The sequence below is a fragment of the Nomascus leucogenys genome, chromosome 11, assembly GCF_006542625.1.
Source record: "Nomascus leucogenys isolate Asia chromosome 11, Asia_NLE_v1, whole genome shotgun sequence".
Classification (NCBI taxonomy): Eukaryota; Metazoa; Chordata; class Mammalia; order Primates; family Hylobatidae; genus Nomascus; species Nomascus leucogenys.
In genome coordinates this window covers 17,539,655-17,683,833 of record NC_044391.1, presented here as the reverse complement: position 1 = coordinate 17,683,833, position 144,179 = coordinate 17,539,655, and the positions used below count along the sequence as shown (strand labels likewise).

At 39.3% G+C, this 144,179-nt stretch overlaps 3 protein-coding genes across 10 annotated transcripts; 2 read left to right on the top strand and 1 right to left on the bottom strand.

Annotated features, from left to right (window-relative positions):
- The first annotated feature begins 49,548 nt into the window (after positions 1-49,548).
- Positions 49,549-74,178, top strand: TMEM243 (transmembrane protein 243). 2 transcript variants are annotated; one of them, XM_003252331.4, is made up of 5 exons: positions 49,549-49,778; positions 50,429-50,721; positions 71,255-71,305; positions 72,270-72,374; positions 73,559-74,178. In XM_003252331.4, exons 2-5 carry the CDS (start codon positions 50,644-50,646, stop codon positions 73,679-73,681), a joined length of 357 nt encoding a protein of 118 aa, XP_003252379.1. In that variant the 5' UTR covers positions 49,549-49,778; positions 50,429-50,643; the 3' UTR covers positions 73,682-74,178. The 2 variants fall into 2 exon arrangements, with proteins under 2 accessions (XP_003252379.1, XP_012365897.1); XM_012510443.2 differs by having other exon boundaries at positions 49,558-49,778; positions 72,270-73,646.
- DMTF1 (cyclin D binding myb like transcription factor 1) lies at positions 74,009-118,396 on the bottom strand. Of its 5 annotated transcripts, XM_030822029.1 has the most exons (18): positions 118,202-118,396; positions 106,579-106,701; positions 105,183-105,299; positions 103,644-103,766; positions 99,168-99,262; positions 96,626-96,740; positions 95,604-95,680; positions 90,656-90,813; positions 89,008-89,040; positions 88,013-88,122; positions 85,735-85,963; positions 84,370-84,521; positions 82,059-82,268; positions 79,349-79,434; positions 77,000-77,155; positions 76,257-76,634; positions 75,522-75,666; positions 74,009-75,323 (listed from the first exon to the last, which is right to left on the bottom strand). In XM_030822029.1, exons 3-18 carry the CDS (start codon positions 105,289-105,291, stop codon positions 75,214-75,216), a joined length of 2,286 nt encoding a protein of 761 aa, XP_030677889.1. In that variant the 5' UTR covers positions 105,292-105,299; positions 106,579-106,701; positions 118,202-118,396; the 3' UTR covers positions 74,009-75,213. The 5 variants fall into 5 exon arrangements, with proteins under 5 accessions (XP_030677889.1, XP_030677887.1, XP_030677888.1 ...); XM_030822027.1 differs by adding an exon at positions 116,233-116,371 and having other exon boundaries at positions 74,009-76,634; positions 118,202-118,364; XM_030822028.1 differs by lacking the exon at positions 118,202-118,396 and adding exons at positions 116,233-116,371; positions 117,349-118,191 and having other exon boundaries at positions 74,009-76,634.
- Positions 118,239-119,332, top strand: LOC105740422. 3 transcript variants are annotated; one of them, XM_030822031.1, is made up of 2 exons: positions 118,239-118,455; positions 119,082-119,332. In XM_030822031.1, the coding sequence occupies exons 1-2, from the start codon at positions 118,239-118,241 to the stop codon at positions 119,096-119,098; spliced, it is 234 nt and encodes a 77-aa protein (XP_030677891.1). In that variant the 3' UTR covers positions 119,099-119,332. The 3 variants fall into 3 exon arrangements, 1 of the variants encoding a protein (XP_030677891.1); XR_004032232.1 differs by having other exon boundaries at positions 118,445-118,990; XR_004032233.1 differs by having other exon boundaries at positions 118,445-118,710; positions 119,082-119,328.
- Positions 119,333-144,179: the final 24,847 nt, after the last annotated feature.

Sequence of the window (144,179 nt, the reverse complement as noted above, 5' to 3'; positions counted from 1 at the left end):
TGGGCATTTAGTGCTATAAATTTCCCTCTACACACTGCTTTGAATGTGTCCCAGAGATTCTGGTATGTTGTGTCTTTGTTCTCGTTGGTTTCAAAGAACATCTTTATTTCTGCCTCCATTTCATTATGTACCCAGTAGTCATTCAGGAGCAGGTTGTTCAGTTTCCATGTAGTTGAGCGGTTTTGAGTGAGTTTCTTAATCCTGAGTTCTAGTTTGATTGCACTGTGGTCTGAGAGACAGTTTGTTATAATTTCTGTTCTTTTACATTTGCTGAGGAGAGCTTTACTTCCAACTATGTGGTCAATTTTGGAATAGGTGTGGTGTGGTGCTGAAAAAAATGTGTATTCTGTTGATTTGAGATGGAGAGTTCTGTAGATGTCTATTAGGTCCACTTTGTGCAGAGCTGAGTTCAATTCCTGGATATCCTTGTTAACTTTCTGTCTCGTTGATCTGTCTAATGTTGACAGTGGGGTGTTAAAATCTCCCATTATTACTGTGTGGGAGTTTAAGTCCCTTTGTAGGTCACTCAGGACTTGCTTCATGAATCTGGGTGCTCCTGTGTTGGGTGCATATATATTTAGGATAGTTAGTTCTTCTTGTTGAATTGACCCCCTTACCGTTATGTAATGGCGTTCTTTGTCTCTTTTGATCTTTGTTGGTTTAAAGTCTATTTTATCAGAGACTCGGATTGCAACCCCTGCTTTTTTTTGTTTTCCATTTGCTTGATAGATCTTCCTCCATCCCTTTATTTTGAGTCTATGTGTGTCTCCGCATGTGAGATGGGTTTCCTGAATACAGCACACTGATGGGTCTTGACTCCTCATCTAGTTTGCCAGTCTGTGTCTTTTAATTGGAACATTTAGCCCATTTACAGTTAAAGTTAATATTGTTATGTGTGAATTTGATCCCGTCATTATGATGTTAGCTGGTTATTTTGCTCATTAGTTGATGCAGTTTCTTCCTAGCCTCGATGGTCTTTACAATTTGGCATGTTTTTGCAGTGGCTGGTACCAGTTGTTCCTTTCCATGTTTAGTGCTTCCTTCAGGAGCTCTTTTAGGGAAGGCCTGGTGGTGACAAAATCACTCAGCATTTGCTTGTCTGTAAAGTAATTTATTTCTCCTTCACTTATGAAGCTTAGTTTGGCTGGATATGAAATTCTGGGTTGAAAATTATTTTCTTTAAGAATGTTGAATATCGGCCCCTACTGTCTTCTGGCTTGTAGAGTCTCTGCCGAGAGATCAGCTGTTAGTCTGATGGGCTTCCCTTTGTGGGTAACCTGACCTTTCTCTCTGGCCGCCCTTAATATTTTTTCCTTCATTTCAACTTTGGTGAATCTGACAATTATGTGTCTTGGAGTTGCTCTTCTCAAGGAGTATCTTTGTGGCGTTCTCTGTATTTCCTGAATCTGAATGTTGGCCTGCCTTGCTAGATTGGGGAAGTTCTCCTGGATAATATCTTGCAGAGTGTTTTCCAACTTTGTTCCATTCTCCCCATCATTTTCAGGTACACCAATCAGACGTAGGTTTGGTCTTTTCACATAGTCCCAAATTTCTTGGAGGCTTTGTTTGTTTCTTTTTATTCTTTTTTCTCTAAACTTCCCTTCTCACTTCATTTCATTCATTTCATCTTCCATCACTGATACCCTGTCTCCCAGTTGATCACATCAGCTCCCGAGGCTTCTGCAATCTTTGTGTAGTTCTCGAAACTTGGCTTTCTGCTCCATCAGCTCCTTTAAGCCCTTCTCTCCATTGGTTATTCTAGTTATCCATTCGTCTAATTTTTTTTCAAAGTTTTTAACTTCTTTGCTATTGTTTTGAATTTCCTCCCATAGCTCGGAGTAGTTTGATCATCTGAAGCCTTCTTCTCTCAACTCATCAAAGTCATTCTCCATCCAGCTTTGTTCCGTTGCTGGTGAGGAACTGTTTTCCTTTGGAGGAGGATAGGTGCTCTGCTTTTTAGAGTTTCCAGTTTTTCTGCTCTGTTTTTTCCCTATCTTTGTGGTTTTATCTACTTTTGTCTTTGATGATGGTGATGTACAGATGGGTTTTTGGTGTGGATATCCTTTCTGTTTGTTAGTTTTCCTTCTACCAGACAGGACCCTCAGCTGCAGGTCTGTTGGAGTTTGCTAGAGGTCCACTCCAGACCCTGTTTGGCTGAGTGTCAGCAGCGGCAGCTGCAGAACAGTGGATTTCCATGAGACCACAAATTCAGCTGTCTGATAGTTTCTCTGGAAGTTTTGTCTCAGAGGAGTACCTGGCCAAGTGAGGTGTCAGTCTGTCCCTACTGGGGGGTGCCTCCCAGTTAGGCTGCTCGGGGGTGAGGGACCCACTTTAGGAGGCAGTCTTCCTTTCTCAGATCTCCAGCTGCATGCTGGTAGAACCACTACTCTCTTCAAAGCTGTCAGACAGGGACATTTAAGTCTGCAGATGTTCCTGGTGAATTTTTGTTTGTCTGTGCCTTGCCCCCAGAGGTGGAGCCTACAGAGGCAAGCAGGCCTCCTTGAGCTGTGGTGGGCTCCACCCAGTTTGAGCTTCCTGGCTGTTTTGTTTACCTAAGCAAGCCTGGGCAATGGCGGGCGCCCCTCCCCCAGCCTCGCTGCTGCCTTGCAGTTTGATCTCAGACTGCTGTGCTAGCAATCAGTGAGATTCTGTGGGCATAGGACCCTCTGAGCCAGGTGCGGGACACAATCTCCTGGTGTGCCATTTTCCAAGCCCATTGGAAAGGCTCAGTATTAGGGTGGGACTGACCCGATTTTCCTGGTGCTTTCTGTTACCCCTTTCTTTGACTAGGAAAGGGAACTCCCTGACCCCTTGCACTTCCCAAGTGAGGCAATGCCTCGCCCTGCTTTGGTTTGCACACAGTGTGCTGCACCGACTGTCCTGCACCCACAGTTTGGCACTCTCTAGTGAGATGAACCCGGTATCTCAAATGGAAATGCAGAAATCACCCGTCTTCTGTGCCACTCACGCTGGGAGCTGTAGACCGGAGCTGTTCCTATTTGGCCATCTTGGCTCCACCCCCCGTCAATAATGTTAAAACCTAGTTTTTTAAGGCATTGGGTTCAACTAAAAACATCATGATTTTCCATTTATAAATAATATAATTTTAAATCTCTAAAGAAAAATCAAACACTTCTTTTTTTTGAGACAGAGTCTCACTCTGTTGTCCAGGCTGGAGTGCAGTGGCACAGTCTCTGCTCACTGCAACCTCCGCCTCTCAGGTTCAAGCTATTCTCCTGCCTCAGCCTCCCAAGTAGCCAGGATTACAGGCACGCGCCACCATGCCCAGCTAATTTTTTGTATTTTTAGTAGAGATGGGGTTTCACCATGCTGGCCAGTGCGGTCTCGAACTCCTGACCTCATGATCTGCCTGCCTTGGCCTCCCAAAGTGCTGGGATGACAGGTGTGAGCCAAAGTGCCTGGCCTCAAATACTCTTTAACTAATGTTCCCCTAACAGTTTAAATTCCCCTGAATGAATAACCTATTTATAAACTAATTTAATTAAGTTACCTTAAGCCAGTGGTTCTCAAACATCTAGAGAGTTTATTAAAGCACAAACTGCTGGACTCCATCCCTATAGTTTCTGATATAGTAAGTCTGAGGTTAAATATGCACATTTAACACTTTTCCAGATGATGCTGATGCTACTGATGTAACCACAGGAACCACACTTGGAGAATTACAACCTTTATCATTTAAAGCAACAAGTACAGATATAATGTATCTGACCTTCTTGAACACTTCAAATATAGATTGAGGTAGCCAAACAAAACACATCAGCAAGATCACTCTTAGTACTTAACTCTTGTAAATCCAATTCTCTTAAACATTCAGAATCAGTTTACAGATTTAATAAAATTCTACACATGCTAATCCAAATCACAAATGTAACATAAATTATACATTTCAGATAAAAAATCACATGTTTGGAATATCAGATGCTCTAACAGGTTAGCTTTTGCAAACACCTTAAGTAACAAAATATGCAGGGCTCATCCCAATGAATACAAATTTTATCATCAGAGTTAACATCTAAGATGGGCTGAGGTTACTAGATAGAATATTTTGGGCCGTGAAATAATTACTTATGTTAAGGAAATACTCAGAAACAAAAGCATTGAGAAAATAAAATGATTCTTACTTTCAAACTTCAGATTTAAAAAGAATTAGTTCACCAAATCAAAAATACAGCAATACTCTAAAAGTTACCAAAGTTAATCTGTTCATGGCAGAAAAGCAAAATTTTTTCCCCTTCTTTTGATTAGTATCTCCTAGAATCATCACTATCTGTAGAAGTCAGCTATGCAAATTTCAGGGTCACATTTATTTTTGTAAGAGAATCAGTTTCACCTATTGCTAAAGATACTACCTTTTTAAAGTTTTTATTTTAAATAGCAAAGAACTTTTGTTTTTTTCTGACTGTGGTATATGATGTTGCAGCAGGACAAGGGGTAAGTTCATCTTCTTCACTTAGTGGGCAGCAGTTGGATACCAGGACATGAAACATGGGCACTACATATTTCCTGGGTAAATTTACCTGAGCTAGAAGTGAACATGTCAAGCCCTTTCCTACAGTTAGGAATGGCCAGCCAGGTAAATGGGGGACCCTAAGGCTGTGTTTAAGCTAGGTCTCAGCTATGCAAGTCTGCAATGTCATAGATCTCTGAGCATCTTCCAGTTCCATTCATGTTAAGGTTTTATCTGATTCTTATTCTTCTTTTATCTTCTGATTTGATTTCATAGATTCTGTACTCCATCCCTTTCAGATTGCTGCTAATTTCCTTCACCAAGGATTCAACTAATGTCTTTACTACCTGATTGCTTTTACATTCTTTTCTTATTTAAAAAATAACTGGGTCTAAACTATTTATTTGTAGTTTTTACTATATAAATCAATAATCAAAACTCCATGGATTTACTAAAAGAAATGAAACCATAAAGAAAATAGTTCAACATAGCAACAGCAAAACAATAATTAATCTTATTTTACCTCTTGGAAAAAGATATTTCATTTGTAATGTGATTTAGAAATATTAACAAATCTATGTAAAATACAAGATTAAAATTTGAAAGTGTTTCTATTGCCTTACTTGGCACTCTAACGTTCACTTGGCATTTTTTCTTAAAAGCTTTTTACATTCTAGGGGTCGTTACATTAAAAGGATTACAACAGCATTTCCAGGTATACTAGAAAAGTTTGGTATTTAGGCATACCAGGTAGGGTACTCAGCAGTGAAGATGGTAACTGTGATCTTGTTTTAATGGTAAAGATTAAATAAATAAATATATATATATACAGCTATTAATAAGCAAAAAATGAAAACATCAATTGAAATACATATCAAATAAAAAATACATCAATTGAAACACAGATTTGTTTCTTATTAAAAAGAGCAAGAGCTATTAGAGAAACTTGATAGAGAGATTGAAGTTGTGCATCTTTTGAATCAAAGGCTGAATATATTGAAAATATAGATATTAATAACATTTGCAATAATACTGAATTATATCAGGCATAATCCACTCATGAAATCTATTACTGATTTTTTTATAGTTTCTTTCTTTTTTATTATAATTTAAGTTCTGGGGTCCATGTGCAGAATATGCACTTTTGTTACATAGGTATAAACCTGTCATGGTGGTTTGCTACACCCATCAACCTATCACCTACATTAGGTATTTCTCCTGTTATCCCTCACCTAGGCCCCCACCCCCTGACAGACCCCAGTGTGTGATGATCTCCTCCCTCTATCCATGTGTTCTCATCATTCAACTCCTACTTATGAGTGATAACATGCAGTGTTTGGTTTTCTACTCTTGTGATAGTTTGCTGAGAATGATGGTTTCCACTTCATCCATGTCCCTGCAAAGGACACGAATTCATCCTTTTTTATAGCTGCATGTATTCCATGGTGTATATGTGCTACATTTTCTGAATCCAGTCTATCATTGATGGACATTTGGGTTGGTTTCAAGTCTTTGTTATTGTGAATAGTGCCACAATAAACATACATGTGCATGTGTCTTTATAGTAGAATGATTTATAATCCTTTGGGTATATACCCAGTAATGGGATCGCTGGGTCAAATGGTATTTCTAGTTCTAGATCCTTGAGGAATCACCACACTGTCTTCCACAATGTTTGAACTAATTTACACTCCCACCAACACTGTAAAAGCATTCCTACTTCTCCACATCCTCTGCAGCATCTGTTGTTTCCTGCCTTTTAAATGATCACCATTCTAACTGGTGTGTATGGTATCTCATTTTGGTTTTGATTTGCATTTCTCTGATGACCAGTGATGATTAGCATTTTTTCATGTCTGTTGGCTGCATAAATGTCTTCTTTTGAGAAGTGTCTATTCATATACTTTGCCTACTTTTTGATGGGGTTGCTTGTTTTTTTCTTGTAAATTTGTTTAAGTTCTTTGTAGATTCTGGATATTAGCCCTTTGTCAGATAAATAGATTGTAAAAACTTTCTATCTTTCTGTAGGGTGCCTGTTCACTCTGATGATAGTTTCTCTTGCTGTGCAGAAGCTCTTTAGTTTAATTAGATCCCATTTGTCAATTTTGGCTTTTGTTGCCACTGCTTTTGGTGTTTTAGACATGAAGTCTTTGCCCATGCCTATGTCCTGAATGGTATTGCCCAGGTCTTCTAGTATTTTTATAGTCCTGGATCTTACATTTAAGTTTTTGATCCGTCTTGAGTTGATTTTGTATAAGGCGTAAGGAAGGGACCCAGTTTCAGTTTTCTGCATATGGCTAGCCAATTTTCTCAACACCATTTATTAAATGGGGAATCCTTTCCCCTTTGCTTGTGTCTGGTTTGTCAAAGATCAGAAGGTTGTAGATGTGTGGTGTTATTTCTGAGGCCTCTGTTCTGTTCCATTGGTCTATAAATCTGTTTTGGCACCAGTACCATGCTGTTTTGGTTACTGTACCCTTGTAGTATAGCTTGAAGTCAGGTAGCATGATGCCTCCAGCTTTATTCTTGCCCAGGATTGTCTTGGCTATGTAGGCTCTTTTTTGGTTCCATATAAATATTAAAGTTATTTTTTTCCAATTCTGCTAAGAAAGTCATTGGTAGCTTGATGGGGATAGCACTGAATCTATAAATTACTTTGGGCAATGTGGCCATTTTCATGATATTGATTCTTCTTATCCATGAGCATGAAATGTTTTTCCATTTGTTTGTGTCCTTTCTTATTTTCTTGAGCAATGGTTTGTAGTTCTCTTTGAAGAGGTCCTTCACATCCTTTGTAAGTTGTATTCCTAGATATTTTATTCCCTTTGTAGCAATTGTGAATGGGAGTTCACTCGTGATTTGGCTCTCTGTTTGTGTGTTATTGGTGTGTAGGAATGCTTCTGATTTTTGCACATTGATTCTGTATCCTGAGACTTTGCTGAAGTTGCTTGTTAGCATAAGGAGATTTTGGGCTGAGATGATGGGGTTTTCTAAATATAAAATCATGTCATCTGCAAGCAAGAACAATTTGACTTCCTCACTTCCTATTTCAGTACCCTTTATTTCTTTGTCTTGCCTGATTGCCCTGGCCAGAACTTCCAATCCTATGTTGAATAGGAGTGGTGAGAGAGGGCATCCTTGTCTTCTGCTGGTTTTCAAAAGGAATGCTTCCAGTTTTTGCCCATTCAGTATGATACTGGCTGTGAGTTTGTCATACATAGCTCTTATTATTTTGAGATACGTTTCATTGATACCTAGTTTATTGAGAGTTTTTAGAATGAAGGGCTGTTGAATTTTGCCAAAGGCCTTTTCTGCATCTATTGAAATAAAATCTTGTGTTTTTTGTCATTGGTTCTGTTTATGTGATGGATTATGTTTATTCATTTGTGTATGTTGAACCACCTTTGCATCCAAGGGATGAAGCTGACTTGATCGTGGTGGATAAGTTTTTTGATGTGCTGCTGGATTTGCTTTGCCAGTATTTTATTGAGGATTTTTGCATTGATGTTCATTAGGCATATTGGCCTGAAATTCTCTTTTTTTGTTGTGTCTCTGCCAGACTTTGGTATCAGGATGATGCTATCCTCATAAAATGGGTTAGGAGGGTTGCTTCCAAGATGGCCGAATATGAACAGCTCCAGTCTGCAGCTCCCAGCGAGATCGACACAGAAGATGGATGATTTCTGCATTTCCAATGGAGGTACATGGTTTATCTCATTGTGACTGGTTGGACAGTGGGTGCTGCCCACGGAGGGTAAGCTGAAGCAGGGTAGGGAGTCGCTTCACCCAGGTAGCACAAGGGGTCAGGGAATTTCCCTTTTCTGGCCAAGGAAAGACATGACAGACTGCACCTAGAGGAATGGTACACTCCTGTCCAAATACTGCGCTTTTCTCATGATCTTAGCAACTGGCAGACCAGAAGATTCCTTCCCATGCCTGGCTTGGGGGTCCCATGCCCATGGAGCCTTGCTCACTGCTAGTGCAGCAGTCTGAGATTGACCTGTGACACTGTAGCCTGGCAAGGGGAGGGGCATTTGCCATTGCTGAGGCTTGAGTAGGTAAACAAAGTGGCCAGGAACCTCGAACTGGGTGGAACCCACTGCACCTCAGCAAGGCCTACCAACTCTCTAGACTTTACCTCAGTGGGCAGGGCATAGCTGAACAAAAGGCAGCAGACAACCTCTGCAGACTTAAACATCCCTGTCTGACAGCTCTGAAGAGAGTGGTGGTTCTCCCAGCACAGTGTTCAAGCTCTGAGAATGGACAGACTACCTTCTCAAGTGGATCCCTGACCCACATGTAGACTGACTGGGAGACACCTCCCAGTAGGGGCCGACAGACACCTCATACAGGCAAGTGCCCCTCTGGGGCAAGGCAACCAGAGGAAGGTTCAGGCAGCAATATTTGCTGTTCTGAAATATTTGCTGTTCTGCAGCCTCCACTGGTGATGCCCAGGCAAACAGGGTCTGGAGTGGACCTCCAACAAACTCCAACAGACCTGCAGCTGAGGGGCCTGACCTTTAGAAGGAAAACTAACAAACAGAAAGGAATAGCATCCACATTAACAAAAAGGACATCCACATCAAAACCCCATCTGTAGGTAACCAACGTCAAAGACCAAAGGTAGATAAAACCACAAAGATGGGGAGAAACCAGAGCAGAAAAGCTGACAATTCCAAAAACCAGAGAACCTCTTCTCTTCCAAAGGATCACAGCTCCTCACTATCAATGGATCAAAACTGGATGGAGAAGTTTATGAGTTTACAGAAGTAGGCTTCAGAAGGTCAGTAATAACAAACTTCTCCGAGCTAAAGGAGCATGTTTTAACCCATTGCAAGGAAGCTAAAAACCTTGAAAAAAGGTTAGACAAATTGCTAACTAGAATAAAGAGTGTAAAGAAGACCTTAAATGACCTGATGGAGCTGAAAACCACAGCACGAGAACTTTGTGATGTATGCACAAGCTTCAATAGCTGATTCGATTAAGTGGAAGAAAGGATCTCAGTGATTGAAGATCAAATTAATGAAGTAAAGTGAGAAGACAAGATTAGAGAAAAAAGAGTGAAAAGAAAAGAAGAAAGCCACCAAGAAATATGGGACTATGTGAAAAGACCAAATCTACATTTGATTGGTGTACCTGAAAGTGACGGGGAGAATGGAACCAAGTTGGAAAACACTCTGCAGGATACTATCCAGGAGAACTTCCCCAACCTAGCAAGGCAGGCCAACATTCAAATTCAGGAAATACAGAGAACACCACAAAGATACTCCTCAAGAAGAGCAAACCCAAGACACATAATTATCAGATTCCCCAAGGCTGAAATGAGGGAAAAAATATTAAAGGCAGCCAGTAAAAGGTCAGGTTACCCACAACGGGAAGCCCATTAAATTAACAGCACATCTCTCAGCAGAAACCCTACAAGCCAGAAGAGAGTGGGGGCCAATATTCAACATTCTTAAGGAAAAGAATTTTCAACCCAGAATTTCATATCCAGCCAAACTAAGCTTCATAAGCGAAGGAGAAATAAAATGCTTTACAGACAAGCAAATGCTGAGAGATTTTATCATCACCAGGCCTGCCTTACAAGAGCTCCTGAAGGAAGCACTAAACGTGGAAAGGAACAACTGGTACAAGCCATGGCAAAAACATACCAAATTGTAAACCCATCAATGCTATTAAGAAACTGCATCAGTTAATGGGCAAAATAACTAGCTAACATCATAATGACAGGATCAAATTCACACATAACTATATTAATCTTAAATGTAAATGGGCTAAATGCAATTAAAAGACACAGACTGCCAAATTCGATAAAGAGTCAAGACCCATCAGTGTGCTGCATTCAGGAGACACATCTCACGTGCAGAGGCACATGTAGGCTCAAAATAAAGGGATGGAGGAAGATCTACCAAGCAAATGGAAAGCAAAAAAAAAAAAAAAAACAGGGGTTGCAATCCTAGTCTTTGATAAAACAGACTTTAAACCAACAAAGATCAAAAGAGACAAAGAAGACCACTACATAATGGTAAAAGGATTAAGATGTCAAGAAGAGCTAACTATCCTAAATATGTATGCACCCAATACAGGAGCACCTAGATTCATAAAGCAAATCCTTAGAGACCTACAAAGAGACTTAGACTCCCACACAATAATGGCAGGAGACTTTAAAACCCCACTGTCAATATTAAACAGATCAACAAGACATGAGGTTAACAAGGATATCCAGGACTTGAAATCAGCTCTGCATCAAGCAGACCTAATAGACATCTACAGAACTCTCCACCCCAAATCAACAGAATATACATTCTTCTCAGCACCACATCACATTTATTCTAAAATTGACCACATAATTGGAAGTAAAACACTCCTCAGCCAATGTAAAAGAACAGAAATCACTGCAAACTATCTCTCAGACCACAGTGCAATCAAATTAGCACTCAGGATTAAGAAACTCACTCAAAACCACACAACTACATGGAGACTGAACAACCTGGTCCTGAATGACTACTGGATAAATAATGAAATGAAGGCGGAAATAAAGATGTTCTTTGAAACCAGTCAGAACGAAGACACAATGTACCAGAATTTCTGGGACACATTTAAAGCAGTGTGTAGAGGGAAATTTATAGCACTAAATGCCCACAAGAGAAAGCAGGAATTATCTAAAATTGTCACCCTAACATCACACTTAAAAGAACTAGAGAAGCATGAGCAAACAAATTCAAAACCTAGCAGAAGGCAAGAAATAACTAAGATCAGAGCAGAACTGAAGGAGATGAGACAGGAAAACCCTTCAAAAAAATCAATGAATCCAGGAGCTGTTTTTTAGAAAAGACCAACAAAATAGATACACCACTAGCAAGACTAATAAAGAAGAAAAGAGAGAAGAATCAAATAGACACAATAAAAAATGATAAAGGGGATATCACCACCAATCCCAAAGAAATACAAACTACCATCAGAGTATACTATAAACACCTCTACACGAATAAATTGGAAAATCTAGAAGAAATGGATATTCCCTGAACACATACACCCTCCCAAGTCTAAACCAGGAAGAAGTTGAATCTCTCAATAGACCAATAACAGGTTCTGAAATTGAGGCAATAATTAATAGCCTACCAACCAAAAAACGTCCAGGACCAGATGGATTCACAGCTGAATTCTACCAGAGGTACAAAGAGGAGCTGGTATCATTCCTTCTGAAACGATTCCAAACAATAGACAAAGAGGGAATCCTCCCTAACTTATTTTATGAGGCCAGCATCATCCTGATACCAAAGTCTGGCAGAGACGCAACAAAAAAAAGAGAATTTTAGACAAATATCCATGATGAACATCGATGCAAAAATCCGCAATAAAATACTGGCAAAGTGAATCCAGCAGCACATCAAAAAACTCATCCACCACGATCAAGTTGGCTTCATCCCTGGGATGCAAGCCTGGTTCAACATATGTGTAATCCAGCATACAAACAGAACCAATGACAAAAACCACAAGATTATCTCAGTAGATGCAGAAAAGGCCTTCACAAAATTCAACAGCCCTTCATTCTAAAAACATATCTCAAAATAATAACAGCTATTTATGACAAACCCACAGCTAATACCATACTGAATGGGAAAAAACTGGAAGCATTCCCTTTGAAAACTGGCATTGGCAAGGTGGCCCTCTCTCACCACTCCTATTCAACATAGGATTGGAAGTTCTGGCCAGGGCAATCAGGCAAGAGAAAGAAATGAAGAGTATTCAATTAGGAAAAGAGGAAGTCAAATTGTTCCTGTTTGCAGATGACATGTTTGTATATTTAGAAAACCCCATCGTCTCAGCCCAAAATCTCCTTATGCTGATAAGCAACTTCAGCAAAGTCTCAGGATGCAAAATCAATGTGCAAAAATCACAAGCATTCCTATACACCAATAACAGACAGAGAGCCAAATCACGAGTGAACTCTCATTCACAATTGCTTCAAAGAGAATAAAATACCTAGGAATACAACTTACGAGGCATGTGAAGGACCTCTTTAAGGAGAACTACAAACCATTGCTCAATGATATAAAAGAGGACACAAACAAATGGAAAAACATTTCATGTTCATGGATAGGAAGAATCAATATCGTCAAAATGGCCATACTGCCCAAGGTAATTTATAGATTCAATGCCATCCCCATCAAGCTACCAATGACTTTCTTAGCAGAATTGGAAAAAACTACTTTAAAGTTTATATGGAACCAAAAAATAGCCTGCATAGCCAAGACAATCCTAAGCAAAAAGAACAAAGCTGGAGGCATCACGCTACCTGACTTCAAACTATACTACAAGACCACAGTAACCAAAACAGCATGGTACTGGTGCCAAAACAGATTTATAGACCAATGGAACAGAGCAGAGGCCTCAGAAATAACACCACACATCTACAACCTTCTGATCTTTGACAAACCAGACACAAGCAAAGGGGAAAGGATTTCCTATTTAATAAATGGTGTTGAGAAAATTGGCTAGCCATATGCAGAAAACTGAAACTGGGTCCCTTCCTTATACCTTATACAAAATAAACTCAAGATGGATCAAAGACTTAAACGTAAGACCCAGGACTATAAAAATACTAGAAGAAGACCTGGGCAATGCCATTCAGGACATAGGCATGGGCAAAGACTTCATGTCTAAAACACCAAAAACAATGGCAACAAAAGCCAAAATTGACAAATGGGATCTAATTAAACTAAAGAGCTTCTGCACAGCAAAAGAAACTGTCACCAGAGTCAACAGGCAGCCTACAGAATGGGAGAAAGTTTTTGCACTCTACCCATCTGACAAAGGGCTAATATCCAGAATCTACAAAGAACTTAAACAAATTTACAAGAAAAAAATAAATCCCATCAAAAAGTGAGCAAAGAATATGAACTGACACTTCTCAAAAGAAGACATTTATGCAGGCAACAGACACAAAAAAATGCTCATCATCACTGGTCATCAGAGAAATGCAAATCAAAACCACAATGAGATACCATCTCACACCAATTAGAATGGCAATCATTAAAAAGTCAGGAAATAACAGATGCTGCAGAGGATGTGGAGAAGTAGGAATGCTTTTACAGTGTTGATGGGAGTGTAAATTAGTTCAAACATTGTGGAAGACAGTGTGGCAATTCCTCAAGGAACTAGAACTAGAAATACCATTTGACCCAGCGATCCCATTACTGTGTATATACCCAAAGGATTATAAATCATTCTACTATAAAGACACATGCACATGTATGTTTATTGCAGCACTATTCACAATAGCAAAGACTTGGAACCAACCCAAATGTCCATCAATGATAGACTGGATTCAGAAAAATGTGGCACATATACACCATGGAATACTATGCAGCCATAAAAAAGGATGAGTTCGTGTCCTTTGCAGGGACATGGATGAAGCTGGAAACCATCATTCTCAGCAAAGTATCACAAGGATAGAAAACCAAACACCACATCTTCTCAGTCATAGGTGGGAGTTGAACAATGAAAACGCATGGACACAGGGCAGGGAACATCACACACCAGGGCCTGCTGGGGAAGGGGAGGGCTGGAGGAGGGATAGTATTAGGAGAAATACCTAATGTAAATGTCGAGTTGATGGGTGCAGCAAACCAACATGGCACATGTATACCTATGTAACAAACCTGCATGTTGTGCACATGTACCCTAGAAGTTAAAGTATAATAAAAAATTTTAAAAATAACAAATAAAAATAAATACAATGGGTTAGGGAGTATTCCCTCTTTTTCCATGGTTTGGAATAATTTCAGAAGGAATGATACCAGCTCCTCTTTGTACCTCTGATAGAATTCATCTGTGAATCTGTCTGGTGCTGGACTTGTTCTGGTTGGTAGGCTGTTAATTACTGCCTCAATTTCAGAATTGTTATTGTTTTATTCAGGGATTTGACTTCTTCCTGGTTTAGACATTGGAGAGTGTATGTGTCCAGGAATTTATCCATTTCTTCTAGGTTTTCCTAGCTTATTTGCATAGAGGTGTTTATAATATTCTCTGATGGTAGTTTGTATTTCTGTGGGATCAGTGGTGATATCCTCTATATCTTTTTTTATTGCATTTGTTTGATTCTTCTCTCTTTTCTTATTTATTTGTCTGGCTAGAGGTCTATATATTTTGTTGATCTTTTCAAAAAACCAGCTCCTGGATTGACTGATTTTTTTGAAGAGTTTTTTTGTGTCTCTATCTCCTTCAGTTTTCCTCTGATCTTAGTTATCTCTTGCCTTCTGCTAGGTTTTGAATTTGTTTGCTCTTTCTTCTCTAGTTCTTTTAAGTGTGATGCTAGGGTGACAATTTTAGATCATTCCTGCTTTCTCTTGTGGGCATTTAGCACTATAAATTTCCCTCTACACACTGCTTTAAATGTGTCCCAGAGATTCTGGTATGTTGTGTCTTTGTTCTGATTGGTTTCAAAGAACATCTTTATTTCTGCCTCCATTTTGTTATTTACCTAGTAATCATTCAGGAGCAGGTTGTTCAGTTTCCATGTGGTTGTGCAGTTTTCAGTGAGTTTCTTAATCCTGAGTACTAATTTGATTGCACTGTGGTCTGAGAGACTGTTATAATTTCCATTCTTTTGCATTTGCTGAGGAGTGTTTTACTTCCTACTATATGGTCAATTTAGAATAAGTGCGATGAGGTGCTGAGAAGAATGTATATTCTGTTGATTTGGGGTGGAGAGTTCCGTAGATGTCTATTATGTCCGCTTGTTCTAGAGCTGAGTTCGAGTCCTAAATATCCTTGTTAATTTTCTGCCTCGTTTTCTGTCTAATATGGACAATGAGGTGTTAAAGTCTTCCACTATTATTGTGTGGGAGTCTAAGTCTCTTTGTAGGTCTCCAAGAACTTTCTTTATGAATCTGGGTGCTCCTGTATTGGGTGCGTATATATTTAGGATAGTTAGCTCTTCTTGCTGCATTGATCCCTTTACCATTATGTAGTGGCCTTCTTTGTCTCTTCTGATCTTTGTTGATTTACAGTCTGTTTTATCAGAGATTAGGATTGCAACTCATGCTTTTTTTTTGATTTCCATTTGCTTGGTAAATTCTCCTTCATCCCTTTATTTTGAGCCTATGTGTGTCTTTGCACATGAGATGTGTCTACTGAATACAGCACACTGATGGGTCTTGACTCTTTATCCAGTTTGGCAGTCTGTGTCTTTTACTTGGGGCATTATCCCATTTACATTCAAGGTTAATATTGTTATATGTGAATTTGATCCTGTCATTATGATGCTAGCTGGTTATTTTGCCTGTTAGTTGATGGAAAGAAAAAAGATATATATGAATAACATTTGCAATAATACTGAATTATATCAGGCATAAACTGCTCATGAAATCCATTCCTGTTTTAAAAAACAGGCACTGTTTTTAGATTATGTAAACAACATAATTAACTATCAAAGTATCCCTTTTTTAGGGAACTTAGAACAGAAGAAAATGCAAAGTAACATTTTTTGTTGATTAGATTTAAAGAAATCAGATGGCTCATGTCATCTAAGACAAAAATCCCTACCTTAGGTCACCAGCAAAGAATGAACCAAACCTTTAGATTTGAATTTCCCATTCATTCAAACATATTTCTCTGCATAATTTTTAACAATAGTTGCATAAATGTATGATTTAAATCACTCATTTCATGAGAAAAAATGTGTTCTACTTTTCTGCAATGAAGTTGTTTTCCAGATATTAAAGTGATGTTCTAGGTAGCTACATTCATAAAATTGTGGAGTTGGAAAATAGATTTCAGGAAAGGCTCTCTGTCTTAAAACTTAGAGAAAATGAATTAACATTGTTCTGTTCTCTTTGTTCAATGAATATTGACAGTAAGAGTGAAGAACTAAAAATGGAAACTATAGATCAGTGATGCAATATAATACTGAAAACGAAACATCAGACCCTTAGAAAATCAAATTTATTACAAATATCTCTAAAATCCTTTTCTTGGGGCCAGGCATGGTGGCTCACACAATTCCACTACTTTGGGAGCCTGAGGTGGGAGGATTGGTTGAGGCCAGCAGTTCAGCCTGGGCAACCAAGTGAGACCCCCATCTGTTCAAAAATAAAAATAAGAAATTAGCTGGTCTTGATGGCAGGTGCCCATAGTCCTAGCTACTTGGGAGGCTGATGTGGGAGGATCAATTAAGCCCAGGAATTTGAGGTTGCAGTGAGCTATGATGGTATGACTGCACTCCAGCCTGGGTGACAGAGTGAGACCCTGTCTCTAAAAAGTAAAATAAAATAAAATAAAATAAAATAAATATTTTTAAACAAAAAATGATGATATCTTTTCATGTTTAGAAGAACATATGTTTGTGAATCACTCTTTTCCATTTTCAATAAAACTAACTTTTGCCTCCAATTAAAGAATCCAAGGCAAAAATTTTATAATAGGTATCAGACCTAAGACTGGCAGCTAGAAACAGAAGAAAAGGTATCAGATTTCCACTTCCAAATTTGAGTCATGAATTATAAAGGAATTCAATAACTAAGATATTTCTGTTTTTCACAATCATATTTAAAATGTCTTCAACATAATACATATATGCTGGGTCCATGTCTATAAGGATGTAAGCTTGTTTTCTCTTCTTGCTGCTCTTTCTAATCTCTGCTTTTTCCTTCTCCTACCCCCAAAAGCAATGAATCTAACTTACTTATTTTAGAAGCCGGCTTGCAAAGCAAAATTTTCCATATCAAAAACCAGAGGCAACTCAGACTGTGGAAGAGGATGGAAGAGTGAAAAAAGAGACTAGCATAAGAGGGAGAAGAAAGAGTGGAGCACCTGAGTTCTAGAAAGGGAGGGAAGAAGATGGTCCAACACAGGGCCCAGGGAACAGTGTGGAAGGAGCTCTGTGCCCAGCTGGAGTAGAGTGAGTCCCATCAGTTGCCAGCCCATCAGACCACCATCCAATGTACCTGAGGGCAAAGCAAGCTGCCAGAAAAAGGGCTGGACACTTGACTATCTTGTGGGGAGGAAGGGAGAATCTCACTTCTTCTTATTTATTTATTTATTTATTTTTGAGACAGAGCCTCGCTCTGTCACCCAGGCTGGAGTGCACTGGCACGATCTGGGCTCACTGCAAGCTCCGCCTCCTGGGTTCACATCATTCTCCTGCCTCAGCCTCCCATGTAGATGGGACTACAGGTGCCCGCCACCATGCCTGGCTAATTTTTTGTATTTTCAGTAGAGATGGGTTTCACCATGTTAGCCAGGATGGTCTTGATCTACTGACCTTGTGATCTGCCTGCCTCAGCCTCCCAAAGTGCTGGGATTACAGGCATGTGCCACAGCACCTGGCCTCTCACTTTTTAATAAGAACTACACAGAACCCATTTGAAATTTCCCTAGTAGCCCAGCAGGGAGAGATATATTATTTCTACTTCAATACATGACTGTGATATGGTGCATGCTTTCACTACAGTCTGGTAAAAATAAATAAAATGTGAGTATAATGTTGGCAGTCAATAATTTTTCTTGTAAGCGTACGTAAGTTGGCATACCCTGGACCATTTTTGTTGATTTGAACTACTTGACTATTTAGAGTCATACATTGCCAATTAAGTTATACCGTATGATATGGTTTGGCTTTGTCCTACCCAAGTGTTATCTGGAATTCCCACATGTTGCAGGAGGGACCTGGTGGGAGGTAATTAAATCATGGAGGCAGGTCTTTCCTTTGCTGTGCTCATGATAGTAAGTCTCACAAGACCTGACAGTTATTATAAGGGGGAGTTTCCTGCACAAGCTCTTTTTGCTTGCTGCCATCCATGTAAAACGTGATTTGCTCCTCCTTGTCTTCCACCATGATTGTGAGGCTTCCCCAGTCACGTGGAACTGTAAGTCCAGTTAAACCTCTTTCTTTTGTAAATTGCCCAGTCTTGGGTATGTCTTTATCAGCAGTGTGAAAATGACTAATACGCATATGTTTAAAGAGAACTTGTTTAATATAAATACATGCTATTCAGAAGCTGAGTACACTTTAAATGATCTTCAGTTAGGTTTTTAAATTAGTTATTGCTATGTGATTATTTTGTTTGAACTTTTCAATGACAAGAATTTTAAAAAATAGTATGAGAGAGTATAATATATACTTTCTGTTATAGTCTTTCTGTTGATAATGCCAGAAAGACAAAAAACAAATGATTAATAGTGGTTGTCTGTGGAGGTGAGAATCAAACTAGGAAGAAGTAGGGCAGGGGATTATTGCATTTTTATTGTGAGTCTTTCTCTACTATTTTAAAAAATTTTTGATAACATGATAATTGGGTAGTTCATCATGCCATATATCTAAATGTTCATTTTATTTAGTAAGAAAATAAATAATTTTCTACTCTTTCAAAGTTTCAACAAAAAAATCAACATCTTTCTAAATTTGGCAATTCAGCATTAAAAATTAATCTACAAATATTATACATATTTTACTTGATTTTGATAAATTATATAATATATAATACAGATAATATATAACTTCAGGTATTAAATTATATATTTAACCAAAATAACTAATATTCAATAATATATGTATTTAATAAATACATTTTCTAAAAGTTGTTTTATTCTTAAAAGTTTCTTTTAAATAGCTGACTTCTAAAACTGTTATTGTTTAATATTAATTGAATAAATTTGAATTAAAAAAATCTTCAGTTGTTGGGAGTGTGGTACAGAGTAATGGGAAGACATGTAGGAAGGCTTACTTTGAAATTTGTTTAAATAAAGGAACATTCTCAGGCACACAAAGGAGTCTAAAAGATTTCTACTCAAGTAATTATTTTTATACAAAGCTGTAAACTCACTTGGTCAGAATTTAGTGTCATTTTTTTCTTAGCTTCCTAATGATTGCTACCACTCACAGGTTATTGCCCAACACAGTGCTATGCCCATTACATGCATCAAATAATTACATGCGATTATGTGCATTTTATGTAAACACTCATGTCATTGCTTGTGTTTTATTTCCATCTTACAGATGATGAAAAGGAAGATAAGAGACATCAGAAACTTGATTAAGGGTCCAAAGCTGTAAGTGGTGAATTAGGATGTAACACTGGGTCTGTTTGTCTCCAAAGTCCCTTCTCTCCACTATGCTGTCTCCTTGCCGGGGTCACCAGGATTTTTTCTTGTGGGGAAGCCCAGAAGATCTGAAGTCCACCCTAGTTCTTTGGCCCTTTGCCAATCTTCTCTAAGAAGAGAAGTTTCCCTGCTTTCCAAGTGTAACTCCTCCATCTGAGCTCTTGATTGGAATTTCTTGTCACTTCACTGGAAGCTTTCTGCATGATGTTCTGATTCTCTTAGATTTTGTTATTCTCTCTTCCTGGATTCCTTCCCCTCAGTCTACACACATGCTTAAATTTCACCTATTGTACAAAAGCAAACATCCCACTCCTTTCCATGTCTGCTTCTCCCTCCCGAAGGCCTTACTGCCCCACCCCAACCACCCTTTTAAATGTACTTGGATAAGAACCTTGTCTTATTATTCTCTGGTTTGTAAGTAACTGGCACATAAAAACAGTAACTACAATGATAAACTTCAGTTTAATATGCTTCTACTAGATGCCAGGTGTTGTATAAAACACAGACATTATCATTTTATAGATGTTCAATAAGCACGTTGAATTGGCAGGCACCCCTCCCACATCCTTAGCTGTATGCCTCTCTCCTGATGCTCAGTGTCTGACAGTCACTCCGACGTGATTTTGCCAAATGAAGTGGAGCCTTCTGCCCTCAGTGCCTCGCTCTTGGTAATCAAATAGCGGGAACAAAACTATTGCCCAGAAAGTTTCTGCCTGTATTTACAGCTTTTGCTATGGGAACTATATGTTCCAGCATGTGTTGTGTGACTGAAAATAGCTTTCTGTCTAATTGTTTTCTGAAGGTCACAATCCCTGGATGGATATATGAAGAAAGGGACTGATTCTTTTAAGATATTTATGCAAGAAACATTTACTTGAAAGTATGAGTTAAATAGTATAAATGGCACTTGGGGATACAAAGGTGAATAAGATATATATTGTGAGAAGGAATTTTAACAAGAGTAAATTGATGGGGTTGGCAGTCGGAAAAATGGGAAAAGCACAATGGCTGCCTCAAAAGACAGTGCCTGTGACTGGCCAATAGACTTTGACTTTCTGAAATACAGTGGCAAAAAAGCTAAAGATATTCCCTCTATTGAAAGCAGGCCAGTTTGCTCAGTTTCCGAAGCATAGAACGGGTTGTCTGCCAATTATTGTTCAGTTCAGTTCTAGTGGACTTAATAAACATTTCTGCCACATTCTGATAAATGTCCTGGTTCTTAGTGAGTTTCTGAATCATCATCTTCCTTGTCTTCATTGACATTATATTACTAAATTAACTGGGAAAGGACGGGTTCTTGGTTACCTACACAGCATACAGTAAAATTAGGTTCCTATTTAACATCAAACACATACATGGATTCCAAATGGATTAAAGATCTAAATGTGGAAAGCAGAATTAAAACATCTAGCATGAAGTATAGAAGAGTATATTTATAACCTTGAATAGAGTAATGCTTTTTAAACAAGACATGCAAAGAACAAACCGTAAAGGGAAAGATTAATAAATTGTGTCCAAATTAAAACTTTTGCACATCAAAAGATGCCTTTTAAAAATGAAAAGACAAACCATGGATAGGGAAAAGATATTCACTAATAGATTCACTGGCATCTATTACCAGTGAAAAATTGGTATCCAGAATATATAATAGGACTTCTACAAATCAGCAAGAAAAATGGCAAAGAAGTCAATAGCAAAATGGGCAAAGGATTTGAATAGGTAAGTCACTAATGAGAAAACCCAAAAGCCAATAAATATCTGAAAAGATGCTCAGTCTCCCTAGTAATCAGGAAAATGCAAATTAATACAATGAGATAGAATTTCATACCTGTAATATTAGCAAAAATAAAAACATCTCACAATACTGAGTATTGTTAAGAATGTGGAGCTGAAGTAACTTGCATGCATTGCTAGTGGGAACATAAAACTGTGCAACTTTGCAGTGAGCCAAGATTGTGCCACTGCACTCCAGTCTGGGCAACAGAGTGAAACTCTGTCTCAAAATAATAGTAATAATAACTGTGCAACTTTGGAAATCCATCTGGCTATATCTAATAAGTTAAAGATGCTCATGTCTTCCTGCCCTCTGTATATACCAAAGAAACCCCCAAGTGCAGTACAAAATCGAAAACCTAAATTTCCATTATTGTAAAAGTGAGTAAATGAGTCTTTGTATATTTTCAAATAATAGAGAATTATACAATATTAAAATAAATGAACTAGATGAGCTCTATGTATCAACATAGATGAAACTAAAAAATGCAGTGATAAGGGGAAAAGCAAGTTGCAGAAGAATGACAAAAGCATGCAAGGGTATTATAAACTTCTAGTGTATGTGGGATGGAAATGGTATGGGGCAGAGATGCAAATGGAGCTTCAATTTTATATATTAAATATATTTTATTTCTTTACAAAAATATGAAGCAAACATGATAAAGCATTGGCAAAGCTGTGGGAGGTATATACTTAATGCATTAAGTATTCCCTTTAAAAGAAAAAATAAAAAGCTTTATTTAGCATCTGACAGACCTGATTTCAGACTGTGGCGAAAGACTTTGGCTGTCACTTACAGCTCTCCAAACTTAGGCAAGTTACTTACTTCTCTTAGTGTTAATTGCTTTACCTCCACCTGTATGTTCTGATACTTGTCTGATGATTCTTATATGTGAAGGATTTGTGGTTCTGATTCTAGTGTCTGGTGCCTGTTTTCTTCTTAGCTCTCTTTCATGTTTGTTTGTGAGTATTGTGGTTTTTGACAGTGAGTTACAGTTTCTTGGAACTTTATGGAAATTCTTGGAAGCCCAAATTTAAGCTGTTTTCTTCCAAGGAGAACATATGTTTGTGTCTGCCAGATGCCTGAGGCCACTGCCAACTCAGGGCCACTTTAAATTCCTGCCCTGAGGGTCTTTCATTTTCTAAAGTACTCTGATAGGGCTGTTTTGGGGCTGAGAACCTATTGAGAGAGTATTTTGTGGTTATAAATTCTCATAGATGTTTTTCTACGTCACTCAGTATCAAGGTTTGAGGCAATCGGTTTTTCTTGTGGCTCCCTGAGAAGCTGGCTGTTTCTAGCTTACATTACCACTGAGGATGTGGCCCCAGGGGAGCCCAGTAAATGTGGAAGAGTGGTGATCTCTCGTACTCCCATCTTGTATGGATTTGGGTTTTAGGTCCTGTCCGGTGCATCCATAGAAACCATTAAGAATAGAAGCTCAAGTTCATTTGGGTTAAATTAAAATCCTCAAAGTGAAACCTGGTTTCATTTCTCTGCTTAATTCTCTGATTCTTACTTTCACTTATTCTGCCTCTGAAAATTCCTTTTTCTTGCCAACTCTTCATTGTATTTTTGACAGTTTTCTTCCCCTTTAGTTTAATCCATCAATTTTTCTTTTTAAATTTTAGTCGTGTGTTTTCTAAAAATATTCTCATGGGAGAATTGAAGTAAAACTTTATGACTAAAAATCATTCTGTCTGGCTGCAAAACTCATGCCCCCAGCCATGCCAATAGATTACTTCCCACTGTACCATACATTGAAAAGAAAGAAAAAGACAAAGGTATGAGCTTCCTTTCCTCCACCTGGAACTTTTCAGTGTCTTGTCTTCCTTACAGCTCAGAAGAGGAGTTAGTGCTCCTTTCCCCTTCCGTATTCTGCATTTCCACTGCCTGCAGTTTCCCAGGCCTTCTCCTCACCTCTCCAACATTCTAGGCCTGCATCATCACTTCCTTTTAGGAATTTTCTATTGGCCATTCCAGCAACCATCTTTGGCCATAGCTTTTTCATGCCCATGGCCAGTACCCAAAGCTAGGCACGGGGCCTTGAGTACTATGATAACCTCCTAACGAGTTTCCTTCCTCTAATCTCTTCTTTCTCCAGCGTAATCTGTGTTTCACACAGGTGAGTTACCCTAAAACACTGCATTGTGTTGACCTTGTTCAAAAGCTTTTGATTCATCCTGGAACCTATGACTGGAATGACAAACTCGTGTCACAGAGAAGCCCCACCTTGCCCCACACCTGACTCTTACCCCAGTGCATAGCACTAACAGACCACAGTGCTCTCCTCTCACACTCAGTGTTCCTGAAAATCTCATCTGGCAGAGGTACACATGAAGCCTTGAAGCTAAACTATGCTGTTTAGTCAAGGCCTTCCCCATAAATCATTTCATTATTAGGGTGAAATCTCATTGGAAATTTACAAGAACCTTCTGTTCTAGCTAAACTGCTCTATTCAGGGTCCCAAGAGCATGTGTGGCACTTTCTCACCTTGGTATCTGCCCTTTGTTCATGCCGTTTCTCTAACTTCATTTTTCACACCATCTTCTCTACCTACTGAACCCTCTCCCAACAAGGTCCAGCTCAAACTTCACCCTCTACAAATCCCGCTCTATTGCCTCAACTGGACATGCCCTTTCTCTCCTTTAAGCCCTTCCCTGTTGTCTGGTTCCCATCTTGCTGTCTGGCAGCGACCTCTTAGTAATCTGACTGTCTGTCTTTCTTACTCCATCTTTTTATTTCTTAAACCCTGTAGCTCATAGAATGATGCAGTTGGGAGGATGGTATAAACATAATCTCATGTTCTTAACTTCCCAGGTAAGAAAATGAAAGCGCAGAGAGTTTAAGGGATTTATCCGTGGTTACCCAGTAAGTTAGATCTGGCCTGGGCATAGAACATCAATTCCCAATGCCCCTTCCATAGCATTCTCCCCTCACTATGCTTTTTCCCTCACCAGCTAAGGGCTAACTTCCTTGTGGGAATGAAATGTATTCCGTCCTCTTTGTACATGCTCTTCCCCCCACACCATCCCCATGTCTGATATGCAGTAGGTGCTTTATAAATATTTGCTGCTGATGAGAAGGCAGACCCATTTGGAATTACAATGTCTCAAATATGAAAATGATTTTTTTCTTTGACAAGGGGAACATTTTAATGTATAACCACCATAGACAAGCAGTAATAATAAGGAAATGCATTTAAATGTTCTTATGTAATTATCTAATTCTCAGAAGTGCAAAGGAAGGATAACTTAAGGCCATTCTGAGACAGTAGGGAGAGATCAATCTGATGTCTTCCTTTTCCTGACTGCCAGATAATTCTGCTCGAAAATTCATTGCAGAAATCAGATGTGGAAACTGGAATACTCAATTCAACTGAATGTATCCAGATCAGTGATGTGCAGGACTTTGCACTCAGCCAGGGTATAGGATTATAAAATGAGAGCCTCACAGGTTAGTTGGGAAATTGTCACATTGTAAAAGTTACTCTACATCCGGACACATTCTCAAGGGGGCCTACTGGTGGGTCAAACATAGATGACAAATATATTAGTCTGTTTTCATGCTACTGATAAAGACATACCCAAGACTGGGAAGAAAAAGAGGTTTAATTGGATTTACAGTTCCACATGGCTGGTGAGGCCTCAGAATCATGTTGGGAGGCAAAAGGCACCTCTTACATGGTGGTGGCAAGAGAAAAGGAGGAAAAAGCAAAAGTGGTAACCCCTAATAAACTCATCAGATCTCATGAGACTTATTCACTATCACGAATATAGCACAGGAAAGACCAGCCCCCGTGATCCAGTTACCTCACCCTGGGTCCCTCCCACAACACATGGAAATTCTGGGAGATACAATTAAGTTAAGATTTGGGTGGGGACACAGAGCCAAACTATATCATTCCACCCCTGGTTCCTCCAAATCTATGTTCACACATTTCAAAACCTATCATGCCTTCCCAATAGTCCCCAAAAGTCTTAACTCATTTCAGCATTAACCCAAAGTCCACAGTCCAACGTCTCATCTAAGACAAGGAAAGTCCCTTTGGACTATGAGCCTGTAAAATCAAAAGCAAGCTAGTTACTTCCTAGATACAATGAGGGTACAGGTATTGGGTAAAAACAGCCAAATGGGAGAAATTGGCCAAAACAAAGGGTTATAGGGCCCATGCAAGTCCAAAATCCTGCAGGGCCATCAAATTTTAAAGCTCCAGAATGAATGATCTCCTTTAACTCCAGGTCTCACATCCAGGTCATACTGATGTAAGAGGTAGGTTCCTATGGTCTTGGGCAGCTCTGCCTCTGTGGCTTTGCAGGGTACATCCTCCCTCCCAGTGGCTTTCGTGAGCTGGCATTGGGTGTCTGCGGCTTTTCCAGGTGAACAGTACAAGCTGTCAGTGGATCTAATATTCTGGGGTCATGAGGATGGCAGCCCTCTTCCCACAGCTCCACTAGGCAGTGCCCCAGTAGGGACTCTGTGGAGGCTCCGACCCCACATTTCCCTTCTGCACTGCCCTAGCACAGGTTCTCCATGTGGGCCCCATCCCTGCAGCAAACTTCTGCCTGGGCAGCCAGACGTTTCCATATATCTTCTGAAATCTAGGCAGAGGTTCCCAAACCTCAGTTCTTGACTTCTGTGCACCCACAGACCCAACACCATGTGGGAGCTGCCAAAGCTTGGGGCTTGCACCCTCTGAAGTCACAGCCTCAGCAGTACATTGGCCCCTTTCTGCCATGGCTGTAGTGGCTAGGACACAGGGCACCAAGCCCCTAGGCTGCATATAACATGAGGACCCTGGGCCTGGCCCATGAAACCACTTTTTCCCCCTGAGCCTCTGGGCCTGTGATGGGAGGGGCTGCCATGAAGATCTCTGACATGGCCTGGAAACATTTTCCCCATGGTCTTGGGGATTAACATAGGCTCCTTGCTGCTTATGCAAATTTCTGCAGCCAGCTTGAATTTCTCCCAAGAAAGTGTGTTTTTCTTTTCTATCACATTGTCAGGCTGCAAATTTTCCAAACTTTTATGCTCTACTTCCTTTATAAAACAGAATTCCCTTAACAGTACCCAAGTCACCTCTTAAATGCTTTGCTGCTTAGAAATTTCTTCTGCCAGATACCCTAAATCATCTCTCTCAAGTTCAAAGTTCCACAAATCTCTAGGGTGGGCAAAATGCTAGATATAACAAGAGTCATCTTTGCTCCAGTTCCCGAAAAGTTCCTCATCTCCATCTGTGACCACCTCAGCCAGGACCTTATTGTCCATATCGCTATCAGCATTTTGGGCAAAGCTGTTCAACAAGTCTCTAGAAAGTTCCAAACTTTCTCACATTTTCTTGTCTTCTTCTGAGCCCTCCAAACTGTTCTTTTTTTTTTTTTTTTTTTTTTGAGATGGAGTCTCACTCTGTCACCCAGGCTGGAGTGCAGTGGCGCGATCTCGGCTCACTGCAAGCTCCGCCTCCCGGGTTCACGCCATTCTCCTGTCTCAGCCTCCTGTGAGCCCTCCAAACTGTTCTAACCTTTACCTGTTATTCAGTTCCAAAGCCGCTTCCACATTTTTGGGTATCTTTTCAGCAACACCACACTCTACTGGTACCAATTTCCTGTATTAGTCCATTTTCGTGACTGGGAAGAAAAAGAGGTTTAACTGGACTTACAGTTCTACATGGCTGGGGAAGTCTCAGAATGATGGCGTGAGGTGAAAGGCATTTCTTACGTGGTGGCAGCAAGATAAAATGAGGAAGAAGCAAAAGGGGAAACCCCTAATAAACTCATCAGATCTGGTGAGACTTACTATCATGAGAATAAGACAGGAAAAACCAGCCCCCATGATTCAATTGCCTCTGCCTGGGTCCCTCCCATAACACATGGGAATTCCGGGAGATATAATTCAAGTTGAGATTTCAGTGGGGACACAGCCAAACCATATCCACAAATAAGCTTGAAAAATGTGAAAAATTGTTTTACATCACTAGTAAACAAAGACAAGCAAAATTTAAATAATATCATTCCGTGCTGAAATTGGCAAAGCTTTTTATGTTTTAAATCTTAAGATCCAGGGTTGACTAGAGTTTGGCCTTTCAAACACTTGTGGTAAAGGGTTCTTCCAGGTGGATAATTTAGCAAAATTTTTAAAAACCCTTAAAAATGTACTTATCATTATACCTAGCAATTCTATTTTCACAAGTAGACTTAACAAAGTCTGCTTTCCAAAGATTTTGCTACAGAGATATTCATTGCATCAATATTTTTACTTATAATAGTGAAAAACTGAATACAACCGAAATAGTGATAATACCTAACATTTAATTGAGTATTTACCATACATTGATCTGAGCACTTTAGATAAGTTAATTCACTCAAACCTCATAGACAACCCTGTGAGGGAGGTACTATTGAGGCTATTATCATCCCCATTTGACAGATGAAGTAACCTGGTCACACACCCAGTAAATGGAAGAGTTCAACCCAGCAGTCTAGTTTTAGAGCCTACATTCTTAATCATTCATTCCATTCCTTCTCCAAGCTTTCTAATCTAAATAGCCAATGATAGGCAAATTGTTAAAATTAGTAATGCTCAACGTGTGTGTGTGTGAGAGAGAGAGAGAGAGAATGTGGGTGTCAGATGGGAGAGAGAAGTGTCATGAGAGTGTTTCCAAATCACCTAGAGCCTCTCTTACTGGTAGGAATGTGTTATACAAGGAGAGAGAACCACTGGGTTACCTGAATTATAGTAAATTATACAAATACTATGTAATTATTAAAATTTATGATATATAGCTATATTGAGTTCTATTCTAGAACAGTATCTTTCAAATTCTTTTGACATGACCTATATTAAAAAATAAACATTTTACATCTCAATCTTGGCCATCCATTTAAGGCTGAATAGCTAGCTCCCTCTAATATAGCTGTGTTAGTTGTTTACAATGGGTGTCTATGCCTATGTTATGTCAGTTGTTAAATATTTTGAATATCACGTATTTTGGTTGGTCCAAAAGCAATTGTGGTTTTTGACATTTTTTAAACTGCAATTGCTTTTGCACCAAATACATTTATATGCACGTGCTCGCGCACACACACACACACACACTCACATCTAAAACAAAAGTTTCATGAAACAATACTCAATCTTTGTTTTTTGTTTTTTTTTTGAGACGAAGTCTCGCTCTGTTGCCCAGGCTGGAGTGCAGTGGCGTGATCTCGGCCCACTGCAAGCTCGCCCTCCGGGGTTCACGCCATTCTCCTGCCTCAGCCTCTCAAGTAGCAGGACTACAGGTGCCCGCCACCTACGCCCGGCTAATTTTTTTTTTTTGTATTTTTAATAAAGACGGGGTTTCACCGTGTTAGCCAAGATAGTCTCGATCGCCGGACTTCGTGATCTCCCGCTTCGGCCTCCCAAAGTGCTGGGATTACAGGCGTGAGCCACCGCTCCCGGCCAAAACAATACTCAATCTTACTAAATGAGATTCACTCATATTTTTCCGTTTCATTATTAAAATTCTGGACTAAATGTATTGTTGTCAACTGCTCGTTGATTTCATCATCCTAAATTAATGTACCCATAGTTTGAAAACAATCCTAGAAGAAAATTATGGCTCTTGTAATACTTAAAATGTCCACGAGAGGGCACCACAATTCTAGCCAGACACACAATATACCAAGGGAGCTCCCCTGGGAAGGGCAGGAATGTTGTCCCTTGCGGGGCACAGCCCAACCAGGGTAGCCAGTCTCTATCTTGACCAATCACCTATCAAAACGCCTGATGCAAAAAGCCTTGCTGATAAAGAGGCTGTCAGGGTCCATCAGAGTCTTTGTGTCATGAATCTGAAATCGAACATGCAGAAAGATTTTATGTGGTTGACAGAGTAGGCAAAAGGTAAAAGTCCTTGAGATAAGGAGAGGCTAGAATGGTAATAATGGGTCATTTATAAGCTAAAAGTTTCAATAAGTTGAGGTTATGGGAAAATAGAAGCTATGAATAAGCAAGAGATATAAGTGGGGGAAAGACACAAGGCTGGAAAGCCTGTTGACAGGAAGAGATAGGCATTACTGTGTAATCACATTAATGGCAAAACCCTAGAGTTAGGCCCCAGACTCCTGCTGCCAGCATTCCAAGAGCTTCCAGGCTCTGTAAGGCCCGATCAGACAGGTTCTCTTTCTAGATTTCGTGTGGATCCCTGTATTTCTTAGTGCGTTGGTAACATTAGAATAAACTCTTCCTACTTTTGCTGACCTAGCAGCAGTTGAGTCTCTTCTGTTTATTCCTACAAAGAAGCCTAATTGGAAAGAAAAAAAAAAGAAAAATGTTTCCAGTATATTAATTTTAAAAGGCATATTAATATTACCCCTTTAAAATCTAATTTTGTTTTAAAATGTATAATATAGTATGAAATCTGGAAGAATAGACATTAAGATATTAACAGAGGTTATAGCTGAATAATGTAATGTGGGTGTGATATTATGATATAAATATGTTGGTTTTCATCCACAGTTCCTGGCTCAGAGCTCCCAGAGCCCTTGTTGCAGTCTTCTGTTACAATGTTGGGGTACTTTAGGCATCAGAAGCGGGCCTCACGTATCTCTCTCAGACCTTTCCCTGCCCTCCTTTCACCTGCCCAAGGCAGGACTCTAATCTAATGTGGGTCAAAGACCATCATTCCAGAGTAGTCCTGTCCCATACCCTGGAGGAAAGCATGCTTCACAGAGAGGCCACAAAGAATCTTAGCACGCCTTGCTGGGTTTCCCCGCTGTCCCTTAGTATTAGATCATACTCTTGTTCAATCATGTTTTGGTTGTCCATGCTTCAATCATGTCTATCCAGTGATGTCTTCATATAAGGCTCAAGAGGACAGGGTTCGGAGAGCTTCCACATAGCTGAACATGGGTAGGCTGACAGGAAGGGCAACAAAAACTCCTCTGTGTGCTGGGAGAGTGGCAGGCCCCAGCACCATGGGAGCAGAAACTCCCGCACTTGTGATTCTTTCAGACCTCACCCTGTGTATCTCTTCATCTGATTGTTTATTTGTATTCTTTAAAATATCCTCTGTAATAAACTGGTAAACATAAGCAAGTGTTTCCCTGAGTTCTGTGAGCTGCTTTAGCAAATTAACCAAACCCAAAGAGGGATTGTGGGAGCCGCAATTTGGTTTTTTTTGTTGTTTTTTTTGTTGTTGTTGTTTTGAGACGGAGTCTCGCTCTGTCGCCCAGGCTGGAGTGCAGCGGCGCAATCTCGGCTCACTGCAAGCTCCGCCTCCCGGGTTCAGGCCATTCTCCTGCCTCAGCCTCTCCGAGTAGCTGGGACTACAGGCGCCCGCCACCACGCCCGGCTAATTTTTTTGTATTTTTTAGTAGAGACGGGGTTTCACCGTGGTCTCGGTCTCCTGACCTCGTGATCCGCCCGCCTCGGCCTCCCAAAGTGCTGGGATTACAAGCGTGAGCCACCGCGCCCGGCCTGGGAACCGCAATTTGAAGCTGTTTGGTTAGAAGTTCCCAAGGCCCAGACTGGTGACTGGTGGGAAGGAGGGGTGGTCTCCTGCTACGGTTTCTGAGGCTATCTTCAGATAGAGAGCGTTAGAACTAAAATGAATTGGAGGACACTCCACTGCAGAACTGATTGCTTGCTTAGTGTGTGGAGATAAACATCAATATATGTGGTCACAGAAGTCTTCTGTGTTGATTGTTGTGGTAGTGTGACAGCAGAAGAAAAACAGTTTGAATTTTTTTTCTACTCACAGTGGGCATGTGTTAACCTTTGTTCACAAGGTTTTTTTTTTTTAACAAAATAAGCATACACTAATTGTTTTATGTTTTACAAGTTTTAAAGAGTTTCATTAAAAAGAAAGAAAATTCTAAAAACCAAGATCTCTTTAAAGATAACAGCACAGTTACTGAATGTTTCCAGAAGGATCATGTGATTTGTGGTGGGATCGAGAGGACTTGCAAGGCAGAGGTATCCTGTGGGGAACTTTCTCCAAAGGGGCCGCCTTGGGCAAAGTCAGAGAGGCCAGTGCCTCTCTAGAGGGCGGCTGACTGAAGCTGAAGCAGAGAGCACTCCCTTAAAGGACACAAACCTCTGAATATATTTGGTGGAGATTGTTTTATTTCTTTGGCTTCTAAAAATTATATGATAGTGATATGTTAAAGGAAATAATTTATATGTAAGTTATGAAACATAATAAAACAAAAAAAATCCATTGCCCAAGCTTAAAACATAGAAAACAACTAATACTTTTGAGACCCTCATATGCTCCTCCCTGAACCTATCATTCTCCCTTCCTTCCATAAGTAATTGTCACCACAATTCCGAATTTTATGTTAACCTTTATGGTTTTATTGCAAATGTATGTGTCTTTAATAACAGCAACAGTTTATGTTATTTGAGTGCTTGCTTTTGGTGAGACACTATTCTAAATCCTTTACCTATTCACATGATTTGGGTATTTGTCCCTTGGAAACCTCATGTTGAAATGTGATTCCCAGTGTTGGAGATGGGACTTGGTGGGAGGTGATTGGATCATAGGGGTGGATCCCTCATGAATGGTTTAGCACTATCCCCTCAGTGATTAGTGAGTTTTCCCTCAGTTCACAGGAGATCTGGTTATTTAAAAGAGTCTGGGACCTCCCACTTTTCTCTCTCTTGCTCCTACTCTTACCATGTGATACCCCAGCTCCCCTGTTGCCTTCCACCATGATTGGAAGCTTCCTGAGGCTTCACCAGAAGCAGATGGCGGCACCGTGCTTTGTGTACAGCCTGCAGAACCATGAGCCAATTAAACTTATTTTCTCTATAAAATTACCCAGTCTTGGCTGGGCGTGTTGGCTCATGCCTGTAATCCCAGCACTTTGGGAGGCCAAGGCAAGTGGATCACCTGAGGTCAGGAGTTTGAGACCAGCCTGACCAACATGGAGAAACCCCATCTCTACTAAAAATACAGAAAACCAGGTGTGGTGGTACATGCCTGTAATCCCGGCTACTTGGGAGGCTGAGGCAGGAGAATCACTTGAACCTGGGAGGCAGAGGTTGCAGTGAGCCGAGATTGCACCACTGCACTCCAGCCTGGGCAACAAGAGTGAAACTCCGTCTCAAAAAAAAAAATAAATAAATAAAATTACCCAGTCTCAGGTATTCCTTTATAGAAATGCAAAAATGGACTAATACACCTGTGTTAACTCTAGTCCTCACAACAACCATATGAGGTAAATACTGTTATTAGCATCCCCCATTCAGTACATAGGGAAACTGAGGCACAGAGAAGTTAAGTGGCTTTCTCAGAATCACATAGTTCATAAGTGGCAGACCCTGGTTTCAAACCCAGGCAGTCCAGCTAATGCCCTTAACCATTAGCTATCTACTTCCTCTAAACAATGTATAGGCATACTTCATTGTGCTTTACAGATACTGCATTTTTTACAAATTGAAGGTTCGTAGCCACCCTCCATCGAGCAAATCTATTGGTACAAGTTTTCCCACTGTGTGTGCTCACTTCATGTCTCTGTACCACATTTTGGTATTTCTCACAATATCTCAAACTTTTTCACTTTTATTATGTCTATTACGGTGATCTGTGATCAATGATTTTGGTGTTGCTATTATAATTGCTTTAGGGTGTCACAAACGGCACTCATGTAAGACAGTGAACTTAATCTATAAATGTGTGTGTTCTGACTGTTCCATTGACCAGCACTTTGCGCATTTCTTTCCATCTCCTCAGATTCCCTGAGACACAACGATGTTGAAATTAGGCCAGTTACTCCCCCTACAATGGTCTCTGAGTGTTCAAGTAGAAAGGGTCACATGTCTCTTTCTTTAGGACAAAAGCCAGAAATGATTGAGCTTGGTGTGGTAGGCATGTCAGAAGTTGAGATTGGGTGAAAGCTGGGCTTCTTGGAACAACTATCCAAATTGTGAATGCAAAAGAAAAGTTCTTGAAGGAGATTAAAAGTGTTAAATCCAGTGTATACATGAATGATAAGAAAGCCTTATTGCAGATATGGAGAAAGTTTTAGTGATCTAGATAGAGGACCAAACCAGCCACATTCCCTTGAGCCACAGCTTTATCCAGAACCAGGTTCTAATTCTCTTTAATTCTATGAAGGATGAGAGAGGTGAGGAAGCTGCCGAGGAAAAGTTTGAAGCTATCAGTGGTTGGTTTATGAGGCTTATGTTCTCTGTACCATAAAAGTGCAAGGTAAAGGAGCAAGTGCTGATGTAGAAGCTGCAGCAGGTTATCCAGAAGATCTAGCTAAGATCATTGGTAGCTACACTAAAAAGCAGATTTTCAGCGTAGATGAAATAACTTTCTATTTGAAGAAAGTGTCATCTAGAACTTCCATAGCCGGAGAGGAGAAACAAATGCCTGGCATTAAAGCTTCAGTCTGTAAAGTACAGGCTGACTCCTTTTTTAATGCAACTGGTGATTTTATAATAAGTTCACTTTGATGCTCATTTACCATTCTGAAAAGCCTAGGGACCTTAAGAATTATGCAAAATCTACCTTGCCTTTGCTCTATAAATGGAACAACAAAGCCAGAGTGACAGTACATCTGTTTACAGCATGGTTTCCTGAATACTTTAAGCCCACTGTTGAGATCTACTGCTTAGGAAAAGAGAATCCTGTCCAAATATTACTGTTCATTGACAATGAACCTGGTCAAACAGACTTCTGATGAGATATACAAGGAGATGAATGTTATTTTCATTAAAATACACCTCAATCCATGGGCTGCAGGATGGGTGCTGCTAACACAACATCCATTCAGCAGTCCATGGATTAAGGGATATTTTTGACTTTCAAGTATTATTATTTAAGAAATACGTTTTATAAGGCTACAGCTGCCATAAATAGTGATCCCTCTGGTGGATCTGGGCAAAGTCAATGAAAACCCTGCTGGAAAGGACTCATCATTTTATTATATTTTATTATTTTTGCTCACACAGAAAGACAGCATGGATTTATCATTTTAAATGCCATTAAGAATATTTGTGATTCATTGGGAGGAGGTCCAAAAATCGACATTAACAGGAGTTTGGAAGAAGTGGATTCCAACCTTCATGAGTGATTTGGAGGGGTTCAAGACTTCAGTGGAGGAAATAACTGCAGATATGGTAGAAATAGCAAGAGAACTAGAACTGGAAGGGGATCTGAAGATGTGACTGAATTAATGCAATATCATGATCAATAAATGGGAGTTGCTTCTTATGGATGAGCAAAGTGGTTTCTTGAGATAGAATCTACTTCTGGGGAAGATGCTATAAACATTGTTGAAATGACAACAAAGGATTTAAAATATTACGTAAACTTAGTTGATAAAGCATTGGCAGAGTTTGAAAGGTTTGACTCCAGTTTTGAAAGATATTCTACTATTGGTAAAATGATATCAGATAGCATCACATGCTTCAGAGAAATCTTTTGTAAAAAGGAGAGTCAACTGATGTGGCAAACTTCATTATTGTTTTAGTTTTAGAAAGTGCTAAACTTTAGTATCGCCCTAACCTTTAGTATCGCCCTAACCTTTAGTACCGCCACCCTGATCAGTCAGGAGCCATCAACATCGAGGCATGACAAGCAAAAAGATTACCGAAGATCACTACAGGCTCAAATGATAGCATATTTTAGCAATACAGTAATTTAAAATCAAAGTATGTGCATTGTATTTGTAGATATAATGCTATTGCACATTTAACAGACTGCTGTATAGTGTAACACAACTTTTATATGCATTAGGAAACCAAAATGTTTGTGTGACTCATTTTATTGCAATATTCATGAACTGAATCTTCAGTATCTCTGAGGTATGCCTGCAATGCCATTCTACTAACCACATACAAATAGAATCATAGTGTCTTAATTTTGTTTGTCAGAAGCACACCCTCAGATATGGACTATAATGCAAGTGGTTGATTTGGGAAATGGCCACAAAAACCCAGTAGGGGAGCTGGGAACTGAGATGGGGGAGGAAAGGAGGCCAGCTTAGGGTTGCTATCAAAGAAGTTACCACTGTGGGCAACTATATCTTAATCACATGGAGGAGCTCTGGAGGCAGAATATATACCTTAGAGTTATCTCATCCATGGGGTAAAGGAGCTGGGGTATTTACACACATTACCTGTGATTCCCTGGCACTTCTGGCCTTCCATGCATGCAGGCAGAGTGATTTCAGCAAAGAGAAGCCCCTGGGCAAGGAGTTGCAGTTACTGGCAGTTGGAGGTTGGATTGGCCTGTACTGAAATGGTAGTGTCCAATGGGATACAAGCAAGGCATTGCCAATGTCTGCTACAAACTCCATGAGATTCTGCAACTTCCTTTTTTGGTTGTTGTTCACCATTATGGTTGTGTGATTTATCCTTGTTGGGATGTTGATATATATAACTGTGGTTCACTTATTTTTATTGCTATATTCTATTGTATTAGTATGTTTCATCTATTTATTTGTTCTACCTGTCTATGGACATTTGGGCTGTTTCCACCTTTTTGTTGTTACAAACAATGTTCCCTTGCAGCTTCTTGCACAAGTCTCTTGGTATATTTGTGCAAAAGTTTCTTCTATACACCTAGGTTTAGAATTGTTGGAGGAAGAGATAATGCATTTTAAACTTTACTATATGATGAGTAAAGTAGTGTTCCAGTTACACCCACACCACCAGCAAAGTATGAGATTTTCTAATATTTTATATCTTTGCCAAAACATGCTATTGTTAGGCTTTTAATTTTTGCTAGTTTGGTGGGTGTAAAAACAATAAATAAAGTTTTGGCCTGGTGTAGCGGCTCATGCCTGTAATCCCAGCACTTTGGGAGGACAAGACAAGTAGATCACTTGAGCCCAGAAGTTTGAGACCAGCCTGGGCAACATGGCAAAACCCTGTTTCTAAAAAAAAAAAAAAGAAAAAATTAGCCAGGCATGGTGGCACATGCCTGTAATCCCAGCTAATTGAGAGGCTGAGGTGGGAGTATCAGCTGAGCCTGGAAGGTCGAGGCCTGCTGTGATCTCACCACTGCACTGCAGCCTGGGCGACAGAGTGAGGCCCTGTCTCAAAAATAAAAAACAAGTTCTTCATCTTTTGGGAATATACATATATTTTAAATTTAAAATGGGGTCCAGTTCAATATTTGTTTCTGCCACTGCAACTTAAATTTTCTAAGAGTAAAGATTGGATAATAATTCTTGGAGTTGTAACTATAAATGAATGAAATTGTTTTGCTCATGTAACTTGCCAACAGGTTGTAAGGTGAATACAAAAGAAGACTTTCAAGAGGGTGAGTGAGTGAATGAATGTAGCAATTTGATTTAGGTATATAGTCTAAGGATGACATTGAAGTATTACACTAATGTTCTGGGGTCTATTAAAAATTCAGTGTTCTTATTTTATAGGTAGATTTCATACTATACAGATGATAGGTTTCCTACTCTGTATGCAATTGTTCTCTTAGAACACTTTTCACTTTCAAACAAGTGGTTTTTCTAGGGGCTGTGCACAGGAGAAAGCTTTGTCAACATTAACAAATTCTTGAAACATTTTTAGTGAAGGAAGAAGCAGTTCCCAGTAGAACAGTTGTAGTTTCCTAGGGCTGCTGAAACAAATTACCACAAACTAGTGGCTTCAAACAACAGATATTTATTTATTCTCTCACAGTTCTGCAGGTCAGAAGTCTGAAATCAAAGTGTAGTCATGGTTTGTTTCTTCAGGAAGTTCTGAGGGATAATCCTTTCCATGCTCTAATCTCAACCCCACCTCCACATGGCCTTCTCTGTGTGTCTCTATATGGTCACCTTCTCTTAAAAGGGCACTAATCATTGGACTTAGGGACCACCCCAATCCAAGATGATTTCCTCTCGAGATCGTTAACTACACCTGCAAAGAGCCTTCTCTCCAAATACGTTCACTGTCTTACTCAGGTCAGGCTGGTATAAAAAATAACATAAATCGGGTGGCTTAAACAATGAACATTTATTCCTCACAGTTCTGGGAGCTGGAAGTCCAAGATCAGGGTACCAGTATGGTTGGGTTTTGGTGAGGGACTTATTCCTGGCTTGCAGATTGCTGCCTTCTGGCTGTATCCTCATATGGGAGAGAGACCGAGATAATATCTTTCATGTATTTTCTTATAAGGGCACTAATCCCGTTCAAGAAGGTTCTACCCTCATGATCTAATTACCTCCTAAAGGCCCCCACCTTTAAATACCATCACACTGGGGATAGGCCTTCAACTTATAAATTTGGGAAGGACATAAACATTCAATCCAGAGCAGTTGACAAAGATTCTCTGCTTGGCCAAACTTTAGTCAGGCTCCTGACCCTTCTTCTAGGCTCATCTGTGCACTTCCTTGTAAAATCCGGTTGTAGAAAAGAACCCTGCTAGGTCAGGTAGCTAAAAGCCCCTACCTTCAATATCTGATCATGCTCTGTAGCTGATCGGGTTCCTCATCCTCCATCATTGCCCAGGTGATGTCTGATCACCCTGGTGTGTCTTCAGCAAGGACACCGGTTTAACCAGAATGCCCATCTTACTCCTGATGTTTCCTTTTAGTAATTTTCCATGCACTGAGTTCCACCTTACTCCCTGGCTATAAATTCCCACTTGCCTATTCTGTATTCAGAGTTGAGCCAAATCACTCTCCGCTGCTGCAAAACCCCATTGTAGCAGTCCCTATACCAATCATGATGTTTCTGGATAAAGTTTTCCTTGCTGTGCTCTAACAAGTGTCATCGATTTTTTTTTTTAACACAGTTACAGCCACAGGTTTTAGGTGGACATATCTTTTGGGAGGCCACAATTCAACCCATTACAGGAGGCAACAGAAGACATGCAGGCAGGAGAAGTTAATTACATTAGATATTCAGAGGTTCTGGTTATCTCTTTCTTTAGAGTCTAAGGTGGAAAAACACCATGTTGGGTGGTAGAGATGAAATTTCTTCCTTTGTATATTCTGAGACCTAATACCTTTCCCCTAGTCTATTTATTTTCCTAATCTATCTCAGTAACAGATGTCTTCAGTGCAGGGATTGTCAAGGAACTCAGCCAAGGGATAGTGGTGCCAATGTTTTCACTGGGGAGAATGCAAATGACTCTCTAAGAAGGAAAAATGTGTACTGTTGGAAGGGCAGATTGCAAGACAATTTCTTTGTGCTGGTTGCTGTTTATTTGCTTTTTCCTTCTCAATCTTGATGTTTTTCTTTAGGAAAAAATAAAGCCTCTCAAAAGTTCTTCCTTGGAGAGAGAAACAAATTAGACAAACTTATTCTGTGATGTTCTCTTTATTTTATCTAAAATGTCAGAAGTCATGATGACAAAATGTTTTCATTCTTGTTTTTGTTTGGTTATTTTTTCTGTATTACTTATTTGTTTATTTTTAGAGAAAATGTCACAGGATCCTTGGGTTGTCGCTTTGCCAGCTGGAAACCTCTGTGGCCAGCGGCACCTTCTACCTGAGTATTGCTGGCACTGCTGGGCTTGTTCTGCCCCCTTGGCCTGGCAGGCTGCTCTCGGCTGGCACTACTGGCACTACTGGCTCAGATCCCACACCAGCCAAAGGCGAGCCAGGTGCAGAACAGCGAGTGGTGTGTGGGTGAGCAAGCATAGGGTGTGGCCACCACGCACAGCCAGGCACGCTGGCTGCTGCAGTGGGCTGGCGGCTCCATGACAGGTTGTGGCTGGACAAGATGTACAGTATACAGCTTCCACTGTGGGCACGTGTGTCTGGATAAGGGGAATGCTGTGGCACCCAGAAGCTTGGAGACACTAGGAACTGGAGAGCCCCAAAGAGGGTGTCACAGCCCTGGCTCAGGGAGCACCCTAGATATGAGCTCCCTGAAGGGCCACAGCTCCTCTCCTTCTCATCCTAGGCAACATGGGTGAGTGGGGACGGGGGTGTGTTTCAGCCCTGTTTGCGTTACAACTCTTTCAGTCCCGCCATTCAGTCCCTCTCGAGTTCTTGTCCCATGTACAGGAAGAATGAGGTACACAGAAAATTGGAGGGTGAGCAAGGTGGAGAGGAGCTTCTTGAGCAACAGAACAGCTCTCAGGAGACCCGAAGTGTGTAGCAGCTCCTTTCTGCAGGCAGGTTGTCTGGACATCTGTCCAGCTCTCAGTGGAGAGGAGACCCAGAGTGGCTAGCTCCTTTCTGCTGGCAGGTTGTCCTGACATCTGTGTAGCCCTCAGCAGAGAGGAGATCTAGACTGGGTAGCTCTTATCCACAGGCAGGTCATCCTGATGTCTGTTCATCTCTCAGCAGAGAGGAGATCCACAGTGGGTAGCTCCATTCCTCTGGCAGGTCACCCCAAGGTGTGTCCAGCTCTCACTCCAGCTGGCTGACTCTACTGGAACTGACAGCCCAGCCCTCATGCTTCAGGCCATCCTTGACTTGAAGGTGGGGCTTCACTGGGGACCACCCCTTTCCACACAGGAGCCTGTCTGCCTCCTGCCTCCATCAATCATGTTGTCCACAGCACCCAGTCTGTTTGCGAGGAGAGGAGCCTCCAGGCCTGTTCCGAGCTCCCCTCAGTGGCCCCCATCAGCCTCCCTCCCATGCTGGTAGGCACCCAAAGTCTAGAGGGGGCCACCTTAGCCTCCCAAGTAGCCAAGGCTGTAGGTGTGCATCATCATGCCTAGTTAATGGGGTCTCCCTATGTTGCCCAGGTGGTCTCAAGCACTTGGGCTCAAGATGGGGTCTCCCTATGTTGTCCAGGCTGGTCTCAAACACTTGGGCTCAAGTGATCCTCCTGCCTTGGCCTTCCGAAGCACTGGGATTATAGGCATGCACCACCACACCCTGCCCATATTTGTACACTTGAAAGGTTAAACTGATATATTGCCCATTATTAGAAAAAGATGTCGTAGATATGTTAAGCAATATTATTAACTTCTTCAGATATTTATTTTTCACTGTGAAGCTGGATGTTTAAGCAATAAGATTGTATTTCTGTCTAGTCTTCCTTAAAATATTAGAGTGGCATTATTCTAAGAAAAGAAGTGTTACTACCCCCACTGTTATGTCTATTTAGAGAAAAACTTAATAGTGTGAGAAAGTCACCTACAGCAAGGCTGGCAGGTTTAAGCTTGAGTGTGTACAGTGTTTGTGTCATGCTGTGTTTAAAATTATCACAGAGAAAATACCTTTGTGAAAAAGACTTTAAACCACCACTCCGTCCAAAACATAAAGGCCAATAATATCATTATATGAAAAATGGCTATAACTGTCCTGCATCTGTGAACTACATTTACATTTATTTTGTTTTTTCTTTCTCCCCTTTAATGTTAGGCCTCTCTCTTGTGGTGAAACAGTCACACGATGTCAGTCTCAGAGAGGTTTGAAAAACTATTCCATTGTGCCCATTTTACAATGAAGAAATGGAAACTCCTAAGGCTAAATGAATAACTGAAAAAAAAAAAGCCAGGGTATGGTACACACATTTCCTAACAGTATGCCTGAATTTTAAATAATTTACTCAAAATTATTATCAGTAATATTCTAGATTTTGAAGGAAATAACGAAATAACAACTGGTATTAGTCCCATTACTTTTTCCTAAGTTTTCTTAAGAAATATAGTTCAAAACTTGAAAAATTATTTACATCTCCTTAAATATTTTCAAATTCCTGACTCATGAAATTAATTAATTAAAAATAATACACATGTGAAAATCCAAAAGTTATTGTAGGAACTTTAGGAAATTGTTTATCTGCTCAAGAATCTATTTGCTAATATTTGAGAGGATTGACTTAATGAATGTATTTCTCTAATTTCTCTGGGCAAATTTTACACTTTCAAATTGAGAACAGTGTTTCAGCAATGTATGCTGCTAGACCAGTGCTGCAGATTTTATCTGCTTCAGTAGCACTGCCAAGACAATTATTAAAACATCTAAAAATTACCTCTTATCCATTGTGACTTATTCCAGTGAATAGCAGTTTAGAGTAAAAATCTATTTCACGGCTGGGAACAGTGGCTCAAGCCTGTAATCCCAGCTCTTAGGGAGGCAGAGGCAGGAGGATAGCTTGAGTCCAGCAGTTCAAGACCTGCCTGGGCAATATAGTGAGACCCCCTTCTCCACAAAAAGAAAAAAAAGACAAAAGAAATCTATTTCACCTATTACGTTTCATTTAATTCCTACAACACCTCTATGAGAGAAGAAATTTTTGTTTATTAGTGGACATAAGAGACAGCCTCTGAGATTTGCTCAAGGACACAGGTCTCACTACATAGCAGCCTTATTTAAAAATAGAGAACTCTCAATAATATCTATAGTTTAAATCAAGCTTGTCCAACCCGCTGCCCATGGGCCACAGGCAGTCCAAGATGGCTTTGAATGTGGCCCAATGCAAATTCATAAACTTTCTTAAAACATTATTAGTTTTTTGGTGATTTTTTTTTTTAGCTCATCAGGTATCATCAGTGTTAGTGTATTTTATGTGTGGCCAAAGATAATTCTTCTTCTTCCAATATGGCCTTTGGAAGCCAAAAGATTGGACACCCCTAGTTGATAATAGCATTGTACCAATGCTAATTTTTGTAGTTTTGTTAAATGTACCATGGTTTTATATTGATAAGATGTTAATGTTAGGGAAGCTGGGTGAAGGGTATACCCTGTACTATCTCTCTCTTCAACTTTTATGTAAATCTAGAAATACTTTCTTCCTTTCCTTTTATTTTCTTTCTTTCTTTTCTCTTTCTTTCTTCCTTCCTTTCTTTCTTCTTTTTTTTCTTTCTTTCTCTCTCCTCCCTCCCTCTTCTTTCCTTCTCCTTCCTTCCTTCCTTCCTTCCTTCCTTTCAACAAGTTGCTGCTCTGTCACCCAGGCTGAGTGCAGGGTGTGATCACAGCACACTGCAACCTTGAATTCCTGGTCTCAAGCCAACCTCCCACCTCAACCTCCCCAGTACAGTGACTATAAGCATGTGCCATCAAGCCTGCCCTCACTATGTTGCCAGGGCTGGTCTTGAACTCCTGGCCTCAAGCAATCCTCCCGCTTCTGCCTCCCAAAGTGCTGGGATTACAGGCATGAGCCACCATGCCTGGTGCAAAAGTATAAAAATTTAAAAATAGATCTTCTAATTATTTCACAGTGTATTAGCATTTTATTTTATTATGTTATTTTACAGGGGCAGGGTCTCACTCTGTCACCCAAGTTGGAGTGTAGTGGCACAATCACGGCTCACTGCAGCCTTGACATCCCAGGCTCAAGTGATCCACTTTGGGCTCAAGTGATCCTCCCACCTCAGCCTACTGAATAGCTGGGACTACATTCACGTGCCACCATGCCCAGCTAATGTATTAGCGTTTTACATCAGTCAGAATAGAATACAATCTTTCCTTTTACAGATGAGGAAATTGGCACTGACACTGACTTTCCCCAACTCAGACCAGGCTCAAGTCTCCCAGTTATGGAGATGGTTGTTACATAGCACCTGCCTGATATGCAAGGGGTATGTAGAAATCTCATCCTTCTATTCAGAAGGTTTTATCAGTAGGCCCACAGATCCTGCCTACACTTAGGGACACATATAGATTGATGTGTGCAATTTGTTGCAATGCCTAAATTCCTTGTATCTGTAAATCAATTTTCCCATTACATGACTATTCAGACTATATGCACCCCCAGCAGTTACTCCCATCTGGCTCCTGTGCTGCTGAAAGACATTTTCTCCCGTAATCTCCTTCTGTTACTTTTCTTTGGAACTGCAGCCTTCCTCCCATCTTGATTTGGTTTTTTCCCCTTGCCTTTTTTTCTTGAAGTCCACTGAGTGAGGCTGTGAGGGTCACAGTCAAAGCAGAAATTTGAAGACGTGTGTTTCTCCCCATTTCCTGCCCTTTAAGAGACATCTCAGTTCAGCAAGACTCAGGCACAGCTTACCTGGTTTACTCTCCTCTCATCCGTGAGCACTGGGAAGAGAGAAAGCACAAGTCTTCCAACTTTTGCTTTGAGAGAAGCACACATCTTCCAACTTCTGCTTACCTGGTATACTCTCCTCTCATTCGTGACTGAAAGCACACATCTTCCAACTTCTCCACTGAGTGTGACCCTCCCTACATCCAGCTATTTGACATAATTCTATACACCAGCAAGGATTGCATGTAGATAATTACATTGCTTCTATTATAACCCTGACAGGAATTGGATTCTGATTTTTTCCTTTAATTCATTTCTCACCTTCCTGGACTGACTTTGAACATTGCTTCCTCCCTCACCTTCTCCTGGCTTTACTTTCAGCTTCTGAATACTCTTGCACTTGTCTATTGAAAAAAATCTTGTGATGCCACTCTTGTTACTGAGCATATTTTAAGGGCGGGGGAGAAGATAAAGGGGCACAAATGCATCATTGCCAGTTTTCTTGTCTTCTCACAAAGGTACAGAACTTCAAGAGAGAGAAAGACTAGTAAAAAAAAATTACCCATTTTTGTATTTTTCATGCTCCCTTTCAGTTTTGTTTCACGTGTAAAAGAAAAAACACAATATTTTTTTCTACTCATTCTCATCTCAACTTTTGACACTAACTAAAGAGGAAAAACAATTTTTCTCTATTCAGTACTTTACTTCTGACACTACCTGTGGTTAGTACAGACCCTGCAAGTTAAGGGCTCAGTCTCAAAAGACTGCCCCACTTCAGGCACCAGTTCCAAGTAGTGCATCCCCACTGACTCACCCTTCTTAGCTACAGATCAAGGATTCCTATAGTCCCTTCCTCAAGTTTGATGATTTGCTATGATGACTCACAGAACTCAGGGAAACACTTACATTTACTAGTTTATCATTAAGGATATTATAAAAGATACAGGTGAACAGACAGATGAAGAAGTACATAGGGCAAAGTCTGAAAGGGTCCTGAGTACAGGAGCTTCTGTCCCTGTGGGATTGGGGTGTCCTACCCACTGGTACGTGGATGTGTTCACCAACCCGGAAACTCTCTGAACTCCATCTTTTAGGGATTTTTTTTTAATGGAGATTTCATCACATAGGCATGATCAATTTTTTTTATTATTATTATACTTTCAGTTTTAGGGTACATGTGCACAAGGTGCAGGTTTGTTACATATGTATACATGTGCCATTTGGTGTGCTGCACCCATTAACTTGTCATTTAGCATTAGGTATATCTAATACTCCCCCCTCCCCTCACCCCACAACAGTCCCCGGTGTGTGATGTTCCCCTTCCTGTGTCCATGTGTTCTCATTGTTCATTTCCTACCTATGAGTGAGAACATTCTCAGCAAACTATCGCAAGGGCATGATCAATTTTTAATTCAATCACTAGCTCCTCTTTCTCCCTGGAAGATCTGGGAATGGGGCTGAAAGTTCCAAGCTTCGAATCATGGCTTTCTGGTGACCACTCTCCATCCTGAAGCTATTTAGGGGCTCACCAAGAGTTGCCTCATTAAACAAAAGGTTCTTCCATCACCCAGCACATTCTAAGGAATTTTGGAGCTCTGTGCTATGATCTGGGAGTGGAGATCAAATAGATATTTCTTGTTATGTCACAATATGCATGGGTATCTCACACAATTATACTATATAAATTCTACTTGATATTTACTTTCTCCCTTCAACATTAAATTATATGCATTTTTCCATTTTGCTGCAACTGTTGTAATGTTCATTTTAGTAGATGCATAATATGCATAATTTACAGTGTTAACTGTGTCAGGTGTTTAAAATACATTATTTGATTTAATTCTCACAAAAACCTATAGGACAAGATTGTTTTATGTATTTCACAAAGGTAAAGGCTGAGGCTGATAGGGGTTAAGTAACTTGCTCAGATGTATGCAGCCAGTGAGAGTTAAGCCAGGATTCAAACTAAGGTCTGTTGACTCCAAAGTCCATGTTAATACTTGTCAGATAATAGAGTGAGGATCCGCAGAAGAACTTCAGGCTCAACCAGGGGTTCAATACCCCAGAGATCTGGTGGCTGCACACCAGAGCCATCTAGGAAATTTAAAAAAAAAAGTTATGCTGGAGTCTCATCTCCAGAAACTCTGATGTCATTGGTCTGGGTATAGTCTGAGACTATTAAATAACTCCCCAAGTATTTTAATATCCAACCAGAATTCAGAACCACTTCTCTCCACTGTGACAGCTTTACTGTAGAGACAATAAAAGCAGAGAAACACAGTTAATTTGCACCTGAAATGAATAGAGTTATTTAAGTTAATTGTAAAGTTGGCTTTATAAATTACACGCCTCCTGCCAAATTGTGGAAGTCTATTCATATACATTTGGGAAGTTAGCATAGAGGTGTATTAACGGTCGCCATGGATGCAGATAACTAACTCTTGCAAAGCACGTCATGAGAAGAGAAAAAGGCCAAGAACAAGGCGCTGAGAGATAATATTTAAAAGATGTGGAGAGGAAGAGCAGAAGAGCTACAGTGAAGGCTATTTCCAGGAATTTTCAATGCTAAATGCTGCAGAAAGGCCATGTGGGAGAAGGCCTGAAGAGTGTCCATTAGATTTAGCAATAAGTCCTCACTGGAACTTTCATGGGAGAATACTCACAGACCAGTACACGTAAACCAGACTTTCAATGAGTTGAGGCAAATGTGGGAGGTAAGGAAGTGGAAACAATCTGTATGGACTTTTCTACAGAAATTTTTATTTAAAAAATGTTATCAATATGATTTCAGCTGTAAGCATGAGAATATCCAAATTAAAAGTGACTTATACAATAGAGATCTCCACTCAGAATACACACACAAACACACACACACCACATAAGAAGAAACCAGAGGTGGGTGGTTCACAGGTTTAGACTCTGGTTGGCTTCTTTGGGATACTTTTGGTCACCCTTAATGGTCACAAGATGTTGGAAACCTCTCCAAACACCATGTCCTCAACACGAAAACGTCTAGGAAGGTAACTCTCCTCATAGGCCTCTCTCTTACCAGGAAGGAAACCTTCCTGAAAGCTTCCAGTGGACTTGCCCTAATGACTCATTGGCCTAAACACTCATATCCCTTCCCACAGCTGCAAGGGAGTCTCAGAAAGTGACTATATGGTGTATTTTTCCTTTACATTGGGAGGTAGGCTCTGCTTTTAGGGAAGAGGGAGGAGAAGGATGGCTGTGTAGCCAACCAAGAGTTCTGCAAAGGGTGTGATGAGAGTGTGGTAGCCAGAGAGAGACATGGGCTCAATGCAAGGTGGGTTTTTTTTCTTGTTTTAACATGGTTGGAACTGATCATGTTTAAATGGCTTTCAAAGAAAAAAATATAATCAGAATAGTGAGACCTCTGTGATCATGGGATGCAATGGGACATAAAATATGAGAGATGGGCAAGAATCTCTTCCATTCTAACTGGAAAGGAGGAATAATGGAACAGGTTGGATATAGGTGAATGTGCAGTTTTGTTGGGGAGTTGAGGAAATTCCCATCTGATGGCTTCACTTTCTTCCCTGTGAAGTAGGCAGCTGAGTTATCTGCTGAGAGTAAGGGAGGTGCAGAGAGAGGCCAGGAGACTGAATAAAATAGGCAACATAAGGCGAGTTGCCCAGGCAACACAGGATTTACAGATGATTTTAAGGGCACAGTTGAGGTTGGCTGCTCTCAATTTAAGATTACTGCAATCAGGGGCATTTATGATTTTTTTCCCTCCAGCTGCACTAGACACCTAGTTAGTTACAGGTGTTAAGAACACAGAAGGATTAATATCTCAAGGGACTTTCTGCACAGGGGTGATAAAATAAATGAGGCAAAAGAATTGAAGATATTATCAAAAGAGCAATCAGAGTGATAAAACACAGAATCTAAATTGGAAGAAAGTGAAAACAGGGGAGTAGATCTACCAGGAGAAAGTCAAGGGACCAAAGGATCAGAGACACTAAGGTGGCCAAATAAATGATACATTGACCATGAGTGAGAGAACTGGAAGATAAAGCTCACCAAATGGTCTGGATTTATTTCAGGCTTGGTACAGTTCTGAATGTTGACAAAGTCCAGAATGTGAAACGGGAATGAGTGGCTGAAGCAGAATGAAGAGCAAGAATTGATAAGTCATGGTATTGGGAGAGTAAACTCTACAGCCTTGGTCTAATTTGTAAATATAAAGTTGTATGAAATAAGGACTTTTCAAGTTTCAATGTGCATAGGAATCTCCTGGGTATTTATTAAAATGTAGACTGCCATTCAGTAGGTTTGGGGTGAGGCTTGAAATTCTGCATTCCTAACAAGGTGATGACCATGTTGCTGGTCTGGAGATCCACACTTTTGAGCACAAGGCACTAGAGAATCTTACCATTGACTTCCACATATACTGTCTTCTTTTAAATAATCTTCTATCCCACTTGGGTAAAGGAGGCAGACCTCAGAAGCTAGGTGCCACTTGGTCCCTCCTATTGGCTGGGGGTGAAGAGCTTGATGCAACTATAAATCCATTCATAATCCAGACTGAGACAATAAAAACTCCTTGTGAGAAACTGAACTGAGAAATAGAGACTGGGCCTGCCAAGCAGTGTTGGACACTGGAGCTATAAGGTCCATTTTCCTTGAGTTTAGCACCAAGACAAACTAAAGCCAAATGCAAGTTGAAGTTTTGGGAAAGCAGTGATCATGAGGAAGCAGAGGAAGCAGAGGAAGCTGGTTTTTAGAAAAACAAATGGAGCAGAGGCATGGAAAATTGATGAGACGGGAATAAGCAGCTCTCGAGTGCTAAGGTCATGATACCTTACTCATCCACCTCCAACATAGCCTCCACGGATATCTGGCCTCTCTGGACTGGCTTTTTGCTTCTCCTCCTCATCTTGGCTAACTCACACTCTCCTTTTGGGTCCTGATTTGAAGGCTTCCTCGAGAAAACTTTTCCTGTCACCTGAAACTAGTGGGTTTCCTCCCATGTATCCCCATAGCATTCCATTGTATCCAGTTCACAGCACTTGTCACCATTTATGACAGCCACCATTTGGATACTTACTATTTGTTGGTGTCTTATATATTCTTTATTACTTTTAAAAAAACAGTTAAACGTAGATACTATAGTTCCACTTATTATTATGATCTTCACTTTTTACGTATGAAAGAGCTCAAGAGAGGTTAGATAACTTGTCTAAGGTCACATAGCTTGTCGATGGTGGCATCAAGGTTTGAAGGCAGAAACGATCAACCTCAAAGCTTGTGCTCTTAGCCACCGTATCTCTTTTCTCTAGATTCTAATTATGCATCTCTGTTTTCCACTCTAGCTTCAAGACTATGACCATGCCTGCGTCTTCACCACTATATTACCATGTCTGGTAGTTGTCTGGTACACAGCCGATTCTCAAAAGTATTTTGTTGAAAGTGGCTGAATGTGAGTGAATAAAGTTATTTGTACCGCCATTCAATCTTCTAAGATAACTGGGTGCAGGATTGTGTAGCATTGCTGTTTTATCAGAAAGTCCTGAGCAAACAAACATGATTTGTAAAATATATAACTTGTAGGTCAGATATGCACCCTACTAATCCTACTCAGTGTTGGAAATTCCAGATCTATGTATCTACATGGTTTGTAGTCCATCCCGTGTCCTGAACTGTTGAGTGGACGCCGGGAATCATGGCTTGGATTCTAAATGTTGTGTGGGTACAACGTTCCAACCCAGACCCTCCCTGCACACAAACGTTTTCAGAGCTCTCTTCAATCTCGGCGCTATATAGTGCCCTGAGAATCCAGCGTGGCTGTATATTTCTCCATGATTCGAAATGCAGAGTGACGTTGTTACTTTTAACGACCTGTCCACCTCCAGTTGTCTATGCCCTGGAGCCTGGAAGACAAGATTGGTACGCGAAGCGCTGGCTCCACAGCTGCAAACTTGCGTAGTCAGCACCATCACTGGCGGCATGAGTGGACAAGTCAAATAAGTATCTAGCACTATCGCCTGCTGACTTTCTATAAACACATAAGATCCCTGTCACAGAACAAATCAAGGCAAACATGCAAACAACCCTAAACCAAAATTACCAGTGACTGCCATTCTGTCCTCGTTAAGCGAAGAGTGAGGTGGTTAAAGCAGGTTGATTGTTTTTTAAGATGATTTCAGCCAGGTGCAAGGCTATCTGCAGAAATGTGCTTTGCCCACGTGGATCGCATGGACACTAATTACTAAGGGTTAAGGAGCTGAGAAACGTGCAGCTGCGGAGGTTGGCCGCCCCACGGGGAATAAGCTGGCACCTCTAGAAATAAAGCTCTGCAGCCAATGCGGCGCCTCGGGCCGCGGGATTGGCGGCCTCGGTTGTGACGCGACCTGGGAGGGCCGACTTGCGACGGAGGCAGCGGGTCCGGGTCGGGGGACCTGAGAGGGAGCCGAGAGGTGATCACCGCAGCGCTGCGCCAGGGACCGCGCGATTCCTCCCCCACGCATCTGGCCCGCGTCCCTGGGCCGCGGCACCGGATCCCGGCGGGGGTGTGGACCCAGGGCCCGCTCTCCCCGGCGCGGCCACGGCCCCCCAGCGTGCGAGCGCCTAGGGGATGCCGAGGTTTGGCGGGCGCGGGACCAATATGGGCAGGGCCGAGGCTGGATTCTCCCTCTCGCTGTGCCTAGACTGTACTCCTGCTGCGGTTCCGGCAGAGAGGGCGGGGAGAGCAGCGGCGGGAGATGCGACGAGCACGCGGGCCCTGGGGTAGATGCAACACATGAGAGGGGATCCAAGTTGCTTGGGTCGGCCACGGCAGCGACCTGAACCCGCCACCCTGCGGGAGGGGTGTGCGGAGCGCTGGGCTGTGCTCCGGCAACTTCACTCCTCCCGCCGCCGCTGGGGAACTTAGTGGGGGGAGACGGAGTGGGCTAGGCGAGGGGTTCTCAATGCGTTCTTCCAAGAAAACTTTTTCTCCCTTGAACATGAAGGAATACGTGCTCACCGTAGAAAATTGGGAAAACATGGGAAATTATTGTGTAAAAAATGGGGGCCGACGCGTGGGAGTAACTCCTGGGGCGAGGGGACTGCGATTTGCTGTGTTAACCGCAGCCGGGAGCGAGCGGCGGGCGGCGCTGCCTTGGGGGCCCGGAGGGGCGGAGAGCCACGCGGCGCCGAGGGCTGAGATTTGAGGAAGTGGGAGCTGCCCGGGCGGGGGCGTCCCGCTGAGAGTCCGCCACGCAGTGTTTGTTTCCTTTCACTTCCTGCGGCAGCTGCTCAAGATGAGGAGGTGCGCGGGGCCGGGGCGGAGCGCTCGCGTTCCCTGCGTGTGAGCCCCCACCCATCCCCGGCGCCAGCGCTTCCCCGACCACTCGGGTTCGGCTATGCGGGAGCCGTGAGGAGGAGGCTTGCAGTCGTGGACCTGAGACCTCGGGAGGTCATGCTGGCTTGCTTTTAAGTGGCTTGGGGAAAGTGAAGAAACCCCAAAATGGAGGACTTTGCTACCAGAACCTACGGCACCAGTGGCCTGGACAACAGACCTCTGTTTGGGGAGACGTCCGCCAAGGTGAGTGCGTATTGTGACTCCAGACTGGGATGGGGGTGTGTCTGCCGCCTGCCCTCCCGCCGAGTCCGGGCTGCGTCCTTCTGCGGCTCCTAAAAGCACTTTTAGGGAGGAAGCTGGTTTTGCAGTCCGGCTTCCCTCTCAAGATGTTTGCCCGGCCAATCGTCGCTTGCTTTGGGTTATGGTTGGCTAAGAGCCTTGAAGGCTGGCGTGGAGAAAAGTTCAGAAAGTTCGGGGTTGTTGGAAGCCCTTCTGGGGAGTGCGGAACCCCCTCCGGAGGGGAGGTTGATTTAGTGGTTGTACAGCTGCACCCTCCAGCAGGAGTACTGACCCTCCAGAGGCTTCAGGTGTGCGCCCAAAGCTTACTAAGAGACCCGAAAGGGGTGCTTCTGATTCCTGTTTACATAGAACTCTTAAGGGTTCATTGCTGAGCAGTGAAGCAGCCAAGCCAGGAAAGGGGAGAGGCTTGAGGTGAGGGGTTCTTGAATGATGGCTTCCATTCCAGGAAGTGATCAAAGGGTCCCTGAACCCAAACAGGCTATCGCACATTATTCTAGGCTTTAAAATGTATAACACCTTTTAAAAAGGATTAATTATGTGATGTCCTGGGCCAACAATTGAGGAGAGATCTTTTTCTATCGTAAGCATTAACTTTCTGAGTAGTTTGGGCAAGATCTGCCTGGTTTATTTTTTCACCTAAAAGTGGCATTGGTTGGCTGGTCCCAGTGCAGTGGTGTTGACAACTAATTGATCACAGCCCGTTACAGATTTCTTTGTTCCTTCTCCAATCTCCCTGCTTCACTTGACTGGCCTAAAAGAAGGAAGAAAAAAAAAAGTGGCATTGGTGATCTTTGATCTCTGATCAAGTGCTTTCAGCTCTGGAAAGGTAATGCACGTGTAGAGTCCAGAGCTTCCGGGATTTCTTAGTTTTGGCAGGAGCCCTCCAGCAGACAGGATAGGGAACTGGTACACCTGGCAGTCTGGGGAATAGCCCTGAATTTGGAAGCTATGAGGCTGCCACAGGACTTTATTTTTTAAACTCCACGTGGATTTTACTTTCTCTTCTCAAAATGTTTTAATATGAAAGCGTTTTAAACTCGATCTCCGGGAAGATGCACCTTGTTCATCTTGTGGCTTTGTGTAATCCCAGCCCACAGTGCTCCTGATTTGAGACGCACACCTCCTCCAGTAGATGTTCCATCTTAGGCAAATGTTATTGAGCATTATGTACTTGGCCCTGAGGGGCCAAGGAACCCTGTCAGGTGGAGAAAAAAATGTAGACAAATGTGATGTGGTTGGATCAGTGCTACGACACGGACATGTTAGGGTACGGACAAGAACTGGTTGCTTTTGTATGGGAAATTTGTCCATCTGTCCCAAGAGCTAAGAGAGTGCCTCCCCAGCGTGCTTCAGCACATAGATTGGGGTTCTGGGTGATCCAGACCTTTGACCTCTTTTAACTCATAGCTCTTGTAATTATAGAGGTAGATGACTTGGTAATGGACTTGTCCATTTATGCAGACACTTAGAAATATTGATGTTTTCTGAACAGCTTGGGCCAAAACGTCCAATGATTTAAGTTTCCCATTGCCCATGATCCATTTGAAACCCATTCAAGAACTTTACTATTCCAAACGTATCTTTTATTGCGTACTTACTTACTACAAGAATATATCGCACTGGGATTATTCAGGAAATCTTAGGGCATTGTAATAATAGCTTCGGCTATTCAGAGAAAAAAGTTAATATATATTAATTCCTGATCTCTCAAAATTTCTCCCTTTAGCTCCCTCTGTGAAGTTGACAGGGTGATTGGACATAGATAAATTCTACAGAATGGAGAAGGGAGAGAGACCCCTGGTCTGAAGTGGGAGAAAACATGTATCTTATAAATGGAGATGCCACATGTGAGAGAGGAGAGGCCTCCATATGTGTTCACAGCAAGTGAAGATTTGAGGGCCTGAGGAGGGTAAGGCTCAGGAATGGAGCCTCAATAGTGAAAGGGTAGGACACATTACAGTGGAGCCATTTCCACAGAGGACAGCAACTGCTAGAGCAGGGTCCTGGGGACACTGAGAAACCCATCACTTGCTCTTGTGTGTGGGTGTCTGCAGCTTGCTGTTTTACATGCCAGGAAACGACACAATAGCCACTTCACAGTGGAAAGTTGCTGTTAGTGAACTATAAGTTCTGAGAACATCGAGAAAGAGTAAGAGCCCAGTTCCTATCCTAGTCTCACAGGTGGTTTCCTGTGCATTTTGTAATCTTACTTCCTTTATGAGAACTGACACAGCCTCTCAACTTTAGGTGCAAACTCTAAGGCAAAAAGAACTGAAGCTCAAAGAGCAGAATCTAGAGTATGTTTGTGTTTCTTGAGTGCCAGGCAACATGGTGGGCATTCAGCTTTACCTTGTTTGATCATCAAATTCCTTTGTCAGATGGGTGCTCTTATTTCTGTTATACAACTAATGAAGTGGAACCCTCAGAGAGAGTTACGTGTTCAGTCATACAAGTAGTTTCCTCTGGTAATGCTTCACCAACTCCCTTTCATGAGTTGAATAGTGAAATCAGTTAATTAGGGAGTTTTTGCTTCTCAAAGCACTCCAGACATCTGCATACCTGTTGCCCTTTCACAGAATATAGGGGTTGAAGTGGTTTGCCCCAAGTCGTGAGGTGAGTGTGAGATAATGAAATCTATTATAGAACAATGACTATTAATATATAACTAAGTTGGCCTTGAGCAGCACCCTCTTGGGGAATCCCTGAAGGAACTTTTTTTTGCCTTTATGTGTGCTGAGTGCCCATAGTGATTTCAGTTACTGAAATCTCAGATTTATTCAATCTTTAGCATGAGAATTGTTCATTCTAATTTATTCCTATTTAGGAATAGCTTTACAGGCATAGTCATGGAGAGAAAGGCAAAGTGAAACAGTTCTCTATTGTTCCGTAAATATCTAAGGGATTTTTTTGTCTTTGAGGCAGGGTCTCACTTTGTCACTCACATCGGAGTGCAGTGGCCTGATTACGGCTCACTGCAGTCTTGACCTCCTGGGCTCAAGCGATTCCCCTACTTCAGCTTCCTGAGTAGCTGGGACTATAGGCGCCTTCTACCAAGCCTGGCTAACTTTTTTTTTTTTTTTTTTTTTTTTTTTTTGAGACGGAGTCTCGCTCTGTTGCCCAGGCTGGAGTGCAGTGGTGTAATCTCGGCTCACTGCAAGCTCCGCCTCCCTGCAAGCTCCGCCTCCCAGGTTCACGCCATTCTCCTGCCTCAGCTTCCCGAGCAGCTGGGACTACAGGCACCTGCCACCACACCTGGCTAATTTTTTTGTATTTTTAGTAGAGACGGGGGTTTCACCGTGTTAGCTAGGATGGTCTCGATCTCCTGACCTCGTGATCTGCCCGCCTCGGCCTCCCAAAGTGCTGGTATTACAGGTGTGAGCCACCACGCCTGGCCCTTTTTAATTTGTTGTAGAGATGGGGCTTCCTATATTGCTCAGGCTGGTCCCAAACTCGTGGCCTCAAGCGATCCTCCCACCTCAGCCTCTCAAAGTTCTGGGATTATAAGCGTGAGCCATCGTGCCTGTCCTAGGGATTATTGACAAAAAAGGAAAGGTGTTCATCTTTTGTAAGAAACATAGACCTCATTCCTTAATACCTATGGAATTTTCATGTTAGGTTGGCTATCTTATGAATCCTAGTTTGAATGCCCAGATGCTTTTTACATCTTTTTTAAACCATTCCCAAGTTTTGTGCTATAGTACTTCTCTTTCAGGTGAAAAATATGGCACAGATACCAAGATGATAAGAAATATCTGAAGTTTCCAAGCCTGTGTTATGGCTTAGCATTTTCTAAAAGAGTGCTGTCCAGTAGAAATATGATGTGAGCAGCCATATATGTAATTTACATTTCTTAGTAGCCATATGAAAAAGTATAAAGAAACAAGTGAAATATTAATTATTTAACCCCTTATTTCCAAAATATTAATACTATAATTTCAACATATAATCAATATTTACAAAAAATTTTTTAACTAGGCATGGTGGCTCAGGCCTGTAATCCCAGCACTTCGGGAGGCTGAGGTGGGAGAATCACTTGAGCTCAGGATTTTGAAACCAGCCTGGGCAACAAAATGAGATCCTGTCACACACACACACACAAAATTAGCTGGGCATGGGGGCACCCACCTGTGGTCCCAGCTGCAGGCTCGCACCACTGAACTCCAGCCTGGGTGACAGAACAAGACTCTATCTCAAACAAAAAAGAAACTGAGATACTTTTACAATTTTTTTGTGTGAAGCCTTTGAAATCCAGTATGTATTTTACATTAACAGCCCATCTGAATTCACGCTAGCCATGTTTCAGGTGCCCAGTAACCACATATGGCTAGTACAGGCTGATGTCCCAAATCCAAAATTCGAAATGCTCCAAAATCCAAAACTTTTTGAGCACTGACTTGATGCTGCAAGTGGGAATTTCCACACAAAAGTACTTAACACAAACTTCATTTCATGCACAAAAATTTTAAAAATATAAAACTTGCCTTCCAGGCTATGTGTGTAAGGTGTATATGAAACAAATTTTGTGCTTAGACTTGTGTCCCACCCCAAGATCTCATTATGTATATGTAAATATTCCAAAGCCCGAAAAAAAATCTGAAATCAGAAACACTTCTGGTCCCAAGCATTTTGGATAAGGGATACCCAACCATTTCAGACAGCTTAGTTTTAAAGCAGCTGAAATGTTATGATGATTCTATAACCAAGTTTGTGAAACATTTTTCTTTATTGTGGGACTTTGGAAGCTTTAATATGCCAATTTTCATTGTGACTCTAGTTGGTGAGGGTGGATGAGTAGCACTTTATAAACTGTTTAGGTGGTGTGGCCTTTTTAGCCCTAGCACAATGCCTTACTCAATTCTTACCTCCAGCTCCCTAGAGCATTCACTAGATAAGTTTCTACAGAATATACTTTGGGAAACATGGTTCAATGAATCGCCTTCCTCTGCTTTTCCCTCCCATCCTGTCCCCTAGGGTAAATTAAAACCTGGAAATGTTCTCCCCTCTTCTGCCCACAACTATCTTTAAAAGTTTGCTTTAGTACAAGCTTTGGTACACAGTTTGGACAGTCTTTCCCACTGTCTTGTGTTAGAAGAGCACTAAATTATTCTCAGGGCTTGTGAGTCAGTCTTGATCTCGACTTGTTAGCTGGTTGTGGTATCATCTGAAGTCAGTTTCAGTCCATCTAGACTGGTGAAACTAGGAGGAGAGGGAGAGAATGGTTTTCTCTGGAGAAAGCAAAGCAGCATCCCATAGCTAGGGCAAATGGGAAAAGGATGAACACTCTCCACTTGGTGCCATGTAGTGCAAACCAGTTTCTAGATCAGCCCACTCTGTGGGTGGTCACTGATCACAAAATAAGTGACTCATCCTCTAAGAAGGGTGGTGACAGTTCTTTCTCCTTTATTCCTTCTTGGATGTGATATATAAAGTCAATGATTTGGGGAGAAGGTACATACACTGAATTCCTCAGTAGATACCATAGTGAGAGGGAGGCCCTCTGTGGAGGGGGCAAGTTTAGTGGGCTCTGAGGCTCAGATCTTTGGTTCCAAAGACAAAAGTATCTTCCTTTATCCCCCTCCCCCCAATAAAAAGGAAAACAAAGATGGTGAAAAGCAAGGGCTTTTTATGATTAGTGTTAGTCAAGCAATTCAAACTTGGAGCATTTGGCCTCTGCAAATACTCATGTAAGATTAGAGTTGCTACTTCATGCCATTTTTGTTGTCGCTTATTTAAGAACAAGGCTCAGTAGGGATGGTAATAAAATAATTTTAAAAAATGCAAAGAAGAGAAAAAGAATAAAGCTATGATTAAGATAGCTGGGTCTGTGCCAGCAGCCCCTTCCTCTGTCTTAGAGCTACCAATGCTGTGCTCTAAGGAGTGCAGGCTTTAGTTTATTTCTTCTAGATAGAGCTTCTAGGTGATCAAGCACAGCCATTTCTCTCAAAGGAGGGTTAGGCACCCAAAGGTGAAACAGTTCTCTTCTCTCCTCTCATTCAGCCTGCCAAAACAACTTTGCCTTTTTGTGTGTGTGCTAGAAAAGTAATTAGGAAAAATAAATGCCATCACTTTTTCTTTAGTACTCTATGTAAGTTTTATCTCTTCCACCCCTAGATCAGTGGACTGTAATCTCTGGGTGTGGGGCCCAGGCACTGGTATTTCTGGAAGGTCCTCAGGGGATGCTGGTGCACAGAAAGGGTTGAGATGCACTGGCCTTACTCTTGCTCTGTGTAAGCCCAGTCCAGGCTAATACCTCTCCATGGACCCCTTTCTTTTAGCTGCCTCTTTGCTCTTCATAAATGCTGTTCTCCTTTCTGCTGTGTCCTCTCTTCTCTAAATATCTGAATTCTGCTCAGTCTGATTCCCTACTTTAGAACCTTCCCTGTAATCCAGTCTCTTCTCACTTTCCTTCTGTGAGCCTGGCTGTCAAAGATGTCCCCTGGCACTTACTCCTTGTGCTGTGAGGGACTCATGTAGGTCTTGCCTCCTAACTATAGAATAAGCTCTTCTTTAATGGTAGGTGCCAGTTTCCTCATTTTTGTAGCCTTTTTAGCCCTAGGGACAATGGCTTACCGAGTTCTTGATTTCATGTATATTAAGTTTTAAGCAAAATGAGAATTTAGCGTTATCAAAAAGTAACCTACATTTTTGGGACATTCTGAGCTCACAGTAGGAGGCAGGGACTGTTTAGAAACCTGGATATGCTAGATATCAAAACAGGAAGTGGTGCTTCAAGCTCTCATGCAATTAAAATCATTTTTCTCTTTCTTTTTCTTTCTGCTAAGCTGTATGTAGCAGAGGCCAGTAGTAAATACAATATTGTATTAAAAAAAAAACTTAAACTGAGGTCTGGTCTCTCAGAAGCTGATGGTCTACTGAGTTTTCTCTGGATGTGATTTTTGCTGGTCTTTGGTAATATCCTTTGCTTACTGAATTGAGTCACTTTTTTCTTATAATTGGCTCATAGGCTATGTATGGCCATAGTGACCATATTTTCTGAGTTGCTGAAGGGGACATATGGGTGGATAAACCTCGGTGTCCCTGTGAGAATGGTAGAATGCATTTGAAATTGGGGCTGCCATAGAAATTGGGGCCAGGGTGTGAGGCCAGTCAGCTCTCTCTCAGCTCTGAGGAGCCTGATCTCTCATTGGTAAGATTCACCCTTAGACATGCTATAAATAGTGCAAATACCATATTAGCTGCCATTTACTGACCCTCTACTGAATGTCAGATACTCTCTTGTAGGGGCTTTCTATATATTCTCTTCTAATCCTTATTACGACTTCACATGGTAGACATTGTACAAATATGAAAACTAAGGCTTAAAAGTTGTAACTTTTAAAAAACAGGTCCACATGTAGCAGTGGAGGTCATGTGTTTGAGAGAGAATCGAGTGTAAAAGTTGTAAAGGATGGGTGTGCCTGAATTCTCATAAATGCTTTCTCTTGCACCTCCCGTGCTCTTGGCACTGTTCAAAGTCTGGTGTTGCTTTGGGAAGTCTCAGAGCAGTAGTACCTATGGGTCATAATTCACTGCATCCTAGAGTTAGCCAGTGAGACAAAATGTCTCCACCTGTGTGGCTGCTATACCTCTGGTTGTCTCTAGTGACAGTGCAAGGGGAAGCTCCTGTATAGTCAGAGCCATGCTGCTCTGAGGGACCCATATTAAATCCCTGGACACAGGGCCTGAGGTTTCTTTATTCAGCTGGGCTCAAAATAAACCTTCTTCCACATTTTGCATCCTCTCGTTATGCTTTTTTCTGGCCCCTTAGGCTTCTGACTAGGCCACTTACACAGCTTTCATGGTGAGAAGCTGTCTGCTGTGATTTGGAAGAAGAGAAGCAAAGTCATTTCTGAGAATCAAACTTTTATTTATGGTATTGGGACCCTTAAGTTTGCTTGAGAAATGCAGAACTTTGGAGGCAAAATTGTAGGATGTGGCTCAAGGGTGTGAATCACTCAGTCCAGGTAAACAATGGTAGGAAGTAGCACCCTTTGGGCATTTAATACATGCTGAATGTGTTGCCTTGCTCTTTCCCCATCCCAAGAGAAGATAATCACTGTCTTCAGTGACCTGAGGAACGCGTGGGTAGGGAGGGTAAGTGATGAGTATAAAATGGGATTCAGCCTTTTATAAAAGGAAGAACAAAGTGCCAGGAGGTACTGTTCCTAGACCAAACTGAGGGTCGGGCTGCTATTTCTCATGGCCCAGTAATGAGATGCAGTTGAGGAGCTGAATGTTAATAGCTAAGACAATGGGGAAAATGTCCCCAGGGAATTTCAGAGATCTTCACAGCAGCCCCCACACTACAGGCCCAGAGGCCTGTCAGGGAAAAATGGTTTTGTGGGTCAGGTCCTGGGCCCCAGTGCCCTGTGTCACAGCTGCTCCAGCTCCAGCTGTGGCTAAAAGGGGGGCCAAGATATAGCTTGAGCTGTTGCTTAAGAGGGTCCAAGCCCCAAACCTTGGTGGCTTCCACGTGGTGTTGGGTCTGTGGGTGCACAGAAGGCAAGAGTTTGGGAGCCTCCGCCTAGATTTCAGAGGATGTATGGAAATGCTGGGATGTCCAGAAGTCTGCTGCAAGGGGGAGCCATTATGGATTGCATATGCCTGGAAAAGCCACACACACTCAGCGCCAGCCTGTGAAAGCAGCTGTGGGGGCTGTACCCTGCAGAACCACAGGGGTGGAGTTGCTCAAGGCCTTAGGAGCCCACTCCTTGCATTAGTGTGGCCTAGATGTGAGACATGGAGCCAAAGGAGGTTATTTTGGAGCTTTAAGACTTAATGACTGCCCTGCTGGGTTTTAGACTTGCGTGGGGCCTGTAGCCCCTTCATTTTGGCTGATTTTCTCCCTTTTAGAATGGGTCTGTTTACTCAATGCCTGTAATCCCCATTGTATCTTGGAAGTAACTAACTTGTTTTTGATTTTACAGGCTCATAGGTGGAAGGGACTTGCCTTGTCTCAGATGAGACTTTGGACTTGGACTTTTGAGTTAATGCTGGAATGAGTTAAGACTTTGGGGGGACTGTTGGGAAGGCATGATTGGTTTTGAAATGTGAGAAGGACATGAGGTTTTGGAGGGCCCAGGGGCTGAATGATATGGTTTAGCTGTGTCCTTACCCAAATCTCATGTCAAATTGTAACCTCCACATGTTGAGGGGCAGGGAGGGACGTGATCGGGTCATGGGGGCAGTTTCTAATGGTTTAGCACCATCCTCCAGTGCTGTCTCATGAACGAGTTCTCATGACATCAGATGGTTTAAATGCATGTGGCAGTTCCCTGCTCCTGCGCGCTCCCCCCCCCGCCCTCCCCATCTGTCCCCCTTCCCCTGTCTCTCTCTCTGTCCCTTCCTCCCCCTCCTCTGTCTCTCTCTGTCCCCCCTCCCCCTCCTCTCTCTCTCTGTCCCCCCTCCCTTTCCTATCTCTCGCTCTCTCTGTCCCCCCTCCCCCTCCTCTCTGTCCCCCCTCCTCTGTTTCACTGTCCTCTCTGTCTCTGTCTCTCTCACCGTCTCTCACTCTCTCACTGTCTCTAGCTCTCTCACTGTCTCGCTCTCTGTCTCGCTCTCTCACTGTCTCTCGCTCTCTCACTGTCTCTCGCTCTCTCACTGTCTCTCGCTCTCTCACTGTCTCTCGCTCTCCCGCTCTCCCGCTCTCCCGCCCTCTCTCGCTGTCTCTCGCTTTCGCTCTCACTCTGTCACTCACTCACTCTCGCTGTCTCTCGCTGTCTCTCGCTGTCTCTCGCTGTCTCTCGCTGTCTCTCTCTCTGTCTCTCTCTCTGTCTCTCTCTCTGTCTCTCTCGCTGTCTCTCGCTGTCTCTCTCGCTGTCTCTCTCGCTGTCTCTCTCGCTGTCTCGCTGTCTCTCGCTGTCTCTCTCGCTGTCTCGCTGTCTCTCGCTGTCTCGCTGTCTCTCTCAGTGTCTCACTGTCTCTCAGTGTCTCACTGTCTCTCAGTGTCTCACTGTCTCTCTCTGTGTCTCACTGTCTCTCTCTGTGTCTCACTGTCTCTCTCTGTGTCTCACTGTCTCTCTGTCTCACTGTCTCTCTCACTGTCTCTGTCTCTCTCACTCTTTCACTCTCACTCTTACTGTCTCACTCTTTCACTATGTCTCTCTCTCTCTCCCACCTCTCTTCCCCTCTTCTTTCCCCCTCTCAACCTCTTCTCCCCAGTTTCTCTCATTCCCACACTTTCCCACCCCCTCATGCAGCCATGTAATATGTGGCTTGCTTCCCCTTCACATTCCACCATGATTGTAAGTTTCCTGAGGTCTCCCCAGCCATGTGGAACTGTTATTCAGTTAAACCCTTTTCTTTATAAATTACCCAGTCTCAGGTAGTTCTTTCTAGTAGTGTGAGAATGGATGTAAAGGCTTCAAGGGTAGGACTGGGAACCTGAGGAGAGCTGGAGCTTCAAACCACTTCCCGGAGAGAAGCAGGGGCAGTCCACCCAAAATAAGAGGCCATGGAAATACAGTGAAGGCCCAGGTGAGGATAGAAAACATGAATTTGTAGTAAGCCCAGTTAGTGTGTTATTTCAACTAATATTATCTGTCCTGCTAGCCATCGTGGTTGGCAGAGGGATATGGCCAGGGCCATCACCTAGCCATACGGTGGCACCTTTGTACAATCAGAAGGGTATTTACACCCTGGGTAGTGGGAGCCCTCATAAACATGTGGCTTGGCTTTGTCTGAATTAGAAAAATGTGCTGTTGCCTCTGGGTGGATGCAGGCTGATGCCAGGGTGCAAAACTTGGAAAGTGCAACATTGGGCTGAACTTCAGCTATATAGCCATATATGGTGGCCCAAAATTCAACAGTGAACAAGGAAGGCATGGTCCTTACCTTCCCAGACCTTCTAAGGTAGAGGAAGAGACAGAGGAGTAAACTGACGTATGTAGTTAGGACAGCTTAAAGACTTCAGAGCAAGGCCTATTGCTGGTATCTAGACGTGGTTGGAGGTTTGGGGGTGACCTGGAGCTGGGTTTTCAAAGAAAGTTTCAGAACTGTACCCTGCAAAGCACAGGGGCAGAGCCGCCCCAAACCATGGGAACCTACCTCTTGCATCAACATGATCTGGATATGAGACATTGGAGCTTTAAAAATTGACTGCCCTAGGCCGGGCGTGGTGGCTCACGCTTGTAATCCCAGCACTTTGGGAGGCCGAGGCGGGCGGATCACGAGGTCAGGAGATCGAGACCACGGTGAAACCCTGTCTCTACTAAAAATACAAAAAATTAGCCGGGTGTGGTGGCGGGTGCCTGTAGTCCCAGCTATTTGGAGAGGCTGAGGCAGGAGAATGGCGTGAACCCAGGAGGCGGAGCTTGCAGTGAGCCGAGATTGCGCTACTGCACTCCAGCCTGGGCGACAGAGCGAGACTCTTGTCTCAAAAATAATAATAATAATAATAATAATAATAAAAATAAAAAATTGACTGCCCTGCTGGTTTTTGGATTTGCATGGGGCCTGTAGCCCCTTTGTTTTGGCCAGTTTTTCTGATTTTGTAATGTGTGTATTTACCCAATGCCCATACTCTCATTGTATCTAGGAAGTAACTAACTTGCTTTTGATTTTACAGACTTATAGGTGGACTTGTCTCAGATGAGACTTCAGACTGTGGACTTTTGAGTTAATGCTGAAATGAGTTAAGACTTTAGGGACTGTTGCAAAGACACGATTGGTTTTGAAATGTGAGGACATGAGATTTGGGAGGGGCCAGGGAGAAATTATATGGTTTGGCTGTTATCTCTACCCAAATCTCCTCCTGAATTGTAGCTCCCATAATTCCTATGTGTTGTGAGAGGGACCCGGTAGGAGATGATTGAATCATGGGGGTGGTTTCCCCCATACTGTTCTTGTGGTAGTGAATAAGTCTCACGAGCCCCGGCTGAGTACACAGGGGCATGAGCTCTATTAGGATGCAGTTTGCTCATGTGGAACAGCTTCCAGGGGTAGGATGTCTGACAGAGGAGGACACTTGCAGGTGTGAGGTCTAACCTGGAAATAGGATTGAGCACCTGGTAAGGGATGTGGGTCTATAAGACTCCCTGTGATGCTGTCTGAGGAGAAAGACTTTTGTGGAATCACAAAGAAAGTTTAGAAGTGACACCAAAAATGGAGTTCTCAATCTTCCTCCACCCTCTACCCTGCCTTCTCCCTCAAGAATGTAGTAGGGAATGTCTTCATGGCATTGTCCATCCAGGCTTTTGCTTTTCTGCAAGGACTTTTCTCTGTTTTGCCTTGCCCCTCTCTGGGAGTGTTGGGGAGCATTGCTGAAGGATTAATTTGTCAGCTGGAGTTCAGAGTTGTGATGCCTTATAAATCAGTGCTTGGTCCTGCCCTAGCAGAAAGTAACTGGGCTTCTACTCAGGAAAACCTGGACCTCAGAGATCCCCACTGTTCACCATTGATATTTCTTTGGGAACAACAGAGCCTAGCCTGGGAGGTATCTGTTAGGGTGTTGCACCTTTGTGGCTGGCAGACCGTGACCTCTTGGTCTGCAGGAACAGGCCACAGCTTCCGTGGTGCTGTTGCAGGCCTGCCCTGCAGCAGTGAGGCACATTATGTTCCTATCGATAGGCCAGGCCCCAGATAAGTGGTAAGATGAGATGAATGGTCTCTACTGGTGAGAAACATTCTAAAGAAAATACTGTTGGCCATTTCTGCTTTGAGTCTTTCGTTTAACGAACATTCATTGAGTACTTACAGCGTGCCACACTGTCAAGAAGGAAAACAAGTGTAGTAGTTCCCACTAATCCACAGCTTCACTTTTCTAGGCTTCAGTTACCTGTGGTCAGCTGTGGTCCAAAAATATTAAATGGAAAACTTTAGAAATAATTTGTAAGTTTTAAACTGTACACTGTTCTATGTAATACGATTAACTCTCATTCTGTCCTGCTCCTGCTGGGGACGTGAATCATCCCTTTGTCCAGTAAATGCTACCTGCCCGTTAGTCATACTTAGTAGCCATCTCTGTTATGACTGAAAAAACAGTATGTATAGGGTTTGGTACTATTTGTGGTTTCAGGCATCCACTGGTGGTCTTGGAGTGTATTCCCCGCCAGTAAGGGGGACTTCTTGTAGACTGTCTTTCCCACTGTTAACTGCCAGTGTGGGACACAAGCAATACATTTTGATGCAGTTAAGTGTAAAGACTGAGCAAAGTGATGTGGGTGCTCTGAGGGGAGGTGCTCAGGGTGGTGTCCAGAAAGGATTTACAGTGAAGTTGATAGTGTTGAGTTCTGAAGGATGATGATATGGTTTGGCTGTGTCCTCACCCAAATGTCATCTTGAATTTTAGCTCCCATAATTCCCATGTGTTGTGGGAGGGACCCGGTGGGAGATAATTGAATCATATGGGCAGTTTCTCCCCTACTGTTTTTCTGGTAGTGAATAAGTCTCATGAGATCTGATGATTTTATAAGGGGAAGCCCCTTTCGCTTGGCTGTCATTTTCTGTCTTGCCTGCCACCATGTAAGACGTACCTTTTGCCTTCTGCCACTTGAAACTGAGTCCATTAAACCTCTTTTTCTTTATAAATTACCCAGTCTCAGGTATGTCTTTATCAGCAGTGTGAAAACGGACTAATACATAAATTGGTACCAGGAATGGGGTGCTGCTGTGAAGATACCCGAGTATGTGGAAGCGCCTTTGGAACTGGGTAACAGGCAGGTTGGAATAGTTTGGAGGGCTCAGAAGAAGATAGGAAAAGTTTGGAACTTCCTAAAGACTTGGAAGGGCTCACAAGACAGAAGATGTGGGAAAGCTTCCTTCTTAGAGACTTGTTGAATGGTTTTGACCAAATGTTGATAGTGATATGGACAATAAGGTTCACGCTGAGGTGGTCTCAGATGGAGATGAAGAACTTGTTGGGAACTGGAGTAAAAGTGACTCTTGTTATGTTTTAGCAAAGAGACTGGTGGCACTTTGCCCCAGCCCTAGAGATTTGTGGAACTTTGAACTTGGGGGAGATGAGTTAGGGTATCTGGCAGAAGAAATTTTTAAGCAGCAAAGCATTCAAGAGGTGACTTAGGTGCTGTTAAAAGCATTAAGCTTTAAAAGGGAAACAGAGCATAAAAGTTTGGAAAATTTGCAGCCTGACAATGCAGTAGAAAAAAAAATTCCTGAGGAGAAAATTTGCAGCCTGACAATGCAATAGAAAAAAAAAATTCCTGAGGAGAAATCTAAGTCAGCTGTGGAAATTTGCATAAGTAATGAGAAGCCAAATGTTAATCCCCAAGACAATGGGGAAAATGTCTCCAGGGCATGTCAGAGACCTTTGAGGCAGCCCCTCCCATCACAGGCCTAGAGGCCTAAGAGGAAAAAATGGTTTTGTGGGCTGGGCCCAGGCCCCCCCCTGCTGTATGCAGCTTAGGGACTTGGTGCTATGTGTCCCAGCAGCTCTAGCCATGGCTAAAAGGGGCCAAAGTACAGCTCAGGCCATGACTTCAGAACTGCACGTGGCAACTTCTATGTGGTGTTGGGTCTGCGGGTGCGCAGAAGTCAAGAATTGAGGTTTGGGAACCTTTGCCTAGATTTCAGAGGACATACGGAAACACCTGGATGTCCAGGCAGAGGTTGCTGCAGGGCCAGGGCCCTCATGGAGAACCTCTGCTAGGGCAGCATGGAAGGGAAATGTGGGGTTGAAGCTCCCATACAGAGTCCCCATGGGGCATTGCCTAGTGGAGCTGTGAGAAGGCCACCATCCTCCAGATGTCAGAATGGTAGATTCACCGAAACTTGCTCCATGTGCCTGGAAAAGCAGCAGACACTCAAGGCCAGCCTGTAAAAGCAGCTGGGAGGGAGGCTGTACCCTGCAAAGCCACAGGGGCGGAGCCACCCAAGACCAGGGGAACCTACCTCTTGTATCAGCATGACCTAGATGTGAGACATTGGAGCTTTAAAAATTGACTGTCCTGCTGGTTTTTTGATTTGCATGGGGCTTGTAGCCCCTTTGTTTTGGCCAGTTTTTCTGATTTGGAATGTGTGTATTTACCCAATGCCTGTACCCCCATTGTATCTAGGAAGTAACTAACTTGCTTTTGATTTTACAGACTCATAGGTGGACTTGTCTCAGATGAGACTTTGGACTGTGGACTTTTGAGTTAATGCTGAAATGAGTTAAGACTTTGGGGGACTGTTGCAAAGGCATGATTGGTTTTGAAATGTGAGGACATGAGATTTGGGAGGGGCCAGGGATGAAATTATATGGTTTGGCTGTGTTTCCACCCAAATCTCCTCCTGAATTGTAGCTCCCATAATTCCCATGTGTTGTGGGAGGGGCCCGGTGGGAGATGATTGAATCATGGGGGTGGTTTCCCCCATGCTGTTCTCGTGGTAGTGAATAAGTCTCGTGAGATCTGATGATTTTATAAGGGGTTTCCCCTTTTGCTTGGCTCTCATTTTCTCTCTTGCCTGCCATCATGTAAGATGTGCCTATCACTGTACGCCATGATTGTGAGGCTACCTCAGCTATGTGGAACTGTGAGTCCATTAAATCTCTTTTTCTTTACAAACTACCCGGTTTTGGATATGTCTTTATCAGCAGTGTGGAAACTAATACAGATGAGTAGTCAAAATTGGGAGTAGCATTTTAACCATGCCAGAGCTTGCTTTTTTGGGAAATGAGTTGACATTATGCCTTTGGGATTTTTTTATGGACCAATATAAGAAATGATTGTGTATGAATTATCTATATTTTCTGTGTCCCTAGATTTGTCCTGACTCATGGGACAAATTCTTTTTGGAGCCAGGACAATTTCGACTCTAATTATCCAGTATGCTTACTTTTATTATTAGTTAGAACTTAAAATTCTGTTGTACTTCCCACTTGGCTGTCAGACATCTTCATACAAACATTTGTGTTTAAATGAAAATGTTTTTTAAGACAAGTTTTTTTTTTTTTTTTTTTTTTTTTTTTTTTTTTTTTTTTAAGATTCTCATTCTATCCAGGCTGGAGTGCAGTGGCGTGATCCTTGCTCACTGCACCCTTGACCTCCTGGGCTCAAGTGATCCTCCCACCTCAGCCTCCCAAGTAGCTGGGACTACAGGCACGTGTCATCAAACCCAGATAATTTTTATATTCTTTTGTAGATAAAAGGCCTCAGTATTTTTCCCAGGTTGGTCTTGAATCCCTGAACTCAAATGATCCTCCCACCTTGGCCTCCCAACGTGCTGAGATTACAGGTGTGAGCCACCATGCCTGGCCTTTGTAAATTCTTTAGCTTCCCCCTCCAACCCCATTCCCCAAAGCCTTTTAGAAATTTTGTCTTGGTCTTTTTATTGTTGGTTAGTTAGGTTAGGGTTTTATTATAGTAGCACATGCCCTTGAAATTCATTTTGGAAGTAGGCAAAACATTGCCATGGAAATGGAAGGCTGAATACAATGTCACTTGTAAGCATTCCAAACTGTTTAGAACCAGGATATTTCCAGGGAGCTGAGGAGCTGAGGGCAGAGCTAGCTTTTGGTTATTTGGGATGTTATTGCCAGTTTCCTCCCAGGGCCATTGTTACCACCTGATCATTTGAGTTTGTCTGTCTAGCAGATGCTGGCTAATGACTGACCAGGCAAGTATAGGGGTTCTCTGCCTTTTAATCAGTAGGGGATTAGTCCTTCTCTGGCCCAAGTGCAGTCTGGTGATTCAGAACCATAAAGTGTAAGAACTGAAAGGGACCAGGTATCATTTAGCCCAGTCTTCTCATTTGATAGAGTCAAATGGGTTAAGGAATCCTTTTGAGGTTACAAAGCTAGCTAGTGGCAGAATGAGATGAGAACCTTGGTTTCTAGACTGTGTTAAGGTCCGTATTTATTAGTTTAAGGACTGTTAGACCTTTTGAACTGCTCATTACACTTGTCTTGCGAACAGCATTGGATAGATTTTTTTGCCATTACCTAGCTGTGTGACCTTTGGCAAGTCAGTCTTCTGGAACCTAGTTACCCATTGGTAAATGGAGATAACATATTCCTTACTTGCTTTCCACCATTCCAGATACAAACCAGTTGCATATACCTCCATCTTTTTCTCCTTCCTCATTCTAAAGGAAGACAAAGACATGAATCCGTCAGGCCCAGGCTTTTCACTGTGCATTGCATTCCAGCTCCTTTCCTCTCAGCTCTCATGAAATCAACAATCTCCATTTGTCCCACTGCTTTTTTGTAACAGCAATGCTTTTGTTCTCCCATGGGTCTTTGTGGAATTCCTTTCGTGAACCATCTTTTCCTTTCCTTTTCATCTGCTAGCCTTCCTCAGGGTTTTGACTTCTCTGGTCTCTCTTTGACTGCCCAAAGATAGCTCACTTTCTGTCTTCTTAGTGCCCCTCCTGAACTCTGGATAGTGTAAACTTCTGGAAGGTAGAGATGTTTTTATTCACTTTTGTATTTGCATCTGAATTATAGTAGATAATGTTTAAATGCATAAATATATGACTTAAAAGATGATATAGGTGAAATCTCAACTATATATATACACATGTATGTATGCACACAATATCTGTCTTTTATGTTCATGTATATATGAATTCAGACTATCTCTAAACCTGTTGCAGAATATTTTGTCTCTGGGAAGGAAATCCTAAATCTGTATCCTGTCCTCTCAGCAGGCAAGGATCCAGGCTAATTTCCATCCTTTGTCCTGTCAAGCTTCCCTGTGGAGTGAAAATAAGCCACAGTACAAGGTTTAAAATTCTGGTAGGAGAGACAAGTTATGGTATGTAGAACTAGAGTGAAAATAAAACTGGGGAGGAGACAGAGCTAGTTTCTGTGAGAAATAATTGAGTTAATAGAGACTAGCTGTAGAAGTAGAAATAATCTGAGTTTCAATTTATTCCATAAACAGCAAAGTTTAAATGTAATACTTTTCTCCATGTACTCTAGCTCCAATTTGGAGCATGTATTTCCCGAACTGTCCTTTGAAGTGTTAATTAACTAGCTATTTAATTATTCTTATTATCCTCTTTGGAGATTGGGAGCTAGAAGAGCTGCTAAAACCCTGAAAAATAATCTCTAGGCCCAGGGAAGGAGCTCTACCCTGTGATTTGAACTTAATATTTAAAAATGGCTTTAGACTAAACTTTAGAGCACAGCCTCTCCATTTTAAATGTGCACATAAATTACCAGATGCTGTTAAAATGCAGATTCTGATTCATTTGGTCTCAAGTGAGGCCTAAGATTCTGCATTTCTTGCAGGTCTCTCAGGTGAGGCCGATGTGCTGGTTCATAGACTACACTTTGAGTAGCAAGTTTAAAACAGAGAGCATTAGAAGTAGGAGGGCTTCTGAAGTTAACTCTGCATACCTAAATGCATGGTTATGTTGATAGCAGAAGGCCTTGGCTTGGAGAAAGAAAATATTCTGAGAAACACTTCTGCCATGTCCTAAATAGTTCATCCCATCTTGGAAATCTCAGAGGGGACCAATACATTATACATTATAACAATAACTGATCTTCATGAAAATCAGTTGGAATTCTGTTCCGTGACTATCTAAAAGGTAGGCAGGAAAGTATTCATTAAAGTTTAGATATATTTTCATCAGGATGATTAAAATCAGTTATATGGAGAAATTCAACAATGTGGAACAAAGTCACCTATGAGGAAATCTTCATTCTTGAAAGATAAGCACATAGTGTAGTACTTTGCTAATAGGCTTTTTGAGGTGTCATCTGCCACTTGCCATCTTTGTCTAGACCAGCATTAGCACTCTAGGTTGTTCTTTGGGTGACAAGCATAAATGGGGAAAGGAGGCCTGGCACTGAATCTTGTCTTTATCACTTAATGGTATTGAGATCTTGGGAGAGTTCTCAGTTTCCCTGAACCTGTTTTGCTACTTGTGAAACAGTCATATTACCATTTCATCCCAGAATTTTTAAGAAGGGGATTGGTGAATGTGCTTGGCATAGTTAATATCCTCTTACCATTATTTTTCTCCTACTTTGATCCTGGTAGGCAACTTGCTGTGTGTCATTTGGCAATTAGTGATATCTTGGCTTGACTTCTATTGGTGGGAGCTGTTGTGAGGTATGCAGTGCTTCGTTTTGGAAATCCCTGGCGCTCAGCAGCAGATATTCTTGCTTCTCAGAAACAGTGGGGCTCCCATGGATTTTGTCTCTCTACACATTTTATGTTAAATACATACTTATTTGTCCCATATGGGAAGAAGTTAAAGTGAGCGGTGACTTGTCCCTGGGTCCCTTTCCTAACAAGTGGTCCTCAGTTCAGGCTCCTGTGTGCTGCGTAGGCTTCTCTAGCTGAGGTCGTGGTAAGATCTCTTCTGAGTCCTCTGGAGTTACAGTGTGGCTGAAGTCCAGTTTCTTTTGTTCTGTAACCTTTCAGTTGCAGTGGCCTTGGTCTGGAGAGTTGTGATTTGTCCTTGGTTAGATCACACACATCCAATACTTGGCTTTCTTACTCTTTCCCTCCCAATTTTGCCTGACTCTTAACTTCTGGGTTATCTTTAAAAGCCAACTACTTGGAAATGAGAATTCAGTTGCTGCTCTGTGATTGTTCCTGTGCCCTTCCCATCTCTGAGGTTTTGTTTATTGACGGCATGTTCCATATCCTGCCGTTCTCTGCTCAGACCATTATCAAAACAACATTTAAGACGATTCATTAAAGACTCAGCTTTGACTTCTCAGAAATAAGACTGCATGTCACTATCATACTTTACCTTTTTAGTAGTACCTGAAACTACTTCTAACCAGTGACCTGGATTTAGGAATCTCTGGTTTCAAAATTGCTTTTAACTTGCTATATGAGTCTTAGAAAATAATTTAACCACACTGGGCCTAAATTTACTTTAACCTCTAAAATTAGGATTGGATCAGTTTTTCAAACATTCTTTGTTGGTTGGGGTGGGATGGGAATGACAAGAAAGCTCAGTAGGTAGGTTCTTCATTCAACCAAGATTTTGTTTATATACTAAAGCCTTTCACTATTAAATAACTTGGAAAAACTACTGGACTGGATGGTCTTTTAAGATTGCAAGTGCCAAGCCTTGGCACTCTAGGACCCATCCCTTTTAACAGTAGCATCTATTTTTAGACTAGACAAGGATACCTAAGCTGTATTACAAATATAGTTCCAGACACATCATAGTACTCTACATCTAGTCTGGTTCCTGATACTTTTAACCAATGCTCTGGCCTGGCCATTCCCGTGGTGCCTGTCCTTCTCCTTTGGCTCATGCTATCCTCAGCAGCACATGCATTATTTGTAAGCCTCCCTTCCCCATTTGATACTACCCAATCAAGACTCTAATATAAATGTTCTGTCCCTTCAAGAAACCTTCCCCAGCTGGCCATTTTCCCAAAGTACATTTTCCAGTCTTATGTCTCAGTACACTTTGCTTTGTCTGGTAGTTTTATGTGTAAAGCTCAGAGAAGGACTGGATCTTGGGTTTCTTTATTATAAACCATCCAAATGCCTTGCATTGTATTATACTGAAGGTAACATGGATCCAAGTCATATGGCTTAAAAATTCATTTCTCTTTCAGGATCGAATCATCAATTTAGTTGTTGGCAGCTTAACATCCTTATTGATTCTAGTAAGTATCCTCATTTTGTGCCTCACCCAGGCTCTTAGCCAAAGTTTTGAAAACTTTTATCAATTATGGTTAACTTTCCAAAAAAAAAAAGTTAAATAAGTGCTTTTTAATTTTATTACCACAAATTGCAGTTGCTAATTGGAGTAGCTAATTTAATTCTGCCCCACCCCCAGGTTGAATACCTGAAATGGTGCAAGTCAGACAACTTGGTTTTAAGATAATTGAGTTTACCATGTTTTGCCTAGTAAATTTGTAAAAATGTCAGTGGCTAGTAGCCACTTCCTTCTGTCATCTACCATAATTCCCCATTTCTATTAATTTTGTTCCTAAAGAACATATCCATTACCCTTTGGTCAAGTTTTAAAAGATTTGGTCACAGTGTAGTTTTACTGTATACATCCTGCATACAGTATACATCTGGGAGCTATCACAAAATTTTTAAAAGCTGTATTTTCCATAGTTTGACATTTTTCTGGCACATTAAAGAGAATTTTTTTCCATGGCTTTCTTAATGAAAAGATTGCATATAATGCTGCATCTGTTAGAAATAGAACTACACAATATTAGAAGTCTTTCAGTGTGTTTCATAATGTTATAGCAAAATCAGCTTTGATTGTATTCATTTTGCTGGAAATATTTAAAATAACAAAATGGCTAGAACTTTTTCCAGCAGAATCATTAATCCTGGGAGTGAGGTTTAGTTAATGAAGTTATTTTGGGATCAGCTAGTATTACTGATGTTTTCTCTCCTTTTATAAGTAAGGGAAAGGTTGGAAAAGGAGGAAGTACTAAAATAACTCGAACATATTTATAATTACTGTATTAACGTTCTAGAAAGCAAACTTGGTGGCAGATGTAATTTTATAACATGAAGCATTTTGTAGTACTGTTGCCTAGTCTCCACTTGGTAATTACCAAGTCTTGGAATTACTATTAAGGCCTTACATAATTTCTCTTCATACAGGTAACGCTGATAAGTGCTTTTGTTTTCCCTCAACTACCTCCAAAACCGTTGAATATATTCTTTGCTGTCTGCATCTCTTTGAGTAGTATTACTGCCTGCATACTTGTAAGTACTGTTGAGAATTTAAACAGTGTTCTTGAGGGTTTAAGTTGCAATGCACAGGACAAAAATTTTCAGCCTTGGGTCTATACAAAAGGGTATCTCTTAATTATATCCTCATCCTCCCCCTAAAAGTACGTTAGAATTCTCAGTAAAATCTGAGTCTTCTCCTTTTCTCCTAAATCCCAAAGTTGTAACCCCAAAGAGAAATTCCACTCCCTTGATAGCTAAAAAAAAAAAAAGAATTAGTGGGAAGACGTAGGTGGCCAAAGATTTTAATTCACTTAATTCATCTTCACTCAAGGACTATATAAGGGCCAACAGACTTTGGGAAATGCCAGTTACTGCTAAGGGAAGAGATAGAGCACTCTGGATTTAATTCTAATTATTACAAAATTAGTTTAGTTTAATCTACATGTTTGTCTCCCACAGTGGAGGTATTAACACCAAAACCTCCTCGGAAATCTAAAGCTGCAGTTGTTGTAAAAATGTTTGATTTACTGCAAATGTTTCTTTTATGGTAAAGAAACAAAGATGGTGGTGGCTTCTCAGTGTTCAATCATTCATTAGTTGGCTACATTGTTTCATGTTCCTTTAGAGGCAGAATCAAAAGAAAAAACAATTAATGGTAATTTGCTTATCTGAGTTAAAATTAAACCAGGAGACATCTCCAAGTGTTCTAATTCACTGATCCTGCTATATACTCCCATGACCCGAAAAAGAACTAGCCCATCCCACTTTGGGAGCTTTCCTGTTCCCCTAGCTTGAAGCCTAAAGTGACTAACAATGAATTAGTTTAATCCAAATATATTATGGAAGCCCTGTTTTGCAGTCTGAACCAATTGTATGAATCATACGAGTCTAAATGTTGTCTTCCTTTCCTGTTAAGTAGTATGCCCAGATACATGTTCTTGGATAGCTTGCCAGATGACTGGTGGAGTATACAGGTGTGAATATAGAGGAAAGTAAACTGAGAAAGTAGGAATAAGTATGATCTTGGATGTGGAAACTCAGAGTAAGAATTAAATTCTGGCTGCACTGGTCTCAGGAATGTAGAGACCTCAGAATATATGGAGAATGTCTGTCTCATTTGGGGGAATAAACAAATACTAATGAAATTTGAAATTGGTAGAGAAAATGTTATACTTTAAATTTTAATTGTTTATAAACTTTAATTCTTCTTCTTTTAGATCTACTGGTATCGACAAGGAGACTTAGAACCGAAATTTAGAAAGCTAATTTACTATATCATATTTTCTATCATCATGTTGTGTATATGTGCAAACTTGTACTTCCACGATGTGGGAAGGTGAGGCTGCCAAGAAGTACTTACCAGGACTCTTCAAAATGATACGTTAGGACAGTGAGTAATTTTTGGATAAGATATGCTGAAGAATCTCCTGCAGAAGTCTGATACATGATTTTCATGTTAATTGTAAATGTTAATTCCCTCTTGCAAGGGAGACATATCCTAGATCACTTTGCTTTTTCTTTAAGGAGCCTTTGCTTTTTCTTTAAGGAGCTGATGTTGCACCTAAACATTCCAACCCTTAAAGCTAAAACAGCACAAAAAAATTTCACTTTTGAAATGAAATTTTTATAACTGTATGGCAAAAGGCTATGTAAAAACAAATCTTGCATTTTAAGACAAATATTCTTTTATTTCTGTTAAACTGAATATACAATTGTTCCCTAGGCAACCAACTTTTGCTTATAACTACAATTTAATTTCACGTTGACAAAACAGACAGTGAAAAGACAACTTTGTGAAGATCTAATTACAATAATAAATAAAATAATTTATACAAGGTTTTTTTTTTTTTTTCTTGACTTTTCTGTAGGGGTCATATTCATTAAAAAGCCCAAAAGGTTACCTTGCCTTAACCCTTCTGTAGTATAGGAATGATTCTTAGATTTGTTTCCTTTTGTTATAGAAGCAAATACTGTTTTTTTAAAATTGCCTGAGATGAGAGGTTATATGTACCCCACCAGCTAACATACTAAGTGGATGACAAACTATTCTCTCGGTAATTTATATAGCAAAACATCTAATAAATGGTCATGGTATCAAGGATAGGTAACATTACTTCCTTCCTCATTTAGTTTTACTTCAAAGTGCTAACTTTGTAAACTAATGACAGTGGTTTCTGAGGGGGTGAAAACTGCTTAGATTCTGGTGGGTTTTGTTACTATGCTTATCCATATTCCCTTTAAAAGTAACAAAAAACCTGTAGTGAATTTTAACTTTTAATGCTTTCCTTTTTACCCTGCCTAAATCAGCTCCCACTGCCAGCAATGGGTTAACCAAATGTAACCACCACAAGACCACCTCCTAGGTCTCTGTACTTGTATGCTGGTCAAGTCTCAAACTTAGTCTTCTTGAAGATCAGAAGATCACTGGTAAGCTCTAGACCATGTTGAAATGACTCATCTGAACTACAACCAGGCTTACTTGAGAGAAGACAGTGCCATGTCTGATCTTTAGAGAAACTGTACTTTAAACCACAGCAGTTAAGCTTTCGTGATTCTAAACTTTTCTTAGTGGCTGTAAACTTTTCTTAGTGGCTGAAGTGAATGAAATTCCTTATTCCCATGTAACATTAAACATAGGGATTTATGCTTAAAACTCCCAGCCTCCAGTCAACTACATACTCTCATAAAACTCAACCTCAGATGATGTTTAAAGGAGGTAAAAAGTCATAGCAGCAACAATGTGTGTGGCTTAAGCACTGTGGCTATTTAAATTGGTAAATTAAGCCTCTTGGGGGTTGCTCCTATTTCTTTGACGATGTTGTAATTAACAGTGTGGCTTCTTTGCTTGAACTGCCTATTTCTAAGAATTATTCTAATGACAGTTTACCAAATCTTCTACATCCTTTGAATCTTCTGAAACAGGACTGTCCAAGGATGATCCAATGATATTTGATTCTTCCTGATGATGTTGGAGTATGGGATCTGTAATGAGTTTCAAGTTAGTCTTAAATGTATATATTCTCTAATCCATGTCAAGAATTTAAGGTATTCTGCAACAGTGTAGAAGTTAACAGGACTAGTAGCTTATTGGATCAAGAAAGACTGAAACAAGTGAATTAAATGTCTGATTTTTTCCATCTAAAATTTATCAGGCACCTAGTAAGTATTATATTACAGTACCTGTTAGTGTTGTCAAAGGCAAGACAGATTCAGTATCTATAACATCAGATGCCTGGATAAAGCCATGTGGTGAAGGAACGATAAGTATTGTTTCATCATCAATTGTTTGATCAACTTGTTCTTCTATAGTGGGAGACTCTAAACCCTAAATAACATTTAAAAAAAAAAAAGAGATTGACTCATATTCCTTACTAGTTTTCCTTAAAATCCCACGTATAGGCATGTATAGGTTAGACTTAAATATAACCCATTTAAAAATCAGAATATAAAATAAAAAGTTAAGATCTCACAGGGACAAAAGATGACCTCACAATCTAACATACCTTTAACAAAAGATGAACTCATAAGGACTAGGTCAGTTATAGGTCAGCTGAATATAACAGAAGAAACAATGCTGTTACAGTGTAGGATGATGTTCCCAGGCTGAACCACGAAGATTACTAACTACTCTCAGGAAAATGCTTCTATGGGTTCTAACAAACATTTTTCAATGTATTGTAGGTAAAGAGGGAAAAGTTTTAGTGAGGAACTGTGAAGATAGAACATGGTTTTCTTATTCTTCCTGACTGCCACAGGATCACTGCCTGTCCATTTCTGCCAGCAACAACACTGCTTGTGAGGTGTGAGGTAGGGGTTTGAGCTTAATTTCATGAGTCTAAAGAAAAAAGTTTCCCCAACTGCAGGTTTGAGGCTCAAGGCAATAACCCATTCAGTTGTTCTTAAAGTACAACTTACCTCGGTAACGTAAGCACGGGCTAAATCAGAGGGCGATTCCTCTTGTTTAAGGTCGGTGTCAGAGATTTCTTCTTCTGTTCTGACCATAACACTATTCATCAGTTCTGTGCTATTTTGGTCACTGAATTTGGATACATGAGCATCATTAAATGATGGCTCCACAGTCATCTTAGGGTGATGAATTTCATCTGGGAAAGTGTCTGCTTCTAGGGCATCTGGAGGCTCAGGAAAATCAGATGACTGAATATCACTATCTACTGTCAGTTCTGCTTGGGATATGGAAGAAGTGATGTCCTCTGTGGCAACAGTCTGAATGATGACTCTTGGTGTGTGACACTGCACTGTAACATTATCACTTGTGTTCAACAAATGTTCTGGCTATAAAACATTAAAGAACCTGTTGTAAATCAAATGACATTTATGGGGGTACCTCCCTATCTCCCCCCACATCTCTTACCTCTGGAACCGTAAATACTTTTATCACTATTTTTCTAGAACCCCTGTCCTTTACTTGCTAGGGCCTTTGTTATTCTACTGTCCCTATTCTCATGTATAGCCATCTTACATAAAGAGAAGGGATGAAACATACACTCCAGTGAAGGCAGAGTGATGGTGTATAACACTGTGCCTGGAACAGCAGCAGTAGGAAGAACTGTTTAGATAACTACCTTCTATTTTGGTCCTTATCAACTAATCCTGGTCTATAACAGGTACTCAAAAATCAAGTAATTTATGTAACATACGGATAAAGCATGAACAATAATCTGTTCAGGAGAAGCAGGAGCAGCAGCTGTCAGGGTTACTGTGGGACTAGCAGTCAGAGTTAGGGGAAGGCCTTGGCTTGAGCTTGTTTGAAGTAGGTAGGTGCCTGGAGTGCCAGTGGGCTGTAGATGGAAAGACTAAAGGAAAAAGGAAAAAGATAGTTTAACAATGATTAAGTCTACTTTTATATACAAAAACGGACTGAGTTTAGTTTACTAGACACAAATGTACTTACCCATTGTGAAGGTGTGAACAAGTAATACACTGTAGGGCATAATTGTCTCAAGTCATTACCTAGCCTGAAGGTTTAAGAGGCTGCTCTTTGCTCCTGTGTTATTTCTATGGTCTGGTCTCAGCTATTTGTTTCAGGGCACCAAGACAGTTGTATGAGCCACTGTTGCCAGTGCAGTAACCCACAACACCCAATCACCCCTCTTTTTCCTTCTTTGTAGCACATAAAAACTGGCAGTCTCCCATTTAAAAAAAAAAAAAAAAAAAAAGGCACAACAGCAGTGTTTACTTGAACACTTTTTCACAGTATAATTTTGGGAAATTTTTTATAGAAAGGGATAGGGTACAGAAATAGTAATGAGCAATGTTCTGCTGAAGGAGAAAGATGTTTATCTGAAAAAGCTGGTTAACTATTAAATAACACATTTTCTTTTGAAATTTTTAAAGGAAGTATAATAAAATTGACCAATAAACTTTTCATGACCATAAGCTTCTATATAAAAATTGATTTAGGTTTATCTTAATATTCTAAAAAAGTATTTGTACTTAAAATAGGTCTGGGGGTTAAAATCATGTAGCCTGTTTTTCAGTCTTGTGTACTTAGCTAAAACAACTCTCCTGGGTACTAAATCCCCAAATATAGGTTTCCTTATTGCTAAAGTGGAGATAGTAACTACTTCTCATGGAAAGTGTTTGGGATTAGAAATGATTATGAAAGTGCCTGGAACTCTGTGAGGACTCAATTTCTTTTCCTTTCCATAAAAGTTAAATCATTTTCCTAAAGGTAGCATATATTAATCACAAATGTGAGGCATTATTTTAAATACTTTATATGTACACGTATATATTACATGTGTTTTATTTAATATACTTAACATTTAATTTTCACAATTTTTTGAAGCTGGAGTACTATTATTATCCTATTATCCTGTTAATAAATTAAGGGAAAGCCTAAATATTGTGACCCCATAAGTAAAAACCTGAACACATACGTCAAATATGTAGGTGTGTATATATATTGTTTACCAGGGGAATGGGCTTAAAAAAGTAAAAGTTTTCTACCTGTGTCAAATGGTTGTCTTATACATCCCCATTTCAAAGACCACTGGATTAGGAGACTGACTTAGGTTAAGTAAGCTGCCAGTAAAAAGTTCCAAAGGTGGCCATCCTCTTGGGATTTGGCTGGGGAGAGGATGAATAAAGTCTTGCACTAATAACCCTGTGTTCTTCATGGTAAATTAAATCTTGATTTAATAAAATTTTCATTTTCTTAAGGAAATATGAATTATAGGTTTACTTGTTTCAGAAAGGGCATTCAGTCATGCTCCACTTTCAACCTACACTTTCAGCTGCAGGAAACCACTGATCTACTTTTCGATCTACAAATTTGCCTATTTTGGACATTTCAAATAAATGGGAGCCAAGTACTATGATATTTTGTGTTGTCTGGTTTCTTTCACTTAGCCTATTTTTCAAGGTTCATCAATGTTGTACCATGTTTCAGTATTTCATTGCTGAGTAATATTTGCATGGCAATAGCACATTTTATCCATTTTTCTGTTGCTAGACATTTTGGTTGTTCACTGCCATGAACATTCATGTACAAGTTTTTTGTTGGACAGATACTTTCATTTCTCTTAGGTGGATCCTTTGGTAACTCTGTGCTTAACCTCTTCAGGAGCTACAACACATTTCCAAAGCAGCTAAACCACTTAGCACTGGGACTTTTACATTTTGTATCCCCAGTGGCCAGTACAGTGTTTACTGAATGAATGTTGTTAAATTGCTCATGATTAGTTTGTCCACAAACTTTCTCACATAACCAATATGAACTTTTTGGTTATAAATTATAACTCAATACAAATCCACAGTATGTAGATACTCATTAGCACTGTCATTTTCATATATATAAACATTTTGGTTTATATACAGATGAGAGAAAAGCTGATTAAAAATTATAAAAGTGGAAGTCTGACTTAGTCTACCATTCATTTGGCCTCAGACTTTTATAAATCATATAAGCAAATGAAACACAAAAGTGGTACCAACTGATCTTTCTCATGCATAAAAATGCCCAATATATATGAAGTGTTACTCACAGGAAGAATCTCAAATGTCTGTAGTGTTCCACTGTTTAGTGTTATTGTTTCTGAGTCAACGGTAGCAGCAGGAGAGTCTGTTGAAGCTGTGGTAAGAATAAGGACAACAATAAATGTTTTGTAAATTTAAATTTCTCTAGTGTACTCAATTATCATAAAGGTAATTTAATACTGAATAATTTGCCTGGAGACCTGAAGTCATTTACATTTCTTATGAGAGATCAGGAATCTAATGAATTTGTCTTGGATGACATATAGTGCAGGGGTGGGCTAACTATGGCCCACAAACAAATCCAGCCCATTGCCAGTTTTTGTAAATAAAGTTTATTGGGACACAGCCACACCTATTGGTTTATATATTTTCTGTGGTTACTTTAGCACTACAACAGAGTTGAGTACCTGTGACAGACAGCAGAAGGCCCATAAAGCCTAAAATATTTACTATATCTGTTCCTTTATAGAAACGGTTTGCTAACCCTTGGTATACACGATTAAATGTTTCTAATGGTAGGAAGTAAGAGGAACTCACTAAGATCAACCTGCAAAAAGACAGGAACCTGGTAAAAACTAGTTTTCTTGTACATATGGGTAAGCAGTATGGATGTCTGGACTGGCAGTCCAAAAATACTAGGCTTTAATCACTTCCTAGCAATATAAAACCTGGGTAAATAACTTACTTTATAAACTAATGTTCAGATATTTTTTTTTTTTTACCTGTCCTGCCTACCTCATACAGATGTGAGGATCAAAAGTGCTTTTAAACACAAATAAATGTTAAGACAGCATTATTTCAGAAGACCACATTTGGGGACTGAATAAAGATCAGACAGTATAATCTCTTTACATATGTGTCAACTAAGGATCAGACTTGATCAACGTCTGCTCAAGGTTAAATAGAACATGCTAGAAATGTCATCTTTTTTCGTGCTTGCAGTCATACCTATAGGTAAATTATGTGAAATATGATTTGGAACTTTTACTGTGTAATGTTTATTATAGTTTAATAAATTCTAACTACAACACTTCTCAGCTATTTAAAAGGAATCTAATGCCCTTACCAATAGAAATGCACTTGATTCATATCATTCATCTTACTGTTTGACGGATACATAAGATCACAGCTATAACAATTTGAAGTGATTCCAGATAAACTAAATCAAGGTTAACAAACTACCGTCAGGGACAAATGTAGCTTAAGGCCAATATGGTTTTTACATTTTCAAAGGGTTGTTGAAAAGCAAAACAAAGACTATCCCTCAGAAACCTATGTGGCCTGCAAAGCCTAAAATTTGACTATCTGGCTCATTACATAAATTTGCTGATCCCTGTTCCCTAACCTAAAAAACAAAAAGAGATTTTAGTTAGAATGCTACAAGTAATAGGTGGATTGTAGAACACTTACTATATTCATTTTTCTTGCTGTAAGAGAGAAAATTCTAAATACTATTTAAAATGATGCTATCAGTATTAAGGTATCATTTATAAAATGTTTGTCTTCCCAATGGATACTGTCAACTCAATAGCCAAGAAAAACTAACATGCCCAATCAATTTATAACCAATAGCAACTCGTATTTACTTGGACTAGTAATTTTAGTTGCTTTGCAATCCTCAGACTGTAACGAAAATGAAAAGAAATCCTTCATTCTTGATTACACTGGTAGAAAGATAACCAAATTCAGATTAGGACTTTAAGAGGTATGGTTAGTTTAAATGTCTCTAAGGTAACTTTGACAGTCAATGTACATGGATATATGGTGTTAAACACCAATATGTGGTTCTGCGATTCTCAACCAGGGAATCATAATGGTATATTTGGAAACATGCAGGGTGTTTCTGTTTCTCATAATGACTGGCATGTACTACTAACATTCTGTGGGCAAGATCAAAGGACACTGAATATCCTGCAATGTAAAGGACAGTCTGCAAAAACCTGTCACTCAAAATGCCAATAATCACCTGGTTGAGAATAACATAGTGATTGGAATACTCTTGGGTTATCTTTTCAAATGCAGATAGCATCATGTAGACCAAAAACAAAAAAGACAAGGAAGAATACGGTTCTGAGAATTTCATCCTCATTCCTTTTTTTGTCACTATAATTCAAGACTGACGGGAAGGGATAAAGATCAATTTGACTTAGACCTAAAGAAAAAAAAAGTTCTCACTCTAACAAATGGCTGGGTTCCCATAATCTCATTAAGCACAAAATTGTCCAAACACAGTTCCCAATAGGAAACTGGCCCTTTACTCCCCGAAGAAAATCATTCTCAACTTTGCCAAAACTCACTTCTTTACTAAACGACCTCAAATCAATCCCCAGTTGATATGTCTTCTAGTGAAATTACTACACGACATACCAGTTGGTGAATTCTATTTCTTTGCTTGACTGACTGCTTTTTAGGTAGTTTTCTATCCATTCTAATTTCTGTTTTTAATAATTCCTATTAAGTCATTAATTTAAAAAATCTAGAAATTAAGATGGTTTCAAATGGTTTATAACGGTTGGGCAACTGCTTATACATCCTTCCTGTCACACAATTCATTCTGTGTGCAAATATTAACTGAACTAAATAAACTATCTTAGATGTCCTTCAGTTCACCGACTTGGGTAAATTTCTATTAACATTCTAGAAAACCAAAAGACATCAGAGCCATTAACCAAATCATATAGATCAAATAGCAAGGAATCTTGAAGATCAAACACTTACAAACATGGGTGATCTGGACTGGAATCTGCAATGCTGCCATGGGGCTAGAAGAGATGGCTGTATTATCTTCCAAGCGGGCAACTCTTATCTGAACATGCTGCACACTGGAATTGGTATTACTGTTTGGAACTCCAGATCCTGATTTATTCTCCAAAAGCGTTGGGTTGTTTTTTTGGTTCTCATGTAACTGTTTAAGACCTTTTATTAAGACTGAAGGGAGATGGGTAGACAAAAAGAACATTGATTCTCCGACAGACCACCATCTAAGCAGCAAGGGAGGTGGGGGGAGGTAAGGAGGGAAAGTATTTGGAATAAATAACTGCATACTGGATGTGAGAGCTTATAAAAATAAGATATTTTAAAAAACAACATATCCTGAGATTTTTATAAACATCCATCATAACAAATTTTAATTCTTAATATTATTATTCTTGCCATCTAAGATTTATAATGTTAAAAAAAGGTAGACATTACAAAGAACATGGAAACAGGACATTTTCTATTCTAGGGTGTCTTGATAGAATTATTATTTAGGAGGAATACTGGCAATGCTAAACAGCTTATTTTCATTTTTTAAACGAATAGTGTACGTTTCTCCCCCCAGGGCTGAAGGGCCCTTGACTGTTGGTCTAGAGGTAGCAACTGATCTTTTCCAAACAGTAATATGGTATTCTTGCACAGGGAAGCCAATTCTAGACTTTGCTTTGCTCTATTCATAAAATACGCTTAACCTCTCTAACTGGATTTTTTATTTTATTTTTAGACAAGTTCTTGCTCTGTTGCTCAGGCTGGAGTGGCATGATCATAGCTCACTGCAGCCTCAAACCCCTGGGCTCAAGCCATCCTCCTGCCTCAGACTCTTGCTCCCCAGTAGCTGGGACTACAAGCACATGGCCACCGTGCCTGGCTAATTGGTTTTTATTTTTCTGTAGTAATGGGGTCTTGCTATGTTTGTTGCCCAGGCTGGTCTCAAACTCCTAGCATCAAGTGATCCTCCAGCCTTGGCCTCCCACAGTACTGGGATTATAGGCATGAGCCACCACACCTGGCCTATACCTGGGTATTTAATTTTTAAAAAAAAAAAACATTTTCATCAAGCCAAAGTTCCTCAGCATTAAATTTTCCTTTGGAACAATGGAAGTTAAGAGTGCTATAATAAGGGGAATAAATTTAATAACCTAAATTAAACAGACTGTACAACTCCATTTAGTACCTAAATGCAAAACAGGCAACAGTAAGTATGCTTCACTTTAAGCAAACCCAATTTAAGATCTCTAGTAAAATTAGAAAATTACAGAGCCTCTGTTCTACAAAATTATCACAGAATTTCTCTAACACACCTAGCTATTTGAAATTATACAACTCACAAAAGTTGACTTAAACTTAGGTTTTCAGAAGTACATCTCTGTACGAAATAAAAATATAGTCATCAATCACTTAAGGATGGGGATATGTTCTGAGAAATGAGCCATTAGGTGATTCTGTCATGGGATCATCAGTGTACTTACACAAACCTAGATGGTACAGCCTACTACACACCTAGGCTAGATGACCTATATAGTCTATTGCTCCTAGGCTACAAACCCTTACAGCATGTTACTGTACCAAATACTGTAGGCAACTGTAACACAATGGTAAATATTTGTGTATCTAAACATAGAAAAAAAGTAAAAATACAGTATTTTAATATTGTGAGACCAATACTATGTGTGACATCTGTTGTTGACTGAAAGGTTATGAGTGGCCAGCTATGCTGGCTCATGCAGGTAATCCCAGCACACTGGGAAGCCAAGCTGGGAAGATCACTTGAGCCCAGGAGTTGGAGTCCAATCTGGGTAACATGGCAAGACCTCATCTCTACAAAAAAAATAGCTGGACATGGTGGTGTGTGCCTGTAGTCCGAGCTATTCAGGAGGCTGAGGTGGGAGAATCACTTGAGCCAACAGGTTTAAGGTTACAGTGAGCTATGATCATACCACTGCATGTCAGCCTGGACAACCGAGCTAGACCCTGTCTCTAAAAACATAAAAATTAAATCGTTATGTGGCATGATTTTATTTCCTCCTGAGAGTTTACACAGAAGAACAAGAATAAGTGTGTACATTTTCATTTTAGGGGCTTTAGGAATTACAAACAGTATTAACTCTTCTCTGGGGAAGAAAACAATTACTGAGAGAAACAGGGCAGAAGTGTAAGTAGAAATCTGCTATGATATCTCTTTAGCTGGGGCAAAGAACTTCTAACCTCTCACTCCTAAGGAGTAAATATGGTAAGAAAAGGGGAGGAGCTTAAAAAGTAAGTAATACATTACCAGGGAACGAAACATCCTTATGGTTTGCAATTTGCCTTTTGATGGTCCACCATTTACTTCGTAGCCATTGTGGTGAACGGACACTACTCCATCCCTCAGCTAACAGATCCCAGTTAATGTCATTTTCATCAGCTACATCAAGTTCTGCTATCCTACAGTTACAAAATAAGCATCTGTTAGACGTTAAATTAATTTCTCTATAAGAACCCCTCCTCTGACTACAGGTGATTGCACTGGCAAATAAAGGGAATGGCAGGTTATGCCAATGAGATGCTATTGTTAAGTTGCACGGGAAAGGATTCCAGGAGTGCCGATCTGCTTTCAGAGCTAACAGCTAAGAAATACCAACAGCAACCACCTTTAATTAAAGGTACAACCAGTGGGCTAAACCATAAATGGTTAGAGCCAGATGAGGCACTGTGAAGGAAAAGAAGTATGCTAAAGGTTAGAATAAGAACAGATTTAGTTGTATATATGCAATGTTTCACAGTGTGGCATTTACTAAGTCATTTATTTCCTGGATCTGAGTGTTTCCACTATTAAGCAAAAATATTTAGAAATGAGCTATTTATAAAGATGACTAATTGAAAAAAAAATCCAAAACAAAATAACACGAAAGCAATAGCTGCAATAAAAAAACAACACAATAGTACAATAAAATTTGAGGTTTAAAAAAATCTGTTCATTTTCTAGCTTTGTTGTGACAATTTGATTTTCAGTAGGGAGTAGCCATGGTGACAGTCTCTATTACTTCAGGGTCTTAAATAATTTCTTGCTAATATTTTTGCCCATTTTAGTTAATAAGTCTTAATGGTTAAACCAACTACTTAAAAAAATAAGCTGGGATTATGATATCTTAAAGCTTTTTCGAATTTGTATGAAATGGATGTGTTTGATTTGGTCTACTTTGAAGGTGTGGAGGTAACTACAGACTGGGCCCCCTTCTTGGCAATCTTAGCACAGTAGCCAAAGATTGAAGGGCATGGAGACTGAACAGCCCTCTTATCCTAAACGTGTTCCCCCTAGGCTAGGACTGAGGCACATTGGTGGGACAGTGGAAAAGCTGCACTGCCGCTACCTGTGCCATACCTGTTCTGTGGATATACAGAGGACTTCAGTCTCCATGCCTTCAATCTGGTAACTTTGCATGAGCACTAAACCCACTAAAAAAAAAAAAAAGGAACAAACACAAAACAAAACAAAAAAAGAGCGAAATATGAAATACTGAAGATCTTAAACAGTAGTGCTCTATGGAAAGGATACTTTTCAGACACTAGGCATCTAGGGAAACCAAAAGAGGAAAGTCTATCAAGACACCCACAGAAATTAAGTGGCTTTTGTCATCACAAGATTCAGGACACAAACCTGAGGATGAGATTGATTTCATCTTCCTTGGTCCATTCAGTACCCCCACTCTGTTTCCAATTCAGGTAGTTGAGCCACTTAGAACGACATTGCTTTTCTGAGCGGGTACCCACTCGTTCAGCCACAGCTGCCCAAGACACACCCTGTGTGACTATGTCACCTGGCTCAGTGCTCGTCAACTCATGAACCACTTCTGCAAGTCTCTTTTCTTCTTCTTCTGTCCACTTCCCTGAAAGAAGGAAATCATCCAGACTACCACTGCTAACTTCTTTTACAAATCTGATTCAGCCCTGTATTTCCAAGGACTGATGGGCAGTAAGCAATAGTACTAAGAGTTTGTTTCTGAATGACGCTCTGGTGGAAAACCATATATACCCACTAAGACAGTTTCATTTTACTAGCCCAGTAAGGGTCTCAGTAGAAAAGAAAATAAAGAATCCTAATGGAAAGCACTGACCAATTATGAAAAGAAAAACCACCCAAAACATAACTACAAAGAAGAATGTATTCTCAAGTTACACTAAGTCCTTTATAAACAGTGAAGTGGGAAGAGCTTCATCAATGGCTGACAGACAAGAAATGGCATGCTTTTTTTCTTATTGTCACCTAAGATTCCCTGCTCTGCAAAAGTAAGTTCAAGAGGCCATTACTTATAGGAATGAATGATGAGGGACAAGGGAAATTACACCAATGGGCTCAACCTATTTTAGTGAAAACTAGCTTTCTACCACCTTGTTTCCCCACTATCCCAACTCCAAGCTACTGTGATGAAATATTAGTAAAGTCTGATACAAGTATTTATTTTTATTCCTGTGTTTTCTCAACCCATAAACCCACTAACAGATAACCCCAAATGTTCCTCTCTGTCTTTTTCTTATGGAGCTAGAGCAGAAAAACAGAAAGGGAAAAAAGACAGCCATTTTTTTCATCATCTTTACCTCTGTTTCCATTTTGTTATTACTAGCTAAAAACCTCTAGAAAATTTCAAAAAGCTTGCTTTGGGATTCCATTCATCTAGCAAATGTTTATTGAATTTTCATTATATGCCAAGCACAGTTATGAATACTGTGGATGGATTCAAGACAAAGTCCTACTCTCCTATTCTAGCATGGTGTGAAAGGATGGGACTACTTTGAGACTGTGCTGTTTCATGGCGTGGCCTCATCAGCAGCTGTATGTCACAACATGAGAAGGAAGCAGGCAGATCAATCAATCCCTCAGGCTGGCAATCAGGAAATGCCACTGTGTCCTTCCAAATTATGTTACCAAAAGGGGTTCTGTACTCACAGCATCTTACATGAACCTCTGAGATCCTATCCTAAATCTAAAGCTTACAGCCCTGCTTCTTTCATTAAGCTAGCCAAGTCACAGAATGACAAAGTTGGTAGAACTTATGTTCTCACTGCCCTGCAGGTAACAGTGATAGCACAGTAGTTAAGCAGGAAAGAATTCTAATTTCATTTTTAGAGCAGGGGGTTAAGGTCAAAATGTATATGCCCCAGAAGCTAAAGCTAACTTCAGAAATTTTTTTTTTTTAATTGAAGTAGTGGGCATGGATTGTGGATCCTTCAGAGAACATTATGGCTAAAAGGGCGCTATGAGACCACGTACTCTAATCTCTTTACAGAGGGAAGTGAGGCTCAGAAAGGTTAAATGACAGATAACAGCAGAGCCTAAATACGTTGTTGGTCGCAAAGATTAGGTTTAACAGTATGATCAGGACATCTGCATGCATTAAGAGGCATTTGTGGTCTTGCCAGGGGACTGAAACATCAATCATAAATTTTTTCTATGGAAAAATATACTTTGAGTTTAAAATAAGCAAAATATGTACAAATCTTTGGAACACAGCTTCTTCCTAATTTGGGACTTACCTGTGACTGAAGTTTTTCATAAACACTCACTGATTAGCTGTTGCTAATGTAAATTCAACAGTTAGATGGGCCTAAATTAAAATTACTTGCTGCATATATGTCTTCAAAATACTTTCTCAACTGGGGAAGTATTGAAATTGTTACAAAACTGAAACATGTTAGATTTGAATCATCTTGACATTAAGGTGATGTGTCCCTGAAGACAATGTTACCTTATACAAAAACAAAGTAAAAGAGTAGTTTGATATATCTAATAAGCTCAAGTAAAAGGAAGACTAGAAAGTGAAGTCTGAACTAAGGTGAATGATCTAAATCGCTCCCCCAGAGCAAAGAAAAGGCAGTATCCTAAGGGGCAGGAGGCTTAAATGGTGACAAGAAAACGCTGTCAGTAGTAGTCACAGTACCTGTGTTGCAAGTATCCTTCATCAGTCGGCACCGATCTTTGACAGAAGATGCACTTCTTCCTAGCGCCGCCCCTATTGTTGCCCAGTCATTGCCATGCTTTATCCGGAGCCTAAAACAAGAGTCTGCCAATCAGCATTTGGTTCAATTGTTTTCTCCCTTTTAATTTCATCATTTATTCTTCATTCTTCTTCTTCCCATTTGACTGGTTTGGAAGTTGTGGGCAGCAATACTTTGAGTGCCAAAGTTTGAAAGTGTGGCCTTTTTTTGGGGTCCACAGTTGTCTGTGGGTGAAAAAAAAACAGGCAGCAATTGCCTTTTTCCTGGGTCAGAGAAGAAATAAGTAACTTGGATACGTGTTCAAAAAAGACCAATTTCCCCTCAGGTTACTGACACAATCTCCCAGGCAAGCCCCAGACTTTCCCTTTTGAGCATATACCCAACAAACTCTTTTTTAGACATTTAAAGTTTCACGGGTCTTTATCATTATAAACAGAATCTACCTTCAAATTTTTTCATGATCCATACAATTCATTAAACCATACTTTAAGGTCTAACTCAATAAAGCAAAATTCTACTTCCTGAGATTCAATAGCCTTTGCAAGGTTGAGTCAGCCCAGATATTCACTGAAACATTTGCCAAGTCACCATTCTAAACTGAGCCATGTAGCACAACCCTGGTTTTGATCCTGGTATATAAATTCCCCAAATTTAGTCTTCAGGCCACTAAAAATGGCCCCTTAATCTTTTCTGTAACCCCTATTAGTGGTCTGAGGAAGCATCTGGTGAATGGCAACAAGAAACCAGATTATACATTATGAGAATGGTTATTTTGTGCAAGTATGGATTTGATGTGATCTTTTTAAGGCCAATCATGCTTAATAGCAGAATTCAATTATACCAGTCTGCCAAAAACCTCTTGAAATTTTCAAAGTAAAACTTTTAAGGACGTAAGACATAAAAAATTAGGATTAATGGAAAAAACTTTAAAACTTACTCCTTGAGCTTCTCAATTTCTTCAGGTGTATATCTAGAAATTCAGAGAAATTTTTTAAAAATCAATTAAAACAATGAATGCTAAAAACCTTAATAAAAATCAGAATTTCATTTAGGGAGCTGAATATTAAGTCACTTAGCATATAATATTTTTAAAGTAACCCATTTTAAAGTGGATTAATAAAAGTTGAGAATAGGCAGGGTGCGGCTCACGCCTATAATCCCAGCACTTTGGGAGGCCAAGGTAGGCGGATCACTTGAGGCAAGGAGTTCGAGACCAGCCTGGCCATCATGGCAAAACCGTCTCTACCAAAAATAGAAAAATTAGCTGGTGGCGGGCGCCTGTAATCCCAGCTACTGGAGTGGCTGAGGCAGGAGAAGAGCTTGAACTCACGAGGCAGAGGTTGCAGTGAGCCAAGATCATGCCACTGCACTCCAGCCTAGGCTACAGAGACTCTGTCTCAAAAAAAAAAAAAGCTTGAAAATAAATGCTTCTATTTTTATTTTTTTTAAACAGTAAATATTTTTAGTTATAATAAAGGTAAGGATTGTATAATTTTCTCTAGAAAAAGAATCAACATTTAAAACATACGTTTGCTCCTATGCTGTCTAACACTTCCTTTATTTCAAACTTAGATTTTGGCACTCTCAAATCATAACTATTCCAAAAAAAACTTATGGGTGACATTGTAAACTAGAGCTAAAAAGAAAATCTACAGAAAATTCCCTCAAAGCACTGAACAAATTGAAATTATCTTCATTTCCTTTACCCAGGTATGGACATCTGACATGCTCTTTATTTCAGTAGGCAAGTACTCAATACAGCCAATGTAACGTTCTTTTTAAAAATGTCCATTTAATAATTATGAAAGGCTGCTCACTTTGTAACCATTTGTAATGCACGGAAAGTTTATGAATTGTTAACAAGTCATTTATGCTCCATTTAAAATTTTTTCTGTTTTTCCACTGTCACAAAAACATAATTTAATCCTCTTCAGCTTTCAAATGTACTTTCATTAGGAGGCTGCTGAAGAGCTAGAGAAAGAGCTCCACCATTAGCTCAGCAGTATCTAATAAGCCATACTACTGCCACCTAAAATTTCCAAAGAGAAATTAAAAGTATGTCAGTAACAATATATAATCATTGCATTTGAAGAATCTTAATGATGCCTTCCCATAAATGCTACCTAAAACAGAAATCCATGCATTGTTTTCAGAAATGTAGTTCTTTTCCATTCTGGATTTAAAAAAAAAAAAAAAAGGCCACTGACCTAGGAATGCTATATTCTAAAAATAAATAGGAAAAATGTTACCAATAAATTTCAAGTTACTTTCACACTTCTTAAATCTTTAATCAGTACTGTATTTTTTATGTTACTTAACTACAAAGCAGACTTTGACATATTAAGTAAGCCAAGTCTTAAATCTAACCTATATAAAGTGAATTAGATCCTAATTTCTAAAAGAGGCTTTAATAATAAGGTTTCACCATATTCACAACATGGACCTGGAGGATAAAAATATTAACAATAATTCATAGCTGTCTTCAATTAATACCTTGACATATTTCTATTTTTTTAAAAAATGGACAGTTCCTCAAATATTTCCCCTAATTACATGAAAACATGCAGCATTACAAGTTCTCATACTTTCCCACATGGTTTCTGTCATCATACATGCGAAGCACTCTTCTATAAACTGCAAACAAAGGCCGGTTCAGACCCCATGCTATAGTCCTGTAGAAATCTTTTCTTTCGTCTTTTGACATCTCAAAGATGATTTCTGTAGCATCTTTTATTCCGCGTGCCTAAATGGGTTACATTTCTTTGATTTAGGGATTTCTGATAAAATGCATATGGATATACTATGCTTTTAAAATTTGTTTTAATGTTAAAGGTCATCAATGGCATTTAGAAAAATAATAGATCACTAATTCATTAATAAATCAAATATAAACTTTTAAGATGTTGCAAGAGATACAAAAGTGACACTTAAATGTTCCAAGAATAAACTATCAAATTCAATAAATTCAATTTCCATCAACTCTTTTAAAATTACAAAAAGTTAAAAATAGATCTAAAGAAAGCAGAAGGAAGAAAATCACAAGAGCAAAATCAATGGAATCCAGAATCAAAGCACAGAAAGGATAAACTAATCTAGAAATTGGTTCTTTGAAAACATCCATTAAGATTAATAAAACTTGAAATGATTAAAGTTCTGCCAAAATTTTAAAAAAAGACACAAACAGTATTAGAAATGGAAAAATGAGGCCTAAATAGAGATGCTGCAGAGATTAGACCATTAACAAAAATGAACAATTTTATGGTAATAAATTTAAATGTTGGTAAAATCAATCAATTCCTAGACGACATCAAACATCAACTTACCAAAACTGACTCTGGAAGAGACAGAAAATCGAATAGGCACAGACCATCAAGAAAATCTAATCAGTTATTAAATAATCTTCCCACAATAAAAAACACTAGGCCCACATGACATAGATGACATTATAGGTAAATCCTACCAAATAGACACATAATCCTGTTCTTAAACTATTCAAAAGTTTAAAAAAAAAAAAAAAAGTGGGTACATTTCTTTGCCTATTTTATCAGGCTAACATAACCTTAATAGTGAAACCAGAGAAGGACAGTTTCAGAAAAGAATTTTCAGGTCAAACTCATTCACTAACATAGATATCCTAATAATATTTTAGCACACTGAACCCAGCAATGTATAAAAACATTAGTATGTCCAGGTAAAAAAGTGAGTTTATCCCAGGAATACAAGTTTGTGTTAATTTCAGGAAAATTATTAATGTAATTAATCACATCAGCAGATTTATGGAAAAAATGTAAAATCTCAACAGATGTGGGAAAAACATTCATAAAATTCAATATTCATATAAGTCTTACCAAATTAGGATTCACTGATAATCAGATTTTTAAAAAAACCAAAATTATAAAGATTAGAAAAGATGAATCACTTGTAATATATATGTAGAAACCCAAAAATCTATGAAATAAAATCTGTTATTTTAAAAAAACTAATTTTAGCAAGGTTGCTAGATACAAAATCAAAATGCACTTATTTGCGTTTCTACACAAAGTTTACATAATATTTTAAAAAGTTCCCACACAGCATCAAAATTAAGAGCATCAGAACTTAGGCAAGTTATCAATGTCCTTTATGGAGGAAAATATAAAACTTGATATTGAAGAGGAACTAACTAAATGAAGAGTTATACCATGTTCTTAAACAGGAAGATGACATACTGTGAAGATATTAATTCCCCCAAATTGATGTACAAATTCAATGCTATCCAATAAAAACTCCATTTGAGTGTTTCACTCTCTGTAAGCTGATTCTAAATTTATAACAAAACAGCAAAGGGCCAAGAACAGCCAAGATATTTATGAAGAGCCTTGCCCCATCAGACATTGGGACTTCTGAAGACAGCGCTGTACTGGTGCCAAGTATCAACAAACAGAACCTGAAAACAAGTTAGAAAACCTAGAAACAAACTTGTGGCAGCTTGATTTAGAATAGAATGGACACTGTAAATTAGGAATTAGACATCTATACAGAAAGAGATACAAATGAAATGATATCTCACACCTACAGCAATGAAATGCAGAATTATAAAACTTTTACAAGATAATGTGAGAATGTCTTCATGCCCTTGAGGCGGGGAATGATTTCTTAAACAAGCAAGCATGCATGCAAAACAAACAAACAAACAAAAGATACATTTGATATTGCAGTTAAAAATCTTTTCTCATCAAATGACACCTAAAGAGGAGGAAAAGACAGGCCACTGAATTGGGACAAGGTATCTATAATACAAATGACCAATAAACCATTAGTACCCAGCATACATTAAGAAAGTCTAAGTTAAAACAGTTAACTCCACAGAAAAACTGGTGAAAGACACAAACAGGAATTTCAAAGAAGAAACACAAATAGCCAATAAGCATATCAAAATGTTATCAGAGAAACAAAACCATAATTAACACCCACCAGATTTGTACAAATGAATAACAAAAAACTTAAAAGAACCCAAATGACCAATAACTGTGAAATGGGTAACTTGCACATTTGCACAATGAAATACAACTAAACAAAAGGGTAAGGATATTAAAATAATACTGAGTTACAGAATATCCAGAGAATGAATCTATTTATATAAATTTCAAAAAAGTGAAATCACAGTGTATGCATTTTATACACTTGTAAATGTATGAAACTTCACAGCAAAAAATTTCTAAATTTTAGAATGGTTTCCAAAATTCTTTCACTTATGCAGTTCCAACTTTGCCAATGATTAAACCTAAATATTTACTGAGCTACTACATGCAAGCACACTGTGTTGCAGGATGACCATAGAGTGAGATGAAAGATTCTCCTGCCTCCACACTCCTTGCCCTTTTTCTTGCTTGTAGAAGTTAACTTTCATTTATCCTTTTAACCCAAATATGAAACATATGACACCCAATTAATTGGAATTCTCTGAAGTTTAAAACTAGCTCTACAGAAGTCTTAGAAGAGCACCACATAATAAAAGCTATGGTCAAAAACCAAAATTGAACAAATCATCTTTTTCCAAGATAATCTTTTGGACATTTCTTATTTCTGCCAATCTGATCATCATTCTCCCAATCGCCTAAAATAAAACTCTTGAGTTGCTCTAACTCCTTTTCCTTCTTTCCCAACATTCAGTTCAGGCATCCTTGCAGATACGTGGTTACCTGCCCTTTCCCTACCAATTCTATTTCTACCACTGTAGTTCAAGTCCTTTGCCACAATCAGCTGGTCTACTGAAACAGTCCTCTAAAAGGTCTCAAATCCTACTCACACTCCTGCCCATTAATCACTAACTTGGAAGGGTCCTTGGAGATCATCTACTTCAATCCCCTAGACATGAAACCAGCTTAATTCTCAAAGTTCAGTGTTCCTTAGCACTGATCACTGCTTTATCTAAACTAATAGCATTTTTCAGGTTTAACTAAAGCATATGTTGACTAGAGGACAACTGAAATACACTTCTGGATTCATTTTCAATGGCCACTGTATTTCTGTTTCTCTTAAAACAACAAACATGGTGGAAAGATCTCATTTATTAGTGAAGAATTAGAGTTTTAAAATTCTGTATTTCAAAAAGCTTAGCTTGGGAAAGTTGCAGTTAAAATTAAACTTAAAAATTTGGACCTTCTAGGCAGCAATGCATTTCTACATTAGTGTAGAGTGGAAAATAGTAAGCAGTCAATATATCAAATGATAGAAGAATGGTTAAACACTGTATACCATCCTTCCCCAAATGATGCTAATGATCTACCTTTCAAACATAACACTATTTAAACCTAACTCCATTACAGAGATGGCCAGCAAGTCTCTGGAAAGATTTCCTTGAGAATACAGAGTTACCCCACCAATTTCTTATTCAACTAAACTACTAGCTTTTCTTAAACCCTTTAATACTTCTCATTTCTTACAGGATAAAGTTCAAATTCTTTGGCATGGACTTCAGAGCCCAGTTTTCCAGAGGCTATTTATCTTAGTTCAAGGTAAAGGGGTTAATTTAATGTGTGTTGGTTTTGATCTTTGATTTCTTGCTGCTTCAGCATGTATTCATGCAGTTCCCTCAAGTTCTACTCTAGCCCAAGTTCTATCCTTTAAGACAGCTCAAATCCTTTCTCTTCCAAAATTTTCCATAACTGCTCTAAAAACTCTTCTTTCTGTAATCTTGTACAGAATTCACATGTATCATTCACATGATACCAGGCTATCACTCTTCACCTGTTTCCAGTCTGCCCAAATGCATCACTGACTTCAAAAGCAAACACTGTTAAAGCAATCCATGCCTTAACACAATCCAAAGCCTTAAAAATACTGTGTTCAAAAGACATTTAATGAAGAGTACTAAAAGGTAAGGACCACTATGACATCAAAAATTCATTCAAAGATGCATACCTTAGCCGGGCACGGTGGCTCATGCCTGTAATACCAACACTTTGGGAGGCTGAGATGGGCGGATCACCTGAGCTCAGCAGTTTGCGGCCAGCCTGGCCAACATGGTGAAACCCCGTCTCTACTAAAAATACAAAAATTAGCTGGGCATGTGGTGCATGCCTGTAATCCCAGCTACTCAGGAGGCTGAGGCAGGAGAATAGCTGGAGCCCAAGAGACAGAGGTTGCAGTGAGCTGAGGTTGTGCCACTGTACTCCAGCCTGGGCAACAGAGCAAGACTGTCTCAAAAAAAAAAACGAAAACAAAACAAAAAAAAACAAAGATGCATACCTTAAGCTTTAAACAATATAAATTAAACTCTATAGGCTTCTTGAAAAGATAAGGCTTTAAAATGTTGAGAGGCTACTAAGATATAATTTATCTAAACTTTAAGGTGGTAACTAAAGTAGTAAATATTATTGTACTATAATAATGTATTTTAGAATTATTCAGCTACAACATGTTAGCCATTACAAAAATCCATCACAAAAATAAGTAAAAAGCTCCTAGTAAGTACATACAACATGCTGTGTTGATATTTTTGCAATTGGCAATAAACAAATTAGTGAAACATAAAAATATGCCATAAGATACCTTCAGATAGCGTTCAATATTGTTCATCAAAATATCAATTTCTTCCTTGGACCACATCCCCTGCTTCCATTTATGTCCTTTAAAAGAAAACAAGCAATGTTATAAAAAAATGTTACTCCTTGAAAGAAATAAAACACCAAAGATTTCCTTTGTGATTAAATTATATTTGGGGATAAAATTTAGCTAATTTCATTTCTCATTCCTCTGAAATCTGAAAGGTCTCTAGGTAAACTTGCTTTTGTAACTTCTGGTTTTTAAGCTAGAATACATTTATTTGACCCTACTAAAAAAAGACAATGGTAATTAAAAGATTTAAAAAAAATTACCTCTCTTAGCCTTTCAACAATATAGAACTGCTAAAAAGAAACTTATAAAAATAAAAAAAGCCAAACATGCTCAAAACTTTTTGAAAAATTTCTCCAGTGAAAATTTTATGGGCAAAAAGAACATATACAAAAAACTCTAGGGCAAGGTAAATATTGAATACCAAGTGAATGATGTATTCTTAATGAGTATTTACTATACAGTGGTTGAAAATTATTTACGTTTTTCTGCTTCCTTTCTGTACTTCAGAGTGGCACAGACACAACCCTCACTTTTTTGTAGCACCTTCCCCAGCTATGCTTGAGCATAGCCAACACTATAAACACTATGTTACCTTGAGCCTCTAAGCTGCTTATCAGACCAAAGTTAGTAGACCCTTGAAAAGGCTTGTCTTCCTACTCTCATAAGCAATAACTATATTGTCTTAAATGCCACCACTATGCATTTGTTCAAAAATTAACAAGACAAAATTTACTTCAAATCAGAAGGAGAAAAATAATTATTACTGAAAAACAAATGGTGGTTTCATAACCTTAATTCAAAGTCATTTGGAGCCAAATTTAATTCAGTTAGAAAAGCTCAATTACTCTAACTGCTCAATCCCAGTGATGAAGGTCCAACTCAGAATCCTGATGACTATAAACCCTTTCTATCTCCATTTTTTTCCACTAGGCACTAAAATTCACAGTGTATCTTACCTTTATTAGTCAGAGAATCCTTATCTTCTTTAGTTGTAAACCATGCTTGGCTAACTGCTGAAACTTCCTCGTTACCCAAGGGAGATATTTCATCTAGTTGCTCATTCTGCAAAATCTTGAGAGGGTAAAAGTAAAAAAAAAAAACAAAAACGGCAGCTTGATTTAATGCCCAACCGGATTCATCTTTGTAATGCTAAGCATTATAAAACTTAAATATAGTCATACGGAATTCACTTGTTTTAGATATAGTAAAAATATATTCAATTTACAAAAAAATATTTCTTGCTGTTTTTATTATGGCAGTATGAAAACAAAATTATATGCATTCACACAATATGACCTTCATTTAAGTAAGTAAATGTACTATTGGCTTCAGTTTTATATAAAATGGGCCAAGAGTCCATTAAATATTTAAATCAACATAGAATATTCAGGGAAATTTAAATATTTACGCATATAAATGAGCTCAATAATATACAATATACAATTGTTATCTGTTCTAGATAGGAAAATGGAAGTCCTAGGGCTGGGTGTTATGATTTGTTAATGCCCTCAGAGATAAGCTTGCTGCCTAAATCACCAATAATGTCATCTCTTAACTTAAAATATTAACAGGCTCAATCATAAGTCATTATTGCAAAATCATGGTCCACTTATTGTCTTCTGACAACTGCTTTAGTCAACCTCTAGAGCCTTATTAATGCACCTTTCTCTCAAAGAACTGTATGGTACTACTTATTCTTAATGCAGCTAAGTCTTCTGTGCAACCACCACTAGCTATATTTTCAGTTACAAGCATATCTAATCTAACAAATTCTGCAGGGGAAAAAAGCTGCCTTTGGCAGAGTTGACCCTGGCCTAAAGAGAACCATAATGTAAATGAGGAAGACCTGGCAACAGTGCTACCATAGGAGGTATTAGCCTATCATAGGCAGAATAAGGGAAGAGTCACGTGTTTAGTGACCACTCAACCCAATTCAGTCTCTGGGCTAAAAAAAACTAAGCAATGTCACTGGCTGAAGGTAAATCCTAAGAAGGATTGGACTACTACTTCTTGAATAAACAGAAACTGAACTACTAATATGAAGAGAAATTGAAACCATCTCTCTTGGAAAGAGATAAGTTGTCCTCATCTCTCTTGGAAAGAGATAAGCTGTCAGTGGACAACCAAGGTACAATTAGGAGAAAAGCCACATTTCTATTGTTGCCTACTACTTTACTTTTATATCTGGCAGTAATACATATAGTGTGTTTATGAAAGTGTTTTTGAATCCATGGGCAAAAAGCTGGAAATCACTGGAACAAGTGTGAATAAGTTTTATAGCCCTCTATTTGTGTCAGACTTTTTGATTTTTTAAATCAAGAGGGAGCTGTATAAAGCTAAGAATTGAGACAGACTATATGTGTCTAAGGCTTCTTATATTATGAAGATCACAATTTTGTAAGATTTGATCCTAGAGTTATACATCAGTAAAGAGTGTAACAGAGAGATATCAAAAGACCTTGATACATAAAATACTCACTTCTAAGAACTATAATATAGAAAATACTCTTAAATTATCTTCTTTTAATCAGCTGGATATGAGAATCAAATCACCATTTCTCAAAGTATGTCTGTATAGCAGAGCCCATTCCATGAACCTTAGGAATAAGTCTGTTACGCTGATTAACCACTATCTGGGGGCAAACATTTAATGCTTTATGGCTCAAATTTTCCCTCAAATGAGCAAATAATTCTTAAGCAGTGGCAGTAGTATTCAACACTGCTAACTCATTCAATGAGTTTAGTGAGTACAACAGCAGGAGACTCAGGTACCTTGAAGGGTACCTACCTATACATGATATATAAATATTAATGTCTTACAGTATTTTACCCCCATTTTTCACTGCTTTATGCATCTATTAAGTTTACTCAGCCTTATTTAGTATGCTATTGCTTTTAAAATGAAGCTTTTATGAGTTGGTTGCAGGATTTCATGCCTATAATATATATATAAGGCTTAGAAATCTAAAATATTCAGCCCACTAAAGACCTCTTGCAACCACAAAGTACTATATACATAGGGACTTATAACAGTTTCTAATTATTTTTCAAGCTAGTCTCATCACTGGAATGAGACACAGTACATTAACTACCAAACTATGTCAAAATAGCTGCACCTGGTTTACAGCAAAGATACAGTAAGAAACAGACTATTTCTGAAGTGGTTTTTAACTATGCTGACTTTCAGCCCACATCTTGTCCATTTTGTGTCTAATCTTATTAAACAAATATTAGAAATTATTATGAAAAGTTTTTTGTTCACTAAAATGGTGATAACAAACCAAGAGGCTAAATATTAAATTATAACTCATTAACTCTTTGGCAGTAATCAAAACAAAAAAACTTTGTAATTTGTTTCATAATAAGGGCTAAACCTGGGCACAGTGGCATGTGCCTGTAGTCCTCGCTACTTGGGAGGCTGAGGTTTCTCATCATTTTATCAGCTAAGCAATGTGTAAAGGATCATCCTCCTGAGGCCAGTTAAAAGATTTACTATACCTGGATCTGTGTCACAGTCCCCTCAGTAACCTCATCATCTGCTACCTCTGTGGTCGCAGTCATGGTCACCTCAAAGCTCTGATCATTTTCTGAAACTTCAAGAAAAGGAACAGTTCATCTCCAGAATAATAATGGCGAGTTCTAATTATTCTAAAAATATCCATGAGAAAAAAAACATGATCATCTAATTTCCTAACACACTCCTTGTTAATACGTCTTCGCATGTATATATTCATTTGCTTAATAATACTTAATGTGCACCTAATTCATAGCAGATACTGCTGTGGGTGCTAGGGATATAGCAGTGAGCAAGGGAAACAAAAATCCTTTCTTCATGGAGCCTGTATTCTATTGGGGAAAGACACAAAATGGATAAGATACTACGTTGGATGGTGATTAGCAGTGAGAAAAAACATAACAGGAAAGGGAATGTGTTGGGGTGGAGGACAGCATTTGAAATTTTATATAGGAGGCTAGGAAAAGTGACCAAGACTTGGAACAAGTGAGGATGGAAGCTAGTTTTGCAGGTATCTCAAGGAAGAGCATTTCAAGGAGAGCCAAGTGCAAAGGCTCTGAGACAGGGTATGCTTGGAGTGTTCATGAGAATAGCAAGGCGGCCAGTGTAGCTAAAGCAGACTAAACAAGAACAGTAGGAGATTGCGTACGGCCTTGTAAGCCAAAAGGTTTTGGTTTTAACTCTTAGGTGGGAAACGACTGGAAGATTTTAAATAGAGGAATAATATAATCTTTTATTTTAAGAGGCTCACTCTGGCTGCTGTAAGAAAAACAGTTTGAAGGGCAAACACAAAAAAGGTCAGTGGCTTGGACTAGGGTGAAGGCAAGTGAGAGTGGCTGGTAGTTCAAATTGTGAATGTATTTTGGATGGCAGAGCCACTATGATTTGTAGACAAAGAAGAGATGGAAGAGACTGAAGAGCCAAGGATAACATTAAATTTTTTTTAAAAAAAATCAAAACTACTGGAAGAATACACCTGCTACTAATTAGTAGGAGAAGACGGTAAAAGAAGCAAATTTAAGGATTCAGGAAGTTATAGAACCTCTACTTTAAACACAATAGTTTTAGACAACTGCTAAATATTTAGAGAATGAGAAGTCTGGTCTGGAATAAATCTGGTAGTTAACACCAGATAGTATTTAAAACCTTGAGTTGAGATCACCTAAAAAGTGAGTAAAGAAAACAAAGAAGCAGTCTAAAGTACTTAGTCCTGGGGTGCTCCACAGTTAGAGGTTCTGGTGACACGGAAAAGTCAGCAGTAGAGACTGAGAAGAAATAGACAGAAAAACAGAAAGAAAACCAGAGGAATGTTTTCTACAGGCCAAGTGAAAACGTTTCAGGGAGAAGGGAGTAATAAATATTGTCAAAAGTTGCCGACAGATCAAGTAAGGCAAACACTAAAAAAGTGACCATTCAATTTGGCAACAAGAAGGTCTTTGGAGAGCTGGGAAAAACAGTTTAGTTAAGGGGTGAAAGCTTGATTGGAGTAAGTTTAAGGAAAAATGGGGAAAGGAAATGAAGGCAAATATAGAAAATTTTTAAGGTATTCTGCTCTAAAGGCAAGGAGGAAAATTGAGTAAGAACCAAAAGTGAGCTAAAGGAACTTTTTATTTATTTTTTTGACAGGAGCTTGTTCTGTTGCCCAGGCCAGAGTGTTGTGGCACACTCACAGCTTACTGCAGCCTCAACCTCCCAGGCTCAAGCAATTCTTCCACCTCAGCCTCCCTAGTAGCTGAGATTACAGGCGTACACCACCACACTCGGCTAATTTTTCTATTCTTTGTAGAGACAGAGTTTTGCCTTGTTGCCCAGGCTGGTCTCAAACCCCTGGGCTCAAGCAAACTGCCCGCCTCTGCCCCGCAAAGTGCTGGGATTATAGGCAAGAGCCACCACACCTGACCAGGGACTTTTTATTTTAAAGAAAAATATCAGTATGTTTGCGATACTGTGGGAATGACTCAGTAGAAGAAAAACTGGTGATACAGAAGAGACAAAATAATTATTGGAACAATGTCCTTGAGTAGGTAAAGGGGATGAAATCAAGTAAATGGAAGGGTAGGCCTAAGATAGGACAACAAATATATGGATGGACATAGATGCAGGTAGGTATGTATTTGTGGTAGTGGGAATTTGCAGAAATTATTTTCTGGTTACTTCCATTTTCTTTGTGAAGAGGGAGTAGGGTTATCAGCTCAGAGTAAAAAGGTGGAAAAGGTATTTGCAAGTTTCGGGACAAATGAAATAGTCATCTCAGAGTGGGAAAAAGAACACTAGAGAGCTGTCATTACTGGTGGGCAGCATTATGAGCCCACTTAAGGTTAATAATCAGGAGTTAGAGTGAGAATAGTCAGCCTGCTTGTGCCATTTTTCTCTAATACTTTTCAATTAGCTGCACTGGTACAGACATAAACAGGCAAAGACAGATTTAGACAGTTATGATTTCACCAAATAAGTGAGAGAAAAAAAAGGACTTGGTGAATGCAAGACAGTAATTATAATGATTAACCATAAAACAGGGTAAAAAGGAAAGAAAGGAAACAAGTAGAGAAGAAACAATGAAAACGTAATAGGATCAATGGGGCCCAGTGTGGCAAAAGACTACAGGAGTTAGAGTCCTACAGGAAGTGAGCTGGAAAGACAGAAGTAGTGGTAGGAAAACAGTCTGAAATAGATCACAAATGGACTTTAGTAATAGGTAAGAGTGGTCAAGGGAGTAATAAATGGAGAACAAAAGAAATAAGAGGCTAAGATACTGAAAGAATCATCTAGACGAATACGGTAATCACTATATAGTTACAACTATAAATATGGAATGGGATAAATGTAGTGGCAGATGACTACAAAAAGAAGTGGTGAGTTAGCATGATTAATATGAGAGTTAGGCTGACGCTGTGAGGATTTTTACGATCCAGACAAATAAACTTTATCAGTCTTATTGCTAAATATTAGGCTCCAGTGTGTCTTCCATATGTGATGATGCTGTGACCCAACATTAAGCAGCTCATGTGCTTTCATGTCAACATACCTCTATTATCTGAAGCTAAGTGAACAGCGCCATGAAGGATTTGGTTTACCACCATAAAATAAAACTAATACCAAGTGTAGTTTGAACCTACAATCATGAACAAGGCATTGCACTTTAATAAAATGAATTGGTTGAAGTCAATTTATATCAAAATAGCCACTTGAAAATTCTAGCTTAGAAAATATTTAGGATTACATCTGTATAGATAGGCCAATTAAGTTTTAGAACTGAATCACAACATAATGATAGTCAAATTAGGAAAGACTTAAAAAAAACATAGGAATCATCAGGAGGAAAGAATATTTAATTAGAAATGTTATGCTTCCAGTTTATACCACAACTGGAAGCAATATTAACACTGTTTTTCAATTAAGTCTTATAATAAACTAAAAGTTTTTCTGTTCAATTTAGCAAGCAATTAACTCTAAATTCAGAGTACATATCTACTTGTTAAGATATGATTTTCCATGCTGAAAACCTAGTCTTGCTTTTTCAAAAGATGAAGATGTGATTTTGCTTGATGCTGAGTGTAAAATCAAAGTTCTCAGCTATGGCAAAACCCTCCTTTGTGCTAAGAGTGCCAACAGCCATGTGTTCCATCCCCATTGCCATGGACTAAAGCATCTACTCCAGAATCTTCCTGAACACTCCATACTCTTTGCTAAGCAAATCAGAAATACAACCTGATGTTGCAGTTGGTATGCTGTCTTGTGCCAACAGTATTGCACTTGAAATATTATACCTCCTATAGAAGCCAGTCTACTCTAAATGATCTTGAAATAGAAATACATTAAGAACTTTCTCGGTAAGAATAAACTAATTAGGCTTCTAACTTTCATGTTGTCATATGGCATACTGAAGAGGCAATATGGCATTGGGGTTAAGAGTATGTACTACAGGAACCAGAATGCCTAGATATGCTCTTAGCCAAGTTATTATAATTTTATGTGTCTCAGTTTCCTGACTTATAAAATAGGAATAACAATATTAGTACCTATTGTAAAGCATGCTTTCTTCTCAATGAGGGCAAACATGGTTCTTGGGGTGGGGGGAAATGCATGTGACAATTTTATTATCTTTATGAACAAAGCAAGGACATACAGACAGTACATTAAGAAATACAAGCAATTTTTGAGGATATATTGTACTTTTCATGAAAAGTACTATCAGGAAAAAAGTCTAAAAAGGCTCCTTGTGGGGCAATTGACAAAAAAAAGGTTGGGAAGATTAAAGTAGGCAATATACGTAAAAGTATTCAACAATATGCCTGGCACATAGTATTTATTGTTTATTGTTAGCTAAAAAGAGGTGTTTTGACTAAATGAAGAAAAAAGCAGTAAGTCCAAGTCTATCTAGAAATGCCAACTGAATGTCTTGGAAGCTAAACTTTGATTTTAAAAGGGAACTCTATGGCTCTTAATACGTAGTGACTTACGTGGAAGTGCAACAACTGATATGCAAGGAGTAGAATCATCAATACTCTGATCATCCTCAGAGGACAAACAAAGCCTTTTATGTGGAGGTTCAATACTATCTTCTGAGTCTATTTCATCCGCTTCTAATGGAAGAAAACAAACAAACAAAAATTTCAAACCAATGAGGGAAAACAAAATCTCTAATAATGGCTCTACAATTTTCTTATCTATTAAAAAAATTTTCTTACCAATTTGCTCATTTAACTAAACCTAGCTGTGCAAACAGGATTCAAAAGGACACTGCCTTTCTATGCCTACTGCAGTATTCAACTCCTGAAGGTGGTGTCTTAAACTTGAAAGAGAAGGGAAGCCTGGGGAAAACTGCTATCTCTCTTGGCAGTAGAAGCAATATGTGCAGTGACATGGAAGTATGAGAAGCTTAAGGTATAGGTATGTTAGGAAAATAAAGATAGTGTGATCTGCTGTAACACAGGTATATGAAATGTGGCAGGAGGTAAGACTATGAGGAAAGCAGAAATGACTGGAGGCCTATGGGCCAAATTAAAGAACCTGTACTATATTCTAAAAACCTTGGGAAGCTTTATGCTATTAAATGTATCAGAAACAATTTCATCAGCTGCTTGAAAGACGAATTATAGGTAGGACACTGGTTAAAAGGCTATTAGAGCTACCTAGATGAGAAATGAGAAACTGAACTAAGAAAGGAGGGCTTGAAACAGGATGCAATGGATTTAAAAAACATAAGACTATCAAGAAGTCTTCAAATGAAACGATGCAGGCGATGAGAGAAATAATTTATTCCCAACCACATTCATGATCTGGACACTAAGTAATGAAATTCACAGAGAAAGGAAAAAAGAGAACTAGGTTTAGGAAGTACATGTAAGGATTGTTTGGGACATATGAAACTTAAGATGCCTACGAGAAGCACAGAGAATTCTGTATAAAGACAGAGTCTGAGTCATCTTTATAGGTAGGTGCTACTTAAAATCCTGTTTGAATTAAATAACCTATGAATTATGTACAGAGTGAGAAGACAGAACCTAGGTTGAGTAAAGGTGAACTTAAGAGCACAATAAATAAATGACATAAATAATGAGCAAATAGAGGAGTAAGAACAAAATTATCAGCTGGAAGGCTACTGAATCTTAATTCATTGTAGATCAGCATATTAAGTCATATTCAAATGATTGTGTACAATTCTTTAACACAGTTTCTAACAAAAAAGTCTACCTGCATTGAGGAATAATTCTACGTTTTCTAATGTATTAAATATGCTGCTGGTACCAATTAGTATAAAAAAAGAAGTATACATTATAGTTATTCCATCATTACCTTTGGGGGCTCAACAGATCCTATTTATAACATAGCAACAAGATTGACAAAAACTAACATTTATGTTAAAGAGATAATCTCCTTTTCTACTGTGCAGCCTAAACTCATAGGCACCTAGACCCCTATTTGGGCAATAGGGGTCAAAAGTGACAGGAATTCATAAATTCAGAGAGTCAGAATTATATGTCAGCAAGTTCTCCTACCATTCTGAGGGCAGTGAAGAATGAGATTCCCTTCTGTGTCCTGAGTCAAAGTCACAGAGTTCACAGTTTCTACTGTTACTGTGTCAGAATCCTCTTCCACTGTGCTCATACTCAAATCTGTACAAGAACAGATTCCAGATCAGGATTTCAAAAATTATTCCCAAATATGAAGTATTCCCTTATAATCCCCTGAAATATCACACACATTTATTTGGGTATCTGCCTACAGTATTCTTCATGTAAAACTGCAATGAGAGTTCAGATTTCAAAAACTGCCGTTCACAAATTTATACCCATTATTTAGAATTAGATATCTGAAAGAATGTTTGCTCTGATAAATTTTAAAAACCTACAACATTTGTAATACTTTAAAAAACATTTTTGCAACATCCAACAAAAGAGAATCTGTCTTATCAGCAAAACTCTCCCCACTTTTTAATTTTGTTTTTATGGACAGCTTTGTAAATGCTTAACTTCTTTTTAAGCAGTAGATTCATCAAAACTTTTATCTTAAGAATTATTTTTCCAAAACATTTTTTTTACAGGTATTCAAGCTCTATTATCTGAAAAACAGGAACATTAAATAATTCTTCCTGTGTTCTTTTCAAAATATTGTAATTTTAAGAGATGAGTTAGTCCTTCTTTTGAAACAGGTAACTTTGAACATTGTTCAAAGTATCCTTACCTGCTATTTTACACAAATATTATTTTCCTCTTGTTCAGACAGATGGAATAACTAGTTTCAGAATATAGTATCTCATGGCTAGTGGGGGGAAAGGTATGAAACTATAACCAATAGCCTGGTTGAAGTCTTCAGAAATACCTTATAAGGTTTAAGGAGGTTCTTGCCTCAATACTCACTTTTGGCACGTATATTTTACCAACTAAATAATACAGAGGACATAAACCCTGATATAATTACTCAATGTTTGTTAAGCTTTTTTCTTTTTTTTTTTTTTAGAGAAGGGGTCTTCATTGTTGCCCAGGCTGGAGTGCAAAGGCTATTCACAGACACAATCTTAAGTGCACTAGAGCCTTGAACTCCTGAGCTCAAGTGACACTCCTGTCTTAGCCACCCGAATAGCTGGGGACAGGTATGTGCCAACACACCTGGCTCTCTCTGGCTCCTATACACAAGGTATTAGTCCATTCATATATTTACCACTGAAGTGAATGTATTTTCCTTTGGCACAAAAACTTAAATATATTAACATTTACATGGTGAAGATCCAATAATTCATTAAAATTTTACTATACAAATTACTATTTGAAAAGGAAATCATTCATTTTACAATAGTAATTATGCCACTCCCAAAATAAAGGTAAATGGAAATCATGATCTAGTTTTGGCAAATTTGCAAATCATGTGAGATCCTTGCAACAAAAGCAGACTTACCTAGACAACGGATGGATCAGCTACAGCCCTTCCCACAGAATCAAGTTGCCTTCCCTTAACCACCAGCATCACTTTCATGTTATCCAGATTGTTTCTCTCCCATGTTCCTATCTCTGCAACACTCTGAAAAAGTAACAGCATTACACACAATAAGGCTTAATAAAAACAAATGAATAGTATAGCAGTATGCTGATGAGTCTAGGCTCAAGCCTCTGTGGTATCTCATCTAGAAGAGTAAGACAAAACCAGAATTCTTTTTTAAGTAGAATTTTTGGAAATTGGCCTCTAAAAGTATTCCCCAATAAAGAAAGGACAGAAATGATGACTATGCACAGGCAGTTTCTTAACCCAAGTGGCTCTCATCAGGCAGACAAATGTTCTCTGAAAAAAACAAAAAAACAGGCTCAGCTACGCTGGTGGTTCTATGAACTGTAGACCATGGTACCATTATGTAACATGATGTATATATCAATCAATACAGTACCATAAATATTATTAGTAACTATAGTTCTTTATAATTATTAGCACCTCTCTTTATGTTTTACCTTAAAGCATTAAAAATTATATAATAACCTATTCATCCAGAAAACCCTTTTAAGATGACAGGTGAACAACCCTATCTAGGAATCTGTGGGAAAAAAAAAAAAAACCTTAAACAATTAGGCCAGAAAAGACAAATTATAAGCTCTTGAAAGCAGTGTGAAACTTTATGTGAAATGGTTTTTAAAGGTTTCTTTCAATAAGCTTCTTATCTTTATCCTCAAAAGCCAACCAAAGAGCTTAAAAAAAAAAAAAAAGCACAAGATTTGAGGTTCAAGGGGACGTTTCAGTAAAAATTAGGGATTAAAATTCTAATTTTTGTGGCATTCTAATTAGATCCTCTTTGCATTTTCAGTGAAAAAGGTACAGATCCTGCTGGAGAAACATTAAGCTATTAGATTTCATGTTGTTATCATTTCTGAATCCATTAATTTTTTAAAGGCTGGCTTTTTAGTAATACCTACTGCAAAAGATGGGGGAAAGAAATGTAAAGAAGTAAAAAAAGAAAGGCTAAAATCATCCATAAACTTCCCAAACAATGATTTTTCATACTCTTTGGTGTAGTTCCTTCTAATCTCATCTCCCGGTGTATGTGTGTCTGTGATTATAGTGTATTGTGCAATTTTATATCCTGCTTTTTAGAATTTGCTCAGATTGAAAAGTGTGAAGGAAATCAAGGTAGGCATTTAACAAAAGGTTAAAACTTACACTGCACCAGGCATAGTGGCTCACCCTTGTAATTCCAGTAATTGGGATTACAAACCCTTGTAATTAGGAGGAAGATCACTTAAGCTCAGGAGTTTCGAGACCAGCCTGACATAGTGAGATCTAGTCTCCAGAGAAATATAAAAAATTAGCCAGGTGTGGTGGTGTATGCCTATAATGTCAGCTACTCTGGAGGCTGAGGTGGGAGGATGGCTGCAGCCAGGAGATCAAGGCTGCAGTCTGGGTGAGAGCGAGAACCTGTCTCAAAAAATAGAAAAGCAAAAAATAAAACTTATGCTGCAATAAAAAGTGTGACATTATTTAACAGTTATCTGTTACTGGACATTTATGTTGTTCCCAATTTTTAATTTCCTTAAACCATACTGAAAAACATATTTTTACACTATTTCCTTGAATATTTGTAAATAAAAATTGTTAAATCAAAGGATATGACAAAATTTAGAACTCTTCAATCATACTGCAATATATTTTCCCAAAAAGTTGCACAAATTTATATCCCAACCATTGAGAGGCAAACTCTACTCTTGGTAATCTTGCCAATAGTTATTTTTTAAAAACTTCAAAGCAAAAAGTACGATGCTTATTTTATAGGTGCAAAATGGTCACAGGTTTAGCATTTTAATGATATCATTTCAGGACCCAAGTTAATCCACAACGTTGAGAAAAAGAACAGGAATCCTGGCTCCTTTTATAAAGTTCTGCAACTCATGTTAGAGATTAGTGAATGATTCTATGCTACTTTGAAAATTAACAAGCTTATTTGTTCAATCAACAAATATATCCAAATATATTACCTCTACTATATGCAGGTACTGGGGATACAGTCACTTGTTTTGTTTTTATGCTGTCATCTTTTTTTTGTGGTTTTTGAGATGGAGTCTCGCTCTGTTGCGCAGGCTGTAGTGCAGTGGCATGATCTTGGCTCACTGCAACCTCCGCCTCCCAGGTTCAAGTGATTCTCCTGCCTCAGCCTCCCGAGTAGCTGAGACTACAGGTGCGTGCCACCATGCCCGGCTAATTTTTTGGTATTTTTTTAGTAGAGATGGGGTTTCACCATGTTGGCCAGGCTGGTCTCGAACTCCTGACGTCAGGTAATCCACTTGCCTCGGCCTCCCAAAGTGTAGGGATTACAGGCGTGAGCCACTGCGCTTGGTCCCCTGTCATCTTAAATATGTTCTTGACTTTTTTCCCCTCTATTCTGAGCTATCTGGTCAGTACATTTATTAATATTTAAGAAACTGACCTAGTTTCACTTTTAATGGGTAACACACACAGTTCAAGATTCAAAAGGTAGGTTATTTTTATTAATATTAGTATTAATACTAATAAGATATAGGGCATCTAAATGAAGATGTCAAACTGAGAGTTAAATATATAAAACGAGAGTTCAACAGGCCAGGATTAGACCTATAAATCTTACTGGCATACACATTGTTTTTAAAGATTTCTTAAAGAGATTAGAGAAGACAGCCTAGATTACAGTCTAGAGCACTCTACTAAATTTGGGGAGTCAAGCAAAGGAGAATGAGAAGGACCAGCTAGAGAGATGCAGGAGAAAACCTAAGAGGTGTTAACTAAGAAGCACAAGAGTGTTTTTTCAATGAGCATTAAGTAGTTAACTATATTGAAAACTGCTGGGAGGAAAGATAACTGAGAAGTAGCTATGTAATCTGGCAATACAGAGAACAACTGGTGCCTTTAACAAAAGTAGTTTTAGTGGGAGTAGTAGGGGCAGAAGCCTTACTGAAATATGTACAGGATTAGAAGTAGGGAAGAAAAGACAAACTACAGGCCGGGTGTGGTGGCTCACCTTGGGTGGCTCCCAGCACTTTGGGAGGCCAAGGCAGGTGGATCACCTGAGGTCAGGAGTTCGAAACCCGCCTGGCCAACATGGTGAAACCCTGTCTCTACTAAAAATACAAAAATTAGCCGGGTGTGGTGGCAGGAGCCTGTAATCCCGGCTACTCAGGAGGCTGAGGCAGGAGAATCATTTGAACCCGGGAGGCGGAGGTTGCAGTGAGCCAAGATCGCACCATTGCACTCCAGCCTGGAGGACAAGAGTGAGACTTCGTCAAAAAAAAAAAAGAAATGACAAACCACAGATACTTTTATCACGAAGTTTAGCTTTCAAATTAGAACAAAAGGACCAAGTGCAATCAAGACAGTTGTTACACAGAATACATCTGTATTCTGATGTTGGACTGAGAAACATTGGTGAATAAATCAAATTGAGATAGTAGGGTAGAAAGTTTAGTAATGTAGTGCCTTTATTCCAATTCATTATACATGAACCTATGGTTAACTTTTGGAATCCCTCCCCATTTGGTTTATCTGGGAAATAGGAAAATCGCCAACTCTGCTATCACTTTTTTGGTCCTTTTTGGAGCAAAATAAAGACAGTCATGTAACACATAACATTTTGGTCAACAATCAAATGTGCATATATGGTAAGCCTGAAAGATTGATTATACCAGTATATTTTTACTGTACCTTTTCTATATTTAGATATGTTTAGATACACAAATACTTGCCATTGTGTTAAAATTGTATCCAGTACAGTAACACGCTGTACAGGTCTGTGCATTTTCTATGATGCTCACATGAAATCACCCAAACTGCATCTCTCAGAACTCTGTCATTAAGCAACACATGACTGCACATCAGCTCTTTTCAATTTTCCTTCTTTGTAATGGGTTATACCATATGTACTATTTTTATACTAAAAACGAGAAGATATAGAAGAAAAACACAATTTTAACAGCCATTTTAAATGAAGTGGCATTTTTGCATGTTTTCATCATTTGCTGAGTATCTTTAAATAGCACGATACCCTTAGTACATTAAAGAAAAAAATACCTGAGAGTAGCAGCAAATCTAAATGCAGTTAGGAAGACCATGGACAATCTGCTTGAGATTTCAAGAATTTTGGATATGAAAATTCTGTCTATTGGTGTACAGCTTTATGAACAAGGAATTCAGCTTTATCATCAGTTATTAGAAAGCTGTGCAAGGAATTAAGTTTTATCCATAGCTTTATCAGTGGAGAGTGGCTTACAGAAAGAACTATCAGATGTGTTTAAACAGCCCTAATGTTTTGGCATTGCTGTTATTTATGCACTCCTTATTTATAGCTTTGATAGCTTTAATTTTCTAGTCTACCATGTGCCTGACAAATGTAGTTATATGCCTTATTGACATTTCCATTAAAAACTTTAATTCTGAATTATTTATGCATAACTATGGAATTTGCTACACTGGGCTCAAAGTTGACAGGATTTCCGCCACCATCTGTAAATTTTTATTTAGATTATGTATCTCACAATCTTGTTTTTTAGAAGAACAGGGGAAACATTTCTTGTAATCTGCTGTTTAACAAAGTTTTTTAAAGTTTGTCAGGCAGTTAACAGTGAACCAGATCATTTTTGTATTGATTGAAAAATACAACTTTTAGAAACTTAGGTATCAGTATTAACGACAGTGCTTAGCTTAGCATTACTTGTAGTTTCAATCATTTAACTCTAAGGAAGATATTGGTTAAGAATGTTTTCTAAGTTTTATACCCTACAAATGAAGACCTAAAAAAAGTATAAAATGAAATACAGTGAAATGTACAAAATTCCAGTTTTTTATTACATAAAATTTAAATGTGTACTTAATAAATCTTGATTGATTACTTGATAAATCACTAGATAGGTGGTATGTTTCAACAGTTATTTAATGCTTTCTGAAGAAATAATTTCTGGTCATTAAAAACTAATCATGTTCTGCATCAAGAATTATGGCTTTCTAAAATTATTTTTTTTTTTTGAGACGGAGTCTTGCTCTATCACCCAGGCTGGAGTGCAGTGGCCCGATCTCGGCTCACTGCAAGCTCCTCCTCCTGGGTTCACGCCATTCTCCTGCCTCAGCCTCTCCGAGTAGCTGGGACTATAGGCGCCCGCCACCACACCCGGCTAATTTTTTTGTATTTTTAGTAGAGACAGGGTTTCACTGTGGTCTCGATCTCCTGACCTCGTGATCCGCCCGCCTCGGCCTCCCAAAGTGCTGGGATTACAAGCGTGAGCCACCGCGCCCGGCCTCTAAAATTATTATAACTCTTAAAGTTTTAACTCATTGATAACTCAAGAATAAATTTTAGAAAACTCAGGATAGCATTCTGTTCCTGTAACAATCTCAATGAAGTTTTTTTGCAAGACTAAAATGTATTTGATTTGCTCCTTAAATTTTAGATTTTGTTAGATGCCATTTAAATAATGGTACAGAATTCACTCCTTAGCATTTTTTCAGACAAGCTGAAGTGGTTTTAATAAGACTGAGTACTATTTAAATTACCTTTCAGAATTATTTTAATCATTGAGTTTTTAAACATATGGCATCTTTACCAAGTACATTGGAAGGTTTATTATTGACAGAACAGGTTGGGATACAATAAGGACTTGGGATAAGTCATTTCATTAATAATCACTACAAATGCTGTGTGTTTTAATTTATAAAACCATACAGAACACCTTCTGCCAAACTTCAAAATTTGTATATACTTCTGGGCCACGAAAGTTGATAGTTTTATTTATGACTACTTAGATTGTTATTTATGCATAAAACAAAGCAGGAAAATACATTGGGAATTGTTTACAGTGAACTTCTTTAATGCATCATATTTCTTAAAACATACTTTCAAAGTGTACTTAGTATTTTAAAAACCAAACAAAACAATTATACAATTGCAGGTTTGTACGTGTTGTCAATGACAAAAATAAAACCATTCTGGTGGCTTAAAAAAAAAAAGCACACAACCTTAAGTGTGGTACAAAACTCTTAAAATGGAGTTGTGTCTTCATTATAATATAACCTTATAGCTCCCAATGAAAAAGATGACCCTGTTTAATATACTACAACCTGGAAGAACAAAAAGGGATAAGCATAAAGAAATAACTCTTGGATCTGTTATTTAACATAGAATTCAATTAGAGAAATGAGTTATTCATGCTATTCTTCCTTTCAGTATTGATGTAAAGTTCTTATCCAATGGGTTATCTTAGACTGGTATTTCCATCAACTGAGTCTACCTATCGTCCTGATTTTTCTGGGCACTTAAGTGTTGAATATCTTCTAAAAACCAGAATCAAGGAATAAAGTCACCTTTCTTCCCAGTTTTGGGGGCTAATTCTGTAAACAGATGTATACTCATTTCCAAGTACAGTACTGATACAAGTATGAAAGAGTTTAGATGCTATTAGTGGCAATCATGAGAAGCACAGGAACCAACATTTGCTGATCCTAGATGCTTGCAGCTGTGATTCTAAAATGGAACATTGGATGAGACCACATGATATAAAACATTCCCTATTTTAATATACTCACTTTATACTGTGAAATCTTGCAAGCTACAGAACATATAGCACCACAATTTTATTAGGTGAGTTAAAGACTGAGAAACACTGGCTGAGAAACAGTCTCTGGCATAGTTCAACCAATAAGGCAGTAAGGACAGTTTTCAGATGTTTTTTTCTCCTGACCCAGTACAGTATAAGAAAAATCATTCATATTCTTTGTGTGATTTGCAAATCTTCTACCCATGCATCAGCATGCCTATCTTTTACTGTTTTCACAATATTAAGATCATACTGTCACATCTTTTTTGTACTTACTGTATCAGGAGCATTTTCCAGTATCATTACTACTCTACATTTTGAATGGGCACATAGATCTAAATTTATCTAATTCGTACCTATTACTGAACATTTGTTTTTGTGGCTATGTTATTATAAAACTCCAAATGGACTATTACTCTATCATTGTATAACTAATGCTTTAAAAACTACTTAAAAGAGAATTTGCTTAGTAACATCTAAGGAATTTGGAAGATAAATTTTAAGATATTTTTATTTTGAAATAATGAAAGTCTAAGTAGGAAATCTTAGTGAAGATAATAGGTAACAAATTCATACACCCTAAACATGGGTACACAGAGGGCTGTCAGACAAGAGGTAAGGTCATAGAATAAGCATAACATCTTCATAAGTACAAACTTTATTCAAGATACGAATAGGAACACTACACACTTGAAGAAGAATGTTTTGGACTATGATGCCAGGCCCCATGGGATTTGTTCCTCCCTATACTTTGTGGAAAAGTTTGAGCAGCAGAGCCATAAATGAACATAAGGCATATTCAATTAAGGTACCTAATTAATGTTTACTATGGCTTGGTTTTAAGATGGTAAAATATGACTATATATCATAAAAATGTCAATAGAGCTGTTAGTGGAGTCTATTCTAGGAGGCTTTATGTTGATTTCAATTACCAACTATTGCCGGGCACGGTGGCTCACGCTTGTAATCCCAGCACTTTGGGAGGCCGAAGCGGGCAGATCACGAGGTCAGGAGATCCAGACCACGGTGAAACCCCGTCTCTACTAAAAATACAAAAAATTAGCCGGGCGTGGTGGCGGGCGCCTGTAGTCCCAGCTACTCGGAGAGGCTGAGGCAGGAGAATGGCGTGAACCTGGGAGGCGGAGCTTGCAGTGAGCCGAGATTGTGCCACTGCACTCCAGCCTGGGCGACAGAGCGAGACTCCGTCTCAAAAAAAAAAAAAAAAAAAAAAAAAAAATTACCAACTACTGAAAAGAAAGTCATTATTACTTGAGTAAGGAGGATTACTTGATAGCAAGGATCATTTTAAGGTGCAGCATTTCATATCTGGTTTGACAGTAAAACTATATTGCTTATTCAAAAAGCAAAAATGTTATTTTTCACTTCATGCATGGTTCAGGAGCTTATAACGTGTCATTGGCTACACTTGAAAAATTTCATCCATTCAAAACTGAGTACTTTTCTACAAGGCACCATCAGAGGCTCTTTACATGGAAATATACAGTATCACCAGACACCTGTGATTTACAGTGAAGTTAATTTTTAAAGCACATTCACTCATTAGATACTAAAATATACACCGGCACTAAAATAAACCTAATGAGCATTTCTGATACATAACACCTGATGGGAAGTGAATGAATCAACTTTGACCACTGGTGCTTGGAAGAATGACCTAACAGTGTACAAAATCAAAATGACATTTAAATATATGAAATGATAGAAAATTAAACTGTTCATAATGAGCTCTCCAGTGTGCTTTTCCCTGACAACTTATTTCTAGTATTCAGTCATGGAATGGATTATCTTTCTACAAACTTGGGTGGTGGGGCGGGGGGAGACCTAACCACGTTCCTCCTTTTAAACTTATCTACCTTTATAGAATCAAAGCAAACACAAAATCTATTTGTGATTTCTATTACAGGAATTTTCTTCACAAAATGAAAGCACCATCAAGATAAATGGAGAAATGACATGAAAGCAGACAGATGCCACATACATTTGGTAACTATCCATATTTTATCTTTAATATTTGGCAATCACTTTAATAAAAATCATTTAGTTTACCACTTTCTCGGGTCTTCTTGTATCATTTGGAGACATAAAGGAGCTGAAACTGCAAAGCATTTAAAAGTATATCAATTTCTAGGAAATCCTTTCATACAGGAAAAATATGATGGTGGTAAGAAAAAAAATGGACTATTAAAATGGAAAAGTCCATTTTGGAAAGGCAGAACAACACCTCAGTGTTAAATATGCAGTCTCTATATACGATATAAAAATAAGTAGAATGAACCCTCCCCAAACTTTGTTCCTAAGCTTTTGATGTCTTTGCAACAGACAGATGTGTGTTTAATACAAGTGATGCAAGACGTCAATACTTTCAAAAACACTTCTAAGCTCCCTCAATATTTTAACATCTATGTGCCCGGCACTTGTTTCACATTATCGCATTCATCCTCACAGGTGTTAATTTAAGCCAATGCACTTAATGAAGCACGGCAAAGGCAACTGTTTAAAATAATGAGATGTTATTTTCAGGACATGTAAGTTTATTACACCATTAATAAAAATTAGAGTCTATAGATGTTGGAGAGATAAATGAGGCTAATAGAAAGGTAAGAGTTTTTGCGGAGGAGGTAAAGGCAAGTTTTTTGTTGTTATTTAAATACTAACTAGTGATATCAAACTAACCTTATAAAATACATACACTATCTCCCCACCTTTAAAGCACCCCTGGGGTGTAATGAGATAACTAAAGCACTGAAAAAAGAGATCTCTAGAAAACGGACTAGAGGACAGCTACCTACTTTTGATATGATTCTCCACCAGTAAACATTTCCCAGCCACGCTGTTTTCAAAGCTCAAGTCATAACGCCCAAACTTTTGATTTCTTCCCCTCAAAATACTTCTAAAACCTGAACACTCAGAAAAATGTTTACATAAAATAATGTATTCATATAACTGCAAAGTATGAACTTAAAGCTCAAGGAAAGATGCAATGCCCAGTACTTACTGATTAAATGTTGATGAAGACAGGGCAATAGCATTTTGGTTCCACCATTAGCTCAACTGCAACCAATTAAAGAGATTCACGCAGAATATGCAGGTGCTAAATCAGTCCCAAAAAGCATATTTTGGGGTGAGCCTATCAACTAAAATAGTAAGAAAAAAAATTAGCTTGTTTGGTGGCATACAGAAGCACCTAATATTGGGAGTTAAAATGAGGTAAAAATCACCACAAATCATGAAATGTATTTTTCACACCTATAACATAATGTTTTTTTCCAGATACAATCAGGCTGGTTTTTGTGCTTTCTGTATGGAAGAAAAAAATTATTCTCACACCAAATTGGATTCTCTCAGCATGACAGGTTTTGTAACGTTAAGGAATGTAGCTTTAACCTTTTTTCTCTAAATCTTAACAGAATTTCTAAATCCTAACCAAATACATGAAATCCTGTCTCTAAGTACACCATAAGAGCAAAAAGATAAGATTTTGGTGTATCGCCATAGTCATTCTTTAAATGTTAAAGTGATGGCAAATTATTCAAATTATTAAAAGACAGTAATCCTCAGAAAGCTATTTGAAATATAAATTCAAAACCAGCTTAAAGAAATTTGAAGTAATGAAAAAATATGAACACCCTTAACTGAAAAAAACAGATTTTGTAATACTTTCAATATAATGGAAGAATATTCTCGTATTTGGAGCTTAAAAGCTACAAATGGTTTTCTCCCACGAATTAAAAATACAGGTATAATTTAAAATTTTCCAAATGGCATCACTTTAAGCTTAAGACATGTCATATTAAAAAATAATTCCACAGAATATGCGTTTTGTAGGACGTCCCAACATGCAGCCTCGACTGTCAGAAAGGAGGCACACATAATCAAATCCGTGTACATTAAAAAGAGGTATACAAAGATGAACTGAGTTGCGAAAAAAGCAACTACACAAATTCAATGAAAGGGAGGAGTCCTGACTCATACTGTATACTATTATCCTTTTCCTTATCTACACCGAATATTTTATATAAAGACATATGCTCTATCATTCAATTGCACAGAAGGGCACTTAGCCACTTCTCTCAAATCTGCTCTGGAGATTGTGGTAAAACATTCTACATACCTCCCTGAAGAAATTCTCAAAGCGAAGTCCATTTTAGAGAACAAAGTGGACTTAACAATTTTAACAACTTTCTCGGAACTCGGCACAATAGGGTAATTACTACTTTACAGACGCATTTTCCGTGCTCCACCACGACTCTGTCCCCGCGCCCCAGCCCACATCCCTTCTTTAAAGAGACTCAGACTGACAGAGACGGTTCGGCCAGCTATCCCGATTCTCTATGTCTGGGCCGTGAATCGCTGATCAAGGCTGAACCCCCGCAAAATTACAGAAGAATCTAAAGCGCAAACGAGGGAAAAGAACAAAAAAGCAAAGGGGGGGGAAGTTGGGTCGAGACCCACCCCCACTCTCTCAACCCCACCCAAGCCTACCTCTCCTACGCTGGACAAAACCGAAACAAAAACGTAACAAAAATAAAAACGAAAAAAAAGAACACCACGAGAAAACAAGTAGGGCTTTCTTACTGTCTCCACTCCTTCTGGCCCAGTTCTCTACTCAACCTCCCGGCCCACCCCACCCCCCAGGGGTCCCGGCGCCATTTAGCTCCTCCGAAGCCGCCGCCATTTTCCGCCCCCGCCGGATCGCTGCTGTGCCTTGGCAGCCGCTCGCTTCCCTACTCTGCAGCCTGAGCCACGGGCGCCGCCCGGCCCTAAGAGGGAGGCCCTGGCCGGAACGTGCGGGGACGGCAGCTGCAACGTCAGGAAGGCCAGGCTCCGACCCCGCCCGCAGTGCCCCGGCGCCGACAGCTTGCGCCAGCCGGCGGGAGCTAGCGGGCAGTAAGGGGGCCGGACAGGCTCCACTGGGCGGAGCGGCCCTGGCGGTGGTTGGGACCTGAAGGTTCCATCGCACTTACTTCCTGTTTTGGGTCCGGGCACTTTGGAAGAACCAGGATGGAGGCTCCAAAAAATACCAGGATGGAGGAAGCAGCCACGGGCGAGAGTGGCTGCAGCTGGAGTGAGCGAGCGCGACAAGCCACCGGAAACGGAGCTGCGGCCGCGCCCCGCCCCCAGCTCCCCGCACGCTGCCCCTCCCGCTCGTCTGTCCCGCTGGCGGCCCCGCGTGCTGGCTGTACGCGTCACTTCCGGCTGTGTCGGCGCGCGAAAAAAAGTCCTGGGTTGGAATGTTGGTACTGGTCTGTGGCGGTGGTTGTCGGCTGTCCTGCCGGGAAAACTCAGCACTGACTATCCCACTGCTGATGCTGTAAAAGAGGTCCTTCTGCTATGACGCAACTGTGGTTCCTCTGGTTCTGGGGACACTTAGGCCCAGCGTGCCGATTTTCATAGTTCCCTGTGGCTCCCAGCCGAGGGAGCCGCGGTGTGGAACGGAGGGAACCAGTCATCTCAGTGCTGAAGAAAACAGGGAGTGTGTGTCTTCATACTTGATTTGCCTCGCCGCAGGGGCTTAATATGAGATGTCTGGGCGTGTTAAGTCGTTCTTCATGAAATGTGTCCTCTGTGAGTGTAGTCTCACTGTTAGACTAGGAAGATGCTGTTTTGCTGTGCCCAGTTCCTCTTAAAAGTACAGATGCTCCTTGGGTCTGCAGCCGTATAAACCCATCCTAAATCGAAAATGCGTTTTAATACCCTTATAAACGAAAAGGATAAATAAGTGAGCCAGCATTCTTTGAGTGCTTATGTGACAGGTAAATGTTTTACGTGTATTAAACTCATTTAATGTTCATAAGTGCTAAGTGCATCGCTACAATTACTACAAATGAATCCCATTTTACACAGGAACCAAAGAGCAGTGAAGGAATGTGTCCAAGGGCTCCCAAGTTGGCGGTGGAATTAGAATTGAAGCCTCAGCTCCAAAGCCTGTGTTCTGAACTACCCGGTTGCAGCTCACAAAATACACTTTGGCAGTACTTTCATAACGAAAACAAATGATTACAACCAGTTTACAAATGCTTGGCTTTGCTTTACTTTACTTTACTGGAGGATCGACATGTTTGACTAATTTTCAAAAATAAATCTCAGAAGCAGCATTTTCTTGTGTTGATAACTTTATTACTAATTTGTGGCACTCTGCATTCTATTGGAGTTAAGCCGTGTATCATTTCATTTTTTAATAAGTACATAATAATGTTTATGTAAGCAAAACTGTGAGGCAGAATAGTATTGTGCTGTGGACTCAGGCAGTCAGACCTGAGTGTGAATCTTGGCTCCATTTCTTAGTAGTGGATATGGCACTTCACCTCTTTTAGCTTTGTTTACTTTGGAAAAATAGGAGTAATAAGATCTACCTTCCAGAATATTGTAGACAGCGTAGTTTGCATAGAATCTGACGTGTATTAAGCATTAAAAATGGTAACTAATAAACCTTAAAGCCAGGAAAGCAATACAACTACTCAAAGAGCCGTTCTAATAAAATAATAATGACATATGCAAAATTGTTGACATTTAACATTGATTAGAAGGTGGTTCCTAATGAGCCATATTTTTCATAAGACATAACCATATAAGATTATTTTCGCTAAGGCATAAAATAGTGATAAATAAATTATAGTCGGGCTGTCCATTCTCTTCTGCTAAATTTTAGGTCAGCCTGCACGCTGCTAATTCCCCCCAAAAAGTCAAGTGCATCCTCATAACTAAATTCTCCCTTTCTGGTTGAGTTTCTTTTATAACTACCTTTTCCCAAGTCAGTTGGTATTTATTTGGGGATGACAAATGTATTTTAATATTAGCTTAATGCATAATTTAAAAATATAATAACATCTCTATCCCTTTAGCTTGAATAATCGATGTAAAGACGATCCATAACACAACTTGATTCCTAGAGCAATTTTCTGCAGTTATACTTCTATATTATCCGTACCTCATTATTTAGTCAATGTGTACCTAGGGAATGGATGAGATTTCAAATATTATCCAAGGATTTACCTATTTAGGAATTAAACATTTTGTAGAAAAATCATTAGAAGTATTTCTATCCTAAACAATAATTATGAAAGTATTTATAGCATAGCTATGGTATTTACTGCATTTGCTAGTTAAAATTGACTTTGTTGGACTCCAGATGTTTATAACACTTTTGTGAACCTCATCAGTGATTGATGATGAAATTGCCTTTTATGACAGGTTGATATATTAATATAAAGTATTTCAAATACTGAGAAGCAGGTTCTGTTGTTTCATGATCATCTTGTGCTAATTCAGAAAAAAAAAGATGTTTATAAGCTTTTGTTCAAAGTAAAAAAAAAAAAATACAATTACTGAGTAATTTTCTTTCTACATCGTCTCTGAGTCCTGTTAATATAGCTGATGGGTATACACTGTAGGGCCTTCCAGCTGATGGGGATTGCTGTGCTAGTGGAGGAACGAATAAACTGTCCCAGTTAAGCCCACACACCAGGCTTTACCAGGTGATCTCCTGTCTCAGATTCTTCCTGTAGGCTTCCCTCTGGGCCTTATGACACTCCATCTTACAATCCTTTTCCCACCTTGCATTTTGCCTATGTGTCTCATCTCTACAATCCTTTTAATACCTCAGCCTGGTGACCACCTCTCTATGTCCACTTCACTTTTTTCTTCTTTTGTGGTAAATCTTTCTTGAGACCTATTGATAGGATACTAGCCAAAAAAAGTGTTTCCTTATCAAGGGAATGGAGAGCTAAGACTTCCAATACTCCTAGCCAATAAAGATAAAAATTTTTGTTCTGTCTTTGTAATTTTGGTGTGCAAAACAAAATAAAACAGTTCAGATACTTCACTAAAACAGGATAATATCCAGACCCAGACTCAAAGACCTGTTCCTTTATAATCTAGCATGGAAGAGAGAGGGACAATGTATTAGTTAACTAAGCAATAATTGCCATGTTTTGTAAGTTCTGAGAGAGATACAACTTGGGTGCTCTGAAAGTGAACTTTTACATAAAGAGTTCAGAGTAGGCCTTTCTGAGAAGATACTTAAGCAGAAAGTTAAGAATAAACAAGCATAGTAAGGGGTGCAAGGTGGGAAAGCATTTGTCCAGCTAGTGCATGAAAGCATATTTGCAGAAAGCAACTGGCTTGTAAAATGTTTATAAAATGGTGAAAGCACAGCACTGCCAGGTGATAGCCTGTCCCTTGAAAATGTTAGCTGAATTTCTCAAAAAACTTTATTGTGGTAAGAACACAACATGACATCTGCCCTCTTAATAAAGTTTTAAGTGTATAAAACATTATCATTGACTATGGGTACAATGTTGTACAGCAGATCTCTAGGGCTTATTCATCTTACTTGAAACTTTATCCCCACTGATTACTAACTCCCCATCCCCTCTCCCCAGCCCCTGGTAAACCACCATTCCACTCTGATTCTAAAAATTAGACTATTTTAGATACTTAACGTAAGTGAAATCATGTAGTATTTGTATTTCTGTGACTGGTTTATTTCACTTGGCATAATGTCCTCAAGGTTCATCCATGTTGTTGCATATTGCAGAATTTTCTTCTTTTTTAAGACTGAATAGTATTCCTATTCCTCTAAGACTAGAGCTTAGTGCATGCCCAGACATAGCAGAAATGGGCCATCTTACTCCTTTGCCATGAGCGTTGATTTGCTAATATATGGCACAATACCTTAACTTAGCAGACATTTAAATGTTTGTTGATATTAAAGATAATTGTCTTAAGCCATAAGACTTGGAAGCTAGCCATTTCTATTCTTTGGCAAGAACATCTGACTACTGGTGATCACACAGTATTTTTCCAGATAGTGTTGCTACTTGGACAATTCTGGACTAAAACAAACACGTTACCTATTTTTCAAGTGGAAAGAAGTTATTTTAACACATCACATATTTGATGTTACTCTAAACCTTATTGCCCAAGTCTTGTGCATCTAGATGCGGTATTTTAAGAATAGAAGCTTGTCATTTTAGCCAGCAGATGTCCCTATTGTTCAGCAGGAGTTTTTTTTGTTTGTTTGTTTGTTTTTTCTTTCCCAAGTAGTAACTTCAACAGTAGATAGAAATTTTGGGGCCTTCATTGCTAATGATATGCTGTGGCAGACCAAGGACAAGCCTCAACAGTAATAAAGCTAAAGGGATAAGGATTCTGCTTTGAAATCAAAATACGAGAAAGCTCTCTAGAATTAAAAGACTTGTAGATTAATCCCCTTCCCTTCTATTCACTGTACGTTTAATTCCTTTGCACAGAATATGCAGTGAAAGAGGAAGAAACAAGGAACTCCGATAATGTTTATAACTTTCAGGAGTTAGCACATTTGTGATACACTCGGTCACTTCATTCAGCAGCTCTTCCTGAGCACCTGCTTTGGGCTGAGCACTATTTTAGGCACAGGAAATATGATGGAGAACAAGAGACACAAGATCCCTGCTCTCCAGAAACATATATTCTAATGGAGGAGCTTAGATTATAGTAGTATAGTGCATCTTTGTGCCAAACTTTTTTGGGTAAAGTACTCACTAAATTACTGGCAACTGCCTATAAAACTTGCTTATAATTAACAATAAGGGATGAAAACAAAATATGAATCAAATTGATAGCAGCAGGAGGCAGACAAATTCCTCGGTGGATGGGACAGGTCCCAGTGAAACCTGACCTTCAAGCCAAAGACATCCTGAAGCCTGAAAACTGGGCCGCCAGTTCCAAGTAGAATCCAGTACCCAGAGTGAGAACTTTCTTAATGCCTTTCAATGAATCAAATGGTGCTTTTCCCAGGCCCACTCATGGACCAATCAGCACGCACTTCCTCCCACCCATGGGCCAGTTAACACACACTTCCTCCATTCTGAGCCCATAAAAACCCTGGACTCATCCACCAGTGAACACTACCTGCCTGCAGGTAGAAGCTACCCACTTGGGTCTCTTCTCTGCCGAGAGCTGTCTGTCACTCAATGAAACTCTTCTCTGCCTTGCTCACCCTCTTGATTATCCACATAACCTCATTTTTCCTAGATGCGGGACAAGAACTCATGACCTGCAGAAGAGAGGGCATGAAAAGGGCTATAACGCTTTCCTGGCTGGCTCACTGAGCAGTGGGCGATGACACACTCCCACTTGCTGGACTAGGGGAGTGAAGAGCAGCGACTCTTTTGGAGGCCCAGACCTTGGGATTCCCTGAGCCAGAGCTGTAACGCTATAGCCCTCCCGCCATCTGCCGGTGTTGGGCAGCTGCCCCACGTGATGGGAAGCAGTGGTGGGGCTGAGCCATCCCAGGAGTGGTGGGCTGGAGTGAGGCAGCGGGACCGAGTGAGCTAAAACATGTCCCCGCCCTGGTTCGCTGAGCTGCAGGCAGTGGGAAAGAGAGCTGTAGCATGACCCCCACCCCCCCGCCCTTGGGGGGCTCTGCAGTTGCTGGTGACTACCAAGTTTTCAGGTGCCACCATGTTCCCTTCGTCCAGACTCCGGTGCCCACAGTGGAAGCCGCTTGAAGTATGCCCGGTCCAGCTGCAGCCTCTTGCGTGGAGCAGGTGCCTGTGCTGATGCCTGGAGCTGCCTGCCTCCCTGCAGCATCCAGTGTGCCTATCCGTGTGCAGTGGCCGGACCTCACGCTCGCTCACTCCCACACCCCTCACCGCTTCACGCCTGGCCTGCCATCCTCAGGCATTGGGATCAAGGCTGGTAGTGTGAGCCGAGGGCGGTCTGCCAGGCCAAGTGGGCAGAAGGAGCCCAGCGGGTGCGAGTGAAAGTTAAGCAGAGGTGCTGCCGGCCACAGAGGTTTCCGGCTGGCGACGTGACTCCCAAAGGATCCTATGACAAAATCACTTGGTATCATCAGATTAAGCTAAATTACTAGTATTAGAAAAGATGGGTCAATGTGTTTCTTCTTGGAAATTTCTGTTTTCATCTTTCTAGGCAAAGTGTTTTATGCACAAGAGAAACACATATGTCCTCTTGAATCTCCTTTGGCTGGTGTTCTCTGAATCCCTTTCATAGACATACAACGTATGTACATAAACACGGGCAATGTAGAGGTCTTTCTGGACCTGAAGTTGTTAAGAGTTAAGATCTGAACCAACAGAAAACACTGCCAAACATGTTATTTCTCCTCTAAAATTACCTGAAATATCAACCCAGTCTTTTAATACCTAAGTTAAGAATTACATTGTAGTAAGTTGTAGTAAATATAACTGTATCAAATTAAATTCCATAGCATAGTACTTTTGTTATAGTGACTGCATCTTAAGTGGGCAGAGGCGAAGCCATATAATATATAATTTGTAATTTAATAAAATCAGGGCTAATAGGATTAGGAAAGGAGGGTTTCTATGGGCTGTTTAGACTTGAAAATAACATTATATATAATCATATTTTGTAATTTCAGTAGTATTATATCTATTTTAGCAAACCTAGGATAAGGAAGACATGTGAATTCAGCAGTCACAGTATCTCTAATGTCTTGTTTTCTGTGTTTATTTACATTTCTTAACCAGAAATATACATTTATGTAGAACTTTTGGCCTATGTTAATTCAACCTGGTGTAGCAAGACAAGGCTATTGCAGTCATTTTCTGAAATAAGGTGAAACTCCTTTCTCTATCTCTGTTGGATAAGCTCTGTTTTTTGTTGAACAGAAGTCTATTTTCATATGATGCTGGAATCTTTTTTTTTTTTCTATTCTTTTGCTGAACAGCTGTCTGCCATGGAATCATTCTCTGAGAACACTCTTGATCTTGAGCCTGTGATAAATTTTCACAAGAATCTCCTCTGGGAAGGAAGCCATGGTACTTTACCATTGTAGACCAATTGCTAGAGAAATATGTGATACAACAACGTCTCATACATAATGTTATAAATAACTGTTATTTGAAAAGGTCACAGTAAATATAGTATGATATAAGAAATCCGTCTCCTGCTATGGGTAACACTGAAAATAAATCTGAAGCCTTTTACTTTTAGGGCTTTCTTATCTGTCTTTACCGCAACAATATTTTTGATAAAGTAATACATCGAATGAAGGATTTTAGATTTCTCTTGGGTAAATGGCTTACAACTGATGGTAGCATGCAACAAGTGACCAGGGTTTTCTTACCATTCTCATATTCACTTGGTGTTACAGTGTGATATTCTTAAATCCTTTATTTATTTGAAAATTTAAATAGAAAAATGGTTGATTGTTTTTCTTTTTATTGTTGTTTAAACAAGTAAAAAATGAAATTCAATTCCAATGAAATCTTAGAAGTCATGGATCATACGCTACAGGTTTGCAAGGAATGTAACTGTTTTTCACCCTGTAACGAGCTTTCAGAGTGCTTCTCACACCCTGATGGATGTTCCTTTTAATTCTCTATAAATAAATGACCTTTACAGAGACTTTTAAGTATAAACTCCCTCAATAGCCTGCCTCCATCCCCATGCGTTCATCTGTGCTCATTCTAAATTCCTTCCCTCCGATCCTAGAGATGTTCCTTCTCTTATTCAAGGCTAATTCCTCCTTTTGTGCTTTTGATCTCATCTCCCCACAGAACTATGCTTACTTCCTTTTATATGTTTTCAACCACTATAGTCTGATTTCTGCTCATAACATGCCATGAAGATCATTAGTGACCTCCACACTGCTAGATCCAATGAACAATTTTCTATGATCATTTTACTTAATTTGTCAGCAACATTTGCTCCTGAAATAACCACTTCTTTCTTCTTTGAAAATGCATTTTTTAGACTTTCTGATACAGTACATTGGAATTCCTCCTACTTCTTTAAACACTTTTTTGCTGGCCTGATTTTTAAATTTTAGAGTTCCTCACGGTGACCCCTAAGCCCATGTCTCTTTCTTATTCTATCCTCTTTCCCTAAGTAATGCCATCCACTCCAATGGCTTCAATTGCCCTCTATACACTGATGACTCCTAAATTTATAACTGCTAATCTACTACTCAAATGCCCTATTCCTTATGGAACTTCCCTATAAGGCTTGCAATGTAGCAGGTCATATTTTTTCAAAGACGGCTACAGCAGTATCTCCCATCCAACAACCTTTTTATATAATGTGACTCTGACACTCCTCTCAGTGACAGGTGGTGGTATATGACTCCTTCCTCTTGAAACTGGACAGCTTTTGTGGCAATTTTAATGAAGTGAATATGCAGGAAGTGGCGCTTTGTGACTTCTGAAAATAGGTCATAAAAGACCTATCAGCCATCATGTAAATAGTCCAGCTGCTCTACTAGGAGGAAGGCCAAACTAGCCCATGCAGAAAAGCCACACAGAGAGGCCTGAGACTATATGAAAAGAGGCGAATGAGTGGAGAGCCATTAGCTGCTCCAGCCTCTCCTCCATATTAGTTACCTGTCACCTCATAGTAATATCAAATTGCCCCAAAATGTAGTGGCTTACCACAGAGTTTATTGAGCTCAATTTTTGTGAATCAGGAACTCAAGAGTGGTGTGACTGTCTGATTTGCTTAGGGACTTCTTCGAGGTTACAATCAAGATGTCAGCTGAGGTTGCAGTCATTTGAAGGCTTGACCGAGATGAGAAGATCCAGTTCCAAGATGGCTCATTCACATGGCTATTGATGAGAGGCATCATCCCTGGCAACTGGCTGAAGGCCTTAATTCCTCATCACATGGGCCTTTCTATAGGGCTGCTTGAGTGTCCTCACAACACGGCAGCCGGCTTTCCTGAGAGAGCAAGTGATCTAAGAGTGACAGCAAGGAGGAAGCTGCAATGCCTTTTGTGGTTTCAGAAGTTCATATTGTCACTTCGACTTTATTCTGTTCATTAGAAGTGAGTCACTGGCCGGGCACAGTGCTCACGCCTGTAGTCCCAGCAGTTTGGGAGGCCGAGGCTGTGTGATCCCTTGAGGCCAGGAGTTCAAGACCAGCCTGATCAATGTGGTGAAACCCCGTCTCTACTAAAAATACAAAAATTAGTTGGGTGTGGTGGCAGGCATCTGTAATCCCAGCTACTCAGGAGGCTGAGGCAGGAGAACCGCTTGGACCCAGGAGGCGGAGGTTGCAGTGAGCCGAGATTGTTCCACTGTACTCCAGCCTCAGCGACAGAGTGAGACTCTGTCTCAACGAAAAAAAAAAGAAGTGAGTCACTAAGGCCAGCTGACACCCAAGGGAACAGAGATGAGACTCTACCTTTCAAAGGGATTTGTGGACACCCTCCATCCACTGTTGCAGATCCAGCCATCATCTCACTGCAAAAGCATGAGACACCCAGAAGTTTATCCCAGCCTTTCCCAAAATCCTGGTCCACAGAAACTATGAATAATAATAAAATGATGATTGTTGTCTTAAGCCATTATGTTTCAAGGTCATTTTTTTCCTAGCACTAGCTAACCAGAACATAGAATCTTCTGGACTGAACTCTGAAAAACCAGAAAGTAATTCCTTCTTTCTGAGATTTCCCCAAAATATGGGGTTTCTATTATTTTCTCCCCTGCCACCCTAGGATTTTGACTCCAAGAAGGGAGTATCATATGGGGGGCTTTTCTCAGGTACCTACTGGTACTTGTAAGTTTGTCAAAAGTTTCATTTTGTTTTGGTTGGAAAAACTGCCCTTATGTCATCAGCAGTCTCCCTGTGCTCTGGTTTATGATATAAACTCTGATCTAGGTAATCTATGCCCTTCTTTTAGTTTTCAAATGAAAGGTTTTAGACTCTCCAAGTCCATTTTTTCTCCATAATTCCTGGCTCTTAAAGATCAAAAGCTCTGGATTTCAATATTATTGGCTCATATAAATTTATAACAATCCATTAAATATTTATTTGTTCTAGTTCATATATATGTTCTCTCTCAGTATAGAAAGTATCAAAGCTGCCTTTACATGGGGGAAGCGTAATGGGTACAAGAATGTGCAGGAAGAAGTAGCAACCAATTAATAGCTCAAAGATACTATTATGCTAAAGAAATATTTGACACGTAGCATTTATATTAAGTGGTATTTGGTTTTACATAGTTACAAGTTTGCACAAAATATGTATATATGGCATAATTCATTATGTTATTTTTCTTTACAAAAGATTTTGAGATTTGGGAGAAACGGAATGGATAACCAGGACTAGAGTTCCAGTTTACAACACTGCAACATAGGAAATGCAGATTGGCAGAAACACGTACTTGGAAATTTCCAGTATTCTTAGGAGACAAGCAGCACAGCTGAGGGTATTCTAAAGACTATAGAGATGCCCCTGAGTGCCAAAAGGGCTGGAAATGGAGCATTTACCTCAGTCCTTTCCAAGTGATAGAGACAAGATCAGAAGTGGTTATAGGGCAAAATTCAGAGATGTTGAGCCTGCTCACAAGAGATTAAAGGATTAAAAAGATGAGGATTTTGCAAATGTTACATGTTAGAAGCTGAATTTGTTGCTTATTACTTTCAACATATTTTAATATATAATGGACACAAGCACTTGCAAGTCATAGTGTGTGCAGAAAAGAAATGTGTTTGTCAGTGTAATAGATATTCCCGTATTTATTATATTGCAACAAAGTAAAATAGTTATCAAAATTACCTGAATTCTATACGTCAGTAATTAGTAACATAGACATTACCTGAGTATCTGGGCGGAAATCTGAAGTTCCCACCAGTAGTTCAAAATAGGACACAATGATGTTCTGTATAGAACATCAGTTGACCAGATATTTTAAACTTCTATTCTTCCACAGCTTATATAGGAAGGAGTGGACTAATTGATCAACAGCAATTTATTCTAAGATGACTGCCTGTGTTATACGTGGTTAACATCCGAAAGTTCACTTTCTATGAATAATGAAACATCAAAGCTTACCTAAGTTTTCCTGATGACTTAATATTTATTTGTTTCTGACCAAACTTTCTCCATGAGAGCTTCTACTGGTAACGAGGCCTCTTCAGCAATGAATTATTTTGTAATCAGGCATGCCTCAATCTGTCAGAAGTGCACAGTTGTCCGTCTGTTGTGTAGTTTGCACTAACATTATAAGCTATATAGTCCATTTGGCCTCTTTTGGGAAGACTGGAAATTCATCCTGTTTCCTTTACTGATGTCTTAGTGTCAGTACACAAAATGTGGTTGAGAAGAAATTTAGGTGGCATTCTTAAAATCTGTGATAGTTACATTTAGCCTACATTTCAGTTAGGAAAGTGATTCATACTTCATCTCTATTTCCAGTAGCTAAAACTAACACTATGTTAAGTCTAACTAAAGCTCTCTAAAATTGCCAACTTTATGATTGCTATATGTAGCATGATTAGGAACTCTACACTGATTATTTTTAAAGAAACCATGTTTTTTTCATTTATGCTTAATTCTGCTTTTAGCACCCTTGTTTGTTTAAATGTTACAGATTTTAAAAGAAACTGTTGGTACTCAGACGTCAGCAAGGCCTCCTATCTCCTATTTCATGAAATCAGTGTAAGGTTTTCTTAATGTCCAATTCCAAAGTCCAGTTACACTCAAAGCTTTCCACAGTCTGCTGTATGTTATCAGGGTTTCATACTATCATGGCTCTCTCTTCCTCTAATTTTTGCATTCAGGAATATAGTACTTTATTTTACCTTAAAAAATTGAGTTTCTTTACCAGTTTCCATCAGGGTTCTCATTCCAAGATTTTAGAAAAGAAATTCATAATAGAGTTAAAAGTTTCTGAGAGGAATCATAGCCTTCTATCATTCCCGTGGCTTCCTTTTTATCTTTCCTACTCTTCTACCTCTCAGGAACAAAGCCAATTTGTCTTCTTGCCCTTTATATAGCATTTTAGTAGGCTGATATACTTGATCTTCCTTGTGCTGGTGACCGTATTGAGCCTTATTTTCATTCCTCCTTTCTTCTATAGTAATAGTAGAATATTTGAGTGCCAAGATAACAATAAATTCCCCAGCCTTCTGTGCAACGAGGTATAATTATATGACCATGGCCAATGTGATGCAAGCAGAACTGAAGTACAATGTCTGTCTTTTTCCCTAAAGGAATGAGCACACCCTCCTTTTCACCTTGACCCTTTCCTTCTGCCTGGCATGTGGTGGTAATGAGTCATCTGGAACTGTGTAGATAAGGCCAACAGGAATAGTGAAGCAAGAAGATAGATTGACACTGTCAAATCCTCATGCCTATCTTTGGTTGACTACGTCCTGTTACACAAGAAAGAAGTAAACTTCTATTCTGTTTAATCAATTTATAGTTTGGGTCTCTGTTTCTGCAGCTGAGTCTACATCCTAATCAATACCATTTTCTTCAGCCTCTCACCCAGCATTTCTTAAGAATACAATGCTCTTTCTAAGAGGAAATCTGGTGAACCAAGTTTTCTCCTCTTCCTTATATGTCTATATTACTTTCTGTAGAAGGGGAAGATGAGTGACATTTCCTTTAGTAGAGATTTGAGAATAAAGGCACTTCAGGCAGAGGGAAATTTCATAACTAAATATTCTGGAAAGTGCAAAGCATTTCTATGGAATAAAAACATCATGCAGTTTAGGTGGGACATAGGAGAATTCTGGAAAACAACATTGGAAATGTGACTTGCGTGGGATAAAGTAATGGAGAGGTATATTAGTTAACCTTTGCTGCTTTGCTGCATAACAAAACACCTCAACTTTTAGTGTATTAAAACAATTATTAGTTCATTACCAAATGGTGGGCAGTTGGGGCTGTCAGCAGTTGGTCAGTTCTTGTGCTGTTTTACCTGGGTTTACCCACGCAGTTGGAGTCAGCTAGAGGATCAACTGGGATTGGATGACCTCATTAACATGTGTAGCTGACAGGTTGATGGCTAGTATGCCTTAGTTTCCCTCCATAACATCATTTCAGTTGTCTAGCTTGGTCTTGTTCATATAGCAGCAATGTTCCAAGAGCATAAGAATGGACTCAGTGTTCAAGCACTTTCCAAGCCACTAGTTGTTTTATACTAGCGAGTCGTTGACCAAGACCACATACAAAAGTTGAAAGAAAAGCTTTCACTGCTTGATAAGGAGAGCTGCAAATTATCAAGGGACAATGTTTTGCAATCTTCTAGGTCCCTGGATACTAAGCTAAGAAATTTGGACTTTTAATTGGTGTGCAGTGAGGAAGGAAGGGCACAAACTTAGAGACCAACCTTAGATGTAACCAAAAAAGGTCTTTAAAAAAACAGACTTGATTTACAGAACAGTTTTAGAGTTACAGAAAAATGGAGAAGACAGTGCAAAGAGTCCCTATATCCCCCATGAGAGGTATTCCTTATTATTAACATCTTACATTAGTATGGTATATTTGTTGCAATTAATGAACCAATATTGATACAGTATTATTAACTGAAGTCTATACTTTATTCATATTTCTTTAGTTTTTATCTAATTTTGTTCTAGGATATCATCAGGGTGACATATTACATTTAATTGTCACATCTACATAGGCTCTTCTCGGCTGTGACAGTTTTTTAGACTTTGTTTTTGGTGACTTTGACTGTTTCGAGGAGTACTGGTTGGATATTTTTTAGGATGCACCTCGACTGGAATTTGTCTGATGTTTTTCTTATGATTAGACTTAGATTATAGGTTTTTGGGAGGAAGACCACAGAGCTAAATTGCCATTTTCATTGCATTGCATCAAAGGTACACACTATTCACATGACTTCCCATAGTTAATGTGAATCTTGATCACCTGCTGAGGAAATTTTGTTCTCTACTATAAAGTTACACATTTGCACTCATTTTGTGTACTTTTTGGAAGGAAGTCTCTACTCTTAGCCCACACTTAAGGATTAGAGAGTTATTTTACACCTTCCATCTTTAGGGTAGAGTATCTACATAAATTATTAGGAATTATTCTACATGGGAAATTTAGTTATTCTTTCCCATTTATTAATGTATTCAATCATTTATATCAGTATAAGTTCATAGATGTTTATCATATACATTGTGTTATAATATAATACAACTTTATTTTGTTTTTTTGCTCAATTTTTTCCAGCTTTGTAATATATTAGCATGGTTGCAAAAAAAAAAATCCTACACTACTCTACTTTCAACATTGTTTTGTCTTTTTCTCCCCGGGATCTCACTGGCATGTATCCTTTCTCTTGAATTTACTGACTTACCTCATTTTATTTCTACCAACTAATCCTTTTCTGTACTCTGAACTCCCTCTTTGATTAATACTGATCATGCAATAGTTTACACATAAGATATTCAGGTACTATGGCTCTAGATTTGTTTAATAATATGAATATATCTCATGGAGGAAGGGCAAAGAGGGAACATTTTTGAGAAAGGATTTGGTTATTGTCCCTCCTTTGCCTCCACCTCTCCCAGTTCTACTCATTATGAAAGATATCTGCAAGCCTGACAATAATGTACAATATTTAATAATTCAGGAGTGACCATTCACTCATCAAACATTTATGAGTTTCTATATGTGCTAATCATTTGTCAAAGAATGAAGGATAGATATAATGATGAATAATAAAATGCATGGTTTCTGCCCTTGAAGATCTCAGTTTAATAAAAACATTAGGCAAGGGAAAAATAATTTGGTTTCAAAGTTGGGATCTTTTTATCTGTAATTAAATGTTCTACTTGAACATAAAGTCCCTTGGGGAGCAGAGCATGAGGATGGAATAGAGTTGAAGAGAAGGGACAGTGAGCTGAAACTCAGAATTTCAGATGTTAGCAATGGAGAAAGTATACTCTAGAAGGAAGTTTTTATGATATGGCTGTGCTGGATGATAGAAGCTGAGTGTAGTTTTGGTGGTTAAGATATGAGTCCATAATATTAAATGAATTAGGATAGATGTTGAAGTCAAAAGATAATAGTGTCCAAAATTAGAGAGAAGAATCTAAACCTGAGGGTAAAATAATAATTGAAGGTAGGACAGTGTTGGAATTTAGTAGGTTACAAATGTAATGAAGGGTTCCCTGACCACATCTCTTGAGCCCTACAATTTTTCTCCTAGAAACTTCAAATAGGCATTCTGATGAGTGTGAGATGGTATCTCATTTGAGTTGCATTTATTTGATGATTAATGATGTTGAGCATTGTTTTATGTTCATTAGCTGCTTATATGCCTTCTTTTGAAAAGTGCCTGTTCATGTCTTTTGCCCAGTTCTTAATGGGATTATTTGGTTTTTGTCTGTTGAATTGTTTAAGGGCCTTATATATTCTGGATAGTTGATCTTTGCTGGATGCATAGTTTGCAGATATTTTTTCCCATTCTGTATCTTGTCTTCTTACTTTGTTGATAATTTCTTTTGCTGTGTAAAGCTCTTTAGTTAGGTCTAACTGGTTAATTTTTGTTTTTGTTGCAATTGTTTTTGGGGACTTAGTCATAAATTCTTTCCCAAGGCCAATGTCCAGAATATTGTTTCCTAGGTTTTCTTTTAGGATTCTTATAGTTTGAGGTGTTACATTTAAATCTTTAATCCATCTTGAGTTAATTTTAGTGTATGGTGAAAGGTAGAGCTCCAGTTTTATTCTTCTGCATGTGGCTTGCCAGCTATCCCAGAATGGCTGTTATTAAAAAGTCAAAAAACAAGAGATGCTGGCAAGGCTGCGGAAAAAACAGAACACTTATACACTGTTGGTGGTAATGTAAATTAGTTCAGCTACTGTGGAAAGCAGTTTGGAGATTTCTCCAAGAATTTAAAACAGAACTAACATTTAACCCAGGAATCCCATTACTAGATATATATCCAAAAGAAAATAAATTATTCTATGAAAAAGACACATCCACTCATATGTATATTGCAGCACTATTCAAAGTAGTAAAGACATGGAATCAACCTAGGTGCCCATTATTGGTGGATCAGATAAAGAGAATATGGAACATATAAACCATGAAATAGTACACAGCCATAAAAAAAGAATGAAATCATGTCCTTTGCAGCAACATGGATGCAGCTGGAGGCCATTACCCTAAGTGAAGTACACAGGAACAGAAAACAAAATGCTGCACGCTCTCACTTATAAGTGAGAGCTAAATATTGGGCACTCATGGACATAAAGATGGCAACAATAGACCCTGGGGACTACTTGGGGTGGGGACAAGTTTGGAAAAATAAAAATGAATTAGCAAAAAAAGGAACTTCATAGGTAGAAATTGAAAAATAGTGTCACTTTGGGCAACTTCAAGGGCAGTCTATATCACCTGGAGAGAACTAGAGAAGGACAAATGGAAGAATATGGAAGACAGGGCCGTAACTGTACAGGCAGGGTAAATGGTAGGCATGTATGAAATAGCTGTTGGAAAATTTTACAAAGGGAAAATGAAATCCAGTAATCAAGGTAGCAGTGGCATGCCACACTAATATAATTTGGGCATATTCAGAGTTATCATGACATTGTATCACAGTCATAGGCCTTTATTTAGCCTGGATCATATAGATCTAGTTAGTATATAGACCATGTGGCCTTGCGAGCCAGGCCATACACGTATAAGGAGCAGATGGCCTAAGGCATGGATGGCAAAAAGAGGAAATGGCATGAGGACAACTAAAGGGCATTGGGAAGCAGGGAAAAGTTTATCCCTCTTTTTATGTAAATTGGAGAAAATAATAATTAACTCATTATAGCAAGTTTCAAGGCTAAAGATATAATCGGGGGAAGATAGATTTTGATAATGTTATTTTAACTGAAAGAACACTTTTGGAAAAGTGTTTGAGAGTGCAAGGAGTTTCACAACTGGTTAGAGAGGCAATAGAATGCAACAAGAGCTAGTGAGTGTTAGGCCAAGGTAGAGGTCTATGGAAGAGGGAGGGAGAGAGATGGTATTGAGCTCCATGGAGCAAAATGTACTTATAAGAAGTTACACTATCTCAGTGTAAGCCACAGACTAGGGATTTGATAGTTAAATAAAGGAATAAAAATAACTTCTAACAAATGGCAAATTTTAACTAATAATTGCTCAAATAATTGAGAACAGAATGAATGAAGAGCATATGCTGCTTATTTGACCTGTCAGCACTTAGGTGAGCTGTTGACAAAAATGGAATGATATTAAATTAGATTGAAGATCTTGCAGAATGCATTCAGAGAATACAGTGGAAACACTGGTACTTTAATCAAGTGGAAAAGTCATAATGTGAATTACTTTTTATAATGTGTGAAAAAAATATAGAATGATATATGGGCCATATTGTGATACTTTCTTAGGTTGGGGTGAAGGAAATGTAATGGTTCTCTCTTTCTCCCACAATACTGTTTACTTTCCCCGAATATTTTGGTACCCATCTCTGATGTGGGGTTTTCATTTGGGGAGAATGATAGAAAATGGAAAAAGGGAAGAATGCTGGCAAGCACACAGAGTTAAATTGGAGAAAAAGAGTGTCTTCCCTAACTTCCCATTTCTCATTCCCCTAGCATCTCCCCCCACCCCCACCACTAGAGAACTGAATTTGGATGTCCTAAACCCAAAGAGATCAAAGATCTCTATGTGTGCCTGCTTTGAACAACACAATGAAAATAGAATCAGAAACTAGATTTAAACTCGATTTTGAAGGCAGAAACATTTGAAATCTTTGAAATGAAAAACTGGACAATTTAAAATGACCCAAAATAATGTAATAGAGTTGTCTCCTGCAGGGAAAAGTCTTTATAAACCTGATCCAGAAGTTTGCATCTGTTATTTAATGTTACTTTTTGTCATTTACTAGTTACCTGCTCTTGGACTAGTTAATTCACACTTGAAAGTCAGTTTACTAATACACAGAGTTCTGAAGACTTGAGTTTGGTCCCCACCACCACCCAGTTTTGATTTATTTTTTATTCAAATAGTACCAATATCAAATTTATAGAAAAGTTGCAAGTACAGTATAATGAAATTTTTCTAAGCCCATTTGAGAATAAGTTGCTGATATGATGCACCATCATCCATGAATAAAGTGTTATTTCCTACAGTGACATTTTCTTAGATACCTGTAATCAACACGTTACTACCATCTGATCTTCAGATATCATTCAAATTTCACCAGATGTCCCAATATATCTTTTATAGAAAGAGAATACGGGTCAGAATCATGTGTTGTATTTAGTTGTCATGTCTCTTTAGTTTCCTTCAATATGGTAGAGCCTCTCCTTGACTTTTATGAACTTGACACTTACGAAAATTACAGGCCAGTTGTTTTGTAAAATATCCCCCCATTTGAAATTGACTAATGTGTCCTCATGAGAAAATTTATGTTCTCTGGCTTTGTCAGAAACAACATAGAAAAAAAATGCCTTATTTAATGCATTGTATCCTATCAGGTGGCACAAGATTTTGATTTATGTTGTCTTTTTAAAAATGTCCTATTGCTACTGTAATAAGTTAACCCAAATTTAGTGGACTAAATAACACAAGCTTATTATTTTCCACTTCTGGATATCAGAATCCTGAAACGAATTCACAGGGTTAAAATGAAAGTATCAGTATAGGTGTATCCTTTCTAGAGGCTCCAGGGCAGAATCTGTTTCCTTCCTTTTTTTTTTTTTTTTAGCTTCTATAAGCTTCCTGCATTTCTTGACTCATGGCCCCCTTCCATCTGCAGAACTAAAAATCACATCACTTCAAACTCTGTGTCCATTTCATCTCCTTGTCTGACTCCTTCTGCCTTCCTTATCTACTTTTAAGGATCCTTGTGATTACATTGATCCAGCCCTGGTAATCCAGGATAGTCTCTTCATCTCAAAATCCTTAATTTATCACATCTGCAAAGTTCCTTTTGCCATATAAAGTAACATCTTTACGAGTTCTGGGAATTAGGATGTGACATCAGAGGTGGGCATTATTCTGCCTACCACACCCGTTTTTAGTGATGTTCACAATACTGCTGCAACAAACATGGAAGTGCAGATATCTCTGCCAGTTTCCTTCACTTTGTTTCCTCAATATAAATAATAACTTTTATGGGTGAAATTTTTGGTATTATGCAAATATCCCATTCTCTATAGAATTATTTATTTATTTAGTTAGTTATTTTGTTATGGGTTTTGGTGGATTATGAAATAAAATTCTATAAATTGTTATTTATAAAATAAATAAGTAAACAAACAAACCTCTTGTTCCAGGCTTGTTTTGTACTTTCTCTGCCCCACACCTTAAGTCAGTCATTATTCCAAGAAGGCCTGGTTTTCTTTTAGTGGAGAATGGTATTTGCCAATAAAGAAGTGGACACTAGGTGTGGCCGTTACTATTGGAATGTGGCTATTCTGAGGTCCTCTCAGTGGACAGAACTTTAGATATATCTTCATAAAGAGACTTGGATAAGAATAGTTATGTAGCTTTATCCATAGAAGCTCAAAGCTGAAAGCACAAATGTCTTCAACAGGAGGAAGCGTAAAAATTGTGGTATATTCATGCAATGAAATACTGCTCAGAAAATTAAAATTTTTTAATTTTTAATTTTTGTAGGTACACAGTAGGTATATATATTTATGAGGTACATGAGATAGTTTTGTACAGACATGAGACCAAAGGCCTGAGAACCAGGAGAGCAGATGGCATAAATCTTAGTTCTATTCAGACCCATAATAGACTAGATGATGCCTGCTCACATTGGGGAGGGCAATCTACTTTACTAAGTCCACTGGTTCAAATGCTAATCTCACCCCAAAACACCTTCACAGAGGCACCCAGAAATAATGTTTAATCTGGGCACCCCATGGCCTAGTCAAGTTGACACATTATAAAATTAACCATCACAGGATGGCAGCCACAAGATGAGTGGTGAAAGAAAGACAAAGTTTAAGTTCCTCACAGCATTGTAGGTGGCATCACATAGCATCCCTGAACTGCATATCTCCAGAATGCATGTGCTCACAATATGGCCACAATCTGGAGGGAGATGACTAGGGAAGAGTGCCTAGCTATTTATTTAGCTCCCCTCATAATGGCATTAAGCTTAGTGAATTCCTTAGTGTGTGCCTGTGTGTGTGTGTGCATGAGAAAGAGAGAGACACAGAGAGAGAAAGATTGAGATCCTAATGGGATCAAGCCATTGTAGCTGAAACTCAGTTACCAGTCCAAACCATTTGCTTACTGATGCATTTCCCCGATCTCCTTTTCTTTCATCTTGTCTGGTTATGAATACAGTATATTTGTAAACCTAAATGTACTATCAACTCTATGAGGAAGAATTAAATAGTTATCTCACATGATAGTAAGTTCCTATTCCTAAACTGTATTCCATGGAATATTAATGTTACCAAAAAGATATCCCATATTCAAATAAACTACATTCACCATATATGTATGAACAATAGTAAATGATTGAGAATTGTAAATTCCCTCTGGGGAATACATTGTATTCATTGCTCAAACATTTCTTGGCCACAGAAGCTGTTTTCAATAGTATATCAGGCTGGATTGGAATATATGTTTGGAAACATCACTCTAGATTAAGGGTGAACCTTGGAATGAAATCCTAACAGTAAACACCTCCTCTGAGGAAGACTTGCCATCTGCCTCACCCAACCTCTCCTCACTATAGCAGGGTATGTAGCCTGCTTCAATTTGCTGTCATAGACCAATTGTACTCAGGGAATTTCTTTCCCACTTTAGCAGAAATATAGTAAAGCTCCCTAAAACAAAGCGAATGTTTAAAGTCCTCTTAGTGCAATGACTTCACATCTTCCCACCTGCCTGTTTTGCCCTTCTTCTTCAGTTCATTTATTCCTCACTATCTAGGCCTCTGATCTAATTCTTCTCTCCAGGCCTTCTGTAAACACTATGCATGTGCAGGCAAAATTCCAGCAGGCACCATTCACATAGATGGTGATCTGAAAAGTGCCCCCTAGAACTGTCCAGTGGGGCAGCTGTAATCTTGCTCTGACTCTTTCCCTTCTTGCCTGCACTAGTTTTCTGATTGACTCTATGTTCTGGGTTTCGCTATTTATGGATCATGACTTCTGTTTTCTAGTTTCTGACTCTTCTTGGTTTCCTTGTCTTTACTTTCACCTTGTGTGTGCTTTTGAGCTTTTGACCTATTGGTCTCGGGACTGACTATGGCTAAAGTAAACTGGCTAAATCCCACATCTAAGTACTAACGAACACTTCCCAATTATTTCTCTTTCCTTTTTAAATGTAGTTTTGCTTACAACAGAATTCTATCCAAATGACACTTTGGAGACATGTAAGGGAGGCTAAAGAAAGACGATTTTTTAAAATTCAAGATTACGATGTGCTATGAATATTTGGGGGTGAAGGTGAGCTCCCTTCCTCCTCAGAGAGACTTTGGATTGCCTGTTGAGAATTAATGTTTTAAAAGGATCACAGCATTGAGTAGGAAAATCTTCTCTAAATAGGAAGAATGGCTTCCCAGCGGGTAACATTGGACTGTAACCTGATTGAATGTATTTAGTAGCTAAAGAAAGAACGTGTCAGCCTGAAGGTATGGGAGCTTGGTTAGCCCTGAAATTTCAGAAAGAAAAAGATCACAGGGGCAAAAGTGGAATGTATCTCGAGACAAGAGACCTTGGTGCAGAGACAGCAGAAAAATGACAATACTTGTTCCAAGGTTATGGTTACCAAGAAACCTTTTGATTGTAAATTAACTTTTCATATAGTGCTCCTATAGGTAAAGAAGGTGTAGGCTGTGAGACTGAGTAGCAGTAAATGCTTTCCTTTGCAAATTAGCATACGTGAGTTTGCGTTTATACATCAGCCTTTGTGAGCTGGTCTAATGAGATACTACCTGGTGAACTGACAGACCAGGTTTATGAGCTTTCCAGGCTGAGAGCTGAGCCTGTGAGGAATTCACTAAGGTTAATGCCATCCTGAGGGCAGCTAAATGAGTAGCTAGGCAATCTTCCCTAGTCATCTCCCTCCAGATTGTGGCCACGTTGTGAGCACATTTTCTGCAGATTTCTCATCCATGTAACTCTCTAGTAAGTGTATCAATATTAGTGGCACACTGGTATTCACATACATTCACAGTCTCCTTCCTGCCTCCATTTTGGGGTGAAAGTATCAGCAGGAAATATAGGGATATTATGAACACAAATGAGAAATTAGATAAAAGAAAGGATTTCCTGACAGGTGTCCTTTAAAAGTTTTGTTTCTTTTTTACTTTTTATCTTAATGTAATTAAATTGACTGATTAATCAATTAATTAATCGAGTTTGTTTGTTTTAGCAAAAGAATTCAGCACCGGTTTGCCAGAAATAGCTCCTTTGTTTTCTTTTTCTGGAAAAAAAGCTAGGTCTGATGACAGCCTCTGTCCCTTCTATTCTGCAGATCCTAAAGTTTATTTGTTCCTCTTGATATTAAAAGTATTGTTCTGAGCAAGGATCTCTGCCAGTTACTATATAAGTTTGGGGCTTGGCACTGCAAAAACATGCCAAATTGTAAAGACCATCGAGGCTAGGAGGAAACTGCATCAACTAATGAGCAAAATAACCAACTAACATCATAATGACAGGATCAGATTCACACATAACAATATTAATGTTAAATGTAAATGGGCTAAATGCTCCAATTAAAAGACACAGACTGGCAAACTGGATAAGGAGTCAGGACCCATCAGTGTGCTGTATTCAGGAAACCCATCTCACGTGCAGAGACACACATAGACTCAAAATAAAGGGATGGAGGAAGATCTATCAAGCAAATGGAAAACAAAAAAAGGCAGGGGTTGCAATCCTAGTCTCTGATAAAATAGACTTTAAACCAACAAAGATCAAAAGAGACAAAGAAGGCCATTACATAATGGTAAAGGGATCAATTCAACAAGAAGAGCTAACTATCCTAAATATATATGCACCCAACACAGGAGCACCCAGATTCATAAAGCAAGTCCTGAGTGACCTACAAAGGGACTTAAACTCCCACACAATAATAATGGGAGATTTTAACACCCCACTGTCAACAGTAGACAGATCATTGAGACAGAAAGTTAACAAGGATATCCAGGAATTGAACTCAGCTCTAAACAAAGTGGACCTAATAGACATCTACAGAACTCTCCACCCCAAATCAACAGAATATACATTTTTTTCAGCACCACACCACACCTATTCCAAAATTGACCACATAGTTGGAAGTAAAGCTCTCCTCAGCAAATGTAAAAGAACAGAAATTATAACAAACTGTCTCTCAGACCACAGTGCAATCAAACTAGAACTCAGGATTAAAAAACTCACTCAAAACCGCTCAACTACATGGAAACTGAACAACCTGCTCCTGAATGACTATTGGGTACATAATGAAATGAAGGCAGAAATAAAGATGTTCTTTGAAACCAACGAGAACAAAGACACAACATACCAGAATCTCTGGGACACATTCAAAGCAGTGTGTAGAGGGAAATTTATAGCACTAAACGCCCACAAGAGAAAGCAGGAAAGATCCAAAATTGACACCCTAACATCACAATTAAAAGAACTAGAAAAGCAAGAGCAAACACATTCAAAAGCTAGCAGAAGGCTAGAAATAACTAAAATCAGAGCAGAACTGAAGGAAATAGAGACACAAAAAACACTTCAAAAAATTAATGAATCCAGGAGCTGGTTTTTTGAGAAGATCAACAAAACTGATAGACCTCTAGCAAGACTAATAAAGAAGAAAAGAGAGAAGAATCAAATAGATGCAATAAAAAATGAAAAAGGGGATATCACCACTGATCCCACAGAAATACAATCTACCGTCAGAGAATACTACAAACACCTCTATGCAAATAAACTAGAAAATCTAGAAGAGATGGATAAATTCCTCGACAAATACACCCTCCCAAGACTAAATCAGGAAGAAGTCGAATCTCTGAATAGACCAATAACAGATTCTGAAATTGTGGCAATAATCAATAGCTTACCAACCAAAAAGAGTCCAGGACCTGATGGATTCACAGCTGAATTCTACCAGAGGTACAAGGAGGAACTGGTACCATTCCTTCTGAAACTATTCCAATCGATAGAAAAAGAGGGAATCCTCCCTAACTCATTTTATGAAGCTAGCATCATCCTGATACCAAAGCCAGGCAGAGACACAACCAAAAAAGAGAATTTTAGACCAATATCCTTGATGAACATTGATGCAAAAATCCTCAATAAAATACTGGCAAACCGAATCCAGCAGCACATCAAAAAGCTTATCCACCATGATCAAGTGGGCTTCATCCCTGGGATGCAAGGCTGGTTCAACATACGCAAATCAATAAATGTAATGCAGCATATAAACAGAACCAAAGACAAAAACCACATGATTATCTCAATAGATGCAGAAAAGGCCTTTGACAAAATTCAACAACCCTTCATGCTAAAAACTCTCAATAAATTAGGTATTGATGGGACGTATCTCAAAATAATAAGAGCTATATAGGACAAACCCACAGCCAATATCATACTGAATGGGCAAAAACTGGAAGCATTCCCTCTGAAAACTGGCACAAGACAGGGATGCCCTCTCTCACCACTCCTATTCAACATAGTGCTGGAAGTTCTGGCCAGAGCAATCAGGCAGGAGAAGGAAATAAAGGGTATTCAATTAGGAAAAGAGGAAGTCAAACTGTCCCTGATTGCAGATGACATGATGTATATCTAGAAAATCCCATTGTCTCAGCCCAAAATCTCCTTAAGCTGATTAGCAACTTCAGCAAAGTCTCAGGATACAAAATCAATGTACAAAAATCACAAGCATTCTTGTACACCAATCACAGACAAACAGAGAGCCAAATCATGAGTGAACTCCCATTCACAATTGCTTCAAAGAGAATAAAATACCTAGGAATCCAACTTACAAGGGATGTGAAGGACCTCTTCAAGGAGAACTACAAACCACTGCTCAATGAAATAAAAGAGGATACAAACAAATGGAAGAACATTCCATGCTCATGGGTTGGAAGAATCAATATCGTGAAAATGGCCATACTGCCCAAAGTAATTTACAGATTCAATGCCATCCCCATCAAGCTACCAATGACTTTCTTCACAGAATTGGAAAAAACTACTTTAAAGTTCATATGGAACCAAAAAAGAGCCCGCATCGCCAAGTCAATCCTAAGCCAAAAGAACAAAGCTGGAGGCATCACGCTACCTGACTTCAAACTATACTACAAGGCTACAGTAACCAAAACAGCATGGTACTGGTACCACAACAGAGATATAGATCAATGGAACCGAACAAAGCCCTCAGAAATGATGCCACATATCTACAACTATCTGATCTTTGACAAACCTGACAAAAACAAGAAATGGGGAAAGGATTCCCTATTTAATAAATGGTGCTGGGAAAACTGGCTAGCCATATGTAGAAAGCTGAAACTGGATCCCTTCCTTACGCCTTATACAAAAATTAATTCAAGATGGATTAAAGACTTAAATGTTAGACCTAAAACCATTAAAATCCTACAAGAAAACCTAGGCAATACCATTCAGGACATAGGCGTGGGCAAGGACTTCATGTCTAAAACACCAAAAGCAATGGCAACAAAAGCCAAAATTGACAAATGGGATCTAATTAAACTAAAGAGCTTCTGCACAGCAAAAGAAACTACCATCAGAGTGAACAGGCAACCTACAGAATGGGAGAAAATTTTTGCAACCTACTCATCTGACAAAGGGCTAATATCCAGAATCTACAGTGATCTCAAACAAATTTACAAGAAAAAAACAAACAACCCCATCAAAAGGTGGGCAAAGGACATGAACAGACACTTCTCAAAAGAAGACATTTATGCAGCCAAAAAACACATGAAGAAATGCTCATCATCACTGGCCATCAGAGAAATGCAAATCAAAACCACAGTGAGATACCATCTCACACCAGTTAGATACCATCTCACACCAGTTAGAATGGCCATCATTAAAAAAACCGGAAACAACAGGTGCTGGAGAGGATGTGGAGAAATGGGAACACTTTTACACTGTTGGTGGGACTGTAAACTAGTTCAACCATTGTGGAAGTCAGTGTGGCAATTCCTCAGGGATCTAGAACTAGAAATACCATTTGACCCAGCCATCCCATTACTGGGTATATACCCATAGGACTATAAATCATGCTGCTATAAAGAC

Coding starts and splice junctions, on each gene's coding strand:
- LOC105740422 (XM_030822031.1), top strand. CDS start 118,239: ATGGAGGCTCCAAAAAATACCAGGATGGAGGAAGCAGCCACGGGCGAG.
- TMEM243 (XM_012510443.2), top strand. CDS start 50,644: ATGGAGGACTTTGCTACCAGAACCTACGGCACCAGTGGCCTGGACAAC. Junction 50,722..71,254: donor TTGGGGAGACGTCCGCCAAG/GTGAGTGCGTAT, acceptor TTTCTCTTTCAG/GATCGAATCATCAATTTAGT. Junction 71,306..72,269: donor TAACATCCTTATTGATTCTA/GTAAGTATCCTC, acceptor CTCTTCATACAG/GTAACGCTGATAAGTGCTTT.
- DMTF1 (XM_030822026.1), bottom strand. CDS start 105,291: ATGAGCACAGTGGAAGAGGATTCTGACACAGTAACAGTAGAAACTGTG. Junction 103,767..105,182: donor TCTTCACTGCCCTCAGAATG/GTAGGAGAACTT, acceptor TTCTTCCATTAG/AAGCGGATGAAATAGACTCA. Junction 89,041..90,655: donor GACAGAAACCATGTGGGAAA/GTATGAGAACTT, acceptor CTGAATTTCTAG/ATATACACCTGAAGAAATTG.